The sequence below is a fragment of the Triturus cristatus genome, chromosome 2_2 (genome assembly GCF_964204655.1).
Source record: "Triturus cristatus chromosome 2_2, aTriCri1.1, whole genome shotgun sequence".
Classification (NCBI taxonomy): domain Eukaryota; kingdom Metazoa; phylum Chordata; class Amphibia; order Caudata; family Salamandridae; genus Triturus; species Triturus cristatus.
This window is the reverse complement of record NC_140582.1, coordinates 798,696,015-798,840,193: the sequence shown is the minus strand read 5'-3', so window position 1 is coordinate 798,840,193 and position 144,179 is coordinate 798,696,015. Positions and strand designations below refer to the sequence as shown.

The 144,179-nt window shown below is 43.9% G+C and overlaps 1 protein-coding gene and 1 long non-coding RNA gene across 3 annotated transcripts; one reads left to right on the top strand and one right to left on the bottom strand.

Moving 5' to 3' along the window:
* Positions 1-8,028: 8,028 nt before the first annotated feature.
* LOC146862790 (uncharacterized) lies at positions 8,029-10,842 on the bottom strand. Its single transcript, XR_014978177.1, has 4 exons — positions 10,741-10,842; positions 8,300-8,391; positions 8,153-8,214; positions 8,029-8,067 (listed from the first exon to the last, which is right to left on the bottom strand). It is a non-coding gene; the product is annotated as an uncharacterized LOC146862790 (long non-coding RNA).
* A 32,716-nt stretch (positions 10,843-43,558) lies between these two features.
* PDGFRA (platelet derived growth factor receptor alpha) lies at positions 43,559-119,133 on the top strand. 2 transcript variants are annotated; one of them, XM_085642092.1, is made up of 24 exons: positions 43,569-43,706; positions 61,400-61,510; positions 70,038-70,101; positions 73,114-73,425; positions 75,246-75,512; positions 78,139-78,269; positions 85,340-85,511; positions 85,887-86,076; positions 88,528-88,643; positions 89,357-89,483; positions 89,613-89,806; positions 92,756-92,850; positions 99,486-99,618; positions 100,255-100,359; positions 102,486-102,596; positions 102,829-102,982; positions 104,792-104,958; positions 106,330-106,445; positions 107,299-107,421; positions 109,410-109,521; positions 110,763-110,862; positions 110,978-111,083; positions 113,163-113,398; positions 114,832-119,133. In XM_085642092.1, the coding sequence occupies exons 3-24, from the start codon at positions 70,050-70,052 to the stop codon at positions 114,977-114,979; spliced, it is 3,267 nt and encodes a 1,088-aa protein (XP_085498218.1). In that variant the 5' UTR covers positions 43,569-43,706; positions 61,400-61,510; positions 70,038-70,049; the 3' UTR covers positions 114,980-119,133. The 2 variants fall into 2 exon arrangements, with proteins under 2 accessions (XP_085498219.1, XP_085498218.1); XM_085642093.1 differs by lacking the exon at positions 61,400-61,510 and having other exon boundaries at positions 43,559-43,706.
* Positions 119,134-144,179: the final 25,046 nt, after the last annotated feature.

Here is a 144,179-nt window from a genome sequence, read left to right as displayed (position 1 = left end):
GCCGCTCCTCCCACGCGGCGCTGTTTCCCCGCCTGTGCGGGCGATCAGCGCAAGTGGGTGGAGTCATGACGGAACCACGCCGTCATGAGCACAGCTCGCCCGTGACCCATGACGGCGTGGTTCCGTCATGAGCATGGCGGCACCGCGCTCGGCCCAAACCCCCCCAGGGCTGGAAAATCCATATGTGCATTATAAGAGTGCTCTGAAAAAATACTGGACTTCTTTCAATCCAAAATAACAAGAATGTATATCTTCCTGCATCAATAATAATCCAGAACAACCTCACTATCCTCCTACAAAACCACCTCTGTTGCAATCCACGTTCACCTCTTTCAGACCCTTGGAGACAACTGAGGTATTGAGATTTCCTCTGAAGACAAAATCATCTAACTTTCCCAAGGATCCTGCTATGCCACATGCTTCAAACGATTTCTCCCCTCAGAACCCAGAGATATTAGCAATATGATAAAAGTCTCTCACCTAGTTAGCATCTTCCTTGCCCCTCTCTTCACTCTAGTCCAGAATTCGCTTGTGAAGTATTTTGATTATGACAATAGAACTCCAAATGTCAGACGTCACACCTGACAAAGACAATGGCCGCTTTAGACAACAAAATTATACAGCTGTATATGAGTCTGATGATTAAAATGGAAACATTTTCTCCAAAATGTATTATGGTAACACTGGCCCTTAACCAGTCATCTGGTACTCCAAGGATAAAAACCATTCAAGGAGATTAATAATATGGAAATTCACATAAATCTAAAGACATGTATTGAAATGTGTTCACCAACTGTGGATACTGTCAAAAAATTAATTACTTTAAAACTGTATTGGCCCTGAAAGGTGACCAGTGAACCTCTCCGAAGGACCCTACACCATGCCTCAAGATGCATTGCCACGTTTTTAGTAACTTTTGATCTGCTTGAGCTAGAAATTATTTTTTATGTTAAAATTTGCAAATTATGCAGCAGATGATGGATTATGTGGCAAATGCAGTAAATCCATAATTGTGTGGATAACAGCGCGGCTGCAGAATCACATAATTCCAGTGGCCCTGATTATATGCTACAACTTTGTGAGATTAGGTATTAAGGATTTACAGTATCCATGTCAGATTAATACTGAGAAATATTTTACTGACTCCATGAGAGATCATTTAGTGTGACCCGTTAAGTGGTACCTCGTGTTCCATTGGGATACTTACCTTCGGAGTGGAGTTTCAGCCACCTTCATCTTTCCTTGTAGATCACACAGTTAAGATCTGAAATCAGGAAACCCTGCACTAGAGTCCAGAGCACCCACCCCTGGCCGATTGGCAATAAATGATGTCCCCACCAGGCAACTGTAACCCACCATGGATAAGACCCTGAGGGTATCAGAGAGCAGCCCATGAATCTGAAGAGGGGTTGATGTTGATTTGTTGAAGCTCTGGTTGATGTCCAAAGAGTACAGAGCCTGGATGCCTAACAGGACTAGCTCTCTATGTAGGCTGGAAATCAGCCTGCCATCCTGTCCTTGGAGAGGACAACTCCAGGGTAGTCCTCATAAAAAAAGAACTATGGACTATGAAACGGGACAGGATACATGTGGTGGCTTCCTAAAGCCGGGATGCCTAGGTGCACCAGAATTCTCCAGATTGCGCCACATGGCTAGAGGGAGCTCTGTGAGGTGGGCTCAACACCAGTAAATAGTTGTCCACTTTACCAGGGACAGGTCATGCAAAACACTCTACCTTCTAAGCCAGAAGGGATCGTCATGCATGGCAGTAATTCCCACCCCATTATTTTGACGGGCACTGTCTTTCAGATCACTCTGCTGTATTTGGTGGGCGACGGCCTGTCCATTCATCTATATTTGCTGCTCTCGCCCTCCAGTCCGCCAGCTTCACAGGTCTCCTTCCATGGCGCTCTTCAACTCAAGCACCAGCGAATGCTTTCTCTTACCTTTAACTAACTTTGCGGGGGTCTCAAGCCCACAGGACACAACCTCCTTCTTTAAGATCCATAACTTTGGGTCATCGGGCCTAGACTATGGGGTTCAATGCATTCTGGGTAAGAGTGGGTCCACAGGGCCCCCATGAGCCATTCACATCCATATTACTTGTTTGCTCTAGAATATATGTTTCGCCCAAAGTTGGCGAATAAAGAGGTGTGTGCTTAGAGTGTCGTGGATTTGTGTGTTGGCGGGGGGGGGGGGGGGGCGGAGCTTTTCATCTCACTCATTTCAGGCGCCCTGCCAGGACTATACTTTAACTACGTGCCCCACTGTCGTCATGAACCCCTAAGTGAGATAAACTCAGCCCGCACATTTCCATCACCAGGCTGGCGCACCATACATACACAGACACTCACACTCACTCACCTACCATCCCCCATTCACCCCACCCTTGACTCGAGTCACCTCCCTTTTGCTGCATTGCTCCCTCCGGGAGATAACAGCAGCCACCAGGACCGCTTTCATCCCAGACAACCTTTCGCTTGTTTTCCCGCCAAGCATGTCGGGAAACCTGGGCTCAGTGTGAAACGGTGTGAAATGAGGCGGCTGTTTTGAAATAGCTTGAGGCTTGAGGGATGAGTCTCGGACCCCTGTTGCATGTTTTAGTGGGTCCCTCTGATGTCGGATATTGTGAGAGGCCTAGGGGCACCAGCGGGACCGTGAGGGGCCCCTCGGCCAGGAGGCTGTCCAGACACAAGAGATGCATTCCAGGCTGCAGCTATTGGGCCGAGGGTTTCTCCTGGAGCCCTTTGAATTCCAGCCCATGTTGTCTCCAGAAGGAAGCGATTCTTGCTAAATGCTCCACTTGAAAAGCAGAGGGGGCTGGGACGCGAGCTCGGCGGGGCATCTCTGTAGCAGCAAATGGCCCGGAGGCAGGTGGGCGAGTGGCACTGGGCAGGGGGTAGGGCCCCGTTCCCAGGGAACATATGGTGTGCATCTCCGCTGTTTTTCTATCAAGAGAGACGGCTCAGAAAAGACAAGAAGTAAACAGCCTTGGAAAAGTATACACTGTTCACCCCAGATCACGAACGACCAGCACAAGACCACACACTACACTTTTCTCTCAACGTGTCTTTTTATCTTGTCATAATAGTATAGCTGTCCCCACTCTCGATGGAGACTTGTTAGTATGCACGTGTGCACATATTTACATGGAGAGCTGCTTAAACTTGTAGAAAAGTTTTTTAGTGGAGTTTTGTTACCATAACTCTCGATTGCAGTGTCTGTACCCATACACAGTTACAGTAAACTAATTATTTAACAGGCCTTAAAATATTCACTCAATGTTACATGCATCAAAGACTCCGTATATATACATATGCATCTCTGTACACTAATATCCCTTTTGTATATCAGAACTTTTGCTTGAAAAGGAAGTGCTTGAAACTGAAAATTCTGCAGAGCCTTTAGTTCGAAAATAACAAGTTGGTTTTTAGAGGTCCTGGGGCCTGCATAGATTGCCCCACAAAATTCTAGAATGTGAAATAACATTTTTTATCAAGTCCCAGAACGCAGCTGGGGAAAGAAACATATGGTGAGTCTCAAATTGTTTTAGAACTAAAACTTTTGATCAACGTACTTAGAAATACACAGAGTAAATACATGTTGAAGTGGTCATTTCAATCACAAATGAGTACGACAGTTTTAAGGGCTCGAGACCTGTAATTAGCACTAATTTCATCAATTACAAAAGGTGAAAAGTGGTCAAAATTGAACTCGCGGTCGTGCGTGTATGTGGAATCTTCACATGATTGCTCAAATAAGTTAACATTGTCCAGCGATACATCTGTGCATCGCTAGACAATCACAGTCACAGTGTTCCTGGGCGTTTGATTACAAAATTTCACATTACATATTTATTGATTTTCTGCGTTTTATATAATGATATGCACGCCCCTCTGTTACAAACACTTGCTGGACTTGATTACTAAGGCTAATAAGGCTGAGAGGTGCTCAGGTAGCTGCTTTGATCAGACCTGGGAGTAATGTAAATTACGATGAAGTAATTGAAGTAATTTCTGCGTTACTCTTTGACGCGGAATTACAGATAATAACATGACTATGCCTACTCGCATAACTAGGAGTAATTAGAGGGTGGGGGGGGGGGGGGCAGGATCCCACCACAAGAGCTCATTTACCACTATTTTCTTTGTGCAAAATACATTCTTTCATCCATTTTGAACGCGAGGATACATTTTGCTCTTAGAAACTAGCACAAGATGCTGGCAGTAAATTGGGGTCAAATCCTATCCAAGTGCACATTTAGCTTCTTGCTATTCATGTTCTGTTGCGTTTAGCTCTAGTTCATGGTTTAAAATGCATCCCCATGTCCATTTTGGTGGCGAGGGGGCATTTGTACAAAAATATAAAAGTGCTAAATACAGAATTACTCTTCTCTCCTTAATTCCACGTAATCTTGCGGACTTTTTAGGTAATTCCGCACGATTACGCTAAACGGAATTCCACGAGTTACACCCAACCCTAGTTTCGGCCCTAATTATAACAGTAGTAGAGTCCATGGAGCGAGTGTGTTCCTCCTGTGCCTGCTTTTTTGAGGTAGTGATGTAGACAGCATGGATATGTTACCTAAGCAGTGGTGATAGTGGGGTAATGGCAAGGGAAGGTAGTTTATTTCCTTATTTAATTGTTTTGAAAAGGACCAGCTTGTCACCAGAGGAACTTCAGGGCATGAATGAATGAGTAGGGGGATATGATTAAGTACCTGGAGCAGTTGGAGGATGCCTTAATATAGCAGGTGGTTCCATCTTCTTTCTTCCATTGATGCCCCAGATTTCCCTAATCATCGGATGGCTTGTTTGGACAGTGTAGTTTTCAGAAATTTCGAAAACAGAGACAGGTTGACTGTGCTTCGAATAATTGAGCATTTCATATTCTGTCGCCTTAACTTCGAGGCATCGGATCTCATATTTTTGCCACTTGACCTTCAGTATTATGTTTAAGATGTGACCAGAACCCCTCTATGGCAATAAAAGACCCAATTACATGATTACCTGTTTTGTAGCTGGTCACAGGCACGGTCCAGTAATGGAGCAATATGGTACTATATTGCCATTGTGAGGTTCTGGTCACATGTTAACTGTGAAACATTTTTAAATCATAGTTTAACAGTGGAAGAGAAGGAGGTTATAGCAAGGGCATACATCCTCCTGTAAACATAATCACAATATGTATACCTTGCTCAGGAAGTGATGGGTACTAATTTGAACGTGCTGTGTTTGGGACTCTTTTTAGCAGGACAGAAAGTTGTTACCCATCCAGTAGGTGGCATGCTTCATCATTGGGCGCCTTCACCATGATCTAGATTAGCGCTACTACCTGTGTAAGGAAGCCTGTGGGCTATTACATTTTGTCACAAGAACTTGTGTCACATGGGGTGCTGTATGATGAGAGTGGATTTTGCATGATGGGCTCTTGTGCAGAGGGCAATAGCTGTAACTTATAACTACCCATTGGTGGACAGAAGAGGCTGTTGATTGTGTCCCAGTGGTTCGGATAGAAGAGGCTGGGTGTAACTAGACCAACAGGGAGAGATCAACATGTTTCGGCCCTGTAGCACCCTCAAATGAGGTGTAAGGCCATTCTTCAGGATTGGTGTGTGTTCTCTGCTAACAGGGTGTTAATTTAATATAATGTGAAAAAGTTACATCTGGTAGTCTAGAGGTTCCAAATGATAGATCCACCTGGTTAGGACAATCAGTTGTAAGAGATAAAATAGACCAGTCATCAATAGTTCAACATTAAAAGCAGCATAGTACATGCAGTAAATGTTGTGTACACATAAGAGTTAAACAATCAATGCAAGTGACTAAGTGACACTTTTCAGGCAATTCTTTATTCTGGTTGTTGTTGGGGTAAGGCAGATTGTAAATTGGACTATCAGGAGATTCATGTAATGTGATATATGTGTATGTATATATATATAGTCACTGAAAAAAACATAGGTTTCAGGAACGTTATAGTTAGTTGGACATTTCACTCGTACAAAACCATAGAAATTACGCCATTATAGTTAGTTCAGCTAACTATAACTCATGCCCCCGCAATGCACTGCTGATGATGTCACATATCACATAATTCATGACATGGTCAGTGACATCACTGATGACATCACTGATGACATCTCAAATGAGATCACTGATGACATCACTGATGACATCGTCAAGTGACTGCATGTTTCTGTAAAGTTTAATTATGTTTTTTATATATATATGCCAGGGTGTATTAAAAAATGAGTGGGCGAGTCGCAATTAAGGAAAGCCGTCCCATTCATTCCTATAGGCCTCCAGGCCCATAGGAATGAATTGGAGTTTGCATGAGCAATTTGCGAGTACCAGTAGGTACTCACAAACTGCTCATTCAATTTCAAGGGTGCAAGGGTGTCAAAATGACACCCTATTGCACCACTGAAATTGATCTGTGCACATATGTTGCACACACACATGCCCTAAGGGCATGTGTGTGCGCAACATGAACCTTTGAAAAATGCACAAAAGTGCATTTTTCTAAGTTTTTGCAAATTACCATGAAGTTCAACTTCATGGTAATTTTCTCCAACCTATTAGCGAAATCGCTAATTTTTTTACTTTAATGCATTGCATTTAAGGAATCTCAATTTGGGATTCCTTAAATGCAATCGCAATTTAAGTAATCGCAATTTAGAGATTCCTTAAATTGCGATTTTTGCATTTGGGATGATGCATCCCAAATGCAAAAATACCGGTCGCAAAGGGGCAGATTCTGAGAATCTGCCCGTTTGCGACCGGTTTTTCCTTTGATGCATGTGCCTGATAATGCCTTATTTCTTTAATCACATACCGGTAATAGATAGTCTCATGACCAGCAACCTCCAATATAATAATGTCCCGACATCAGTGCTGAGGGGTGTAACTTGACATCTTTTCGGTGCAAAACGGTTCTGGTGAGTTCCATTACATTCACCATAATTGCAATGTTTAACTCCAACAGACACTTTTCAAAATGGGTGCTCTTGCCCGTGAAAAAGGCCTCATGTCATTATATTCACAACAATGCTCTAAAAGGAACACAAGGACCACTTAACGGATACTTCTAAATCCGATTTATAGCCTAGACAGACACGTTTCGGCATTCACTGCCTCTCTCAATGCTGGTTGTATTCAAAGTTTGTTCACATTGTCTTTAAATACATGGAATCATTGGATGATTATGCATAGTCATTAATATCGGACAATTCGTTGTTTGAATGGCTCATGCTGCCACCTCATCATTGTATGGATCTACGTTGCATTAATGAAAGTTGCGAGCAGAGACTGTCGCAAAGAACAAGGAGCACTTTTCACAAGCCTAGTGGCGTGTATTTAAATCATATTTCTCACAGTGTAAACGTTATACATGAACTAAACCAATAGCATACAATTCCAGTATTCAACCTTAAAACATAAAGTCAATGATGACATTCAATCCAAATTAATTACACAGAAACAGTCATGATGATATTATCAATAATCAAACAACATCATATTTATTTCATATGTGGTGTTTCGTCCAGTGTTCAAAGTTCCCACGTAGTGTCACAAGACCCAATGCATTTCGGGAAACCCTTCATCAGGGGAACACTGTAAATAATATGACAATTTCTTATTCAAATACATAATTTTTTATATGCAGAACAGCAACTATTCTAATGTACTTAAGTCAAAGTTTTTGAAGCAGAGACCCGCGTCCCGGATACCAGTTAACCAATAACGTAGGAAGAGAAGAAAAGCAAAGAAGAATCAAGACAAATAAATGAACAGCGCTCATGCTCAACATGCTTGTCAAAAATAAAACAGTGTGTAGCCCGAGGATACTAAAGTGGCTTGTGAAGCTTACAGAGGCACCATACCCTACCCACATAGCGGTTGAAACCTTAGATAACTACCACTGACCACCTTTAGATGCGCCATCGTACCAAACTCACCAAAGTATGAAAAAACTGTTTGAAAAAAAGTGACGCAAACAATGTGGAATAGGCCACGTTAGTGCTCACCAAAACAGGACAATTGCTGGGTGTTGACAGCCAATTGGGTACTGCAACAGAATAAAGGCACTAATTATACTCTGACAAAATGCTAAAATTGTGTCAAATAAGGTAACATCCAGAGATGTCACTTACATTTCAAATAGCGTGACGCTTGGCTTTTTCTGTAGTGTCTCCTGCCAATCGTGATGAGGTTCCTGTATGCAAAACGAACCGCGTTACAGTAGACTCAAGTGAACTCGGCATTCATTTACTTGAACTTGCGTAAAAATACAACAATACCTTACAGCTTTCTCAACCGCCGTCCGATGCCGTGTACCTCCTGCCTTCACCTTTATCCTGCCGCCTCTACAGCTACCAGTATGTGCAGTAACCTGCGGGTGAGAGACATATCTAGTTACTGGTGTCGGCGTGCGCAAGCCGCCCTTGTTGACAGCGCCCAAGTGCCGGACGCGCTTACCTATATGGCCAGGTACGGCCTAGACCCCCTCCCCCCTTCTCACTACCCAGATAGTAACAGGTTTAACATGAGAAGGAGACTTTTGGATTAGGGAGTCGTAAAACCCCCAGCCATATTTATTAACAAAAATGTTTTAAACTAAAAATGTATATACATTATTTACATAATATGCATTACATTGGCTACATTGATATGTACAGATGTTAGATTCCTAACCTTAACATATCTCTAATACAAAGATATTCCTATCTGAATCTAAACATATCATAGTCAAATAATCACAATATTACGGCAAGGTCAATAACTGGCGTCAGATCCTTATCAGATTATGCCCAGCCTAAGGGTACTCCCCCCCCCAGTCACCCCTGTATGCTCTGTAGTTTATCTCCATAATGGGGCCCTTGCAGTTATGCGCCGTTTACTTGCGCCATTGTGCACGTGCGGGATGGCCAACCAGCCTACTGGAAAGCGTAACTGCCACTCCCCCGCACCCATCCAGCCAACCAGCTGTGACTGCCCCTGGAGTTCTATGAGAGACCACTTGTCCCTCCCCCTTGGGCGACCCCATTCAAGAATGGCGCCGCCCTCTAAGGACCTTAAATTTACTGCTCACCAATCATGACCTTACCTCCTGACCAAGGAATAGCACAAAATACGACAGTAAATACAAACCTGTAAAAGAATATTACAAAGGGAAAGAAAACCGTAAAACACATGTATCAGCATAACATTGTCTACCTAAAAATTATAAATATAATAACACACTCTATCAACCCTTCTCTTAGGGGACGGTGGGTGGGGAAATTAAAATACAGCCTCCTAGCGAGGCTGGCATTGCATAAGGCAGGGTGTAGGAGCGGCAAGCAAAGAGGCAGACTCCGCCGCTCCCCAGCCTTTTATTACCCCCCCGCCCCCCGGTACTAGGCCAGGCATCTCCACTGCCTGATCAAAAGATGAATAATTTACACTACACAAGTCATCACTGATAGCATCATTCAAGGATTTCCCCCTAGGTGCAGGTAGATTATGTATCAACCTGAACTCTCCCTCTTTTTTTAGGGACCACGCCCAAAGGTGAACAGACAAAATTCTGCACCGGGATGCAATCAAAGGGCCCTGCTACCCTGCCCAAGCGTAGCTCTTTTTCACAGCGGGGTTAACCCTTACAGAGAGCTGGTTCTTGCATTCTGGGGTCCCAACATTTTATGGGGCGGGAATCCTGAAACCATACCTGAAGCCATCTAACAACAGCTTGGCGGCTGAAGGATAAGGGTATCTGTTTAACCATGGTGTCAATGCCATTACCCTAATGGCCGAGGATGCTGTCTGTAGCGCAATACCTTTACTCTGGTGTCTTTCTTCCTTTATCCTTTGACTTTTTATGACACCTGGACTCAGGGTGCGATGTATTGGCGCAGAAAGAGCATGCATGTTTGAACTTACACGTGCCTGCAGCTCTAGTACATGTGCGTCTATTGAAGTCCCAACATGTCCCTTTTCTCCCCCCCCACTGCTCGAACTATTGTGGGAACCCGCGGGGGTGTGGCCGAAAGGACTGAAAGGAAGGTAAGGACTGGCCCATGGGATTATCTTGAGGCCCACAGCCAAATTGGTCTAACCAGGCAATCATATCAATTTGATTCCAAGAGAGGGAGGGGTCAGACGCCTTTGCTCTTTTGAAACTCTTGTCATACTCCTTCCATCCCACCCCACCATATTTGAATAATGAGCTGCTAGCCACATGCACCCTTTTATGCTATGTTCAAATCACCCTGCGCAGATCTTTGGAAAGTAAGGTAAAATACCAGATTGTCTGACTTGTTTAACAATGGAGAATACAATGCACTATAGCGCTGCCACGATTTTTCAACCACACCCTTCAAGTGGTTCCTCAGCGCGTTTAAAACTTTTTAGTAAATTTCCATTGCCTACATCTTTTAATTGTAGAATCAGATAACACCAGGGATTGAACACCTAACCTTGAGAGTAAAAGTCTCAGACTTTAACCTTTAGGCCACGATGAGTCTGTCTGCCCTCGCGAGCGCGTTGCTCGCTCTACTGATAAGCAAACAAACAGCTGATCCCCCGACTAGTGCCCCATGCACACTGCTTGCATATACGCACTGTGCAGCAGCTGAAAACTCCACTAGTGCCCCATGCGCGCTGCTCACATACACATACTGTTTAAAAAAGGGAGCCAAGTAGCACGCGCTAATCCCTCGCGTTCAGTGGCTGACCCAGAGAACTCTCGGCGCTCGTATACCTTCAGCGCTTGTCTAGCTGCCGGCCGTGCGACAAAAAGTGCCCAAATCCGATCCCAGCGGATACCAGCTCTGTGATCCTCGCTCGCCGCAGCTGAAGAATCCTTCGCTACACCGACTACACCGCTCCCCGCCTGTGATGCGCGCCGATCCAACAGACAGGTATGGCTCCACGAGACCGCTTGAGCGCTTTTCCCCAGCAACCTGTAACGAAAACAAAAGAAATGAAAATACAGCCTCCTAGCGAGGCTGGCATTGCATAAGGCAGGGTGTGGGAGCGGCGAGCAAAGAGGCAGACTCTGCAGCTCACCAGCCTTTTATTACACCCGTCCCCCCAGGTACTAGGCCAGGCTGGTTCTAACCGGCCTAGCGTTGGTCAATCGTGCGACAATTTAGGGGGCGCACTCCTGAACCCTGACCAATGGTTGGTGAGGCGCGCCTGTCGCGTCATCGTTGCGCGCGACAGGCCCGCCCCTGTGTGGTCATCGGAGCTGGCACGACCGCCATACCTTTGGCGTGGCCGATGCTGGCCCCGCCTCTCTAATAGTTTTTCAGTTGATTCCCAACAACGAATACCGCCTGCCTCCACCTTTAGCCTCCCGCCACAGCAGCTGCTGATGATTTTCATAGCCCTGAGAACGTGCGTGTTACGTGCCTTTAGTGAAAATGGAAGAGACTGCTGCCCAATATCCTCCTCCCTGAACTGTTTATGCAAGGAGTGCAATAAAGTCAACACTCCAATAAGAAAATGAAGAGACAAAGAAACAAACGGAACGCGGTGCGATGCAAAAGAAATTGCAAAATTGTCAAAAGTCTAAACGCCAGCATGTTATTGCCTGACAATATATTAAATGGGGCCAAAGAAAAAAGGTGCAAGTAACTTTAATTAAACCCCCAAATACTATTATATATAGGCAATATATAATGCCTATACTTACGAACGGAAAACAATCACCTAAAATACATAACAATAAACCAGATGCCAACCTGGTAATGCTCACCGACTCTTAAAGTGAATCAACTATGAAAAAGTCCCTGCATTATCAATGCCTAGCTTCTATATTACCAGTTCAATCAAAAGTGAAAATGTCAAAAACGAAATTCATGCCTATAACGTGAGTGTACCTGTCCCGCAGATGACAAGACCGGATGAGCATCAGCGCTTCACAAAAAATGAAATTCCTGAGATGCATGTATAAATGATTCACATAACCTACATTGCATAGAAATTGTTATAGACATAACATCAGTTTACAGAATATATGCCATTTCCACTTTATCATTCAGTCCAAAAGGAATAAAGCGTATTAAGGTAACGTATCCAATACGTCTCTCTTTGTGCCAGAAATTAAATAACGTTAATGTGTGGTGCCACAATTATTTGCTCTAAAACAGTGAACCGCAGTTGTGGGATAGTATGTTTTTTCTCCCCCCAATGTGCAGCTAAGCATGATTTGCTACTAGATGTTCTGATTGTACCCTTGTGCTCAGTGAGCCTAATTTTAATTTTGCGCGTAGTCCGTCCAACGTATACAAGCCCACATGGGCATTTAATGGCGTACACCACCATTTCAAAATTACAGTCTGAAGTGTGCTTGAGTTTGATTGCCTGACCAGTGTGCGGGTGCGCAAACGTATTTCCTGTGACCACATTACCACAATGACCACAGTTATAACACTTGTGCAGTCCCAAGCTTCTTGTGTCTGCTTTAGCACCATCGTTGCTTTAAGATTTCTCTAAGATTCTTAGATCTCGAATATGCGAACATAGGTTTTGATGTAAAGACCTCTTTAAAATCATTTTTCTGCTCGATAATCTCCCATCTTTTCAATATGCTACGTTTAATTGCTGGTGCAGCAGTGGAAAACTTGATGACACATACTTCTCTTTGCGCCTGTGGTTTTGTTGCCTTCGTAAGCAGTTGAGCACGTTGTAACTGTTGTGTTTTTTGTTTGGCCAACACTGTAGACGGATACCCCCTTTGTTGATATTGTTGGGATAACATCTTGATGTCCTGCTCACTTAATGCTTCATCTGTGTTGATCCTTTTTGCTCGAATAAACTGCGAAAATGGAAGATGATTTTTCAATGATGGAGGGTGAACATTTTTTAAATGAAGAGCATTATTACGGTCTGTGGGTTTTTTGTACATTTTGGTAACCAAACTCCCTTGTTGTATTTCAATCAAAACCTCAAGATAGTTAATGGATGACTTGCTAATTGAGTGAGTAAATTTGTTTGCGCGAATGATGCGTGTTCAAAACTGCTATGCACTCTTCCAATAGCGCTTTTGGGCCTTTACACACAAGAAAGATGTCATCTATGTATCTCAGGTATACAAGTAAATGCTCAAGCCATATTGCATCATGTAAGATATGTGTTTCCTCGTATCTGGCCATAAAGCTATTTGCATATGTGGGTGCACCCGTGAAGCCCATAGAAGTGCCCGTGCGTTGCAAAAATAACTTTTCTTTACAGGAAAAATAACTATGGTATAAGCTAAATTACAAAAGCTCCAGTAGGAAAATGTTCCTTGATTCCTCATAATCCCTTCTCAGCAACATCCATTCAACTGCCTCCACTCCCTCGGCATGCGGAATCGATGTATATCGGGCTACCACATCAATTGTACATAACCATGTAGTGTCGTCAATGATGCCCTATATCTGATTCATCTTATTCATACAATCAGTTGTGTCCTGCACATACAGTACCCAACCTTGCACCAGTGGCTTTAGAAAGTGATCTAGGTATTTACCAATTGGTTCATGTATCAACCCACATCCTGCCACTATGGGGCGGAATGGTGGGTCTTGTTGGTTCTTATGCATTTTTGGCCGTGTGGGATAATCCGAAGTCAAATATTTCTTGGTGTTCTCATCAATCCACCCTAGCCCCATAGCTCCAGCAAGTAAAGCAGCCAACGTGGTCTGGAACATGGTTTTGGGGTCAGAGTCCAAAGCGCTTTAGGTATCCTTATCCATCACATTTTCTAGGACCTTGAACTCGTAGTAAGTTGTATTCATCACTACCAGGGCTCCGCCCTTATCTGCCGGTTGGAATGTCAGATGTGTGTTTTCTGCTAGTTTACGTAAGGTCCGCCATTCTTTATTTGAAAGATTTTTATGTGATGTCATATTAATCATGTCCAGATCTTTCTTGACCAATAGCTCAAATAGATCTAGCGATTTATGTGAAACAGGTGGAATAAAGGCACTTTTCGGTTTAAAGTAAGCCTGGGCAAAGCGCTACGCTACGCTCGCGTAGTTTGCAAAGTTTGCGCTACTTTGCACTACGCCAATTGCACGTAGCACAGTGCAAACACGCGTAGTGTTGCGTAGTGCAGCGGTCATTTTTTACTTGCTCGCAGTCCTCAACATCAAGTTGGTGACCGCGAGCAAGCAAAAAGACATCCCGGCGAGACTTTTTCCTCATTCGCGATCAGCAACATCAAGTTGGCGATCGCGAGTGTGGAAAATAAACCTCCCGGCGAGATTGTCAAAGCGAGGAGGTCAGGTTTCTCATTGCGAGTGGTCGCGTATGCTCGCGACCGCTCGCGATGAGAAACTACCAGTCCGCGTTGAGAAAGCTGCCGCTCGAGTAAAAATATACTCGAGCGGCAGAAAGCTACAGCTCGCACTGTGCAAGATGCCGTTTTCAATGATTGCACAGTGCCGGTTGCTTGTCCGCACTGTGCAATCATTGAAAACAACATCTTGCACAGTGCGAACAGGGTACTATGCAGTTCGCGAAGCGCTACCCGTAGCTCGCGTAGTGTGAAGTGCACTTTGCGTAGCTTCGCGTAGTGCTACTTCGCGAACTACGCCCAGGGTTAGTTTAAAGCTCTTTTCTGTAGTTAGAAATGGTACATTAACGTCTTGAATAACATGGTGAAAGAACCACCGCAGCCTGAGTTTACGCATACATTTAAACAATGCGACCTCAGTCTCCAAAGCGATAGTCATGTATGTTGGAACGAAAGACATCCCTTTTTCAATAACGTGATTTCAAGTGGTGTCAAGGTGGTGTCTGACATATTCATCACTAGGTCCTCTTTAGATTCTGACAAACATTGTCTTGTTTTTTTCCTTTGTCTCCTCCTTGTTCGCTTGTTTGCCTTGTTCTTCCGGCGGGTGGTTTGATGTTTGTCTGGATTCCAAAAAAGATTTCTTAGATGCCCCACTCATGTTGCGCATCCCATCAGAGGTCTTTGTGATGCTCATGATTTGCTCTACTGGTGGACGTGTTGGTAACGTATCCTGCTCAGTGGCCACTCTCTCTTCCGAGGTTGACGCCTCAGGTTTCTTAAACGCGCGACGCTGGGCGTATGCGTCTGCCCACGTATAAACCTCGTCAAGTTTATAATCTATGGTGTCGCGCTTGAATTTGCGGAGTTTCCGTTCATGCACCTCCTTGGCATGTTCTTCTATTTTTTTCATACATGTTGTTCAGAGTTTTGGTCAATGTATCCGCGCTCATCCTTTGTTCCAAATCTGTTTTGAGATCCTGTATCTCAGTGGTCAATTCTTTAAGAATGCTTGATAGTTCTTCAATAATCAAGAGAATAAGGTCTTATGAACACTTATTAAGTATTGTGAACCATCTAGTCATGAATGGCTTGTTGAACTTAAAAAGCGTTGGACGTAATGAGATTCTCAACCCTCTGGGGATGCGTTTTACCTTGTGGTACTGAATGAGTGTTGTGGCACGGAGTTGCATTTGACACCCTTTTGTGTCACAAGCACTTGCCTACCCACACAAATGAGCAATGTTTTTCTTGGGAGTCCTTGGGAAACACTGGGTGGTAGGACATCTGTGGCTGCCTGCAGATTCCAGGACTTTTCCTCTCAGAAATGCAAGGGAAATGTGTTTTTCAGGCAAAGATTGAAGTTTGCAGGGGATTCTGGGTAAAAAAACCTGGTGAGAGCCATGCAAGTTACCCCACCCTGGACTCCCCCGGGGGTCTAGTTTTCAAAAATATGCTATTTGGTAGGTTTTTCCTGGTGCCAGCTGAACTAGGGCTCTAAAATCCACAGCTACCCACATTGAAAAAATACAGAGTTTTTCAGCAGAAAAAGTGATGTGCCTACGTTGCGTTTGGGCCCTTTTGGTAGGTGGGCACTTGGCCTATCCACACAAGTGTGACACTATTCTTCTCGGGAGGCTTGGGGGAATGTGGTGTGGTAAGAAATTAGTGGCTGTCTGCAGATTCCACGACTTTTCCTCACAGAGATGCTGGTAAAATGTGTTTTTTTAGGCAAAGTTTGAGTTTACAGGAGATTCTGGGTAAAAAGACCTGATGAGAGCCATGCAAGTCACCCCACCCTGGACTCCTCCAGGTATCTAGTGTTCAAAAGTGTGCTGGTTTGGTGGGTTTCCCTAGGTGCCAGCTGAGCTGGGGCCCAAAATCCACAGATGTGCCTACGTTGCGTTTGGCACCCTTTCGTGTCGCAGGCACTTGGCCTACCCACACAAGAGAGGCCCCGTTTTTCTCTGGAGAGTTGTGGTAGTGCTGGTTGGTAGGCCATGTGTGGCTGCCTGTCGATTCCAGTATTTTCCATACAGAAATGCAAGGTAAATGTATTTTTTAGGCAAAGTTTGAGCTTTGTAGGGCGTTCTGGGTAAAAAAAAACCTGGTGAGAGCCGTGCATGTCACCACCCTGGACTCCCCCGTTTTTTAGGTTTCCCAATTGCCGGGTGAGCTGGGTCCCAAAATCCACAGGTAGCCACCTTGTAAAAATACATTTATTCCGCTGGGTGAAATATGATGTCTCGTAGGTCACGTTTTGGGGCGCTATGTGTTGCAGGCGCAGGGCACAGACACACAAGTGCGGTACCATTTTTTTAGGAGACATGTTGAATACAGAATAGTGGAACATTTGTTATTACCAATTGAATATCTCTATGTTTGTGCCTTTCAAATGTAAGGAAGTGTGCAACACAGAAGACATTTTACAAAATGCCTTCGGAAACACATGCCTGTAAGGGTATCCATAAATTCAGAGACACCACTGCTTCTTAACTCAATATCTGGTGTACATTTCATAAATACAGAGTTTTCTTTCATACTATTTTTCCACTATTTTAAATTTGCCATATAAATTGCTGTATAGTCAATTACCAATGAAAAACCATTGCAAGGTGCTCTTCGGTTGTTGGCTTTGGGGACCTCGGATTCTTGCAGAACCTAAAAGCTCTATATATCCCTGCAACCAAAAGAGTCCAGCAGATGTAACAGTATATTGCTTTGGAAAATCTGCCATTGTAAGAAGAAGTTACAGATGAAAACATAGACATGGATGGCTTTTTTTTTCAAGTCAATTTCAATATTTTTTCATTTCAACTGTTACTTTTCATAGGAAAACCTTGAAGGACCTACACAAATGACCCCTGGTGAATTTAGAATTTTGTCTACTATTCAGAAAAGTATAGCTTTCCAGGATCCACAATGTATTCCACACCCATTTCTGCCACTAACTGGAAGGAGGTTGAAAACACAAAAAATAGGAAAAATGCACTATCTTCCAGTAAAATGCCAAAACTGTGTTGAAAAATTTGGTTTTCTGATTCAAGTCTGCCTGTTCCTGAACCCTGGAAAGATGGTGATTATAGCACCACAAACCCTTTGTTGATGCCATTTGCAAGAAAAACAGATGCTTTCTTCTGCAGCACTCTTCTCCCATTTTTCCCAAGAAACCCTAAATGTAGCTTTATTTTGGCAAATTTCTCTGTACGATTAAGGGGAATCCACAAACCCTTTGCACCTTTAGAGTCCCCTGGATGCTGGGAGGAAAGTATGCAGTTTTGGCATGGTTACTTTATGTGGACAAAAGTTTATGGAGGCCTAAGCACAAACTACCACAAATAGCCTAAGAAAGTCTGAACACTGGGAGGGAAAGGCCTAGCAGCGGAGGGATACATTTGATTTCTATTCCAGTGGAAGCCAGAGGAGTGCTTTTCAGGGACTTCATGTGCTCTATGGCTAAAAATATGTGCATTGCGACTTGCATGGTGTGAACCAAGCAAACAAATCAATGAAATTATTTGTTGTAGAGGGCTGGGGCCTTTAGTGTTGGGTAAAAGTGTGGGGTTCTGATTCTAGCTGCACCCATGATCCCTAATGGTCTGGTGGCTTCTGACAAAGGTGGGTGAGATATCCTTTGAAGAGATTTGACTTCATTTCATTGAAGAGATGTTTCCCTGCCACACATTGTATTGCAGTGGTTGAAGTGCGCCATGAACAGAGCTCCTTGTTAAGTCCACTCAGTGGTTGGTTTGTAGGAATAGTATGTGTCAGAAAATAGAAATTTGGAAGTAAGTACATTGAGCACTTTTTACTGAGGGGGATGTTAGGTCTCAGTTCAAGATTGCATCTATGTTCACTCATTTTTTCACTGATGCAGAGTCTGTCCCTAGATTGGTAAAAGCCACAGGCATGGATTACCTCTTAATGCTGTTCCTGTCCAGTCCCATGATCTGTGTTTCCACATAATTAACAGCCACAATGATACCTTATCCAATAATAGACATGGTCAAGGTTGTCTGTGATGCTGGCCTCGGGGGTCACTTCAAGTAAGAAACGTATCTGTGTATCAATGATGTTCATTGTCAATGGCAGAAGGTTCACTCTGATTACCAGAAACAATGGACCCCTGCGTGCAGGAGAGAAGAACCATATCCTTGAGGCACACCACTTTTAACTCTTAGCCAGGTGGACTTTAATGACTGCACTTTTTTATTGACCTCTAAATTGTGACGGGTATGACCAGACATGAGTCCCATGATCATTATGCCACTGAAACAAAGCTGCAGCTGATTGAAGTAGCCTGAATAGGCTGAAACCTGTCTTGGATTCCCAGACGTGTGTCCTGGGTTCACTTTGCCACTGGATTCAAGCTAGCCTGGCTGATGAGGGGTGGTACCCCAAAACCGGTTCTAGGATGCTTGTTTCCAGTGCAGAGAAGACCTGGCTTGGCATTTCAAGCCTGACTGTTCCCATGAGGGACAGGGTCAAGAATGATTTGCATATGGCTGGGTCTGAACAGGGGTGGCGAAGTGAGCTAAAGAATGATGATGGATTTAACCCAAATCTGTGACTGGAGGTGTCTGAAAAGTTTCAGCTCTCCGTCCATCATCTCCTTGTGTTTGCTTTGTTTGTCCTCAGTTGGCAGGGTATACCCAGATGTGGGTCTCATGCTCACTTTGCCACTGGATTAAAGCTAGCCTGGCTGATGAGGGGTGTTACTCCAAAACTGGTGCCAGGATGCTTGTTTACGGTCCAGGAAAGACCTGGCTTGGCAGTTCGGGTTGGATTGTTCCCATGAAGGAGAAGGTCAAGACTGATTTGCATTATGGCTGGGTCTGAACTGGGGTGACAAAGTCAGCTAAAGAACAATGATGGATTCAACCCAGATCTGTGACTTGGGTGAGTGTCTGAAAAGTTTCAGCTCTCCGTCCATCATCTCTTTGTGTTTGCTTTGTTTGCCCTCAGTTGGCAGGGTATGCCCAGATGTGGGTCCCATGCTCACGTTGCCACTGGATTCAAGCTAGCATTGCTGATGAGGGTTGTTATCCTGAAACCGGTCCCAGGATGCTTGTTTACAGACCAGGAAAGACCTGGCTTGGCAGTTTGAGCAGGAATATTCCCATGAGGGACAGGGTCAAGAATGATTTGCATATGGCTGGGTCTGAACTGGGTTGGCGAAGTGAGCTAAAGAACAATGATGGATTCAACCCAGATCTGTGACTGGGGGTGAGTGTCTGAAAAGTTTCAGCGCTCTGTCTATCATCTCCTTGTGTTTGCTTTGTTCACCCTAAGTTGGCAGGGTATGCCCAGACATGGGTCCCATGTTCACTTTGCCACTGTATTTAAAGGTAGCCTGGCTGATGAGGGGTGTTACCCCGAAACCGGTCCCAGGATGCTTGTTTATAGGCAAGGGAAGACCTGGCTTGGCAGTTCAGGCTGGACTATTTCGATGAGGGACAGGGTCGAGATTGATTTGCATATGGCTGGGTCTGAACTGGGTTGGCGAAGTGAACTAAAGAACAATGATGGATTCCACCCAGATCTGTGACTGGGGGTGAGTCTCTGAAAAGTTTCAGTGCTCCCTCCATCATCTCCTTGTGTTTGCTTATTTCACCCTAAGTTGGAAGGGTATGCCCAGACATGGGTCCCATGTTCACTTTGCCACTGTATTCAAAGGTAGCCTGGCTGATGAGGTGTGTTACCCCGAAACCGGTCCCAGGATACTTGTTTACAGGCCAGAGAAGACCTGGTTTGGCAGTTCAGGCTGGAGTGTTCCCATGAGGGACAGGGCCAAGACTGATTTACATATGGCTGGGTCTGAACTGGGGTGGCGAAGTGAGCTAAAGACCGATTGTGTGTTTCCTACTTGTCAAAGTCCCTCATCAAGAAGAAGTCCTTGTTTCATGTCCAACCATGTAGAATGTGGTACCTGTGGGTGAGGACCCTAATATATATATATATATTGCAGAAAATCCACAGTGATTAAACAAAGGAAAGACTCGCACTCCAGGGTTCGTATTTCAAAAAGTGATTTTAGTTAATGGCGACGCGTGTCGAGCAGACGCTCTTCTTCACAAGCCAACTTTGCCGTTTACAAGTCCACCATTTAAAATGTGTTTACAAGACATAAAAAACGGACCATGATGCTCGTAGTCCAACCATAGAGTTAGAGAACAGACTTACATGAATTATACAAATGAAACGCACTTCGGTTTACAAATAATAACAAAGTGCTAGTTTCAACATTCTTAAATAGAATAAAGTAAATTCAATAATTCCTAATTTACGCATGTGCTCAATGATAAGGATAAATCATCATGGCCAAGTGGCCCTTTATGTAATTAATCATACTATGAATGTTTGAAACAATTTATATAAGCAAATATTATCAAGTCAGTCTGTTTCACAAAAACAATATGAAGGCTCTCAATTTTAACCTTTCATCCCACGTTCACAAATCAATGATTATGATTATTATTATTATTTTTGGATTTGATTTAATGCAAATTATTTAGTAATTAGAGTTAGCCTCATGGCGTGTTATGAATTAGAATCACTTGATTTGTGAACATGGGATGTTTCATGTTTCATTTGTATAATTCATGTAAGTCTGTTCTCTAACTCTATGGTTGGACTACGAGCATCATGGTCCGTTTTTTATATCTTGTAAACACATTTTAACCCCTTCGATGCGTGTGATGGAGCGGTTCCATCATGCGCGTCGGTCGCGCTGTGCGCATGATGGAACCGCTCCGTCAGCGCGGCGCAGTAATCCGCGCCGCGCTGAAGGGGTTAAATGGTGGACTTGTAAACGGCAAAGTTGGCTTGTGAAGAAGAGCGTCTGCTCGAAACGCGTCGCCATTAACTAAAATCACTTTTTGAAATATGAACCCTGGAGTGCGAGTCTTTCCTTTGTTTAATCACTGTGGATTTTCTGCAATACATAATACCGGGACCCTAAACCCGGAAACTCGCACCAACCCCGGAAGGAGAGGAGCTGGTGAAATCGGGAAACTTTCTTCTCATATATATATATATATATATATATATAATTATATATATATTTATATATATAATTATATATATATATATATATATATATATATATATATATATATATATATATATATATATATATATATATATATATATATATATTACCTACTGGCAGTCGCCAGTAGGTAGTTATAGTTAGGACCTATTTTCCATAGGAAATCCGCAACATTCTATTTGGAATAACGTTGGCGTCGATTGATGAATCTTCGCGAAATTTTCCAAACTTTTGGCCAGCTCCGGTCTGCTCCTATCCTGAAAATTTCACTGTGATTCGCCAAGCGGGGGCTGAGAAAAAAGGGGGGTCCCAAAACACGTTTTCCCCATGCATTTTCCCATAGGACCTGTTCACGCAGCTACAGCCCGAAGTGCTGAACGGAATTACACCAAATTTGGCAAAGAGGTAGTCCTCAGTTCAGACTCGTGCCTTTTGCTTAAATGGTGTAAATCCGTTCAGTAGTTCCTGAGAAAATCAAAAGTAAAATCACATATATATCTGGGCGGAGCCTAACCACACATCTCATCGTGAAATCTGATTGGCTATCAGCACTTCATCCAAGAAGTGTTGGCAGCCATCTTGGGACCAATATACATGATAGCACCTCATTAAAAAACATTGCAGTTAATAGAAGGTTTTAAGACTTTAGTTACATTATAAATCATTTGTTGATGGTACCATACTCATTTTAGGACTTGTGGTGTGTTCTAAGGTGATTTTACCATGTGAAAAAGCCTTCTGCTGTGATATCATGATTATGTTTGAGAGAAAACTATTTTCTCATGCTTTTCCCACAGAGGTTTGGAAGGTGATCTATAAGCTAAACTGAGAGCATATTTTCTGTAAATTCACATTATCTTTCTCAGTCATGTGAGAATGAAGTCTGACATTCTCAGTAAAACATGTACATCCAACAAGGGCAGAGACTGTCAGTTGATTCCTTTGTGTTCTACTGCAGCTTCCCAGAGTGTTCTAAAGAACAACTAGAGCGCTAACAGTCCTACTTATGAAAAACGTATTGCACACCTGAAGCCATCTTGATTGGAATAAAGTGGTAACTCTTAAAACATTTAATTTAAAAAGGAACAAAATGAGGGGGTTCATTTTGCCATAGAAAGTATGATTAGTGCTGCAGAAAGAAAAATTAGGGCACATTTTGAGTGACTTCTGAAATCCTCTTCTATTTCATTAACAAATTCTGACATGCAGACTGAAACATGCACTTTCAATACCAGCAGCAGACTTCCCTGGTGAGCAGTAGCTTTACTACAGTGATCTAATGAGCAACTAGAGTGCTAACATTCAGAATTTATGGCAAATGTGTGACGCATATGAATGCCTTCTTGATGAAACCAAAATAAAAAACTGAAAGTATTCCCACTGAGGAGACTGCAGTAAATGAGGAAATTAGGAAACTTCATAACAAATAAATCTCCCAAGATGGCCACCAGAGACAAAGGAGCCCAAATGCAGCACAAATATCACCCAGATGTAACCCACATGTAGTCCAATGACAGAAGTGTGCAAAACACTTATTTTTTGTGTATTTGCAGTTTTATATAGTGCAGACTTGTCAGGTATTGGAGTGCTTTACATGAGCATTGGTTACATCACACAAGATCAAATTCATTTTGGTTGTAGACATGGGGAGATTAAGTGATTTGACCAGAATCACAGAATGTTGAGCTGAAGCAGAAACTCCAACCTGGTTCCCCAGTTGCAAAGTCTGCAGCTCTGGAAGTAACACCACATCCTCTCCCCTAGGTGCAACATTTAATCAAGTGGTCAACTGGATAAAAAAACATAAAGATTACAAATAATTTTAAAGTTCTTTGTCGCTATTTGAAAACTCAGAAAATATGTCCTCATTTTAGTTTTTTAGAGCACTACCCATAATTTTTATGCAAATAAGACCCTCTCATATATGTAATTTCTAAAGGAAATACTCTAGGTATTACAGTTTTGATTAGATGACGTCAGGCGTTCCACACTTTTGTAATAAATATAGAATGTTAGCAATCTAGTTGTTCATTGGGATACTGTTGAGAGGCAGAGGCCAGGGGCACGGACTCTGAAAATTGAAGGCAGGTAGGAGAGTGCAGAGGCAACAATTTGACCGCACTGGGCAGGCAGGAAGGGCAGTGGCAGCATAACAGACTATGGAGGGCAGTGGAAAGGGGGCAGGGGCAACAAACCAACAATACAGGACTGGCAAGAGAGGCTGTGGCAATATAATAGACCATTGTGGGCAGAAGGAAGAGGCAGTGGTAGTACAACCATACATGCCAAAAGACCCGTTTCAGCCAGGAAACGTCCAATGTTTTTAAGCTCAAATGGGCTTTATTAGATCTGTCGCCTGTCTACAATCTCCTCTTTTTCAATGTAACTAAAAGGGGAAAATCAATACCCCAGTTTTTTTTCAAAATCTCCCTCTTACCAAGTTTAAAATGTACGCAAGTATGGTACATTGGATCATGGTAGGCAGGAGGAATTGGGGTAGGGACATGGACTCGGATAACAGAGGACAGGAGGAACATGGAGAGGTGCACCAAACTGACCCTACAGGGCAGGCATCAGGGTTTGCAGCAGCACAATACACCACACAGCGCATGTGGGACAGGAGTGCAGCACAACAATCCATAGAAAGCAATAGGGAGGGGACAGGACCATGCACATGGACAACAGAGAACAGAGGGGAAAGAGGCAATGGTAGCTAGCTGACCATAATGGACAGACAGGAGAGAAAGCTGCAGCATAACAGACCATAAAGGGCAGGAGGGATGGATCAGGGGCATTACAATGGAACAGACAAGCCAGGAGGGAGGGAATAGGGGTCTGCACATGGAAACAGAGGGCTGGGGGCAAGGGGGCAGGGCAGGAGCAGCAAGATGACCATGGAGGTTAGGCAGGATGGGCACTAGAAACAAGACACACCATGGAGAGCAACAATGAGACTATGATGGCATACACACAGACCATGGAGGGAAGGTGGGCGGGGGTCAGGGGCAGCTAGCTGACCACACAGGGAAGGTGGGAAGGGCCATGGCAGCACAGAAGACCATGCATGGCAAGCGGGAGGGTTAGTGGCAGCACAATGGCTATGATTGGCAAGAAGGAGGGTGCAGGGGCATGCACAAAGGACCATGGAGGATAGAAGGGAGGGTCAGGACCTGGGCACAGACAAGAGAGTTCAGGGGAAGGGGCCTCACAACAGACCGCGCTTGGCAGGCAGGAGGAACAGTTGCAGCACAACAGACCAGAGAGGGCAGAAGGGTGGGGCAGTAAAATGGACCATGGAGGACAGGAGGAAGGGGATAGGGGCATGGCATGTTGACAGGCAGGGTGGAGGTGGCAGGGACAGGTTACAGTCATCTGACAATGCTAGACAGGTGGGAGGGGAGTGGCAGCTCAACAGAACACTCAGAGTAGATAGGAGTGGCAGGTCCATGGAACATGGTGGGCAAAAAGGATGGAGCAGGGGCATGCACAAAGACATCGGAGGGCAGGGGGAAGGAGAATAGGGGCAGCAAGCTAAGCACAGAGGCTAAGCAGGATGTCAATGATGGGCCATAGAATTGGGCAATGGAGGGCAGGAGGAGTGGACTGGTACATCATGCTAAAGGGAGGGCAGTGGCAGCACATCAGACCATGCATGGCAGGAGGGAGGAGGCTAGTCCATGGATTCAGACAACAGAGGATAGGGAGGAGGTGGATGGGGCAGCAAGCTAACTGTTCAGAGAAGGTGGGTATTAGGAACTTTATTGTTTTTAAAATGTGTGTCTGTGCGAACTACTTAAAATATGAACAAGTGGGGAGGAGCCAAGATGGCGGACGGACAGGACGTCTGAGCTCCCGGCTCCGCAGCCCGTCTGCTGTTTACATGACATCCTGATCTTTAATCCTGCCTACGGCGCGAGCAAATGTAACCACGAATGCGCTGACACTTTCCGCATTCCTCCGATGTCCCCGCCGGCTTTTTTGGTCGAGGATTCATAGAGTTTGCCGACTTTGGACTTTGCCCACGCACTCTGGCCCGACCACCGCCACCGGACACCGCTTATCACGTACGGTGAGACGACCTGGGGCCGGACCGGCGCCTGGGGAAATGTGACCGGCTGTGGAGTGGGCGGCTTGGCGGAGCCTTCTTCGCGACGGAGAGAATTCCTGTATGATTGGGTCCGGGCTGGCGAACCTTCCTTTGTCATGCTACCAGCGGTCAGAGCGGTATCCGTTTTAGAGCGCCCACCGCCCGCATTGCTATACAGCCGAGGGCTCTCACATCGTGTGAGCCCCGTATAGCGAGCAGTATCTCTTCTTGCCTTAAATGCTATTCCTCCGTCCTATGGAGTCACCCTCACCCCTCCGATGTGGGCTGACTGCAAAAATGGTGGCGGTGCCGGTCTACCTCGCCGGAAAGACGGAAGCCTCCATATCCCTGACGCAAGCTGCCCTGCCTACTGTCGAGCTGGAGGGTGTCGCGGTGGCGCCTTTGCATACTGCCGACATGCTGAAGCGGGGAGCAGACCTGACCTATGGTGATATCCTTCTAGCCCTGGAAGACTTGAGGGCGACATGGTGGCAAAACACTCGAGAACTGGAGCGGAAGATCGATGTCGCTATGCCATCCAGGGAACTACTGCGGTTGTCTGACCCCCCAATGCCTCTCATTCCCTTCGAGGCGGATACAATGTGGCGACAGGGGGATACTGTGGAACGTCCACTCCCTGGCTACAGTGTCGAGTGTTCTTTTAATGACAAAGTTGCAGATACAAAGCTCCCTTCCACTTTACAAGCTGAGACTCTGCCTCTGCAAGTGTTGCCACGGCTTCCTCAACATCGCCGGAGTGTGTGCCGTTCTGTGGGGAAAACTGTGTTGGTCACTATCGATGTGGTGATGGTCTATGATTGGGAACTCTCGCTTCCTCTTCCTCTGCGTCTTCTATGCCGGGAGCGGCCATCTTGCTCCTTTGTTCTGCCTGAGGTACACTCCCAGCGGTGGCCATGCTTGGTGGGGTTTCAGCGATCTGGCCAGGGCTGATGTTGCCTCCCTTGATGATCCTGCCTGACCGCCTGGCATGACCCGGACTAGAATATTTGTCTATGTATCTGATGTGCCGCATGCGTGTAATTTGCTATTGTTGATTGCGGGGGTGGATCTGTGGGGCCACTTAGGATCGGGCCAGGGCTGGGCGATTTCCTTTAGTTTGCTGTACGTATTGGCGGGCGGGGACTAGGATGGGACTGCTAATTATCTGATTTATTCGCACATTTGGAATGGAGTCTCCCCACCTGCTGCTTTGCTTGCTACTTCAGTTGTGCTGATGATATTCAGGGTGGGGGATGCTTATGGGGCTGGTGGTGACCGGGGGTATGTAAAATTTCCTCCTCCTGCCTTCTCTGGGAGTCGGAGACTGGGATGTTCTTTCCCACTCTCCAGACTCTCTTTCCCACTTGGGGTTCTTTCGGGGCGACAGGCATGCCTATTGGGGGGGGGTGGGCCGTGGCCTTCCGCTGGTATGCAGGGTGGGGGGATGGGATGTGTTCTATGTCTTTTCTTTGTCTCTATGGCCCTCTTTCTCTTTCTTTCTCTCTTCTTCTTCGGTTTCTTTCTCTTCTATGTTTCTTTGTTTCTTCGGGGTCGGGGTTCAGTGTTAGTAGGGAGTTTATTGTGTTCTATCATTCTGTGGTATAGCGTTTGCTCTTAGTTCCTGGATGGTGGCCACCTGTTTCCTTACAAATGCCTTCCTATATAACGCCTCCTTCTGGGTGCTCCGTGAACGGTGATGTCTCTCCTGGTCAGTGATCAGCTTCGACTCTTTTCGTAGTTTACTACATTGTACTCGACAAAATCATAAAATTAAACCTTTTCTTATCCTGACATTATTGTTCTATGTTCTACACGGTACTTTTCACTCAGAGATTGCTTTAACGGCGCTCTGCCCAATTGGTTTTTTTTTCTTTTTCTTTTATCCTTTTCTGATATGTCATAGCGGCCGGCCCCGAGGGGTTGTAGGCAGACGCTGTGTATTGTGCATTTACCAAAATAAAGGTTTTATAAAAATAAAAAATAAAAAAAAAAATATGAACAAGTATGCAGCATAATCTCACTTTTATTCAGGAAGAAGAGGACGTTTGTGACTGTGACTCCGGGCTCACTTGGCAGAAACACCCCCTGACCCTCCACCCCCCATCGCAAAATGTAATGCCCGTGAAAAGGGTAGGTGGACGCAGTGTTATATAGAACATAGACCTGAGAGCACGATTGAAAATGAAAACTAGATATAGTATATGGTATAAACTATGCACCAAAACGTGTGATATAAGATGAACCGGGGCGTGAAATATAATATGCAATACATTGTGACTCTAAAGTGAGGTTCGTCTCCTTTCCAGAGAGTAAAATAAAAAGTATTACACATCCGGCGGTGGATGTGTGTTTTATTAACCGTGAGAGGAGTTTCTTGCATAGTTTGGTCGAATTTTTGCCGAATCCCCTTTGAATGGCTTGGTGTGCGTGTATATTAAATGTGCCCGTCAATAGCTACCCATGTTTGTATAAATAAACGACAAGGGTGTCTACTTGGAGAGTACCCACTGGCGGGGGCGCCGGGATTAGGCACGGTAGGGCGTCAGACACGTCAGAGCTTCACTAGCAGTGTAAATACATTCCATGTGGATTCATTCTATGCATAGTCGCCTTTTAATGAATATCACGCAAATCGTCATGGTGATAGGTACATACGGTTTGTCCAGCATGTCCTAGGTGTTTCTATAAATATATATATTTTTTAAATAATAAAAAACAAAGGCCGCCCCGGGGGATGGGGTCCCCGGGGCCATAAGTGGCCTGAGGAGGGGGGCAACGCAGCCCCCTCCTAAAGAATTAAAAAAAAAAAAAGGCCATGACCCGGAGATTGGGGTCCCTGGGGCCAATTAAGGTCTTGGGAGGGCCAAATTTATTTTTTTCAACAAAAAAACATTAGGGTGCAGTGCAGGCCCTGGCGGATGGGGTCCCCAGGCCCAGTAAATTAGAAAAAGAAGGGGGGCCACACAGCCCTCCGTCTTAAAAAAATAAAATAAATAAAAGACCGGCATCGCGCCGGAGGCCACGCCCCCTCCTTGCAGCACTCTGCAAACGCGCCCCCTGGACAGTTGTAAGTTGGGGAATTAATTCCTCTTCAATACTGAGGGTTCCTGAGGGCCAACTAGCCCAACAGGTATCTCCAGTATGCGCCAGGGAGCTGCGTTGCAGACAGGTGTTCTGAGGCCACGCCCCTTTTTACACCTCTATGCAACGCAGCTCTGTGGCGCTTTCTGGACGTACCTACTGGGCTATTTTGCCCCTAGGGATCCTCAGGATTCAAGGGGACTTAATCTCCCAACTTAGAAAACGGCCACAGGGCGTGTTTACACAGTGGGGAAGGGAGGGGACGGGGCCTGAGGTGACGTGTGCAAACACGCCCTATGGCGCGTTTTAAGATGGGGAAATAATTCCCCTTCAATCCTGAGGGACCCTGGGGGCCAACTAGCCCACCCGGTGCTTCCAGTAAGCGCCACTGCGATGTCTTGCAGACAGGTGGTCTAGTCCGTGCCCCTTTTTACATCTCTCTGCAACGCAGCTCTGTGGCGCTAACTGGAGGTACCTAGTGGTCTAGTTGGACCCTAGGGACCCTCAGGATTCAAGGGGACTTAACTTCCCAACGTAAAACGGCCACAGGGAGTGTTTACACAGTGGGGAAGTGAGTTGACGGGGCCTTAGGTGACGTGTGCAAACACGCCCTGTGGCGCGTTTTAAGAGGTAGTTTTAATCCCCTGCCCTATTATATACAAGGGGCTTACAGAGGAGGTCATGCTGATCACAGGGGGACCCCAACGCATAGTGTTCCCTAGTATATGTAGGTGTTTTCACTGTATTCTGAGTGTCTTTTACCATAGCACTGGCTCTGGTTAGTCTCAGTTACCACCAGTAAACGTCTGAAAAAGTTGAGGGTACAGGATGATTTTGCAACAAGGCTTCTTTCTGCTCTTCTGTTTGTTCTTTCTGCACGTTATCCTTCTTCCTGCACTTTTCTTCGTCTTTAAGGACTTCTGTTGCTTCTTTCTGCATTTCTTTTTTTTCTTTCTGTGCGTTTTTTCTTCTTTCTTCACATGTCCTATCTCTGTAGGCATAGTTAGAAATTCGCATTTTAAAAAACCTTTGATATTCACTGAAAGATCCATAGGTTTCAGGCACATTATAGTTAGGAATTAGCATTTAAAAAAACCTTAGAAAATCACTGAAAAAACCATAGGTTTCAGGGGCGTTATATTTAGCTGGACTTTTCACTCGTACAAAACCATTGAAATTCCCCCGTTATAGTTAGTTCAGCTAACTATAACTTGCGCGCATGCAATGCACTGCTGATGACGTCACATATTACATCACTCATGACATGGTCAGTGACATCACTCATGACATCACTGATGACATCTCAAATGACATCACTGATGACATCATCCTTGTGATAGAGTGGCAGACCTCCTCTCCCCCTAATATAATCTTTGATACACACATTCAAAAATAGAAACCAAAATTTTCAAAACAATGGACATACCAATATCAGTTACAACAACCTATTCAGTAATTCTAAGATCCACATACACATCCACTCATTCACCAATAGTCCTATACAGTCACTCATACATGTACTCACTCATCATATGTACTCATACACCTATACATCCTGTTACACAACGCCACTCATCCATAGAGTTACTCACACACATAGTCACTCATGCTAATAAAGAATCAAACATCCATTTACTTGCATATACAGTTATACACACACCACCACACTTACTTCTACAAAAACTTACACATACTTAGTCTTTATAACAATCACTTATAGAAACACATACTTATTCATACAGGGACTCTTTCAATCTCTCACTCTCACATATACTCACTTATTTACACCAATAGTCACATATACTAGTTTAAAACATATGTAGTTACTCATAAAGACACTATTGAGACAGTCATTCACTCACTAACACACCCATGCACACACTCATCCACCCATACAGTCCTGCACACATGCTGTCTTCAACACATACAAACAGTGAGTCACTCATTCATTCTCCTATGCACTACGTAATACCCCCTACCGAACCATACAGACACTCAGACACTCATACTGATACTCAAAAAACCAACTAATAACCTATATAGACACTCATGTAGCTACTCACCAACCCATGCAGCCACTTATACACAAAGTGAGAGACTGATACAGATGTTTACATATTTAAACATTACTCACTAACCCATGTATTCACTAAGATACACTTAATCAGTCAGTTATACAATCAATTTTACAAAAACAAATCATCCATTTAGACACTTATATACCCATTTATTCTTCCATCGACCTTGAGATATACATATATAAAACATATGTAATTTTCAGAAAAACACACATTCACTGGATGATGTCATCAGTGATGTCATCAGTTATGTCATTTGAGATGTCATCATGAGTGATGTAATATGTGACGTCATCAGCAGTGCATCGCGGGCGCGCAAGTTATAGTTAGCTGAACTAACTATAACGGGGGAATTTCAATGGTTTTGTACGAGTGAAAAGTCCAGCTAACTATAACGCCCCTGAAACCTATGGTTTTTTCAGTGAATTTCTAAGGTTTTTTAAATGCTAATTCCTAACTATAATGTGCCGGAAACCTATGGTTTTTTCAGTGAATATATATTTACATACATATATATATATATAAGCCCAGGTATGCCGTTACTTACCGGTTTTACATGCACTTTTTGATATTCAAGATATTTTCTCCTTTGGTATGTTGAACCTTGCAGAAGAACATGTTTATGCATTTCACAATGTCAGTGTCCATCATTGAGAAGGGCTCCTTTTTGCATGTCCACCCTTGTAGAAGGACATGTTCATACCTTTCATGATATCAGTGTCCCAACTCAAGAAGGACTTCTTGTTGCAAGGCATGGCTCCTCACACAGTTTTGAGAACTTGTTGTTTGCTAACTCCGTTCAGGAGTGATCACTATAGATTGTGCTTTAAAAGGGACTACTTTAATATCATTTAAAATCATCTCACTACTGCCTCTCTGCCATGTCTTTAAAATTGAATTCCTCATTTTTCAGTATAACTCATGTAGCCTTAATGTATCTGTTTAGTATGTGGTGTTTACATCAGTTTGTATACAGGCATTGATAAGAAAAATAGGGACTATTTTATTTGTTAAGCATACAGTGACTAAAAGACAAATATGACTAATGAAGAAATAGACATGGAGATAGCTGTAGGGCCTGATTTATTTTTTGGGGGACGGCCCGTCTTCCACCAAGGAGACAGAGTAAATGACTCTCTTCCCTGATAGAGGTGTGCCCGACACATTTTTTAATGTCCGCCAGCCCGTGGAACATTTCAAGCATTGGCAGGAACAGTCGCCTTGACGTTCCCTGCCAATGCATTGTACATTTGCTGGACAGCACCGTCAAACATAACAGAGCAGTACGTCAAAGATGCAAGTTATTTTTATTTTCAAAAATAAAATCCGAAAACTGGGGTTTCTTTTTGAAAATAAAATAAACAATGACCCCCTCGCCATGGTAGTTTCCTCCCATGGCAAGAGAGCGTTTAGCACTTTCCAGTGCCCCTCACTGTCATGTTTTTCTGAAGGTGGCAGGATTTGAAAAATGGCTATACGTCCACTCATCTAAATTCTACAAGTTCCCTCTCCACCAAGATATAAATCTGACCCTTAGACAGATACAGGATCAAAATAAAGACAACGCACTTCCAACTAAACTCCCTACACGGTGTAGCATGCTACCCATGTTGTCAAGCGCTTCAGCGCCCCACATAGGGGTGGTAAGCACTATATAAGTGTTGAAATACAATACAAGTAGATACACGGATGGATAGATCGACTGCAGTGAGGCAGGCAAAGAGAGAGAGGGTGAAGTCTGAGAGAGAGAGCGGAAAGAGATAGAAAGCGAGAGAAAGGACGAGACTGAGAGGGATAAACAGAGCGAGTGTGGGGAATAGAGGGAGAGAGAGTCTTTCAATTCAAAGTAGACATGACAACAGTTCCTTAAGTCTACACGAAGCCGGACTATAACAGTTAATGAAATCAGAGTTTGCCCCAAAAAATCTCGAAATGCTGCGATATTATTCTGTGAGAGGTGTGATGGATTGCTTCACCCAGAGCTTAATGTGACAAGCTGTCTCCCCTCTGACATGTCCCCTGCTCTGCCCTGAGGACGGGGGTGGAGGGGGCTGTGTTTTCCAAGCACTGCTGGGAGTAGCACACATGGAAGCCTTTAGCGAGCACTGGGTAATGATGAAAAACAAAGAAATTATTCAAATGAGCCCCCGGTAATGACAAGCAGAAGGAGCTGGCAGGTATGTGCCGCCCTCTGTGCCCGGCCGCCACATCTGTTGCCGCCGAGGAGGAGGCAGCGCCCGGTGTGAGGGGCAGCGGGCGCCTTTATCACAGGGCCGCTGCCTCGCCCCCTGATACCGGCTAATCTAATCTCCCCCGCGCGGCCCATTTACACTGGGACAATACAGGCTCAAGCAGCCCGGGCTCAGCCCCCGCGGGGGGCCGGCCGGGGGCCGCGGGGAGCCGCGCCCCTCCAATCCTTTAATGTCATTACATCGGGTGTCTGGAGAGCGTCACCAGACCTTGGCCCAACAGCAAATATGATAGCTTTATACCCGAATCCACAACCGAGCTCATTCCTGAATGACATTCGGACTGAAAGCGCCAGTCTGAAAAGAGAGGATGGCGGCCCACACCAGAGTCCGGCTCTTACAGTTGGGAACATTTGTACCCCCGAAAAGTATGAGGGGGGAAGTTTGATTGCGGAAATGCTGTTCCACGTCTCCGCACAGAGTACCCACAGTCCAGAGGCGTGGTAAGGCATGGACAAAGGCTCCAATCACCCAGGGCTCCCACCTTCCAAGGGCCCCACCTGGGAACTCATTCCTTTCTCTCTTTGTGTACCCCAGCCTCACTCCATCTCTTAGCCTACACTTACTATCTCCACCCAGTGTCATCGGATTTCTACGTCACTGGTATGACAATACACATTTCAGTTGTGTTTTTTGAGTGAGCCTGTTTCTGAAAATGTAACATGCAATGATAAAATGTCTGGCCTCACGTGGTCTTAAAATAGTAGAACATGTGTAATTCAATGCAAAATTGCTCCGAACAGGGACAAAATATATGTCATGCTTAACATTGGACAGCTACAGTTTCAAGTTATTTTTCTCTTGAACCTTAAAAGAGACCCAAACAAAAGCCCAAACAAAAACATTCAGAGCGGCCGCTCAAAAATCGCAAAATCGCCGTCTTTCTCTTCAGAGGGTCTGTTGGGAAGTGTTTGTGAAAGAGCTTGAAACCAGGGGCCGGCTCAGCCCCTTCGCTCCAGATACCGCAGAGGATTTGTGTTGCGCGCCGTTTCCGAGCAGTACGGTAGTTCCCCTTCACATTCCGAACAAGGGGCTCTGTTCTGCAGACTGCCATGATTTCCTGCGGGGACATGTGGAAGCAATATTGAGCCTCCCAGTCCCCCAAGCTGTAGAGGTATGAGCAGAGAACAAGCCAGGAGAAAAAATAATGCTGCAGGCAGAGCGGGGGGATGGGGGAGGGGGCCCATGCAGAAGTGTTCACGTAGTGCCCTGGCAGTGGTGCAGAAAGTGAGGGCAGCACAACACAAGGAGAACGTGGAGTGGCTATAGTTTTTTTTTGGTGGGGGGGGGGGAGCTTTGTTTTTGTTTTTAACCATTGAGCATTTATTTGACTGGTAGTGTTGGGGATACGGCCTTACCACCCCACACCTCGACATCACATCTGTGGATTGGCCTCCACCTGCACCCTCCCCCACTGGTAATTTCTGTGGTATGTCCCAGGCAGTGTCGCAGAGAAGGAGCTTGTCGGTGCTCTGTGCCACACTACCGTTGGGTGGTTGGTAAAGTGCACTTTAAAAACACACAAGCCTAGACAGAAATAATAGGTCTTGCCTTTGAAAGACATTATCCACTTTTTGGCTTTGCCAGTGCTTGTTGCTAATGCTGAACAACATGGGTAAAAAGAAGAGAAAAAGGTCGTTGTCGATGCTGAGCAGCATCATCAAAATATAGACGCCAAGATGGATAGCCCTAGACTGATAACACACCTCCCCCTGCTTCACCATGCAGGCACTCGTTTATTTTGCACATCTGCTTCCTTAGCTTTAGTCGTCCATTGTGAGATGGACGACATCCTTTTTGGAGAAGGAATTTTAAGAAAAGTGAGTAAAAGCACATAATAGGGAAATGACCTCAGCCAGACAAAAAAAAAGAAAATTTAAATTTTAAAAACTGGATGGGGGTGGATGGAAGAGCAACGGGAAAGCAGGAGGTAGAGGGTACGAAAGCAACAGAAGGAGTGGGGGGGGGGGGGGGGGTGTTACAGGGAAAAGCCAAATCGGTCAGAGGAAGCAATGGACGGGCTGAAAGGAGGCTGGGTGGGCAGAACAACATGGAGAGTGAAGGGGAGCGGCTCACCGGAGAGATTAAGAAACACACGCACTTCCAAGGAATGCCAAAGCATAAACGAGTTCCTTGATATCAGGGCTGGAAGGATACAAGTAGGTCACCCAATCAAAAGAATGGTAAAGAAGCTGTGAACTGTGGATAGGACAATTGAGTGTATTACATTACATTTTATGATGTTTTTAAGACTGTGATTTACAATTTTTTGTATTAATGTAAGTTTTAAAAACGTTTAAGGACTATTGGTCTAAATAAACTTGCTTTGAACTGACTGAACTAAAGAAGCTATGCACCAGGGGAGAAACAAAGACAGGAAGAGGAAGGGAGATGACATAGACAAGAAAGCAAACCAGCGAGAAGCCATAGGCTGACCCAAAGCCCACTCTACATGTTAGTATTGCACACAGCAGGCATTTCGGCAAAGTCTGTAAGCAAGCCCTAAAAATAATAATATAGACGAGGATTTCACTTATACACTTGGGATATAGTAATAAATACATAATGAAACACACATTGGTACAGGTATTATCACGTGGTTTCCCAGGATTTATCTCAACCTGCTCATAGACCTTTCACTGCCCTTACATTTTATAAATACACCATACATTTCACTGAGATGCATAGAATCCCTGGTGTTGAAAGGGTTTTAAGATAATAAATAATGGGATTATTTAATAATCTGAAAAACTTCAAACTGGTATATGTCTGTTGTAAATAAAAGCCTTAAATATTTGAGAGTTACAAAGAAAATGAATGCAATCATTTTTCCCTAACTCTAACTTCGCAAATTTCACTCATACAGTAAAATACTCCTGTTTAAAACATTTGACACGTTTTTAAATTAACCTTAGAAAGCCTTTCTCCTAACGTATAAACAACGTTTTTCATATTTCCTTTCTTCCCCCAAGTAGATGAGAAAGCTAGGGTGCTAGGCAGGTTGCATCAGTTATATTAGCCTTCATTAGTTTTAATGTGCGTCATAAATGCCCCACGAAGCATAGTTTCAAAGCACACACATACAACATAAACACATATAGCAAATGTAAAATAGTGTACTGATAACACTATAAATAATCACAGAGAATGAAATATAATACAGCGCAGTAAGTTGTGGTTGCAATTGAACTGGTAGGCTGTCTTTCAGATGTGATTTGAAGCCATAGGAGCTGGCTTCACCCCTGACTCTATCATGACAAGAGTTCTATAGCTTCACCTTCAAAGACTTGTCCCCTAAGTGAGTCTTGAAATGTGTCATAAACATCAATTCAGAGTCTGAACTTGGATGTAGGTTTCTGCTTTGTACTCCGCTAGGAAACAGATTTGAAAGATAACCTGTGCCTTGATATCAAGCAATTTCCACATTAACTTCGATCCTCACCGCTGAATTTGCTGTCCCAGCGTGAGCCAGCACAACATTTTGCACCATAGGGTTAAAACTTTTTCAAAGTGAAAACGTTTATGATTATTTTGTTCTGGACCAAGTGTAGTTTGATAGGCATCTTAGTGGAAAATGTCAGTGAATGTATATATGTTCAAGAGATGTCCACCACCCGCATCAAGAGAATCCTTTAGTTGATCTTCCGAAGAGAGCCGGCTTACGACTGCAAGTGCAGATAGTGGTGAGATGCTTTTACCACAGCGTTCACCGCAGGCTCAGAGGACAATCATCAAAAATCATTATGAGACCTCCCTCCCTGCTTTTCGTACGGGGACATCTAACGGAGCCATCCAAGAAGAATAAGCTTGACATCCCAACAGCCAAACAGCAAAACTTCGGTCCTATCTCCATTATCCCGGAACCAGTTGGCTTGATTCCAAAAATACAAGGCCGTAGGCCGCCTGGTACCAGCTTAACCTTCTTACAGATTCCATGAAAATCAGGCAAAATCTACATGTTTGAGGAATAAATATGGATCTGCAGACTCTGGTCACAAATCATCTGGACCAGGGGTAAGATATCGATGTTAAAGACCAGAGGGCGCACCGATCGCGGGGGACACCCAGAAGACAGCATCTCAAAGAGAAAGACATTGGCCTCACTTCTCACACTAACTTTTGCACACCTGAAAAGACAGCACCTTAGTCCCAACCAATGCCTTGGATGCACGCTCACTGGTCCAGTCCGTCAGAAGCTGTACGCAGGTTTAGCTGGACCATTGCTACGTAATAGATGGATCCAGCACAGGCTTCTCCAATAAAGCAAGGGCAATAACCTGCTTAGGTGCAGTGGGGTGCACCTCTCGCTGTAGAAAAGTTATTACACAATACAGATTCATCTTCTAATTCTGATCCTGCAACCTTTTTCAAATAATCTGCAGTCACAGCATGAGATTGGGAGCCTGACAGCAAAATGAACCCAAAAATGTTTGTCATGAACATCACAGACAGTTTGGAGAAAGTTAGAAGCTTGCATTTCACCAGGTTGATGTTAAAACTTTCATCTGTAAAGTAAACTATTGCTTTGGCAATGTTATCATGAATGTCTGTGATTTATTTTTACATAAACATAAAAATCAAAAAGCTAGACCATCCCTGCCCCTGAGTAGGAGTGAGGTTGCTAGTGTTATTGGGGGTTGTGGGAGGGGGTGGATTACAGGCTCTTTGCAGACTGTGAAAAGTTCTTTGAAACTATTTGCAGCCTTCGTACTAGTAGTAGAAATATAGAGTTGATATGACTATCCAGTAGTCATCTACTAAAATGTGTAGTGCTGCCTGGATGCTGTAATCATTTGTTTCGAGAGACTTCCCCCCATTACACTCCAGTCTTCTACCCACATGTTTTAGATGGAGCACATCTGAAGATTCTATTCTATTCTATTCAGTTCTATTCTATTTGACATGTTTTGACTGTTCAATTTAAATGGGGCAGTAAAGCTTAATGCATCTTGAATCTTCTCAGAGAATTGATTCAGTATGGCCCTGTATGTATGTAGCTGAGTATGGGATGTAGCAGACGAGGATGCTAAGGAGCTTCATCATGATATGATTCGATATTATGTACTCCTTTATATTGCACACGGCGACTCCGAGGAGAGTCCCGGCGCAGTACTAGCTGAGAGTAGGAGAGGAAAAAGTTAGGCCTGCATGAAGAACCAGGGTTTTCAATGGGTTTTTTAAACATGGATCACTAATGGAGTGTAAATCCAGGGGGAGCTGATTCCAGACAGATGCACCCAACAAAGAAAGCGATCTCCCTCCTGCTCCCTGTCTCCGGATCCTGGGGATGCATGCCAGAAACTTATTAGCGGATCGTAGCTGTCTTAGAGGGCTGTGGAAGCTGAATCTGGCACTTCGATAAGTAGGTCTTATACGGTAGCGGGCTGCATGTAGCCTTGGATTTCACTCTGTCCCTGATGGGCAGCCAATGGAGATCATTAAGATGAGAGCCAATAGGCGTCAGCCTTGGCAGGTTGAGCACGAGTCGAGCTGCCGCCTTCTGGGTCACCCGAAGTCTGTCCAAGAGATATTCCAGAAGACCCAAATAAAGGGCTTTAACATGGTCGTTTCGGGACGTCATCAAGGCCTGGATAACTGTTTGCTTTGTATGAAAACACAAGAAAGGCGGACATTTCCTTAGTGATCTCATGATCTCAAAGCAGGTCCCAGCCACCTATTAATTTGGGGACCAAAAGACAGCCTATTATCAAACATAATCCGCAATATTTTACCGAATCACTTTGAGTATCAGGCGGGGGTGCATCGTCTGCCCAAAAAGTTAGCCAGAACCGTGGCGGAAACTCCCCAAAGAGGAGAATTTCAGTTTTGTCTTCATTCCATTTCAATTGCGCCTTTACTAGCCAATGAAAAACTGCAGAGACACAGCTTTTAATATGAGAGCTTTTCCATTCTGTTCCCTTGTTCCAGGAGAAGAGCCATCATCTTTATACAGTTTACAGCCAGTCATACCTTAAGGTGAAGTCCAACTCTGACCTCTCAATCCTACCCTCTTGTGTAATCAACATACAGGAGTGACTGAAAAGCAGAGACTGAAACGCAGTCAGCTAAGACTCGTCTCAGCTGCGTCTTCCATGTGAATGGAGACAGGATAAATGCTGCCCAGCTCGCTGGCTCTCAGCCTCCAAATGTTGGATCGGCTCAATCCTCAAGAGTCACATTAGGTAAGAAATGTAACCTTGAAGCCCCTGTGCTCAATCTGACCAAAAGAGCATTGGTCCAACTCAAATCACTTTGTAAGTGCGAACCTCTTCTACGGTCTGGTGACCTCAAAACCCCAGTGTGGTCTCTTGTCCTCTCCTGCCTTGCCTGCAGCAACTCACTTCTCGTAAGAGTTCTTAAGAAAAGCCAAGCACCTTTAGCGTCTTCTGCTATTCCGCAGCTCGGCTAGTCTCAAATTCCTCCAGATATGGCCATTTCACACTGGCCACCTCCTCCTTAAAATAACACCGAATTGAGGCAAGATACACCTATTAGTAGTATTGACAAAGCCAACAGGTCTTGCATTGGCTGCCAACCTTGTGCGTTTGTCAATGCTTGTTTCATTTTGGCCTGGTTTTTCCATAACCTTATTGTTGGCGAACCTGCCAGAACCTTATCAGTCATAAAGAAAACATTGTCTTGAAGCAAACAAGTAGTTTTGCTCTAAAAAGCACACATTTCCATGGTTCTCCCTGCCACTTAAGGGAACTACTTTTTTGTGTCTACGTGCTCAAGTGGGCGGACCCTCTTCCCCATGCTGTATGCTCGAGGGATTGAAAGGAAATGTGAGTGACTCAGTAAAGACCAGTAGATGAAGAAGGGTGGCTGAAAGCCCCTACACATTTATTATTAGGGCTCTCAGTTTTATGGATTTTTTAACATTTCCGTCTGTATTTATCCATATTTGTTTTATGGTCCTCTTATTGCTATTTATCCATATTTATTTTGCGTTTTAAGAATACATAGAGTAATAACATGGTCAATTTCAACATTTTTTTAACTGATAAAAATGCGCTTTTACTTGGATGCCTGTTGCGTTTTAGCAAAATAAGCAGCCAATATAGCAAAACACTACACCCACCTGTAAATATTAGCATTATATACAAATAAATGGTAACATATGCCTGTATTTAAGGAAATCTCACCCTGGTGTTTACCTCCCCATGCTGTCTATCTGCTCAAATGTTGGCTTTGAATACATGAAGGACAGCCTTGAAAGTCACTCACAAGAAGCACAATTTTCAGTATTTTTCTGCTTTTAATAAAATACAGACAGGAAGCACATTGCTCTCCGTCTGTATTTATCTGTAAACAATCATTGAAAACAGAAAACTAGGAGCCTTATTTATTATACATGTAATTATTGTAAAAACAAGCAGCCGTGCCAATCGCCAGAACTAAAAATTTAACTCGAGGGCCTACCTTTGGTTCAAAGGTCATGCGAAATACTGACCGAAGGAAGACTGGCTCGGGGAGTTCTGTGAGAAACGGTCTCCTGCAGGCACACATTCTGCACAATGTTATACCTGCATCAAAACTTTCCACCGAGGGCTACTGAAAAGGCACCCCTTTTTGGGGAAATATCTCTGTAAATGTTATCCTTACACTCCATTTCGAAATGACGTCACACTTAAAGATCCTTTCAGAGCTTTTGCCCTCGAGACTCCTGAACATATACTTTAGAAAAATATACAAACGTTTGCAACGTCTTTACTGAATTTGCTGCATGACTGAACGGTTGGACATGTAATCAAATAAACCAGCAAGATTTCCTTTCATTCTGCCAGTTGTTTTGAAACAGCTGTAACTCTCAAATTATTGGTTATATATTGTATTATGAGTTGAAAAGAATATTGTGAGGCGCTCTGCCGTCCTCTGGACCTAGTTCTCACCAATATAAAAAGTCAATAATAAAATTTTTAAAATAATAGTCGTAGTCCCACCATTGCTTGTTCTACTGGTAGTGCTTTTAAAATGGAAGAATCATATAAATGTGTGTACTATTAAATCGGACAATACCAGCACGTAATTTTCAGCGCTCAGATGTTTTACGACTGCGTTGTGGAGCATGTATAAAACAAGTATGGGAATTGATTTTATTAGCCTTTTTGTTTTGTTCAGTACTGGTGGCAAACATAGATTTCAGCATAACCCATGCAATGCAAGCACCACAGTAGAAGCAGTAAATGTCTTTTATTTCCAGGAATCGCAGAACTTGCATTCCATGTCAACTCCAGCAAGAGTGGCTCTCAGTGCCGAATATCGTACCCTGCCCCCGCACTGTTTTTTTCTTGGCTGGAAAGAGGGGAACTGGGTGTTTTCCTAGAGCGCCAGCGCCCCCTGTCATTCAAATAGTAAATGGTGATGTTTTCCCTTCCTGGAGGATAGGCCAATATTAACCTCGCTGCACTAACTGCTCACACACTGTCACTGCAGAAAACTTAGATTCACTCGACACGCAAACACACCCCAACCGCAACGCACACATAACTGTAGGAAAGACATAAACAGCTCAGCGTGTGTCCCTGTAAGGGGATCGCTGGGTGAGCCCGCTCTGTCAGATGCCCTCCCTGCCCGACCGGTTTTAACTTTATTAAAAACTAAGCTTGCCAAAGAACACATGGCTGCTGCTCCCTCCGTACACATCCAGGCATTGTGTGCTGCTCCTCGATGGGGTTTGTGTGATTGGCACATGCGCTGTGAAAACACTCCGAGGCGCTTCCAAAACACCCCCTCATAAAGGTGGCATGGGGACGTACATCCGTTATTTCACATTTGTATGACATCTCCTGTCCCTGCTGTTACACAAAAATCCCCTGTCAGGCATGTTTGCCAAGGCAGCGGGCACTGCCCCTTGTCCAGCCTCCCACTCACGGGGCACACATGCCAGAATGTGGAGCCCGCCCAAAAACACGCACCAGACTGACTACGCGCACTGTGTATGCGGAAGACTTACATTTTTTTTTGTTTAAACAACGAACGACGTCTGATATCTGAACCCGTCTCCCTGCCAAAGTGTCCCTAAAGCCAACTCACGATGATGGCTGAAGGCAGTGGCCCCTGGGCTCTCCCCAAAGACGAGAGCCCCCAGTTGCCCAATAGAGTCACATAGTTATCGGCATGTTTGATGAATATTTGCTTTCTTGCAGAAATAATTATATTAACCTGTCTACTGATGCGGGTGTTTTAGCTTGAGAAAGTTTAAAAAATAAGTTTCAACATTTTGCCAAACAAAGGGGGTTTCTGTGTCCACCACAGCAGGAGTTAACATATGTGAGGAACGTAAACACACACAGACACGCGGATAAAGACATACTTAGTAACACACAGAAAGCACACACACTCGCACATATAAAAACACTCATAGAAACAAGTGTTGAAGACACACACAAACACCATACACGTCCAAGCACAGAAGATACACAGACACACAATGGTACGCAATTTATTTATATATTCAATAAACGCAAGTATGCAAGAAGACATACAAGCACCTTTACGGACTCACAAGCACACACACAAGACTCAGGCGCACACACACACAGAACGGCACTAAAACGCAGGTAAGCGCACACACATGCTACCAGATTTACAGTATGGGCATGTAAATATTCCTTGCGTTTCTCTTTAGCACTAGGACGCACAGCATCCAAGCCAGTGCAGTGTGTCTCCGTGCCCAGCTCTCTGGGTGCAGCAGGACGCACTGCACCAAAGCCAGTGCAGTGTGTCTCTCTGCCCGGCTCTCTGGGGGCCCCAGGACGCACGCCACCCAAGCCAGTGCAGTGTGTCTCTCTGCCCAGCTCTCTGGGGGCCCCAGGACGCACGCCACCCAAGCCAGTGCAGTGTGTCTCCCTGCTCAGCTCTCTGGGTGCAGCAGGATGCACTGCACCCAAGCCAGTGCAGTGTGTCTTCCTGTCCAGCTCTCTGGGGGCCCCAGGACGCACACCACCAAAGCCAGTGCGGTGTTCTCCCTGCCCAGCTCTCTGGGGGCAGCAGGGCGCACACCACCCAAAGCAGTGCAGTGTGTCTCCCTGTCCAGCTCTCTGGGGGCCCCAGGACGCACACCACCAAAGCCAGTGCTGCAGTGCAGTGTGTCTCCCTGCCCAGCTCTCTGGGGGCCGCAGGGCGCACACCACCCAAGCCAGTGCAGTGTGTCTCCCTGCCCAGCTCTCTGGGGGCCGCAGGGCGCACACCACCCAAGCCAGTGCAGTGTGTCTCCCTGCCCAGCTCTCTGGGGGCCCCAGGACGCACACCACCAAAGCCAGTGCAGTGTTCTCCCTGCTCAGCTCTCTGGGGGCAGCAGGGCGCACACCACCCAAGCCAGTGCAGTGTGTCTCCCTGCCCGGCTGTCTGGGAGCCCCAGGACTCCCGCCACCCTCGCCCGAGCAGTGTCTCCTTGCCCGGCTTTCTGAGTGCAACAAGACGCAGGGTTCCCATTCATGAAACTCGTAGATGTTGCAATATTCAGAGAGATCTGTTTTTTTCGCTCCATGCAATTGCAAAAAAAACAGTCCAAGCCACCAAAATCCACATATGGCCTCTCCCCTCCTGCTGCTGGCGGGGTTAGTGGGAGGAGGAGACAGAGCCCTGTCAGAGTAAGAGCCCCCCGGCTGTCCCGCCCGCCTGGCTCCCATCTCTGGGCTCTTACACTGGAGGCGGCTGAGGTGGGGGTTTCATTTCCTGACAGCTATTTACTTAAACAGATGATTAGTTTTTAGAAGGATGGGCTATAACATTGAATCAATTACAAGACGCGCGTTTCGGAGACCATCACAGTTGGGAAACTAAAGGAGGACAGAGAGGCAGCGAGGCGCAAAGACACTGGATTGTTTTTTTTTTTCTTTTTTGGGTACTTTCTGGGACTTTTACTATTTTGGATTATTGGAACTGAAAAGGTAAGCAAGAGGCCGACTTTTACACTCTGTATTTTTTTTTATATCACGCTGTTTTGGATAACGTTTGCCTCGAACACAATCTACAAAATTCTATTTCAGAGTTATTTTGAGGTTATGTTTGGTGATTGCTGGTGAGACGCACTTCAGTGCAGAAAAGAAGTTTCTGTGCTTTGTTTTCCAGGGCTGAGTTCATGTCTGCAGATGTGGGCTGCGGTGCTCTGCAGTACTGGCGTGTGATTGTGGACCGGGGGTATTGGTTGGATGGATGGAATGCACATTATTTGCCCTCTGTGGAGTGGCAGTTTTAAGCACATCTCTGAGTCGGGGTGTTTCGCGGAGGGTGACTCGTAAGGTGAGATGTCCGGCTTTGCCCTTCATATAAAATGCGCTGCGCTGCGGAGCCAGCCAGGACCGTGCGGCAGCCCGTCTGCTCCCTTCGTTTTCTGGAGGTGACGTGATCTTGGGCCGCTCTTGTGCCAAGGACCTGCCCCGGCTCCTAGGGTGACCGCGATGGAGCTGAGCTTGAGTGGAGATGGCCCGGGGCGGCTCAGCTTTGCGCGAGGGGGCCCTCCTGCACACAGAGCAGGGTGCGCAAATGATATCTGGTGTGCGTGTTTTCAAGTGGCGGCAAAGGCTGCCGGGTGTGCCAGGAGACGTACCAAGGTCCTGTCAGGGGCTCTGATGGGGAGGATGCAGCAGGAAGCTGAGCCACGTATGCCGAGGAAGCTGAGAGCGCGCGCAGAGTGATGTCTGAGATGGTACCTTGGGCTGGGGTTCTAGCGACAGTTCACAAAGTACATTCATCATCACCCAGGAGGGAGGCGGCGTAGGGATGTCCGAGGGGGTACCTCGCGCAGGGGAGTCTAGTCAAAGTTCACACTGGAAGTACATTAGAAGATTGTCACACCGTGCGGCGTAGGGATGTCTCAGAGGTATCTCGTGCAGGGGGGACACGTGTGGGTCTATTATGTGCTGGGAGTTTGTAGGCCCGGATTGTGTTGAGAATCCTTCATTACCCCCCTCAGACTGGGGCATCAACCGCTGTGCCGCTTTGGAAGGGGCTTGCTGCAAGAGAGAGGGGCTGTGGGCCTGAGCTGAACTGGGAACCATTGGCTGCCTCCGGTAGACCTCGGTACCCAGCCGCCGTGCCGCACAAACATTGGCAGGCTGCAGAAACGGGCCCCTGTGCAAGCTATGGTGAGCCCGAGCTAGTCTAGGGGACACTGCTGTCCCCTTCCCACCTCCCTCTCAGTCTTCTGGATACAGCGCGGAGCCGCTAGGGAAATAGTCGGCTGCAGACTGGGGACCCCAAGTAGAGAGGGGGCGGGGAGGGCTGGGCCTTACCGACCTACGGCCGCCCCATCTCTCCTCTGGCCCCGTCAGCCCTAGAACCAAGCCGTAGTACCGCTCAGTAAGGGTCTGGCTGCAGAGGGGCCCCAGTGCCTGCGCTGGGCATGGTGTGTCCCCTCACTGGCCCGTCAGCCCCAGGATCGAGTGCCGCTCAGTAAGGGCCCTGCTTCAGAGGGGCCCCAAGGTTTGCGCAGTCTTGAGTGCCCCCTCACTGGGAGGGCCCCAGGCTCTGCGCACGCTGGGTATCCCCTTTCTGTCCCGTTAGCCCAGGATCGAGCCATGGTGCCACTGAGGAAGTGGCCGGCTGCAGAGGGGCCCCAAGGTCTGCGTAGGCTGGGTGCCCCCGCACTGGCCCCTCAGCCCCAGGCTCTCTGCATGCAAGGCATCCCCTCTGCGGTCCGTCAGTCCAGGGTCGAGGCACGGTGCCGCTCAGGAAGTGGCCGGCTGCAGGCGGGAGCCCCAGGGGAGGACGCTGCGCGGAGGGCTGCCGGCTCTGCCGCCGCTCGGCCACGGACCCTATAATGACAAACACATGGAGTCGGCTTCGGAGCGCCGCGCCCGCCGCGGGCCCAGGGCTGGGACGTGTGGCCTCTGAGGAGGGACTCTCAGTGCCGCTATAATCTGCATTGACGCTTTATGTATCACACTGAGGCCATGTTGTCATGTTGTATTTTTTATCTGTTATGCTTCCATACCACCTTCCTACTATGTAATGCAATTTCCGTTAGTTTTTTTTACAGTGTGTTTGTAAAGCGCTCTGATACCTACGGGTCAAGCTAGCACTATATACAACTTAAAAAAAAATAATAAATAAACAAGGGCTGACGGGAGCCGAGAGGCTGCCAGTAGGGTTCAACAGGCCTCTTCAACACGACAAGAAGCCCCAGCATAGCGCGCGCTCCCTGTTCCCTCTCGCGTTCTTTCCTACTCCTACCAATTGTATCTTCCTCCTGCGAGCTACAGCGTTCGACCTATGGTTAGCATCTGTTATCATCAGCATGGGCCTCGACAACGGAAAGTTTTGCGTCCTTAGCAGATAACTTACAGAACATGCGGTTGGCCTCTCTGCGGGGGGTTGTTCTGTGCATTATTCATTGTCTTTCTTGTGCGTGGTTGCTGGCATTGCCTTCACCAAAAGTGTGTGTACAATGCTCTGTTCTGGAATACGTGATACAAGTATATACGTAAAGGACTGGCCTCGAATGGTGTGTGCGCAATACCCTATTCTGGAATAGTGATAAAAGCATACCAGTAGAGGGCTGGCCTTAGATGATTTGGGGCAATGCCCTGTAGTGAAATAAGCGATGAAAGTATATCCGTAAAGGACTGGCCTCAGGCGGCTGTGAACGGTGCCCAGTTCTGGAATAGTTCATGAAGGTATACACGTTAAGGAATGGCCTCTGATGGTGTCTGCCAGGGTAGATACCAGGCTCAGCTTAAAATGGTGACCGTAGGCCAATGCAATGTGCCTCTCGCCCCATTGCCCCTGCAAATATATCAGCGGGGTTGTGGCAATGCCGACATATACTCGGGCTCCAATCTCCTGCTCTTGACACTGCATTCATCGTGTCTGTGCCCCGCGCGGATTAGGCCGTCTGGGGAGGCTGCCGAATGTAGGTGACATCGGCTGGCATTTCCGTCTGTCCACGGTCCACACCCTGTTCTCCCGAGTCGCGGTCCCAAGCCGCCTTTCTTCCTTGAGGTTAGCCTCGGCCCGTGCCCACCTGGTTCTGCGCCTCTTCATTTTCACTGAGGTGTTGACGGAGCGGCCGTGGGTCTCACTGCTGGTTCACCCATAGCTAGGCCTGTGCTGTGGTGGTGCCAGGGGCGCTGTGTGCCGGGCCCCATATGGGAAAAGGTGGCTGTTCTCGGCAGGCGCGCTGCGCGCGCACCTGTGTAGTTAGTTGGTAGTACCTGTGCTGTGGTTGTGCAGGGGCACCCGGCGTGGGTGCCCGTGTGTCACAAGTGCCTGTGGTGTGGCGGTGCAGGGGCACTGTGTTTGGGCCCGTGTGGGTGAAGGTGGCTTTTCTCGGCAGGCGCGTGCGCCTGTGTAGTTGGCCGAGAGTACCTGTGCTGTGGTAGTGCAGGGGCGCTCGGCGGGGGTTCCCGTGTGCCTCGGGTGGTTGTGCTGCGACAGTGCGTCATACCCTGTTTGGGGGACCCCGGGTAGACTACAGTGCCTGTTCTGGGGAGGCGCTTAGCGTGTGTGTCTGTGCAGCCGATTGTGACTGACGGTGCTCGGGGACGTACTGAGGCGCCAGCCAGGCTTGGGTGCCTTAGTAACTACAGTAAGAGCCTGTGTTGTGGTGGCACATATGGGACGGGTTCCCCAGTGGCTGGGGTGTCTGTGCTGTGGTCGTGCATGGGTAGCCGGGCGTGGGTATCTAAGTGACTGAGGTACTATCTCTTCTTACGCCGAGCAAGAGGCGACGAGCGTGGGTACCCTAGTGACTGAAGTACCTCTGCTGTGTGGCGATGCACAGGGCGCCGGGCCTTGGTACCCAAGTGGCTGACTGAAGTACCTCTGCTGTGTGGCGATGCACAGGTTGTCGGGCCTTGGTACCCAAGTGGCTGTGGCGGTGCACAGGGCGCCGGTCGTGGGTGCCCGAGTGACTGAGGTACCTCCTATGTGACCGAACAGGAGGCGCCGTCGTGAGCACCTACGTGACATGGGTGCTTCTGTTGTGGGGTGCACGGGGCGCTGGTGCAAAATTGACAGAGTTACCTGGGCTATATGGCCATGCAGTGGGGGCCTCCGACCTGTGTTTGTACCACTGTCCGCTGTGGTAGTGTTTTGGGCGACGCTTCGGCCAGCGGTAAACATCTGGGGCGCCGAGAGCGCAACAGCTGCATTCGTGGCACACACACAGCACAGCGGCTCAGGAGTAAGACAGTCCAGCACGGCACGTGTGGTGCCAGGGTGCGCAGATGAACCGTACTGTACAAACATCAACATGGGCAGGGGGCACCAGAGAGCCAGCCAAGAAGCAGGGCTCGGCACACTCGCCGGAGCTTCAGACCCATGGCGCACTCAGAATGCTAAGCTGTGCGCAACGCAGCAGTGCGGGTGGGATGTGCGGGTTCGTGTCGAAAAACAACAACAAAACACTTTGTGATTGCTGTTCGATGCGTTTGTATTTGCTGTACTTTTATGTCACATCCGTGACTTTCCATTGTGTATTTGTGCGACAGGCATATGTCGTAAAAAAGTCAACGAGTAAGTAACTGATCAGTGACTGATAACGGGGTGTGTGTGATAGTTGTGAGTCGCGAGCACCTCGGGTTTGTTGACCGTCTTGCCGTTGGGGGGGGGGGGGGGCTGATAGGGGCAGCGGTGTGTACCCGCGGTACACACGCATTGATGTGCTCACTCCCAGGACGTCCTGCAGTTGCCTACTATATGGAATGTGTTTTTTACGCTGTTAGTTAAACTCCTCGTCGGAAATGCTGGCAGCGGTGGACAAAAGACGTATTTTGGTTGTGACAGAGTACTGTGGCACCCACAGCTGGGTGGGGTTCTTGTGTGCCCCCTTTGTATTTTGCCACCTGCGCGTCGGCTTGCAGGGTGCTCACTTGTGAAGCTGTGGAATGTGTATGCGCGGATTGCACAGGCACTGCTGCACAAATGTTCGTGGTGCACACAGTCACAGTTGTGGGGGGGCATCACAGGTGTGTTTCACTCACTATCACACCGCCAGTGCTCACAATATCTTAATCATTGTGCCCTCGATGCTACAATTGTAACACATTCTCTAGTACCTTGGTGGTGCACATTAGAATAATGATGGTATAACTTTGCGAGCCAAATTCACAGATTATAACAGCCTAGTCAGTGGTCAAAGTGGGTAGTGTTTGAATGACACACTTAAGGAAAACAGCCCCCAATTTTTTGTCAAAATTCAGCCGTCTGGGACCATTCATTTCTACAGCTGAAGCGCTTGAACTGTGTAAGGCAGGGTGTCTCCTGTGCCGTGAAACCGAGGGAGGGGCAGGCAGCTAAACTGGCCTTCTTGCCTGGGTACCACTACCCGAAATCAATGTAAATGTGCACAACTGGTCCATCTGCATATGTAGAGGGAGCTGGGAAGTGGCTTTGTCTTTCATTGGTGGAACCACTTGAAGCTTCCTGGTGACACACATGTATTCTTTATGAGAGATATTGTAAGGGAGCTAGCTACCAGCTAAGCTGTGAAGTGTGCATTTAAAAAGAGGGATACAAAAAAATCAACAACAAAAAAAACCCACTGCAATACGTACAGCCTGCAAAACATCTATATTTTGGAAGCTTATTTACCTGAAACCTTTCTGCACATTTTGCATCTATACTGTGTGCAGTGAACGTTTAAAATAATGTCCTACACCCTCACAGTGCTTTCTATCACAGACTGGGGCCTTGTAGCACTAAACATACACAAGGCACTATTCCCCACTCTACCAACCAGGATTTGGCGCCGTGCATTAACTAATATCGGTTTCATAATTTACCGTGGCGCATTTCACACTGATTGTCCTATGAATTTTCATTTAAGCTGTGTCATTTTATATGTAATTACCGGAAGGTAAAAAACGAAAACAGTTATAGAATGTTTTGTTTTTTAGCCCCGCCCACACGCTCACTTACCCCGCCCCTATTCCTCCCTCTTGCTCGCAGCATCACAGTTCCCATACTTTTGTAATGCACTTCGACCCCTGACCCTAGTGCACAATCTTATCACACGCACAGTTTCATTAGGGGGGCACAAATAAGGCGACGATGTTGCCTTCAGTGTGAATAGAGCGCCACCCCGTTGTTATGGTGCATATGATGGCGCAATCCTGCTGACCCATCTGTCTGATACCCAGTCGCACTGCCAGGGCACAGTTGTGCGCTGTCCCTCTGTAGTGTCACACTGGCTGCAGTGTCCGAGCAGTTCTTGCCTGCCTGCCCTAGAAACGCTCGCCCGTCTCGAGACGTTATTGACAGCTCGGAGAGCGCTTCATGCACCGGAAGCGCAAGAGGCTGCACGTGCCACGGGTGCGATGCTGAACATTCGGCGTCTCGGTGTATGTATGAAGCACGGATAGCGCCTGGAGCCGGATCTCAGCACTGACACCTGCTGCTCGGGGGCTTGTGATGATTTTTGCCCCCTTCCGCTCAAACTTAAAGCGTTCAGAGCCCACCGCGTTTCATGCCGTTAAACACCCCGCAGAAGAGCTCTGGCGATCAGCCCCACCCCTTCAGCCCCCCCCCCATCCTCTCCAGATGTCTTCGCCTCTGGATAATGCGCCTTTCATTTCTGGGATGAGATGCAGGCGCTGGAGCTGGAAGGACTCTGAGTGACTAAAGCGGAACTTGCTTCCTTCCCTGCTGGACGCTCCAACCTGCCCCAGCTGGAGAGCCAGCCAGGAATGGATATGGGGGGCTGTCCCTCTCGGTACCTTACGAGGGAAGAGCTGCCCCTCTCGGTGCATTTAGAGTGAGAACCTGCCCTCCTCAGGATCTTACTAGAAAGGATCTACCCGTCACGGGACCTCGAGGGGAAGAGTCTGCCCGTCTCGGGGGCGGTGGGGCTCCTCGGGCATTGGGGTCACGTTGGGGGCTGATCTCATGAAATCTGCCCTGCATGGCCCTCTTGGTTAACGAACCGCCCCTCGAGGGTCTGACGCTCTAACGTGAAAGTGTCTCCTCCACAAAGCCCTACTGCCCAGGCCAGGCCGCCCCCTTGGACTGTGCTGCACTCTTCCAAGAGCACTCGGCTTCTCGTAGGACCGCCCTGGCGCGTTCCCATAAGAGTCCTTCTCCACAGGATCCTAATGGTGTATCACCCTAAACGTTCCTTCTTCCCAAGGCCATGCTGGTGTGCTATCCGAGCAGATCCCCTGTTCCCAGGCCATGCTGGTGTATTATCCGAACAGATTCCTTCTTCTCAGGTGCACGAGGGTGCATCACCCAAACACCGCCCCCTTAACAGGGGTATGCTGGTGTATTATCTACTTCGTCGTATGATGCTGCCCTGGCGACGGTGTGTGTCTCTTCAGGGGTTTCTGCAATAATTCTGATGTCTGTCTTGCCTTAGGCTGCACCAACTCGTCTCTCTGTAGGGTTACAGTGCCTGGTGTTGTGTCTGTTCCAGGGTTAGGATGCACTAGCACTGTTGTCTGCTGTGCAGGACAGGACTAGTTTGACTGGTCCTGTGCCTGTTACAGGGTTATGCTGCAGCTGTACTAGCACTGGTTTCTGCTCTGCAGGTTTAAATGCCTTTGGTCGTGTGTCTGTTACAGGGTTTTGCTGCACTAGCCCTGGTGTCTGCTCTGCAGGGTTATATTCAATTGGTCTGGTGTCTGTTCCAGGGTTATGCTGCAGCTGTACTAGCACTGGTCTCCTCTCTGCAGGGTTATATTGTACTGGTCTGGTGTCTGTTCCAGGGTTATGATGCATTGGTTTGCTGTGCAGGGTTATATTGCAGTGGTCTGGTGTCTGTTACAGGGTTATGCAGCACTAGCCCTGGTGTCTGCTCTGCAGAACTTTATTGCACTGGTCTGGTGGAGAAGTGTGGCTCAATGGTTAGAGCGGCAGACCCTGATGCAGAGGTCTGGCCCGGGACCAGGGTTCAATTCCTGCCTTGGCGGGTCTTGGGCTCAATTTCCTCGGACCTGTTAATTCTCGCCTCGGTGCCTATTCTAACCATGGGTCCCACTCTGCAACTCTGGGCAATAGCTTGCTTAATCTCCACAATGGCCCCAACAGCGCTGGGATGCCTGGCTTCACCTTGGGGGTGTCCAGGAGAGGACGTTTCACAGGGAAAAGCCAGGAAGGGTTCCACAGCGGTATGAGTACAGCGCCAGGACACCCTTGGGTAACAGTGCGCTATACAAGTACAACACATTTACATTTGTGATTTTTACAGGGCTGTGCGGCACTAGCACCAGTTTCTGCTGTGCAGGGTTATATTGCACTGGTCCTGGGTCTGATCCAGGGTTATGGTGCACTAGCACTGTATCCGCTGTGCAGGATTACTTTTCACTGCTCTTGTGTCTGTTCCAGTGTTATGCTGCCCTGGTCTGCTGTGCAGGGTTATATTGCACAGGTCTGATGCCTCTTGCAGAGTTATGCTGCACTAGCGTCTGCAGTGGAGGATTATATTACACTGGTTTGGTGTCTGTTAGAGGGTTACGTAGCACTGGAATTGGTGTTTGCTGTGCAGGACTATATTGCCCGGGTGTTGTGATTGTTACTGGGCTGTGCTGCACTTGTACTGATCTCAGCTCTGCAGGTTTGTGTTCCTCTGGTCTGGTGTCTGTTACAGGGTTAGGCTGCACTAGCACTGGTGTTTGATGTACAGGATTATATTGCCCTGGTTTTATGCCTGAATTAGGGTTATGCTGCACTTACACTGGTGTCTGCTCTGCAAGTTTATATTCATTTGGTCTGATGCATTGATCTGGTGTCTGGTACAGGGTATGGCGGCACTAGTACTGGTATATTCTATGCAGTTTTATATTCCATTGGTCTGGAGTCTGTGGCAGGGTTTTGCGACACTATTACTGGTGTCTGCTCTGCAGGTTTAAATGCCTTTGGTCTGGTGCCTGTTACCTTGTTTTGCTGCACTCGCCCTGGTGTCTGCTCTGCAGGTTTATAGTCCATTGGTCTGGAGTATGTGGCAGGGTTTTGCTGCACTTGCCCTGGTGTCTGCTGCTCTGCAGGGTTATATTCCATTAGTCTGGTGCAGTGGTCTGCTTTTTTACTGGGTTTTGCTACACCAGTATTGATGCCTGCGCTGCAGGTGTATATTACATTGGTCTGATGTCTGTTACAGGGTTTTGCTGCACTGTTGTCTGCTCTGCATGTTTATATTTGATTCGTCTGGTGTTTTAGTGGGTTTTGCTGCACTAGCACCTGTGTCTGCTCTGCAGGTGTATATTCAATTTTTCTCGTGCAGTGGTCTGGTGTTTTACTGGGTTTTGCTACACCAACATTAGTGTCTGTGCTGCAGGTATATGTTACAGGGAGTTGGTGCACTGGCTCTGATGTCTGCTCTGCAGGTTTATAGTCCTTTGGTCTGGTGTTTTACTCGGTTTTGCTGCACTAGCACTGGTGTCTGCTCTGCAGGTTTAAATGCCTTTAGTCTGGTGTCTGTTATCTTGTTTTGCTCACTTGCCCTGGTGTCTGCTCTGCAGGTTTATATTCCATTGGTCTGGTGCAGTGGTCTGCTGTTTTACTGGGTTTTGCTACACCAGCACTGGTGTCTGCACTGCAGGTATATATTACATTGGCCTGATGTCTGTTACGGTGCTTTGGTGCACTAGCACTGGCGTCTGCTCTGCAGATTTATAGTCCATTGGTCTGGTGCAGTGGTCTGGTGTCTGATACCTTGTTTTGCTGCACTTGTCCTGGTGTCTGCTCTGCATGTTTATATGCCATTGGTCTGGTGCAGTGGTTTGCTGTTTTACTGGGTTTGGTACACCAGCATTGGTGTCTGCGCTGCAGGTATATATTACATTGGCCTGATGTCTGTTATGGGGGTTAGGTGCACTAGCACTGGCGTCTGCTCTGCAGATTTATAGTCCATTGGTCTGGTGCAGTGGTCTGGTGTCTGGTACCTTGTTTTGCTGCACTTGTCCTGGTGTCTGCTGCTCTGCATGTTTATATGCCATTGGTCTGGTGCAGTGGTTTGCTGTTTTACTGGATGTTGCTACACCAGCAGTGGTGTCTGCGCTGCAGGTATATATTACATTGGCCTGATGTCTGTTATGGGGCTTAGGTGCACTAGCACTGGTGTCTGCTCTGCAGATTTATAGTCCATTGGTCTTGTGCAGTAGTCTGGTGTCTGGTACCTTGTTTTGCGGCACTCGCCCTGGTGTCTGCTGCTCTGCAGGTTTACATTCCATTGGTCTGGTGCAGTGGTCTGCTGTTTTACTGGGTTTTGCTACACCAGCATTGGTGTCTGCACGGCAGATGTATATTACATTGGCCTGATGTCTGTTACGGGGCTTTTGGTGCACTAGCACTTGGTGTCTGCTCTGCAGATTTATAGTCCATTTGTCTGGTGTAGTGGTCTGGTGTCTGGTACCTTGTTTTGCTGGACTCGCCCTGGTGTCTGCTCTGCAGGTTTATAGTCCATTAGTCTGGTGCAGTGGTCTGGTGTTTACTGGGTTTTGCTCCAACAGCATTGGTGTCTGCGCTGCAGGTGTATATTACATTGGTCTGATGTCTGGGCTATGCTGCACCGGTGTCTGCTCTGCAGGTTTAAATGCCTTTGGTCTGGTGCCTGTGACCTTGTTTTCCTGCACTCGCCGTGGTGTCTTCTCTGCAGGCTTACATTCCATTGGTCTGGTGTCTGTGGCAGGGTTTTGCTGCACTCGCACTGGTGTCTGCCCTGCATTATTGTGTTCTACTGGTTCCAGTATCTGTTCCTGAAGCGCACCCATGTTGCCTCTGTCACCTGGTAGTTTCGGGCTCGTTCTAGTGCACCACTTACCGAGCACACACTTACGACCAAGGGCAGGTGACGCCGTTCTCGGTTCTCCGGTGTGCACTAGAGCATTGAACAGTGCGTGGACTCTTGAAGGACTCAGTCTTCAATCCCTCTATCAAATGTCTGCGTTTCGGACATTTTTCGGTGAGATAATTGCGCGTGTGCGTTGAAGCGCTTCAGCAGTCGCAATGAGTAGAAAAGCGCTATACAATATAGTACCAGTACTGTACAACCGTGCTCGAGCTTTGAACCCATGTGTGAGCCGCGTGTACGTGTTAAAAGCTCGTGCGCGGTTGTATAGCACTGGTGCACACAGCGACGCTCTATGCATGTGGATGCGGACAGAGGATGAACCGAGTAGTCTGGATGGAGCCTGGAAGGCGCCGGGGGAGCTGCGTGGGTGGAGAGCTCCGGAGCCCAGCAGCGGGCGGGCCCGGGCCCTTGCCTCGCACTCTGGGGAGGTCCAGGATAGCGGGCTCCTTGAAGAGGCAGCGGCTCCACAGGGACTCGCTGGATGCTGCGTGGGTGCATCCTGGTGCCAGGACTCTGCCTCTTCCTTTGATCTGGGTCCCGATGGTCCCTGCCGGCTCGGCTGCAGATAGCGCTCTGCTGCCCCCTAAGGATCAATGTGTAGAAGCCATCTAAATGGGACAAAACCAGCGATTAGCAAGTAAACTCAGAACAAGCAGGATGTTGGACCCAGCGTTATTCCTGATGTGGCAAGAAAATAAAAATAAAACGCACGCAAAGTCACGCACACCATTTGAGACTCAGTTTGATGTTTTACTTGGCTGTTTATGCTTGAAATTTAAGTGATTACGGTTGGGCCTGTATGGATGGATATGTGGTTGGCTGGGCCTGTATGGATGGATATATTGGTTAGCGGATGAAAGGCTGGATTGGTTGATGGAAGGAACTTGGGTCATTTCAGGCTAAGGAGCTGATAGGCGAGCGGACCGATAGGCTTGTGGGCGAAGATACTGACATGTTGGTGGGACTGCGAGCTCGCATGGCTGCAGAGGCGGAGCTTCGTTTATTTTAATTTATTTTAGAAGTCAGAGCGGTGGACGGGCAAATAGGTTGGTGGGTCAGTGGCCGGGTAAGTGGATAGATGGGTTGGTTGGACGACAGATAGAGAGAGGGGTGTGATGTATGCGATCTGGCAGCCATGAATAGAGTTTTAGAGGTGCGGCCTAACGGCCAGAGCTGCCGACTTTGGAGCTGGGGAACAAGGCTAAATGCGTCGGCTCAACATCCCGTGATTCTGGACAAATCATTTAATCTGCCTATCAAAAATGAATGTGTCCGTGTGTAATGTAACTGGTGCTCATGTAAAGCGCTCTAATACCTGCGGTTGAGTTCGCACTATATAAAATTGCAAAAAAACAACAACAACAAAAACAATCTGGATCATCAACTGCTATGAGCCTGCTTGGGTGGGAAGCGTGCACAGCCCTCCCCATGATGATAAGATGCTGCACATGGTGGTCCGGCGTGGCCATTTGATTTATGGCGGTGTGTGGCTGTAGAAGAAAGGGTGTGGGTGGATGGGTAGATAAAGTGTTAAGGGAACTATAGATACAACGTGAGCTTGGAGGGGCGCAGGGGGGCGAGGGCTGAGAGGGGCGAGGACAAGGGAAGAAGAGGACGGCAAGAACCAGCGGCCGAATCTTCTTTCAAGAGTAGATCGGCCGTGTTGTGTCGGTCATGGCAGCTAATTCATTTAATGTCCCTCATGAAAACCGTCTTTCGCGATCTATTGGTCTATATGTTTATGCAATTACGCTTTGATGGTATCTGCCGCGAAATGTGTTCATTTTCAGCATCATTTACTATTTGTTTCAATAAAGATGGAACCAAATTTGCTGTTAGTGCTCGAAACCATTCTTAAACTCTGTACTAATTGGTATGGTGTGTTTCCTGAGTTTCTAAAATTAAACATTTTCAAACTCAGAAATTACTTAAGACATTGGTGGATCCGATAGAATTTCTCCAAAATGGCGCCTTTTGTTTGTTGAGATGAAAATACTTTCCAATTTCATTAAGTCGACATACGACATGTTAGCACACGCAGGCAGAGCATTGGCGTCCTCTAGTGGATATATTAAAATGTAGCAATTGCATTTAGTAGACTAAAAGCGACTGAGTTTTCTGTCCTGTCTGAAACGGCTCACTGTTTGTTTTACATAATTACGCTGTGTGCATAGAATTTTTTACTTCCCGGATGGTCATTTCATGGTTGTTTGGCTTCTTAAAACGAAAACATAAAATAGATAAAAAGAAGAGCGGCATTGAGAGGCACTGAGTACATTGATTCCGTTTGAAGTTGTTTTCTTTTAAACGTCATGAGGGGCCTGCAAGGGAGCAGACGGTCTTTAGAATAACGTTATGCGCTTCACTAAACTAAAACCCCATGGACGTTTGTCGACAATGTGCGTCATAAGCAGAAAAGGCGCGAAACTTGACCAGTGCAAGGATAGCGTCCTTAGCGAATAGTAACCAGGAAACCTTTCTATAGCCCTGTCCGTTTGATATCGTTTCACCCTTTAGTTTATCTTATTACAAATATAATCGTAAGCATTAATGTAGAAGCACCGTACCCGTACTATGTGCTGTATTCGCAATGTGTACAGAAATTAACGTCAAGGTGATATTAAGCTAAGGCAGTCACCCACCGTGAAAACATATACAACCGGCACGGAAAAGCAGCTCAGGGCGACCCTGCGTCACGCACGGGCGGTGCGCACCTCACGGAAGTAGGTTATGGGGGGGGGGGGGGCATGTCACACACGGGCGGTGCGCACGGTCGCACCTCACGGAAGTAGGTTATGGGGGGCCCGTGTCTCGCAATGGGCGGTGCGCACTTCACGGAAGTAGGTTATGGGGGGCCCGTGTCACACAATGGGCGGTGCGCACTTCACGGAAGTAGGTTATGGGGGGCCCGTGTCACACACGGCGGTGCACGCGAGTGCGCAGACAGCGCTAACACAACCAAGAAGCAGACATCAAAAGAGTGAGCAAGACAAACTGACCATATTCGAAGTACTCAATTGAAAGAATAATGAGTACATAACACTATAATAATAATACCAGTGCCGACACTAATAACAGTACAATTATAAATACGACTCATAATAATAATATACCAAAACACTTGCCACCTTAGCAGCATAACACAATTATAATATTAATATTATCGGGATGTATTATTATTGTACAAAATCGTGTAAATAACCTTAATAATAATACTTATTAATACACCGTGGTAACAATACAAAGCGTAATTGGAGCCCTGTTAGGAATAATGTTAGCTGAAGTAGAGACGAAAATACAGTTTGGATATGGATACCTAAAGATGAAATATAAGAAGTAAAATGTTAATTTAAAAGATATCACCCTACGAGACCGTATGATCTAATTCATTGATATGGTTCAATACAATTGAAGGTAATCACATTACCTTTCGGAAAGTTGTCTACCGGTGCTTCAGAATGATTCTGATCACGTTAGTATTGTTTTCCTCTGAACCGGATGTGTGTACACTTCTCTGCCATGGGGGGGCAGCCTAGCTTGACTGGTAGGCGTGGCTTCCGGGGGTTGATTGGCGTCTTCTCCTTTGCATGTGCTAATGGCGCTGGGGGCCCAGCCTCCGCTGAGCTCGAAAACAGTGCTCAGCCAAATAGAATCGAACAAAGGTAATCGTCCTAACGGAATCGTAGTGACTCTCACACTAATTCCAATGCAACGGAAAACCGGAAATACCGTTTAAGTCTGAAAGGGAAAAGAAAGCTATTGTGAGAGGGCGTTAGGAATTTCTTGTTGACCCAATAAAATCGAAACGAATACGCATTGAAGAATTCTTTCACGCCATCGCCCGCTAATCTGCTGCGCAAGGTGAGCAGAGCGATTCACCCAGGCTCGCGCACAGTAGGGTCGTGCCACGTCACAACACACTGTACATGTCCAAGTAGGTGCTTCAAAAGCATTGCATCTCCCATCTGCCTTCTGACAGCAGACACTTCTCAATCACATCCTGCCTCAGCCCAGTGGAGAGCTCACTTAATGCTCTGTGGGCGTGTCCTGACGCCTCCTGAAGTGCTTGCAATGAACTACACCGGGGACTACTTTACCCTAAGGTTAGCCCTTTCTGTCCCCTCCTGTTGGCTCCATTATAGCACCGGGGACTGTACTGAAAAGCATCAGTCAATCACCACGCTGTTTGTAATATCCGATTATTTATCATCTATATGCATTATATATGGAAAGGAATCCTCTTCGATAGTGGTGCACCAACTCTGGCAAAGCCAGTGAGACTACTTTTAATGCCATACATTGCATTAGTGCATGCAAAGCATGTAAAATGTCTGTGCTTGCATGCATGGGCACCTGAAAAACAGATCTATTGGCGACGCGTTGTCAGCGCTTGTTTAATCTCAGATTTGGCTGAAGGAATGAGTTTTATGGAAAGATAAATTAAGCAGTGTTATAAAATTCGAGAAAGCGATCAGGCGCGCATATTTTCGTTCAGCCTCAAACTACCGCCCGTCTTTGGAAAACATATTTTGGCCGCAGATCCGCTGCTTTCCTGGCAGCGTCTGTGTGGTCCTCGCATGGGCTGGGAGCTGTGAAAACGTGGCGCTGTCGCGCTCTCCGCCCGAGACCGTGCTGGGGCTCAAATATGACGTGGAAAAACCCTATGCAAGGAAGTGCCCGCCCCATGGTAATATACAGTGTCTGCTAGTAGCGAAGCCAGTGTCCTTGCACCAAAAGGCCCCGTCTCCCGCCCAAACACCAAGGTGGCCATGGGGCTAGTTAAAGGTGGCCGCTAATATCGCCATTACGGTAACACGCCTCCATTACCAGACCTGCGATTACCGTGTGTGAAACGAGCCAGGAAAACGGAACATATGAAAACTGCAGAGGTGGGGTGGAAGATGATTAGATGCCCTCGTGTTTGTCATGCTTAGCTCAGCTGATGGCTTTAGACCCTAAGAGACGACCCGCAAGCTTCGGAGACCCCAGTATCCCGCCCCAGGCGCAGAACGCTTCAGCAACGACCTCAGATACATTCAGCACGTGATTAAAAGGGGAGATGAAACACTACGACGTCATGTTCAGTCCGCACATAGGAGACCGCATGCCACGACTACATGTCACCAGCAGCTGCACAGTCTCTTGTCAGAGGGCCCTGCGGCAGACACCAGACCTACAGATAGAGTCAACTTGGGCCTAACAGAACATAGCGCTCCTGAAAACGCTGCTTTAAGCACTACATATTTAATCCCCACCTAGGGCGCCCCGCCCCCACATCATTTGGAGGATACTCAGTCTCATTAAAGTGGGGTCTGCAGCAGACCCCAGGAGCCTAGACGCTGCCAGCGTGTGATTAACTGAAGGGAGGGTCCCTTGAAGTAGCGCTTTGAAGTCCCAGAGGCGGTTATCCAGGGCAGGCAGGAAGATAAACACACAGACGGGGGGCTGTCCGAGTGAGGCCAGATTCTGCTCCTGCCCCCCACCCCCCCACACACACACTGCCCCTGTACGCTGCAGGGGGTGATCCTTCCCCACTTTATATCATCCACAAAGTTCAAAGTGTGTACTCGTGTGTCCTAGTACTCACATGCAGGGAAATACATATGAAGTACTAGTCACATACAAGGCAGAACTCACGTGTGACTGTTCAACATCTTTAAGATTGGGTCGGGTTATTGTGGCAGGAAAAGCTCCTTTCAGCCATGCTCTGCCCTGGGCTGCTCACTCTACCTGAACGCGTGCAGCCATCTCCTCCGCGCGCGCCTAGACTAGGCCCACGTTAGGGCGCTATCTACAGCTCGTAAGGTGCGCGCCCCCTGGTGGGGACCAGTGACTCACACAGGCACATACATGTACAGGAAACATCACGAGATGACCTTGGAAAGAAACCTGAACGACAAAACACCTTTCCAAAGGAACCGTGAAAGAGACATGTTGTTAGGTAGGGACATTTTAGAGTTGCTACAACGAAAAATAAGAAATACATGAAGGCGAATTACTTGAATACAGCGGTTACAGATGCGATCAAGGGATGGGTTAGTGCTATTGCAAGAGACAAAGGGCAGGATTACTAGAGCAATAAACTGGGTTGGGTCGTTTAAGGTTGGTGTGATTTCGGGTAAGTGAAGCTCTACCACTGATTGTTCAGTTTATAGTTAGGTGTATGGTTTGGAACAGGAGCAGGGAGATAAACAGACATGTCCAGACAGTACCTGCACGTCTTTATCTCCATGGGCAGAGTGTCGGCGCTCCTGAGCTCGGATGCACCACTTTAATATTAGAGTCCAGGCACTTCTCGGTTACAAACAGGGACTCTGGGTCAGTGAGCACCTGCACTTCTCTTTTCGCATCTTATGCACTGACGCCAGGTACATCTTACCACAAGGCAGCTTGAATGAATTCTCCTAAAGGAACGCGTTTTATAAGTTTCGTTTACAGTCATGAAGGTAACAAAAATGTGATTGATATTTTTCTCTAGCGATTTCTCTATAAAGTTATTTTTCTGTAACACTTTTCTGTAACCGTATAACTTATCCTTGATAGTAGTTTCTATAAAAAAAATAAAAAAACCTGTACTTGTTATTCCGTAAATATATTTGCCCTTACACAATTGTACAGTGGATTCCATGTGAAGTCGCTTTCACGTGCTGTACAACCTGGGAGCGCATTCTTTGTAAAATGTTTCTTACTACTTTCTTCAGTAATAGTTTCTCCGATTTTTTTCCGTAACAACTTTTATCAGTAATAGTTTCCTTATAAAATTATTTGACCTGTAACATTTTTCTGTACTGGTTTCTACATGAAGGCATTCCTCGGTGCGCCATTCATGTTCTCCAAATACATTTCTCATCTTAGATGCAGTGGGGCAGCACGCGATCCGTGTAGGACCTGTCTGAGAAGGATCCCTACATTTAAGAGTTTGGGCAATAGCACGTTTTTGACTGGCACTACTTCTTATCACTGGGGGTAAGTTAAGGCATTGCTTGGTGCAAACACTTTTTACTACCATACAGAAGCAGGCTTCTGGTGGTGGTATGTCTGGCAACAAAGTTTGGGCATTTTTGATGTGTGGCATTTTGTTGTGGGGTGAGGCGTCATGTCGTTTTTGTACTGTGGGTTTTTGGACTGCATTATTGAAATGTGTTGCTGTACTACGGTTATGCTGCATTCTGTTTTGACTGTTTCCGTATTGCACGATACGTTCTAACTTGTATGTTGCTTTGTGTATGAGATCGTGTTTTGCTCTGTGGTTGTTTACTTTGATATGTCAACAAATGAAGCTACATTTCCAGCAGATGGTTTTAAAGTTCCTGTGACTATCAACTGTTTGCCACCAAGGCCGTAAGATTGCGCTGCCCCAGCCCTTTAACAATTTAAGACACCATCAACCCAAACGCGTGGCACACACCCTGGCTTAAATAAGCGCTTCAGTGTCTTGCTCTGCGTCATTCAGCCGAATGGGTGACGTCATTTTGTGCATTTGTTTCAAACTCGGGCCATTTGAGGTTTTGGTTAGACATTATGTGATGGCAGGACATCCCACCACACGCTTACGGGGCCCACTGAGCACAATATTTGAACCCTGCGGTGTTGACACGCTCCCAGCATAACCACAGGACCCCCCTCTTGCAAATGTGAGCGCAGCAACGTGTGCAATCGCACGCACCTCTCAACAACTCTTTCATTCGGGTTATGATCTATGACCCCCCCCCCCTCCCTCTTTAGGCTTGGAACCTTTTGACCCTATAGCCCCATCCAGGCCCTGGCGGGGCTGTCACTCACATACATGCCAATAGACAGTCACGCGAGAGCCTTACAATTTTTGAATCAAACAACATCTTTATTTTGGCCGTCACCCACCTGAAATTGCCTCTGATTAAATAGAAGTTAAGGGGGGGGATACCTTCTCCCGATTATTGCTTTAAATTCTTCCTCTTCCAAAATGTTGCTGCCCTCTCTCCCAGTGCTTTAAATGGGAAAAAATAAGTGCAGGTACTCATTAAAATGAGCTAGAGGTGTGGCAAGTGGGCGGGGCTAGGGGCGGGGCTAAGGGCAAGAGATGATGCGGCAGAGCCAAGCCGTTTGTAAATACACGATTTTCTCCAACAGGAGAAGTTTCAAAAGCACTCACGGATATACTCAGGGTCCAATTCTGTTAATTTTCCTCAACATAACTGGGGCAACACAGCACAGACCAACGCGTTTCAGTCTTATAAAGACCTTGCTCACAGGTACATAAAGCGCTGCCTTCTCGCATTGAAAAAAGACAATTTCTACATGATTACATCACTTCCATTTGGTTACATGCTTTGTATTGTGAGTGATGTAGTGTGAAATGTGGAAAACACCTCGTTTTGTTGGTTCCACCACCTTTTGTGTAGAATTTAGTGCATTTTTTCTTGTTTTGGTGATCTCATTCAACATATAAATTGAATACCTGTGCATAACGCATTGTTTCTAATGGTAAAACTGTGGCAAGTTTTTCACTATATGTGTAAACAAACGTTTTACGCTCAGTATCATTGTTGGAATAGTTTCCTATCACAATACTTCCAGTTCGGGACATTTTTGGAATAGTTCCAAATTTCAACTGAATCACGCCCTCCAGTGGGCAGACTGTTTATACATGTATTTTGCTCAATGAGCCACTGTATATTCCGTAGATCAAAACTTTTTTGTCAAACTTATGCACTGTGCATTATTTATCTTGATGAACTGCAACAAACTTAGGGGGCGCCTCTGGACTTTAGCAGCGTCCCTGCAAAAGTCTGCTTCACAGGCTCAGTGCGATTGCGAGATCCGGAACTAGAGCAGCATCTGTCCTGCGTTGAACCAGATACCGAACCCGAGCCTGCCGTGGCATCAATCAGGGTACCGGCACGCTCCCTGACTCAAGAAAAGAACCGGTACTGACGGCTAGAAAATTTGGAAGTGCCGGTACTCAGCACCGGTGAGTACCGGCCCATTTAAAGCACTGCTCTCTCCGGAGATGTTAAAACGTGAGCATGCCACGGGAGGAACCGCGGTCACACCCACTATAGATAGCGGAATCCGCCCTAAGAGGAGAAGCACGCGGATCCTTTCCCGCCTCCAGCTCCCGCCAGCCCCTGGTGATGAGGTCACACGCACGTGACCCGCCCCGCTGCGGTTTACAGGGAGTGGCGCTGTCTGCTGCGGACGCTGAGCTGTCCGAGGCGTGGCAGGGCGAAGGATGGGCTAAAACCCAAGCAGGACAGTGTACGAGAGGCCAAGACCTGATTCACACATATGGCGAGGCAGCTGCCCTCCCTCCCGGGCGTTCCACCCCATTTCAAGAGCATGGGACGCTGGAGGTGCAGAGGGAGGTGTGCTACAGCTGCGAGCCTGCTTACAAAGATGCCTTTTCTCACACACTGCACAGTGGCCAGAGCGTCACTTCCCATCTTGGGATGTCAAATCACTGCCTTCTTCCGGCAGCCAGTGTTATTACGCACTAAATGGATAGTCTTCTTATACGTCGTCGCCCCTTCTCTCGTAGCAGACGGCCAGGGCTGGGACCAATCCATACTCATTTTGTGGTACCCTTTCTTCCCGTATTGTCTGCCAGAGGTGCAAGGTACACAATACGACGCGCCTCTGAACGAACTTTGTGGGTGGCACGGCATATGTTGTGAAAGGCTGGTTTCGATCTCGTACCCCTAAGGTAATCGGGGCGAGGGTAAAACACACATACAAACCTCCTAACCTAGGGTAGGGCACAGCACCACCGAAGTATCCCTGGCGTTCCTCCTCCCACGGAACCTCTCGTTGATCAGGGGACAGTTACATATTGCTTGGCCGACATACACGTCCTCATAGGCATGTGCTACTTTCATAGGGTGCTTAGACTGGCTTCAGCCGCTTCTAAACACTGGAGAGGATAGAAAGGTGAAGGTTGGATCGCGATAGAAGAGCGAGAGGTTAGGAAGTCTAGCTTTGTGACGTCATCTGCATGCGAGTCGGAATGGGCGGGACTCGGTGCCTGCTTTGGCAGCGGTTGAGGGAGGTGAACACCGGCACTCATTTTTTGGGACCAAGACTAGTTTTTCATCTGGAGACATAGGGGCATATTATCAAGAAACGGCGTTAAAATTATCACCGCTTTAGCGGCAGCTAAAGCGGCGATAATGGGCTTGATAATATGCCGCAGAGAATTCCCATAGAATCCCATGTTCTGATGTCAACATGGGCTTCTATTGGAATTCTCTGCAGCATATTATCAAGCCCATTATCGCCGCTTTAGCTGCAGTTTTCGGCCAAAAGCGGCGATAATTTTAAGGTCGTGCTTGATAATATACCCCTTTGACCGGGAGCAGGAGAGAGAAAGGCGGAGGAAGAGAAAGGTGGGTAAATAGTAACGAGGGGGCATATTATCAAGAAACGGTGATAAAATTATCACCGCTTTAGCGGCAGAAAACTGCCGCTAAAGCGGCGATAATGGCTTGATAATATGCCCTTGAGAATTCCCATAGAAGCCCATGTTCTGGTGTCAACATGGGCTTCTATGGGAATTCTCTGCGGCATATTATCAAGCCCCTTATCGCCGCTTTAGCGGCAGTTTTCTGCTGCTAAAGCGGCGATAATTTTAATGCCGTGCTTGATAATATGCCCCGAAGGGAGGAAGAAAGGATACAATTCTGCAAGAGTAAACCAAAGAGACAGAGTAAAGGGTGGTGGAAGAAAGAGGCATGAGGAGGAATAATGATAAGAAATTCTCGGTATTCCGTAAACCAGGAATTCGGCAGCCACGATCGCGAGGCCCTTAGAAAAACCTTTGGGTTACCACACTTACAAATTTGGGGGCATATTATCAAGGACGGCCTTAAAAATTATCGCCGATTTAGCGCGATAATGGGCTTGATAATATGCCCTTGAGAATTCCAATAGAAGTCCATGTTCTGGTGTGAACATGGGCTTCTATTGGAATTCTCCAGGGCCTATTATCAAGCCCATTATCGCTGCTTTTAGCGGCAGTTTTCTGCCGCTAAACCGGCGATAATTTTAACGCCGTCCTTGATAATATGCCCCTTAGTTTGGCACCTCCACACAACATGTGTTTTCATACTTTTCAGCAGTTTTTAGAAGCTTGGTAGTTTTCTTAAATTTGGCAAAGCTTAATTTGGAAAAAATATATATATAATAAAAACAAGCATTGACAAACCTAATGGCTGTGGGAAGCATACTATATTTTTTTGGGCAAGCATATGCAATATGTATCAACGTTGAAAAATTAAAAATGCAGCTACCTAACATTGACGGACATTAAATTATTGTTATAATAATGGAGTTAAAAAGTGCACCCTGTTTCAGGCGGCTGGGCCCTTGTTATCATGCATAAGGATTTTTTGCAAACATGTGAAGCAGGAGAAGTTGCAACCAGTCTGGAGAAGTTCTGTGGTCCCAGCTTCTTTGCGCAACCATAGTTGGCTTATCTGGGCTACGGCGAACTGCTCCTTAAGGGTGGAGTTAAGAAAGAAGGCAAAGTTACCAGTGAAAATTTCACAGAAAAATATCCTGATTGTCCGATGGTGAAGCAGCGATCTCGTGCCTTGTTTCAGTGACTCTCCAAGAACTTTCCTATATGTTAAATGTTCCGAGGTCACGTTTTCTTAGTCTGGGGCGCCATCGTGTGGCACTTCCTGCAAGAGCTTGCTTTCAGCTCCTGTTCTTTAATCCTCTGATGTATGACTATATGGACAAAACAAAAGGGCAGGGCTCCCTCTAGTGGCAAACTAGAGAGTTTCACATTCCTTCAATTTGTTTCCTTAAGACGTATTTCCTTAAAAAACTTTCTCGGGGCTCACATAACCTTTTCTTCAGGCTCGCTGGAGTCCCTTTTAGCTCATGCCCATAGAGTTGTATACATACTAACCAATCTGTACTGGTTTTACACCGTTTTCAACTGAACAGACAAGTTCTACCATCCATACTTTGTACCAACGCTGTTTTTAAATAAATGAATCACTTTCCCTGGAACACAGACTTTCACAAGAGGCAATCACGGCAAGGGCAATGAGGATAAACTGTAAACAGGTGACGGTATAATATCTTTTAGACGTTTATAAATGCAGACTTAAGAAGGGCGCACACACTCCCAACGCACATACTGATATGTATTGTTTACTGAAGAGTCTGGAACAAAGCATGGCGACCTACAAAGAAACGAATATACTCCCAGAGCGGGTGCATGCATCATTGCATGCATGCGTTTCCGAGGTGAGGGGGGAAGTTGCGTGTGTGTTTGGGGGCAGGGGGGGGGAGGGCGGGGGGGGTGGACTGGGACACATTTATGTGTTGGATTACCAGACGGCTTCTTGTTGCCAAGCCAAAAGTGCTGCATTTTGGAATGCCCCTTTCCACATTATGGTAACCTGTTACTAGGCCAACATTGTTCCCTTGGTGTGACACGTCTGACGCAAAGACCTCTGAAGTTCAGGGAAGGGCGCCATCTGTGTTTTCCTAAGGAGGGAAGCTTGTCTATCAGCCTCACGGGTCTTGGAAGCTCTTTCAGAGTTTCGATACCTGGTACGGAGGGCGCTTCTACTAGTAATCTCTTGGTAAATGGCACTTGCCTCACATTTTGGGTGCTCGTCCTAGCCGGCTGGTGTGGCCGAAGCGACACTTCCAGGGATCCTATTGCAATCCTAGAAAGATTGCCTCAGCCAAAGTCTTGACCGTAATTCTTGGCCTGACTGGACTGGAGGCCAGAGGTTATCCCTCAGGATAGGTGTCCAATGTCATCCAGGCGCTATTCCTAGAACTGACCTTGTTGCTGTGTTTTGTATAATCTGTGGCTTTCAGATATTCTTGTTTAAAGAAGAACAAGGGGACCCAAATGAGTAAGCAAGGACCTTGGGTAACAATTTTTAAAGAGGACAATGGTCCTTGGTGAAAAAAGTTCAAAAAAGGAACATGAATATAGAGCAGAATCGTCTCTATATAGTTCCTATGCAGCCGGATAGAACGATTTAATCAAAGTTAATAGTAAGTTTCAAAAACGCAAGAATATGTACAGTGGGATACAATCCTGTATCCAATGACATAAAGGTAAAGCAAGTAGTGACAAAGAGTTCAAATACAGTAAAACAAAAGACAATTTTCAGGCAAAACAATGAAATGCTTGTTGTGTAATCAGAGCAATAAAACAAGCGTGATAGTTAACACAACCGTTACACATGGTTTATAAATAGTTTGTGTGCACGGTGTTTAAGCAGTCGACGAGGTTTCGATCCCATTCACAACAATATTGGGATCATCATCAGGACAAAAATGCTGTTTGCCTAAGCATTATGAGAATTTTAGCAACTACATAGAGACGATTCTGCTCTATATTAATTTTCCTTTTTTGAACTTTTTTCACCAAGGACCATTGTCCTCTTTAAAAATTTCAGATATTCCCGGCAGTGCTCCCAAGGAGTTGGGAATTGCTGACCTATTTCGACTTTAATTGTCGCCCTCAGTATCTCCAGAATCTAGGGTTCTTACCTGGTTCACCGGCTGGTTGCAGTTTTAGTGATACTTGGATGAAGATAGGATTACAATGACGTGGTCCTCTGTTGGCAGTGCTCTGTCAAATATGATTCAAAGGAGCAGATTTACTTACACTTTGCACCAGTTTAAATTGACACAAACTGACACAAAGTGTAGAATTTGGATTTATTTTCCAGCGCAAAGCTTGTTTTGCATTGTAAAGTTGTACTAAAGTAACACAAAGTTGATGTATGCACTAATTTGCACCATGGGTGGTAACATAGTGTTCCCATGCAACCACTCACAGATTTGAATCAAAGCCCTATTTACTGAAAATAAAGGTGCTTTGCACAAAAAATGTAACTTCCTTGAGGCAGGTGTGAAGTTGATAAAAAGTATTCTCTTCTCCAAACGTTTCCAACTTTGCATGAGTGGGACGCTTCGCAGCACACATACAAACTTGGAAAAGTTTTAAACTATGTCCAAGTACCCTTCCCGTTCAAAACCTATGCAAGACATCAAGCACACAACCTTGCGCTGTGGTGCAAGGGAGTGAACATGGTGCAAGGCTCCCTAAAGTGTGCCAGCGCAGGATGGCAGAGAAACAGTATCATATCTTAGTAGATATGGTGCTATCCTTCTCTCGTCGTTTGCCACAACACAGAAACGTTGTTTACGGCACTGCGTTCCTTCACATGTAGGTGAATCTGGCACAAGAGTTTATATTTGAGCATATTTGTGACTTAAAAAACCCAAGAATGGGACAGTGTGTCCTGGGTGACAGTTCACCTCTTTACCCTCCAGCAGTGTTTGGTTCCCCCCAAACTGCCACACGGGGAAGCTCGTCTATCGAACTCTAGTAGTTTTAACAAACTTAACACCAAGAACGGCCCCAGCAAAATACCACCCTATGTTCATCTTACTGTCCTCTGCTTATCTAGCAAAACTTCTCCTAACCCCAAGAATACGATGTAGTTCAACAGAAGGAGGACTCTCTTGCCAACGGCGTGACTGTGCCAGCTACTCCCTTCAAGAAAAAACTCTGAAATATTTTCTGAATTAGCCACATGCTTCTTATTCCTAAAGGGAAGCACCTTGAAGGGATTCAGCCTGTAATGCTGCACCACAGAGGTCTGCTCATTCATGGTTGTATAGTCCAGTGATGACACGAGGTTTGGCAGGTAGACAGTGCAGTGACTTCATACTCGCTGTAATGGAGTCCCTTGTCTTCTCACCCACTTCCAGCCTATGCTTCAGTGTTCCGGACTCTGTGTTTGGCAGACTGAGGTGAAGTGAGTAGGCGCAGTCGAGTCAGGAGCTGAGAGTGGTGGCTGCTTTTGTTCAGTGGATGTGTGTGGGGTGGTGACAAAAGGCATGCTTCCGAATAAAGACCAGAGATGTTTTAAGGCATGGGCAAAGTGGGCGATTGCCCAGGGCTCCTACCTTCAAGGCCTCCCTGGGCAAGTGAACCATCTCTCTATTTGATCTCTCTATTGTATTCCTTTATCTAAACCTCACTCCACCTCTCTGCCTACCTCTGTTTCTGTCTCTCTATCCACTGTCATCATATGGCAAAACATATTTCGACTTTTTTGTGTGATCCTGTTAAACATTTAACATATAATTTAGAACCACTTGGCATCATGAGGGTTTGAATTAGCAGGACATGGGTACTAAAATTCAAAATTGTTGTTCTGTACCAGGAACCCCAAAATGTCTCGCCCGGGACCCTGGGAATCCTTAAGATGGCACTGAGAGGGCACGTTGACATTTATCACCTTCTCTTTCGTGGAAAGTACATGGTTCAGTAATCTTGGGGCTGTTTACACTGCTGTGAAAGGGCCTCCTTTGGAAGCTGGGCTGTTGTCATGTTCCCTGTCTCAGTGTAGCCCTGTTTCTTCTCCCTTGACCCGCCTGGCCAGTCCTTTTAGGTAAAGAGACCGGTCGCAGTACTAGAACAGCAGGTAACGGAGATGCTCTTTCTGACCCCCTTTCTCTCTTTCAGCTGGCCGTGGAGATGGCCCTCTCCCCGAAGGCATTCCTGGCCCTGGGCTGCCTCTTGATTACAGGTAAGCCATGCACCTGGTGTTTCTGTCTCATGTATTTGTAGGCTCAAAGGTCAGACGTCTCTGGTGTGGCAGACCTTTTGGGAGCACCATGTATAATACATGTCTTAGCTAATAAAAAGTTAAAATGCTATATTTTGCTGCAGCCTATGACAGAGGACGATACATCCGAAGACTACAAGTTCTCTTGTAGTTTTGTTTTGCTATCACTCTGGTGTCTCATGTCGACCCTGGGGCGATGCTGCAGTGTTGACATTCTCTGGGACATATTTTATACAGAGATTGAGGGATGCATTCTTGGCAGTGTGTCGTTCACAGACCAAAGGATGTTGTATCTTGCAGAATATCTCCTAGGGGGTGCTTTAATGTTGTGTATAGCATAGGAAATGTGCCCTGCAAGGATGCTGAGGCGTGTAGAGTATCTCATGCAGAGACCCAGGTATGCTGCACAGTGTAGGATATCTAATGTTCAGACTTAGCAATGCAGTAGCATGTAGAATATCTCACACTGACACTGAGGGATGCTGTAACATGTAGAATATCACAAGTAGAAACCGAGGGATGCAATAGCATGTATAATATTTCATGCTGAGACCGAGGGATGCTGTAGCATGTAGAATATCTCAAGCAGAGACCGGGGGATGCCGTAGCATGTAGAATAACTCATGCTGAGGCTGAGCTATGCTGTAGCATGTAGAATAAATATATTTCATGCTGAGACCGAGGGATGCTGCAGCATGTAGAATAACTCATACAGAGACCAAATGATGCTGTACCGTGTAGGATATGTCATGCTGGGACTGAGAGATGCCGTACCAAGGGATGCTGCAGCATGTAGAATATGTCATGCTGAGACCGAGGGATGCTGCAGCATGTAGAATATGTCATGCTGAGACCGAGGGATGCTGCAGCATGTAGAATATTTCATGCTGAGACCGAGGGATGCTGCAGCATGTAGAATATGTCATGCTGAGACCGAGGGATGCTGCAGCATGTAGAATATGTCATGCTGAGACCGAGGGATGCTGCAGCATGTAGAATATGTCATGCTGAGACCGAGGGATGCTGCAGCATGTAGAATATTTCATGTTGAGACCGAGGGATGCTGCAGCATGTAGAATATTTCATGCTGAGACCGAGGGATGCTGCAGCATGTAGAATATGTCATGCTGAGACCGAGGGATGCTGCAGCATGTAGAATATGTCATGCTGAGACCGAGGGATGCTGCAGCATGTAGAATATGTCATGCTGAGACCGAGGGATGCTGCAGCATGTAGAATATTTCATACCGAGAACGAGGGATGCTGCAGCATGTGGAATATTTCAGGCTGAGACCGATGGATGCTGCAGCATGTAGATTAACTCATGCTGAGGGATGCTGTAGCATGTAGAATATTTCATGCTGAGACCGAGGAATGCTGTAGCATGTAGAATACCTCATACAGATACCAAAGGATGCTGTACCATGTAGGAAATGTCATGCTGAGACTGAGAGATACCGTAGCATGTAAAATATTTCATGCAGAGACCGAGGGATGCAATAACATGTAGAATATCTCGTGCAGAGTCTGAAGGATGCTGTAGCATGCAGAATATGTCACACTGAGACCGAGGGGTGCTGTAGCATGTGTAATATCTCATGCTGGGACTGAGAGGTGCAGTAGCATTTAGGAGTTTTCGCGGAGTGCCCGAGGAATGCTGTAGCATGTAGAATATCTAATTTGAAACTGAGGGATGCTGTAACATGTAGAATATCTCATGCAGAGACTGAGGGATGCTCTATCATGTAAAATGTCTCACACTGAGACAGAGGGATGCTGTAGCATGTAGAATATCTCATGCTGGGACTGAGAGATGCAGTAGCATGTTGGATTTTTCACGCAGTGCCTGAGGGATGCTGTAGCATTTAGAATATCTCATTTTGAAACCAAGGGATGCTGTAACATGTAGAATATCTCATGCAGAGACTGAGGGATGCTCTAGCATGTAAAATGTCTCACACTGAGACAGAGGGATGCTGTAGCATGCATAATATCTCATGCTGGGACTGAGAGATGCAGTAGCATGTAGAATATCGCATGCAGAGACCGAGGGATGCAATAGCATGTAGGATTTTTCACGCAGAACCCGAGGGATGCTGTAGCATGAAACATATGGCTGGGGTTTTGCCATGAAGTAACTGGAATGCTGTAGCATGAGACATGTCATGGGATTTTTTTATTTGCCATAAAGTCAAAGGGATGCTGGCGAATGTACTATATTACTGGCCTGCTTTTCATACACAGACTGAGACCTGCTGAAGCATGAGACATAGCACTGGGTACTTTCCATGCAGAGACAGGGATGTTGGTGCAGGTCGACTATCATGTCATGTGTTTGTCTTGCAGAGACAGGGATGCTGTTGCATGTGGTATACCAATGAGACACACGTCACAACGAGACTGGGAGATAATGTAGCATGAGATGCAGCATTGGGTGTTTGCTTTGCATAAACAGGGGTGCCGTTGCATGTGGTATACTAATATGGCGTTTGTCATGCAGAGACTAAGGGATGCGGTAGCATGAGGCATAGCACTGGGTGTTTTCTTTGCATAAACAGGGATGTTGTTGCATATGGTACACCAATGACACACATGTCACATGAGACTGGGAGATGCTGAAGCATGAGATGCAGCAATGGCTGTTTGCTTTGCATAAACAGGGATGTTGTTGCATATGATACACCGATGAGACGCATGTCACACAGAGACTGAGAGATGTTGTAGCATGCACAGAGACGGGTGCTGTTGATTCTAGCAAACCGTATAGGCGCATGTCATGCAGAGACCGAGAGATGTTGTAGCGTTGGGCACGTGTCATAAAGAGGGTGAGAGATGCTGAGACATGGAGAGTGTCTCATGCAGACACTGGGCCTGTGGCCTGTAGCTTGCAGCACATCTCATGCGGAGACTGCCATTGTGAAAATGTCCAATCCTCACTGTCTCTTATTAGTCCTGCTTCTGTCTTCTCCACAGGTCCATGGGCATGCTTTTGCCAATACCCCATCCCTTCCATTTTCCCAAACGTTAATGAAATGGTGGTGCAGCTGGATTCTTCCTTTACCCTGAAGTGCACGGGGGAGAGTGAGCTGAGCTGGAAGATCCCCGAAGTGGTGGAGGAGACCACTGACGTCAGCAGCGAAGAGAATAATAGTGGCCTCTTTGTGTCTCTGCTTGAAGTGAAGAATGCCACGGCTGCCCACACTGGCATGTACACCTGTTATCACAACCACAGTCAATTTGAAGACAATGAGGTCGAAGGCAAAGATATTTACATCTATGTGCCAGGTGAGGCCCAGGGAAGTCTTTCCACCATGTCTATGATGGACACAGCAAAGCACTGAAGCGGCAGGTGGGGGGGGGGGGGGGGTTCGGCTGAATGTCGCATGAGAAGTCAAGAGGTGGTGAACATGAACACTACACCTGTGTCTTCATGGCTGTGCCTGCACACTAGTGTACATAGCACCCCAACGTATGTACCCTGCATGTTGTGGCAGTGTTAATGCATTTTTATTTCTCCACATGCCACAAGGCAGTGAAAGCAAGCTGTCACAGATCATTGAAAAAAACTAGTTATTAATGTGTGAGCCTGGTCAGAAAAGTCACGTTTTCTCTAAAAGTAGTTCTCTTGATCAAAACATTCATTTCAGCTTTAATTTCTTTTTATTTGAGTTGATCATTTTAATCCATCCTATGAATCAAGGAAAAGTTCACTTATGTTCCTAAAGTGATAATCCTAAAGTGACACTAACATATTGTTTCTTTTTCTCATGCGAGGTAAAACGTGCACATTGATTCCTCTCACGACACAACAATTGGCCTTTTTATCTGCGTGTTAACAATGGATTGTATACCACTAGCTTTGTAAATGGAATAACAGGATATTTCAATAACACTTGATATATTCAACCAACCAGTCGAACATGGCAAGAATTCATGTTAAATAAAAGAATATGTCTTCTTTATTGCACAGAGCTCACAGGGTCTTCGCCAGTCACATATCGGTACTTGCTGTGACACTGATGCCAGCACAATGGTTTGCACAGATCTAGCCAGATATTGTGCTCTTGAAACAGACTCATTTGCAGCTCCTTCACGACATCCTCAATTTAGGTTACCCTAAAATGTGGGAGCTGTATGTTTTTTGTTGCAAATGTTGGGTGTGGCTTGGGGTCAGTCAGGCGTTTGCTAACGTGAAAGGTCGCATTGCATAGGCTCACACAGGCGGTCGGCCTGCTGTCTCTCATTATAACCATTGACGGATGGTAGAATTTAGGTTGGCATTTTTTTAACAAGTGGTTCATGGTAGCTGGTGTAGTGTAGACTGTGGAAGGTTTTTGTTGTTCATGTGTTGTCCCCCCATTATTGGCATACCTGTACCTTGATACATTTCATGCCGCCTATGCACTTCCATAGTTTTTGCAAGCAAAGAGGCTATATTTCCTTGCAAGTGCCTGTTGGCACTTTACATGGATGTGCCGGTTTCTAGTTAGGTTGGCATTTTTTTTAACAAGTGGTTCATGGTAGCTGGTGTAGTGTAGACTGTGGAAGGTTTTTGTTGTTCATGTGTTGTCCCCCCATTATTGGCATACCTGTACCTTGATACATTTCATGCCGCCTATGCACTTCCATAGTTTTTGCAAGCAAAGAGGCTATATTTCCTTGCAAGTGCCTGTTGGCACTTTACATGGATGTGCCGGTTTCTAGCAAGTTAACTTTCATTTCATTTCCTGGTGGCGTTTACACTGGACAGATGTTGACGATCATACTTTTCTTGGAAGAACTTAAAAGGGGTGTGAAGTCTGCATGTTACTGCGTAAAGCCACATGCAGAAAGCGTTCTGCAGTGTTCACGAGGATTACAGCATCTTGTAATTGAAACCTTCCCCAACTCCACACAAATCCCTAGTGTTTATGCCAGGAATAGGACTGCTCTCTTAAGTATATATCATTTCTATATTTTGGTTATGATATTTTGGTCCTTTGCCGGGCAGGCTAGAGAGATGGAAAAGAGGGCACAGGAGAATGCAGAAGGAGGGACACATCTGTGTTTTCCCTTCAACTGTGATCCTTGTAGACTGTATAATCACCAAGTTGCTTCTTTAACAGATCCTTCCATAGTCTTCGTGCCGTCCCAGATGTTGGACCACATCATCGTGGTGGAGGAAGATGATTCATCCGTCATCCCATGCCGCACCACCTCGCCCAGCACCCTGGTCACTCTGATCAACAAAGAGTACTCCAAAGAGGTGTTCGCCTTCTACGACAACAAGCAGGGCTTCTTTGGAAACTTCCCCTCTGGAGCATATATCTGCGAAACCATCATCGATGGGGCCAGGATCCAAACTGAGACATACATCTTGCACAAGTGGAAAGGTATGTGCTGCGTAACACACAATGTTTTCAGGTGTGAGCGTGGACATGGGGTGGTCTTGGTCATTGTCAGACTGATGACAAGAGTCTGCTGGTCCTAATGGTAATATTGTTCCAAACAAACTAATTTTCCACCTATGTGGATGGAACTACAACTTGTTTTTCTATTTTAGTGGGTAAAGAAATTCCTGTGTATAAGATTATTGTTGGGTGTAAATGTAGATATAGAGACCCAATCACTTTTGTCCGAAATAGTTTCAGTATGTGAATACTTTAGACATAAATGTGCAAATGCGCCCCACTATTCAAAATAAAATACAACGTATTGTTGAGTATTACATTATGAAATATCTTAACTATAGCACCAGACATGCACTTACATCCTCACTGTTTTAATGTATGTATTGCCACTATTCCACAAGAAAGCACTTAGGCTCGCATACTAAGTGACCCGGTAAATGGGCTGGATTGTCCCCATTTGCCGGAGTTATTGACAGCAGGGGTACCTAGTAGCTCAGAGAATGGAGATAATCCGGGCCATTCCAAGTTGGGCTGTGAAGGTTCACTAAGAAACAACTAGGAATATCCTGGGAAATAGGTAATTCTGATCTTGTTCCCAGATAGGTCCCCATTTCCCCCATACTTTCACACAGAAATTTACTCTGTTTTGAATAACCAAAATCTCCAGGTGAGAGTAAAAAGTTCCATGTTGTTACCGGCCCCATTGGAATTAAGATGCCATTCATAATGACGATCTGTGTCGAGAGCAGCGTAGTGTATACTCTTGGTGAACATTTGCTGTATTTCACAATCAAGCACACCACTAGAGTACCACCGTTTTGTTACCATCTTGATTGGGGTGGTGTTGTGGCTGTGGGTTCGAGTGAGTGCTGAATGGATTGAAGTTTTTATGTGGGGTGTAGTGTAGTTAGTTTGAGTGGGTCTGTGAGTGACTGTGTGAGTCTCGAGTGCGTCCGTAAGTGGATGCGTGAGTGTCTGAGTGGGTTTGTGAGTGGCTATGTGAGTCTCGAGGGGGTCTGTAACTGGATGCATGAGTGTCTAAGTAGGCCTGTGACTGAGTGTGTGAGTGTGATACTGAGTGTGGGTTTGTTGTGGAGGTGACCGGACCACTGGTGGTTGGCCTTCCATTGTAGCTGGGAGAGTGCTGACAGTGGACGTCTGATGGCAGTAGGTGCATTAGTGGAAGAGAGTGTGGTGTTGTCATGAGAACTGATGGCTTTCGACGTGTAGTAGCTTTGTTGCTGATACTGGATGTACAATTCCAGGCAGTGTGTTGGCTGAGTCTGGTGACAGTGAGATTGTATGACGGTGAGAGACTTATGTGAGAATGAACAAAAAGTGGGTGAGTAGGTTAGACTGTATGACAGGCAGTGGATAACCATAGTGCTAGTAGTACCTGTGAAAGGTAGTGAATGTAACTGTGCAAGAGGATTGGTGCTGAAAGTTGAGGGGCAGGAGTAAGAATGGTGTTAAAAGTAGTTATTGGAGGGATAGGATGAATGGCTTCAGTGGATTTGTTTGTTTTTGACGGAAGCACATTTAGAGGTAAGCGGAGGAGGAGTATAGGTCTGCGATTGTATGTTGTGCAGAGAGCAGGGGCAATGTTTGGTGGCGGAAGTGGATTTGATGCTCACCGGTGCAGGGGTCGGAGTTAGCGTGTGTCTCAAGGTGGATTGCAGGTGAGCAGGAGTGATCATTGGGGCAGGGAGACTTTCATGGGTCATGCAACCAGTTCACGCTAAAGACAATATAGCCTTTCTGATTTTTTCCAGTGAGCTCACCCACCAATATCATGCACTGTGTAATGTTGTTGAACACAGTCGAGTCATTTCTAAGAACATGGCTAAACCCATTCAAAATATTCAAACGAGAAAATTTTGTAAAGGGAACTAGGGGCCATATGTATCAAGCAAAATTGCGATTGCAAACGCCGAAATTCGCCGAATTTCGGCGTTTGCGATCGCAATTTTGCTAAGTGGTATGTATGAAGGCAAATCTGCGTGCAAAATAAGGAATCGCCAAATTTGTGATTCCTTATTTTGCAATTGCATTTAAGGAATCGCAAATTTTGCGATTCCTTAAATGCAATGTAAGAAGCACCAAAAAAGTGCAATTTGGCCTTAAGGAATCGCAAATTACCACCAACTACAGGTTGGTGGTAATTTGCGATTTCTTTCACAAATGCATATTTTTGCATTTTTCAAAGTGGCATGTGGCGCATACACATGCTCTTAGGGCATGTATGTGCACCACATGTGCACCCATACCCATTTCAGGGGTGCAACAGGGTGTCCTTTTGACACCCTGGCACACTTGAAATTGCATTCTCAATTTGCGATTCTCTAATTGAGAATCGCAAATTGAGAATGTCTTCCCATTCGTTCCTATGGGCCTCTAGGCGTCCCAGAAACAGTGGATGTTTTGCAGCATGAACGTATTCTAGATTCATTCCACCATCTTTACCAAACCACGATGCTTGGAAATCTGCGCTTAAGTGAGCATCAAAATGAGCGGCCTGAACGTGGTATTTGAACCTCAGGGCTGAGTTTTCTTTTATAGTGTATTTGCAATAAGCACTCATGTTTGATGGTCTTTATTCCTTCTCCAGCTACAGACGACATTCCTGTCAACGTAGAGGCCAGTAAAACAGTGTTTAAGTCGGGGGAGACCATCACTGTCACATGCGTAGTGCTGGATAATGAGCTGGTGGATCTGGAATGGAACTATCCAGGAAAATCCGTAAGCATCTTCCTTCTCATCTGCACTTAGCGCCGTGTCGGATTCAGGACACCGCCTTCTTTAGCGAAGATTCCAGGACTGGGAAAACAGTTAGTTAATGGAGTTGGCATTTGTAACAATTTCTTGGGGAGATAACGAGTCTTTAACTGGATACAAATAAGATAATGTTTATTTTCACTTATCAAGATCTGCTGTCAGACTGTCCAGTGAGATGTTGCCTCTACTCAAGAGATTTATGTATAACTGTGGTACTAAACGCTACGTAAAAGCAAGTTAAATTACTTTGAAGCCTGCTAGCTTGACTACAACAAAAGCCTCTCTGGTCGTATATGTGCATTTACAGCCGCAAATGGCTAATCTGACTCCCAGAGTCTTGGCTTTAGCTCAGTACAGCCCATGCATCCATGAATCCTTTTGCAGCAGATGCTGTAAAACTTGTGCCAGGCTCACTGACCTCTGGTGGTGGGGGAACAAGGTCTGTTAGTTTGAAATGCCCACGCGGAGGCTAGGCCTGGATTAGGGGGGGCCTCTGAAAATGAAGCAATGTGATGAGCAATGCTGTTTTTGTGTACCCGAGACACATGAAAAAAGTATTGAATTCAATTGCAGATGGGTATTTTTTTCAGAACAGCAACCAGATCGCTAATGTTGGGCAAGCTATCAGTCATACTCTGTAGGTGGCAAGCCCCAGAGCAGAGTTTAGTTTATGGGTTTCAAATCCACTGCTTAATCGTGTTTCTTTCTCCGCAATACATTCCTCAGTAAAGGTGTTTCTCATCTTATTGTGTTAGCATACCTTGCCCATAACACTGATTCTTATGACTGTTCAGTCGCACACAGAATGTTATAGTGCTGTTAACTTTCATCGAGGCACTTGTCTTTCTGTCTGTGCACTAAAAAGCAGTGGAATGTGTCCACAAATGTTTTTGGGGCCAAGCATGTATTCCTGAATCAGACTGCATAACCCAGTGTAAATAGTCCTAAAGCAAGAGTAGTTATGGCTATGAACTGCAGCACAAATGTTCGTCTAGTAAGGTAATAGTTGTAGGAACATGCCCTCTAATAGTCAAACCACTCAACAGCCATAAATACAATTGAACAGACAAAAACACACAAAAGGGAGTGCCTCAAGAGTCCAGAAATTGCATTACAGAGCGTGTTCTCTTTTTTCCCTCTCCTTTCACGAAGAACACATGATTCTATGGTGTTGATCCCAATATACTCTTCCCCAAGACCAAAATAACATGGGAGCCATAGTATGAAGTTTCAAAACAATTCTCTTTATTTTTCTTCAAAACATCAATGAAACAGCCCAGTCACATGGCTAAACAGTTATAAGGTCCCAAAAGCTAGAACTATTGGCTATGCCAGTGCTTGTTTTTTTGTTTGTTTTTCTGTGAGAGTGCGTATGTTTTCAGGCTGTTGCCCTCATTTATTTCTATCCCTCTGTGTTCCTCTTTCTCATCGTCCCTCAGTTGCATTTTTCTTTTTTCTTCCCTCACACCTTCCTAGCTGTTTTTGATTACCAATACCCCGTCTGTTTTCTTCTCCAGCCCCACCCTCACACCCTCACACCCTCCATTGTTTGTTTGCTTTACCAGCCCTTCCGAATGCATGACATTACTATGCATACTAATACCATGCAACGCATTCTTTTACCACGCATGTGCTTTCAGCAAGCAAGCTATTACAACCCAAAGCATGCATGGTAAAGGCATACACTTGGTGAAAGCGTGCAAGATAAGTAACGCTACCCTGCCCTACCCTAAACACTAAGGGGCATATCTACAAGGCCCCACGATAATTATCGCTAAGGGCGCTTAGCGCGATTAAAGTTATCGCCGGCTATCGCTTGATATTATCGCTGAGATAGCGCGTTATCATCAACGTCTATCTCCAAAGCGATAAAATATCCAGCGATAGCGGCGAAATGCTGCAATATCGCTGGTAATCCAGGGATAAAATGTCAGCGATAGGGAATTCAAGGATGATAAGCCATGGTGGATTTAGCATGACAATCCACCGCAATATGGCTAATTCAGAAATTAACCTGGCGTTAGAAACCAGCGTTAATTGGGTCCTTGCATGACTTTCATAGTCGCAACGCGGGTATGGGGCATCTTTATTGATAGCGCGAAGCCGCGATCTCGACGTTTTGCCATGTAGTGAATATCAGGAACGCCTACCTTGCATCTCATTAGCGATGAGATGCAAGGCGTTAGTGAAATGTGGGATGACACAAGGTAACACATGCTAATGCCTGTTAGCGTATCCTTGTTAATACCGCGTTAGGATTATCGCCGCTTTACGGCCGAAAACGGCTGCCAAAGTGGCGATAATTGTCTTGATGATATGCCCCTAAATCACTACCCCTGTACTACCCCGCCAATCCCCAACCCTGTCCCTTTTCTAAACCCATGCCCCTGCATGACCCCAATCCTTTCCCTCCCCTAAATCACTACCCCTACACGACCCGACCCCTAATCCAGAAGAGCCTCTGTTTCCTCACAACAACTTGGATTGCCTGTATTATTTTTACAATGTATATGCTTTTATCATACATACCTTTACAACGGAATTCGTTGTAAAGGTATGCGTGGTAAAAGCACATACCTTGTAAAAAAATGCATAATAAAGACTATGCATTGTTACAACGCATGCGTGGTAACGCTTGTGTTGTAATGGCATGCGGGCAACAGCCGCAATGTAATGGCTGTTCCCTGCACTTCCCACCCACCCTCCGTTACCTGCGTGTTTCTACAGCCACTACTGCCTTCCAATCAATGTCTGTATGTCACGTGTCCTTCCCCCACCTGTGTCCTACTCCCCTGCTCTCGCTCCTTTTATGTTGTCTTGTCCCCATCCCACTTGTCCATTTGCTTGTGTGTTTTAAAAAATAAAAAACGCACATTAGCACTGGCCACATTGTACTGCTTTTTGTGCAGCATGGCTAAACAAGCATTGGCATAGCCAATAGGTCTCGCCTTTGGGACCTTATAGGTGTTTAGCCATGCAACAGTTGCATAACTAAACACTTATAAGGTCCCAAAAGTGAGACCTATTGGATATGCCAATGCTTGTTTTAACTGCTGCAATCTATTGAAGCCTCACGGAGAACATCAAAGTGGCCTTGCGGCCCCGAAAGTGATCGCAATCAAACATCAAAGAGGCCGTGTGGCCGCGAAAGTGAAAGTAATCGCGGTAAAGCACGATGCGCGCCCGCGCACATGCACAGTAGCTCTAGGCTGGCCTGGTAGCACTTTTTGGAGCCCTCACAAAATGTCTCGCCAGACCAGCGCATGCGCTGGGTCAGGCGAGACCTAAAAATCATGGCCAAAGCCAATAAATAGCTCTCATGGGCAAGACCTATTGGGTTTGCCAAGGATTTTTCTAGTATATACCTATCAGGAAACGTATTGTGACCGGACAACCAGTGCTAAGTAATTTAGGGACGATACTCCCTCGCCACATCCCATTGGTCTAACCGAGCTGTGTGCAGTGGTCTGACAGGGGCCCGCCAAAGAGCCAGCGACGGGGCTCCATGCTCCTAGATGTGGGAGGGGCTTGCGTTCTCATTATAATTTCTAAAACTTGATACACGGACCCTGTTTCCGGAGTGGCGAATTTATTTTCCCTAATACCCCTTCTTCTTTCCTTTATTGGTATTAATTTTATGGATTTTGGTATGTATAGTCCAAAAGCTGCTCCGTGCTGTGTAAATAATAAATGCACATTCAAATGCCAAATTTTAGCATAGGAGTTCTTCTAAAGACAATAGTTCTCTCCTGAATGTGAGCTGATTCAGATTAAGCAAACCCTTGATGTGCTCTAGAGGGCGCTCTAACACCGGCTTGAATGCCTCTGCTGCGTGGCAGTGTGTTCTCTGGACGAGTTCCTGGAAGCGTGTTTATCCAGACAACAGCAAACATGCACATCCTGCTCGCTCACGGGAATACAGGGCTCTCGCCTGTTTGCTCAAGGTGATTATACCGTACTGCAGGTTTGCCAAGGCAAATATTTGTGTGTGAGTGAGAGTGTGTCCAACCTACAGCGACCACATTGCACCATCACAGCCAAAGTGGCGAGAGAGATGGGATGAGATACACAGCGCCCTGCCTCGCTCTACTCCATAAGAGGAACAGAGTAATTCTTGTTTCTGTTAAAGACAAGACGCAGAAAATAATTAAATAATTAAATTCTCGTCATGTTAACCAGATTCATCCAACAGGACAGAGGCATTCAAGGAGCCGTCAAAGGCAGTCTCAGGATCCCACATTTTAGAAAAACGCACGCGCTGACTCATTAATAGTGACCGCGGCGTGTAAGATGGCTAATGCAATATCATCTACCGGACCACCACCAGATAAAGGTGGCAAAAGGCTGGAAGCGGTGCAAGAACATGGGAAGAACAGCAGCAATACAATGAAGAAAGACTAAGCTTAGTTCGGCTCACAAAAAAATTGGGACCAATGGTGGGAGGAGATTGGGGATTTCATGCAACATTTAACAGAAGTATATACACACAGAGACAGAAATATCACCCCGGAGAGGAAGTCTGTATCAAATACATGCTTGAAATCATCTTTAGGTCTTGTGTACACATCATGGGGCAACTGTGCACTGCACAGTATTGGGAGGAAATTCTTGCCTCAGGATTTCAGGATTTAAACTGCAACTACAAGCTAATGTCATCAATTCACCTTTCTCTGGAGAACATCTGTGTTGGTGCAGCTGTGGATAAATCTTCAAAGCAGATGAAAAAATGAAATGGCACTACAAGAGCGAAAACAGCATTACAGACAAGTTGGGTTCCATCTGAAGAGGCGCACCAAACTTTGGAATGGGTCTGGGATGTCTCCGGTTCCAGCAGCAACAATTTCTGGCCAGTCAGGGCTCAGGTGCACAGAAGCGAAACTCATAAAAGCAGCAACACGCAAAAGGAAAACAATATTTTCGAGCTAGGGGGAGAGCAAAGAACCACACTCCAAGGGGCACTTTCCAAACAACCAAACAACTCACACAGTGGGCTCCGATGGTGTCACCCACGAATAGGAGATGATTACCTCTGACAAGTGGTTACTAAACGTCATACAACACGGGTAGTTTATAGAAGTAGAAAGGACACCTCCAAACATTGTACCAAAAAAGCAGAAGTGCAAGGCAGGCCACCTGAACTCACAATAGCAAGAAGTCAAAAGATTTCCTAAAGCAAGGTGCTAAAGAAAAGTTACCAGAAAAGGAGTACAACCAGGGGATTTCTCCTGTTTCCTTTCTGACTCAAAACAATGCCTGATTCTGAGAACTCTAATGAACCTAAAAGATACAAAAAAATCAAGATGATGATTTCACAGGAAGTGATCCCAATGTCAAAGTGGTTGTTCTCAGGCACGAAGCGAACAGTTTTAGTCAACATGATGGAAAAAGCATGGACTGAGAACTTAGCCACTTGAGATTTGAATGATAATTTATGAAGACCAAAACTCCTAGTTTTCACTACTGTTTTTTTGAGGGGGAGGGTATTAGGAGGAGGCGTGGCTTAAGGCATCCAGCCTCAAGGTGTATAGCCAAACTGAAGGAGGGTCTTCTGAATGCACCAGTTTCGTGTTGTCCAAGTTTAGTTTCAGACAGTCGAGACCCACCCAGTTTACAACTGCTGTATAACAGGCGCAGATATTACTGAACACCATATCCGAGTTTCCATCTAGCCTCAGTATAAGAGGCATGTCATAACTGTAAAACACACAAGATATATTGTGGCATCTTGTAAGCCCGTGTTAGTGACGGCTGAGATGGTCCCCGCAGGAGGGCCACGCTATTCACCTAATGTTCACCCTACGGATTGCTCTTCCGAGCTCACAGTAGCACACCTGAAACCTTCAGCAGTGCTAACTTTCAATTGCACTACTTAAAAGAGTGTTAGTTGAAGGTGGTGAATGGCATGGCCATCACGCGGGCATTTGTACAGTTACCAAAGCAGAGTCATAATTTAGCATTGCCTCTGTTTGATTCCAAAGCCCGCTTCCTGGGGAAACTGGCATTGCTCACTTACACACTGTCCCTGCATTCATGACCGCACCTTTCCACTCACTCTAATAAGTGAAAACACATTGCCAGTGATGAATTGCAAAGTATCTTCCGTCAGTACTTCTCCTTCATGATGATACCATGAACGTTTCTCTCCCAGATTCCTGTTGGATTCCACTTGACAATCATCAGTGACTGTTTCAAATCTGTTTGGAGACTTGGGGGTACATTCAACAACACAGCATTCTCGCGAGGCAATCCTGTACTGTTTCTCTTTGTTCTTATTTCCTTCCTGTTCATCGCATCCTCCCCTTTGTCCTCCCATACTGCCTCTTCAGTTTTCTTAACGTGCATTCTCCATTCTATGCCCTGCAGTTGTGTCTTCCTCTTCTTTGTGATTTCTGTCCTATCCAAGATGACATCTGCAGTGCCCATTACACTAAAAGTTTACATACTTCACCACCTTCTTGTTCTATGGGAAAAATAAATAAATCGTCAAAGTTCAGAACATAGTATCACTTCATATTTAAATAGCTGAATCTTTATATATGGTATCATTGCTAAATCCAAATGTCTGCATTGTCAGATAATGAAGAACTGGGAGGGATTAATGAATGAAAACTGCATAGCACCTAGAGTCCCTTTACTAGGTTCATCATAGATTTTTTCAGGAGAATGAGCTGCCTGTGTCATAGTGTCGATGTTAAACAATACAGGACAACTCTACAGACTTGAGGTAACACGGGCAATATACAGTACACGCAATGCTAAGGAGACCGCCGCATCTCATTATACATGGTTGGCTGCTGAAGTGCTTTCTGAATCCTGGCATCAAAGATCCATCAGTGGGCCACAGCATGTCTGAATCAGCAGATTATATAGCAGCACCTTGAAACAGATGCTCTTGTCAATAAAGATTTATAATAACTGACAGGGCATTTGAAAGTTGGTGGCGGGAATGTGTCCGGCGGTGCTGCGTGAAGTCGATCTTTCAGAGTTTTAACTTCAGAGCTAGAGCTCTAATGTACCTTCCTTTTAAAACGCAGAAAGAAAGTGCAGAAATCAAGATGGAAGAGTCAAAGGTGCCGTCCTTGAAGCTCACATGCACCCTAACTATACACAATGCCACGGTGAAGGACAGCGGCGAGTATGAGTGTGTGGTCCGACACGCAACCCAGGATTCTAAGGAAGTGAAGAAAATTGACATCATAGTTCATGGTACATATTCACTCCAAGAGTTAACTCTAAATATTTTTCTGACATTCGGCTATTGTCATACTTTGTAAATCCATTGATTTCGACTTTCTCCATCTCTTACTGCCCTTGGGCTTCCATTGTTTTTAACTTCTTCAAATTTTACATTTGCACTATTTGTACGCTCTCTTCTCATTCACTATTCGCTAACCCCTTGTCCTGGAATTAAGCATGAATTAAATTTGCATTAAGTCACGTCCTCAAAGGTCAGTGGCTCTTATAAAGATCTTTGATCATTGACATCAGTTTCAATTAATCTCATAGCTGTTTATGTCATTTTTCTCAATTTGTATTTGAACACTTGTACTAACGATGCTGATCTTCCTTTGTGGTTTGTAGATAAAGGATTTGTTCACTTGGAGCCCAAGTTTGAATTGGAGGAGTCTGCAAATCTTCATGAAGTTAAAAGCTTTGTGGTAGATGTGCAAGCGTACCCTGCTCCCAAAATCAGATGGATGAAGGACAATGTCACCTTGATTGAAAATTTCACTGAGATCATCACCAGCACATCCCAGACGCAAGAATCCAGGTATGCAATCCCACTGTGCATGCATCGCCACTGCACGCACTTCAGGGAAGGCTGAGAAGGGTCAATGCTAACTGGAAACAAACTCCTTGTGACAGCTTGAACTTGTCTGTTGCTCTGAGATGTAACAATGTAGTCCAATATTTAAAAATACAGTGCAATGTACTTTAAATTCAGAAATGCACATCACTGAAGTTTAGACAAATAAACCGTCATCACCCAGTAAATAAATATTTTGGAATACTACACACCTTTTAATGCAAACATGAAAACATCAAGCAAACAAGCATGACATGCGGTTGATTGTGAACCTTTTCAAAAGGCCACTGAATGCAGGGCGGGTCTCTCTCTCTCTCTCTCTCTCTCTCTCTCTCTCTCTCACTGCCTGTCTCTCTTTCTCTTTCTGTCTCTCCCTACCTCTTTCTCCTCCTCCCTCTTTCTCTCCTCTGACTTTCTTTCTCTGACTCTTTCTCGCCTCTGTCTTTTTCTGACTCTTCTCTCCTCTGTCTTTCTTTCTCTGGCACTTTCTCATATTTTCTCTTATATTCTTCTCACTTCCTCTTTCTCTCATTTTCGTTCCATCTCTTTTTTCTCTACCTTTCTCTTCTGTCCATCTCTTTTTTCTCACTACCTCATTCTCTTTCGCTGTGCTCTTAGCCGCTCTCTGTTTCTCAGCCTCTGAGAGAGAAGCAAGACATGTCTGCTAATATAAGCAGAGAGGCATCACATAGAAAGTAAGAATAATTCCACAAGGGTTAGCTTCTATGCCAGCTACTTCTCATTCAAGAGTTTCCTAATCAACCCTTCATGCTGGGCATCCACATTCCATCTATATGGAATCTCCTTTGCACATATGCTTTGTTTGTACAATACCCAAAATAGCAACAAACCCCAAAACATGAAACAGAATTATCCTATGAGTGTCATAGTTGCTTAATGTCACTAAAAACCACAATGTGCCTTATAGGTAAACTGAGCTACAGTGATAAGCCAAAAGTAGACAATGAAGGGCTTTTTCGATGTAAATTTGTTGAAGTATGTAAAATGTAGCTTTGTCCTGTGCACATAACGTGCAGATGTTAGCTGGTACGGTCATCTATACAGTCGCAAATATTTAGTAGCAACCACAACTAATAATTTCTGTCCTTATCCTTTTCTCATTACAACATTCACTCTGATTTATGACTTTGTTTTTAAGCTAATGCCTTCCCACATTTTCTACATTGGCGTAGTTCCTAAGAATGCAGTATGTTATTGTTTTGGACTTTGATATTCCTTTTCAAACGCATCAAACTGTCTTCCCATATTTGCAGCTAGGACTACAACTCACAGATGAGTTGCACTCCATGATGCTGTGTGTCCTGATCTCCCTGCCAAATGTGCACTGCTTGAAACATCTTCTTCAACGCTTGCCATAGTTCACTGAACATAGTAAATAATAAATGAAACCAGCAGTGTTGCTAATGTGTGCGATGGAAAGTACAAGTTGCATCAAGGGCACTGCTGAGATCCTTCTCTCTTCTGTACCGAACAATAGGGTTGAGATAAAGTTATGAACTTTGTCATAACTGTATGGCAGATTTTATAATTCAAAACAGTGAGTAGACACTGACCCATCAGAAGGAGGAGCGATTGTTAATCTGTTTATGTCCTGGTTGTTGGGTATGCTTGAGTGGATCCACTTATCATACCGTATATTCTGGTTTAAGGTTAGCGTTTCGATGATCCCCCTTGCCCATCGACTCTGGAATTAGAGAGCTTGTATCAAGGCAAATTACATGACATTATGCAACTCTATAAAAATGTTTATATTGGTGAAGTATCATAATATTGTGTACTAATTTTAGTAGAGCTTTGAACTCTCTCTTATCAGCTGACTTCTTAAGGTCATGAGCCACCATAAAAATATCTCCACTGTACACTTTCAGGCTAACTTTGAGTGCAGTATAAAATCCAGAAATTTGCATAAATGGTATTTGCATCCGATTTCAGATTCTAAATTGAACAAAATTTCGGGTCGGACTATGGGAATTTCTCCTCGTAAGCCCCTCAAAGGTGTTACCTGCATGATTTTACATGAGGAAATAACAGATTGGAAAAGAAAAAAAAGTTGCGGCTTAATTGTGTTGTAAAATTGCAGCATCAAGTTATTGTCTATTCCGACGATGAATGGGCACAACTCCCCACCCCCGGGGCTAAAACTACAACGAAGAGTCTGCATAGGTTGTTTCCTGACACATGGATTTTTATATGTTACATGCAGATTTAACATAAACATTTCTTATAATTACAATGTTAGTGCCGGAAAAGAAATTTTCAAAATCAAGCTAAAGCCCTTTGTTATATCCAAAATATTTAAAGAAAGATTTTGCATAGATAGCGTCTATTGATGTAATTATGGTTGATTTCTGCATTTGCTCACTAGAACAATACATTTTTTTACAATCTTTACAGCTACCAAAGCAAATTAAAGCTGATTCGTGCCAAGGAAGAAGACAGTGGACTCTACACCATTGTAGCTCAAAATGATGATGACGTTAAAAATTACACATTTTCTTTGCGCATTAAAGGTAAGACCGCAGTGGCCTGTTTTCTTCATTTCAGTTCAGTTTTTATGTTTTCAGGGCTGCAGCAGGAGGACAGCACATATTGCATGCAATCAGTAATAAACCTAACTTGTTAAACAACATTATCAACACACAAGAAAACTACTAAAAAGTTCAATTTTCAATAACAAATTGATGGTAACTGCAGAGACAAAGAAAATTGAATGCCATGTTTACGCACTTGAAGTTATGACTTAAAAACATTGAGCATTACAATTTCCTTTAAAGCGGCAATCAAGCCGTGTAAACAAACTGACGATGTTAATGTCTTGAATATTAAGTATAAGTTAGCACATTGCAAGTCGGTGAATCTGCAAAAGATATTAACTAAGGTGAAGTCCAGCTGAAATTACCTCTATGTAGAGACCCTTTTTGTTAAATTCAGTATACATTTTTTTAGAGGTTTTCATCCTGAAAGAAGACCCAGTGCTGGAATATTATGTAAAGCAGTGTGGTTACTTTCTTTCAGTACTGAAAAATATCAGTCACACAATAACAACACTGTTTCTTCTGTAAGATAGTTATATAAGATGATAGAAGTAGAGGGGATAGCAGTAATTCACATCTGCTTGTATTTTGCCAACACCCTGCTGGGCTGTGTTCATTTTACCAATCGGATTTGTACTTTGCTCTGCAAATAGATCGGCTCAATCATAGTTCACTTTGGTTATTTACAGTGCCGGCTGTCGTTTTGGACTTGGTGGATGAGCACCACGGCTCTTCTGGGGACCAGACTGTGGAATGTGTGACCAGAGGGAACCCAGCACCTGTTGTTGAGTGGTTCATCTGCAAAGATATCAAAAAGTAAGAAAAAAATCACATTCTTGATACTCCATGAGTTCTGAGACATAAAAACAAAATTCCCAATGTGACCCATTTTGTGTAATACAAAAGTTTGGACTGTGATAGTAAAATACTCATTTTCTTACCCAGGTGCAATAATGGCAGTGACTGGTCTCTTTTGCATGCCAATGGATCCGACATCACCACAAACACATATCTGGATGATCAGAGTGTTGTAGGAAGTGAGGTGACCTTTCAGAAGCTGGAAAAGACCGTGGCAGTTCGATGTGTTGCGCGGAACGAGCTCGGCATTGACTCCAGAGAAATGAAGTTAGTTGCGCAAAGTAAGTATACCTAGTCAAAGCTATTTCATCAAGTCCTCATTTCCAAACCTTTCCATTTAGAACCTCAGTGCACACTACATTGGCAGACCCTTAAGACCAAGGGCTAGTAATTGGTGCCATAAGTTTTCCATACAAGCTTGCCCATCACCTTTGAAAGCCATGGACTGCAAACATCATGGGGCTTTGTGCCTGATTTACAGTTTGGATAACAGGTCACTCCGTTATAAAGGTGACGGATATCCATCTACCTTGTACATTATACGTTGTGGCACTTGTAATGAGATGGATAGGATATCTGTCATGTTTGTGATGGAGTAACCCATCTCCCAGACTCTAAATCATGTCTTTAGTCTTCCATCTCATACCTTTTTCTTCCACCACCCTACAGGTCTTAAGTTCCTGTCTCATTATCCCACTTAAAAAAAAAAATTGATTTATGGGTTCATATTTTTGGACACTTTTTTTTTGTCTGGATTTAAACCATCATAGAACATGTACTTACTGGAAGCCTTTGACTCTAAGGCAAACTGTGTGACAAACACATTCACAAAGCTATCTTTCATTTTGTATTTAATAACTAGACCCCTTACTTCACCGTAATGTTCAATTGGCATGCCACAAATTTGAAAGGAAAAGTGAACTGGCATTTTGTACAGTAGAAAATATTGACATTGTATTCACTTTTTAAGAGGATTTCATGTACACTGAACACAGGGCGTGATCTAAATGTTGGAGGAGAGGGAAGTCTGTTTCAACTGCAACAGAGATTCCTCCCCACCAGCATTATGGTTTGTCTGCCCTATTTAGAATCGGGCGGATCATAGGTTTGACTATAGCAGAGACTACACCACTCCCACCATGGTCAAACCCTTCTGATTGCTGTACAGAGTAAGGGCCAACGGAGATTTGGCTGAATATCCACGCACCAAAATTAGATTGACAGACATACAGCTGATTTTCAATGCCTGTCACCACCAGAAAAAACCTGGCGGTAAGGGCCATTAAAAAGTGCTCAATGCCCCCTTTGTCATGGGAGGAAACGCCCGTAGCGAGGGTGCTAGTATAAAGAAAAGCCCACTTTGGGATTTTCTTTATGAAGATAAAAAAATATTCTACGTTTGCTGTATTGTCCCTTCGTCTTGCGGAAGTCATCCCTCAATCTGACAATGCTTTGACAGGAATCCCTGTGACAGGGTTCCTGCCAATACTAGAAATGTCTGCTGGGCCATCAGACATTTCTATATTTGGCAGGTGACATCTCCATCAGGGTGACGGAGTAATTTACTTTGTAGCCCTGGAAAAGAAAGAGGGTGCCTGCCAACATTTAAATCAGGCCCTAGTACAGCCAACACAAAAGATGTGTTTATTTATTCTATCAATATTGTTTTCACAATCCCACTATTATTAATTCACACCTTTGACTCGTGGGAAAGTCTTGCATCAATGCTGTTTTTTTACATCTAGTGCAAACCTCAATTTTACATTATGCTATTAAATTTTAATGATCGATATTCTGTCCAAACTGAGACCAGGTGCAGGGTGTGATGACCCTAGGTAAATTCTATTAATTAGCCTTTAGATGCCATATTTTCCAGCCCTATACTTTTTATTCTTAAAGCGAGCCTCCACTAACAGTGATGTTATGTCATTACTTTCAAGGAAGATCTCAAACAGAAACAATATTTTGAAAATAAGAATAGACAGTCACCTGCCTGGGACTATTGTGTCCTAACTAGGAGATGCTTTCCGTAGAACGCAGTGATGAATCTCAGCTGGAAGGCCTCCTTATGTAAGATACATTTTCTGCTAGGGTTTAGATTTGTACCAGTCCCTCCCATGCTATTTCATACAAAGGATACATGGGATTGCAGCATTATGATAGATGGAATGCCATAGTGTAAATCCCACCTTATGGCAGCTGCCAGGTGGAATGTGTCTGCCCTGTTAAATATGACCATTTGCTTTATGAATCTCAAAGGTTTAACAAAAAGGTCCTTGTATAAGGAAAGAGATTGTTTTTTAAATGTTTTGCATCTGAGTACCCCTGTATGTTGAAAGTGTCAATATACAAAATAAATTAATCAGCACTCTGTCATCTTGAGTCAAAACAAATACATTTAATTTCTGGAGCAACCAGACTGTATTAAATGGTTCCCGAGAGTCAGTGACACTATTCAACGTCCCAGGTAGAATAAATGCATAAGAGGTCAACATAAGTCCCATTTATTTACCTCACTCAACATTGTCCAGAGTGCAGGTGCACTTAAAACACAGACATGCAGTGATCTCAATTTCAAGATGCACTCACACCGAATGAAAATGTCTTTCCAAATTTACACAGATGGCACAAAGAAATACACAAATACCAAAAAATACATTATTGAGAACTTTAAGAATCCTCAGAAATACTCCAATATATGTTTGCAGCCTGTACCAGTGCACATCAGTCTGAATCTGCATCAGAGGGAATAAAGCGATATTTACACCGGGATATTTGCTTTGTTCAGGAATTGCTGTCAGCTTGAAAAATCTAAGATGCTGTACATATCAGCACCTGTCAGATCTACACGGGCTGTTCATTCTATACTGTACCTGTGCCATTCTACTGGAATTGACTTGAAGGGTATTTCATAGTTCTTAATACGAAGTTTGCGGTCATTTCTGTCCACCCACATTTCTTTTCAATAGGTTGCATGGTTTGTTCAATAATACTTTGGTGTGTGTGTGTGCACACTCTCGTCTACATTTATGTGTGACAGTGTTGGTCTTCTTGGTTCTGTGTTCCAATTCATTTACTATTAATACTTTCTTCCTTTTCCAAAACAATTGACCCCTCTTATGTATATGATTGGCTTGTAGAGTTGTCAAATCATGAATTGTGTATGAAACGATGGTACGCATTATATGAACGTAGCTTTTTGTAACATGCTCATCATTATTCTTCCGCAGCATTACATTCTGAACTAACGGTGGCGGCAGCAGTTCTGGTGCTTCTTGTGATTGTTATCATCTCACTCATCGTACTGGTTATCATATGGAAGCAGGTAACCATTCAATGTGCTTTAATGTTCCAGGGAGTGGCAGCTCATGATGAGAGTATGAAATGCAGCCATTGTAAATCAGGCATTTCAACTGGTGCTGCAGATCCAGCTTCGCTCTGGCTGTCAGCGCACTATTATCTGCGATCAGATTTGAAGTAATCTTATTGTGGTTTTGTGGTTTCTATTAATGTTCTTTAGGGCTGTCAGCCAAAGCCTTCTAAGCTGTTCCCGTATGTGCTGAAAAATCATTTAGTAGAAAAACTTGTACCAGTGTAATGCAACTTATATTCCTCCCTCCTGTCCTTCTGAGATGGCCACTTGTGCCATTATCACTTCTCGGGGAAAACCAAATGGAAAGGCTCATCTCTTTCCATCAGTTCCCTAATTTCAAAGAAGTTTTAACATATAATCATATATGTTTGAAAAAAAGATTAGTTATGTGGTGTAAATCATTTTGAAAACATTAACATGTTTTTAATTTGTGTAGAGACAGTATTGTGGAACATCGCATACATTTCCCATAATCCTCTTTTTTTTATATAATCACAGCTCTCCCTATGATCATGCCAAAGCAAGAACTGCCCTGTGCAAAAAGTTAATTATATGGCCATTTTAAAAGTGCAAATATGTCGGATTCTCCTGGTCATCAGAACCTTCCACTTTAATGATCGAGGGATAGGTGTGTGTGCTGCAAAATTTGCAATCTGTAGTCCCAGTTTCGCTTCACAAAGTCCAATGTTTAAATGTTGGATATTTGACTCATAGGATTGCTCCTAATTAGCTTCCAACCTTTTAGGAGTTTCTTCATGATCTCTAGACTTAGGAAATCTGTAGAAATGGTAGATTTCCTATAACAAATGCATAACATTAACATGTGCAAAACATCCAAATGGTGGAAACTTCTGCACTTGTAGCTCTAGTGCGAATGTACCGTTGGTCCCATCATTTTTTTCTAATTTGGGAAAATATTGGTTTCTATAAAAAGACCTCTTATACGATAATTAACTATGCATTCCTTTCCCTTTGGCATAAGGGAATTTACATGTGTTTCTGCAGCGGTAAATTACTTCTGAGGGGTTTGTGAATAGCCACAAAGCTATGGGTGTTCACCTTCATTTGCCGAGTGCTCCAACAAAAAAATATGCACATACCCCTAAACCTAAACACAAAAATATGATAAGCCCACCTTACAAATGTTAAATTCCTCAGTCTTCAATCTCTGAAGCAGGAATAGTATTTTGCATTCATGTTCCGTGTACTCCTGCGTTCGACTTAAATGTGGAAAAACCTTTGTGCATTTGGCACTTATTTACCAGAGCAGACCTAGTAGGTCATAGTTTTGATGACTGTTTTTTTACTATTAATTGTCAGCATTTCCTGTTGCGGCATCCCTTTCTTCATTTCCCAGATTTAACGCTGAACTGTTGTATTATAAGCTGGTTGAACAGTTGCTTTTCTGGGTTTTAAGCACACTCTGTATATCAATACTGAGTCATCATTTTAACCACATAATTTATTTAATGAATGCAGTTTTTAAACAACTTGTTTTAATTCTCCCCTTATTGAACACATTTGAATACACAGTTAGTTTAGAAAGAACCTGCAATGTGTTTAGATAGAGCTAACTATCTCAAGGCTGCTCACAAGGTCAATATGTTGGCACCAGGGTTCCGCGATCTGGTGGCAGAAAGGTGCCAGAGGCTTGAATCTGCCGTATGTCCACCAAGTCATTAGGACTGGGTGGACAGCAGCATTTTCTAAGTGTGTCTAAATCCAACATTTATTTAAGCCTTAATTAGAAGTGCCCCAGAAAATGTGAAGATGTATTTGTGCGGAGATGTACTGAAACCGGTGTACCAGTAACTCCAGGGGTGCGGAAAATCCAGCCCGTTATGAGTTGGACCTTGAAGCTCTATTAAGAGCTTCAGTGTTTGATTCCCCCAGCAATTTAATATTTTCCCCCTGACTTTCTAACAGAAATTTTGGCTGTGTTCAGCAGCTGAACACCGTGTGAAAGTAAGGAGATCCTCAGTGTTCACAGTGATCTCTTAATTCGATTGTAGCAGAAAACCTTTCTAGATTCACATACTAAGCATTTTTCTGCAACCCATTGGTTGGGTCTAGAAGTATTTATTTACAAAAATGTTCTCCTGGGCTTCCACCTAGGTATGACTTACCATGGTGTTCAATGTAATCTTAAAATGCTAGCAAACACAGCCTCCATTGTAGGTCCTATTTTCCGTCAGTGAGTTTGGAGGAGAACTCATGAGAAATCGCTATAAGTAGGTAAAGAAATGACCAAAAGGTTGTTGAAAGTCTAATCAGAGTCCACCCTTTTTCATGGGTTCTGGTTTTCCAGGGAATGTTAAATATTACGATAGGTGTCCCTCCGAATCCTTGATACCATTTTAAGGTATTGCCTGCACAGCACTTGTGCCGTGTTTGTGAAATCTATTGTTAATATATATCTTAAGGGGGGTTTACATCCCGCCCCTTTGCTTTTCATCGGTTCCTGTGCTTGTCACCTACTTTTCCTCCATTTCTATTGGCTGTAGCATGCTATTTCCTGTTCATCCTCATGTGCTTGCACTTATCAGTCTCCTCAATCCCAAGTACTGTTTTTATCCACAGAACTTCTTTTTTGGCTTTCCTAACACGCTCAGCCTACGCCAGTAAATCATGTCCTTATCTTGTTTGTATTTCTCATCACTGGTTTCACTTTTTGTGCATCTGTCCGCAGTTCCTCAAGCCCCCACCCTCCTTGTACACTGTCTTTTTCCCCCCAACTTCTCGTCTCCATTATGTGTTGTTTATTCACGCCCCCAATCTTGTCTTTCTGTAATAATTGCCACGACTCCTCATTGCCCTGGTGCTGGCAGTAAATGCGGCGCATCTTACTGCGCCGGTCGGGGATAGAGAGGTGGGTGTTGGGTGGCTTATGACCAGTTATGGTCAGCACCAGGTGCTGGCGGCTCAGTGGGCTCAGGCCACGACTTAGCTTGGCCATTTGCCGGGTGACCCACGCCAGCTTGTGTTTGGCGCTCTGAGTAAGAAGTTGTTCTTTGGCCGCATGCTACACCTCGCACGACCTGCGCCGCTCGTTCTGTTTCAGGTAGCGGAATTTACAGGCATACAGGTTGAACCATGTGTGGCCTTAATGCATGGGTGGTACTCATCCATAGCCTACAGTGCCGCGAGATCTGACATTTTTGCAGTATTTTATTTACTGTCGAGACATGGAGAACCCGTGAGAGGACCAATAGTTAAATGCCAGAACGCAAATGTGCATTTTATTTGCAGCCATATTAGGTGAGGGTTTGCCCAATTACCTCATGTGGCACAGAGAAAAAGCCATATTTTTTTTTCTCTATGAAAGAGATAGAGTATGACCACTCCCCAACATGTGTGACTGTGGGATGTTAGGCAAGTTTAAATCGCCGCTCTAGTGTTTTGAATGAGGCATTGACCCACTCTTGCTTCCCTCTGCCCCATTGCTCAGGTTTTGTGTGACTTTTCCTGGCCTCGCCCAGCCCAACCAGCTTTTACTTTATCGCATTCATTTTCGAAATGGGCACGCAAATCATTTTCAAACTTGGCGCGCTCTGCTAATGCAGTCAAATAGAGACGGCAGCCGTCATAGTGATGTAAAAACAGTACTTGTGACTTCCTTTGTTCTGTGCAACAAAGTAGAATAATGCTTTATTGGCACAATTAAATTAACAAGTACTGCAAAGCACAAGTGTATACAGTTTTCCTTTTACCTTTTCACCGTGTACCAAGAAGACACTGGGTCATTGTTTTGGGCCCTAATGTCAGTTAGTGATGACATAACCTATGTCTCTGTGCGGTGTGAGAACTTACAACAAAAAACTGCTTATTACATACCTTTCACCTGCTCTCGGACACCGCTCACCCTGTACACTCACCTATCATTTACTTTGCACAGTTACCCTGATATTTTGTTGGCTGTCAGATACTGCTCACCCACCACTCACACAGTGCTGACTCGGCACTCACACACCATTGACCCTTTCACCCAGCACTCACATTCCTCTCACCCTCTACCCACACCTCTCACCCTGAACTCAAACCGCTCATCCTGCACTTATACTATTGACATGCCGCTCACCCTATACTTGCACACCTCTTACCTTGTACAGGGTAACATCTCTCACCCTGTACACTCACACAATTCTCATTCGGCACTGAACTCAGACACTTATCAACCTTCATTCATGCACCACTCACCCTGCTCGGAGAATACACACCATTCTCCCTGCACTCCCACACCTCTTAACTTATTAATCCCATTGACGAAACCTAAAGCATTTACCAATGCTTGTTTAGTATAATCACAATCTGTGGCAATTTCCCCCGAATTGCCACTGTAAATTTACCCTTAATGATGAACATCTGATATGCATGTTCTGCCTCCCCAGTGACCATAACTTACAGGGCTTCTACACTGGTTATTTTGTCAAGCCAAAAACGCTGGTTAATAGGAATAAAATACTTCCTGCAGCAAACGTCTGAGCAGTAAGCAGTAAGAAGCAGTAGAGAAGTTCTCAGTTGATGGAAAAGATGAGGTTTTCAGAGGAAGAGGAGTTAGAGGTCCCAGATTAATGTCAGGGGAACACCGAGATTTGGAAGTTTCCTCACATAAAATCAAGGGTCATGGATTTGTTTTATTTAAGTTTTATATAGCTCAAACTAGACCAGATGGTATCAGAGCACTTTACATGAGAACTTGTTGCGTTACAGATGGAAACATTCATTTTTGTTAGGCACGGGGAGATTACATGATTTGCCCAGAATCACAGGACGTTGAGCGTCCCTACTGAGACTCGAACATGGTTCCCCAGCTTCGAGGCCGACCGCTCCAGCCGTTAGGCCCCAGGAGGTCCATCCTTAACCTTAGAGTGCCCAAAATAAAGTACTTTGAGAGTGGTAAAAGGAAAGGGTATCCAAGCCTTCAGTCAGAACATTCAATTATTTGAACAAAACAGAAGGGTCGCATAAAGGACACTGCAAATAAATGACAGTCGAGGATTTAGACAGAAATTCACATCCTACTGCTTTCAAAAGACTAGGCTGGTGGAAAAGGATTTGCCTAGATACGTTGACTGGACTTTAAAAAAATCAAGCTCAAATAGGGAAAGATTGATACCAACATAATAGACACGTTCTTCACAGGAAATCACTTCTTTGGCTCAGAAGTTGACCACTCTTTGGAGAATATAAAAATGACAAACAAAACGAGGTGATGAGAGCATTGCAGACAGCGAGTGACACACTCAAAAGAGGAGCCATCTCAAACTGAAGAGAACAGACAAGACAGCTATATGCACCACATTTTCAAAGTATAGGAGAGACATTTAGCTATACAATGAAATAGGTGCAACTCCATCAAGGTAAGCAAATTTTACGTGGTAGACGGAAAACCATGAGTCAGATCTGAAGTAGAATTACCCCACCTCAAAATGACTTCATAATACAGGTCCGTCATACTTAATTTATTCCAGAGGTGGTATGACCTTTTAATGCTGACCAAACAATACTGTTACCATCACTTTTTCACAGTCAACCACAGAACATTGCATACTGTGAATGTAAAAAGAGTTATTGTGTATTATATAAGGAAACCAAAGATATCAGAAAGTCTAAACTATTCTTTGTAGCACATACACAACAAACAGTGTCTGCAGAAGTGTCCAATGGACTATTGCCAGATGGATAGTCCAAATGATAGTGTTATGCTAAAAATTAGAAAATAAATCTCTGGATGTTATTCCAAAAGCACATTCCACTTGCAAGAAAGGGGCACTTTTGGCTTTTATGTATAATCTCACTTTACAAGAAATATACATGTTCGCGACATGGGTATCCAAACACATGTACAAAACAAAACATGAACGGGGATATTCAGGCAAGTAAGGAAACTGCAATATGACTGTCAGTGCCTTCTTCATACTCCACCCAACTGGGGAAATGAAGACTTTGTTAGGGGGTATTGTGGGCTTATGGTCGATGTTATAGTGAGTCATACAGGCTCTGTCTATGTGTACACTCAGGCAAAACGTTTGTCAATATATACTTCGGGACCCAATCACCCCACTAGATTGAGGAATAATGTACTGTATGTGTAACTTTTTTTTTTATATTGTGCGAACTCGACCTGAAGGTATTAGAGCCCCAGTTGCATTACAGACGGACACATTTATATTGTTAGGCACAGGGAGATTAAGTGATATGCCCAGAGTCACAGGATGATGAGCTACCCTGCCGAGGCTCGAACACAGTTCCAGCTTTGAGGTTGACCACTCTAGCCATTGAATCTGAAAGAGTTTCAAGAGGCAAAACTCTTACAAGTAAGTAACTCATATCTTATTGACCACATTGCCATTCAGAGGCCAATCCTAAAGAGGGTTTTAGTAATCTAAGTTGAGTGAATTAGGTTCTTTGTGAATGTTCTCTTTCAGCTCCAGTGATACCCATGGGGAAAGGACTAAGAATTTGTAGAACCCAGTGTTTTGCTATTGTTTACACATTTTAGAATGGCTGGTTATATTGCTGAGTCAATTGCACCTGTTTAATAGGCCAGAGAGCTCAGAATAACGACTTAAAATATCTCTTTACAGAAACCAAGGTATGAAATCAGGTGGCGTGTCATTGAGTCCATTAGCCCTGATGGCCATGAGTACATCTATGTCGACCCCATGCAGCTGCCCTATGACTCCAGATGGGAATTTCCACGGGATGGACTAGTGCTTGGTAAGTAGATATTTGGTGCTAATTTTGGAGCAAATGCTAAGGGGGTTGCCATTGACTATCATGCTTTGTAAACAGTTAGTGCTCTGCTACCTTTTTGGTAGGTATGAGCCATAGAAATACCATATACACACATACATACATAAAATAACACTACCAGAAAAAATAATCAGTTTTATAGATTGTGCAGAATTATCAATAACCACATCCTTCAAACAGCAATGCATTAAGTTCCAACCAGGCTCTTTCTCCGAGTGGCCTCTAAATCTCTAAGCCCACTTAAGGCTTTCTGATACCATCCCAGGCATGCTGCTTTCTGAAGCAGCGTTTGCTGCACATGATGTTGTGGATTACATGCTGTGCCCTCTCACGCCATCTAATGTTCTGCTTTGAATAGTTCAACTTGGTCTACTTACAAGCCTTTGTTTTGGTTCTATTCCCTTCCCTACCATTTATAGTCACACAGTTTGTCAAGACATTCAAGTTCGGTGCATTATACTTGAGTGATCCCTGTCTTCACTTTACATCCTCTTGTCTACCTAAAGGGGGATTGATCGTATTTGGAACTGTACACAGTATTCATTATTACAGCAAGTCATGTGGAAAAAAACTAAACAAATGATACTATCTCCACTACAGGAAGAATCCTCGGCTCTGGCGCATTCGGCAAAGTGGTCGAAGGAACAGCGTATGGCTTGAGCCGCTCTCAACCAGTGATGAAGGTGGCTGTGAAAATGTTAAAACGTAAGTAAAGGACGTGCCTTGCACTAATACATGTGCCACCATATTACTTCTTTTGCTTGATTTTCTATATCATAATGCTCGTAAAACCTCTGTCACACCCTGCCTCAGTTTAGGACCTATTAGACCCGTTAATACTTTCAATGTACATCTTTAGCATGTATCCTGTTTGGCTGCCACTTTGACCGTTTCACCACTTTTTAAACCTTGGTGCTCATTAACCAATATCTGTCTGCTTAATATTCCAAATAAGTGTTATTTGCATTTTGCTACAGTGAGAGTTCCTGCCTGATGCCAGTACATTACCTTTGGCATATTAGTGATACTGTTAGTTCTCCTTTCTGCTGCAATAGCCGTGGTAATTTCTCCCTGTCTGGCTCTCTTCCCCTCTTTCTCTCTGTACACTCTTAAGTATTGGACACACTGTAAGGTACACGTTTGTTTAATTGCAAAACAGAGTATTTAAAATGTGACATTCATTTTTTACATGGATAGATTAAATATTACATGTTTATAGAATGATGAGGGGTGACTGTATTACACGTTGGTTACATAACTTCACACACATCCTGCATTTTTAAGATTTTACTAATCACTTTAATAGCAAATAAATTAGGATACTTTAAAAGTCCTAAAATATTTCTTTCATATACTGGTAAGTGGTATATTAAAACTTTGCCTGGTGTTTTTCTGATGCAACACAAAAATGTAGCACCTATTTACTACACATTTTGAAAGCATGCAAGCTCAGCACAAAATTGTGTTGTATTTGCACAACCATTGGTACATCTAGTCAAATGTGCCATGATTTGATTAAATGTCCTTACTGCTGTCCATATGTTCTGCACTCTACCTCTTAGTTTTGTAATAAAAAATCCACACAGATTTATCACTAATCTGTGCAGACGTTTACCTAATATCCTATGACAATAGCATGCAGCAGCAGCTGGGATGAAGTTATGTGTAAAGGCCAAGCCAAACACAGAACAGAGCTGCTACCAGTCAGCCATTATCATACAAACATTAATGTAAATCCTATAGAGACATGATAAAAGCATCACTGAATGTTTCTTTTGTACTATTGTAATATGACATATTAAATCATAGTTGATAATTTTGTATATCTATCTCTATGATGGAACAGTTTGTACTCAGATTTCCAAAAATGAAAGTATGAATGATTATGAATGCATAATTTCCTTTTTTTAATATTGTGATGAGCCCCACTTTACAGTTCTTCATAATGAATTTTTCTGAAAGCCATCTTCTTTAAAATAATAGTGTCTGAAATCCAGTGAGTTTGTTACATATACCTATACTTGCCAACAAGATCTCCTAAGACAATCTCATATGCTTAACTTACCTTTCGAGACCCCCCTGCTGCATCCTTGACAAGAAAAACGAGTATAGAACAAAGTGTTAAAGGTGGTTCTAAAATTGTCTTACAACGAAACCTCAAAAGTTTTGTAAACTATGTAAAAAAAAAAGCATTGGCATTTTCTTCACACATTTGTACAATACTCAAACATCACAAAATGTAAGTGAATTGTACTCTTGCAAAATTGTTTTGCTAATTATTTAAAATAATTATTACTAACAGAACACATTTGATAATCTTTTAATAGATTATTCTAGGGCTGACAGCTGACACTAGATCAGAAAGTGAAAATGTGATACCATTATTTAGCCAATTCTTGCCTACAAGGCTCAAAAGAGTAACTGTCCCAAGAAAGCAATATACTTAGATTGCTATTCAGTTAAAACAAATTTGGTTAAAAAAAGGACTCATGAATGTTCAGCCACAGAAAATCTGACATTTTTGTAAGTCTCTTCAAAAGTCTAGGTTCTGTGCATTATTAGTTAAATACACACTGAAAAATTAATTATATGGATCTTAAAGATTCGTATCTTCAAATTTTAAAGGAAGATTCTTGTACGTCCGATGGATGAACATATCACTTTGTGTTTCAGGCAAATAAAAATTGTTGGCGTTAAAAAAGTCCATTATCCATAATTGAAGGAATCAGTCAATGATATTTAGTCAGGAAGATATTAGGGACAGCTTACAAGGGGTAAATATGTTCAGGTGTTGTGGTGCTCTCTTTTTTACTGTTATACTTCTCTCACAGCCACTGCTCGAACTAGTGAAAAACAGGCGCTAATGTCGGAGCTGAAGATAATGACTCATCTCGGGCCCCATTTGAATATTGTCAACTTGCTGGGAGCCTGCACAAAATCAGGTAGGAAAGAGTCACTTTCCTATGAATGGGGACTAGTCAAATACTTCTTAATTAATGAATCAAATGTTATTAAACACAAATTTGTAATCAGATTCAGAGTCATGTGAACTCACAGCACATCATGTTGACTTGCTGTCCGATAAAGCACTAATTTCTCCTAATTTGTATAGCATTGTTGGGATTTTCTTTGTCATTCAGATGTTAACACTTTAATTTCTATGTCCTACTTCAGGTCCCATTTACATAATTACTGAATATTGCTTTTATGGAGATCTTGTTAATTACCTGCACAAGAACAGGGACACTTTCATGAGCCGACACCCGGACAAGCCTAAAAAAGATTTAGACATCTTTGGGATGAACCCAACTGATGAGACCACGAGAAGGTAGGGCAAACTTGGTTGAAGTTGTTTACTCTTAGCATTTTCTTTTCTCGCATTGTTTTCTCTACTTGCTTAGATCTTCCATTGTTTTCATCCAGCATTTTGTATGTTGAATATTGTGAAAGTTGTATTCATTGAGCAGTGCCTTCATTACAACCATTATGATTTTATGTAGTTTTAAAAACATTTTGATGTGGTTGTGTTATTGAAATCATATTAGGTATGAGTTAATGCAGTTCTCTACCATGTAGCGCGGTCTTATTATTGTTTGAAAGGTAAAAGTGGCTAACTCACAAGAGGTAAAGTCTTGCATGGGTCATGGTGTTCCTCCCTAAACAGTGGTAATAAATAGCATATTACTTTCTGTACCCCTTCATATTTGGCTCATGAAAATAAATGTAGCCCAATAATGCATGTTATTAGGAGCAACGGTGCTAATAAACTCACAATCACATATCTATTATTACAGTGCTAAGGTCTAATTAAAGATTATTCCAGTTCCACCTTTACAGGATATTGACTGGCTAATTTAGTGTTTTCTATAAATGGTTATTTATAATATTCACACACTATAACAGAGAAAACACCTCATTCATAGTCATTATTTTATCTTTCTGGAAAAACAAAACCCACAGAAAGGAACTTAACATTATTTCTTATACAAATATAATTTGTCCAGATACAAACACAGGTAGTGCTAGCCATCTAGATAAATACAGTACTACAGGAAGGCCAAAATAATGTGTAACTCTCCATTAATCTAGGACAAAGTTCTGTACTGCCAAAGTTGAAGTCGAAAACACCTATCCTCTCAGTGTAGGAGGCAGTAACCTTAGTTTGAGTAGACACATACCCTCTAAAACCCAGAAGCTGTGCAGTTCCTGATTTCTGGAGCACTGGCACTCTTCGCAAATAATGTGACAACAATCCCATTATGTGAATCTGGATTTGAAGATCACGGGCAACCAGTGTAGATAGAACCCAACAATTATTACATGCATGGATTGAGAGACAAATCTTAACATCTGAGCTGCTGTCTCCTGAACTACTGGGGACATTTACGTTTGGAACAAGGAGCAAGGTCAGAGCAGACAAGAGGGGTTCCCTTAGTCGAGTCATGCTGACATAGGTCTAAGCACTAGTTAGTAATGAATACATGCTTGCAACATCCTAAAGTTCCGTATAGAGAATAATCTGGCTGTGAAGGTAGCCAACTCTTTGTTTCAGGCTTTGGCCAAATAGTAAACTGAGACAGCACATCTGGATAAACTGATGATTAGTTTCAACTTGTCATGATTCAGTTATAGATACTTTACCTGCTTTCACATAGTTACCTCGACTGAGCAGGTACTCGGAGACAAAAATTCAGTTATTGTATTTTCTAAAAGGGGAACATAAATCTGGTTGTCATTAGTGTCTGGCAGTGCAGCCATTTCTTCTGGATAATGTTGGCCAATTGGCTAACATAGACATCAGACAGATATAGGCCGAGCCTTTGGTAACATTTAATGGAGATTTATCCATAGGCAACACACGTATACCCATAGGCTCCTTATGTGTCCCTTCGAGTTACAGGTTAAAAACTGCATCAACATTTTTCTTAATTTGCCTCACATTTTAGTAATAAGTCAGTTTAGAAAAAAGGTACTTACCTGGGTAAAGTAGGAACATGTTGTACAAGGTTAAGGACAAGTATGCACATTTGACATATTCACTAAGCTATAATCTTTGATGTATGGGGAACCAGACAATAGTCGAGGACTGTAGCCCAGAACTTTGATGAACATTAAGCAACTCTTTTTCATTTTACAGTTATGTCATCTTATCATTTGAAAACAATGGGGACTACATGGACATGAAGCAAGCAGACACAACCCAGTATGTGCCTATGCTCGAGCGGAAGGAGGGTTCCACCTACTCAGACATTCAGCGATCACTGTATGACCGCCCTGCATCATACAAGAAAAAGCATCTTTCAGGTAACCATAAACTGTACATTTGCTAAAAAAAGAATATATTATGAGGTAAATATATTTTAAGTTGTCATAGGTTCTGAGCTAGTAATGCGCAAACCTTTTGTGGACACATTGAACTCAATTGTCAACATCTGTGTACAATGTGATTTTTCACTTAGCTATCTAAAACCTGCACGTTTTAGTTGCAATATTACATGCCCCATATCTCCTTTTGTGCAATACAACTTACAAAGAGCACATTGTTTACTTTCCAAAACATTCTGATGTATGGAAACATGTATTTCATGTAAGTTGATAACTTTGCCAGCAATTAATTGAAAGTTTGATGATTGCTTGCAAGTTATTTACATTTTCAAATACTGTTGTAATTCATATTCATAGCCCAATATGGTGCTTTCTTATGACTAGACCCAAATGTCAACACTTCCTTTCCTAGAACCCTTGGCCTTTCCATGGCCTCCAGGAAGACCCTTAAGAGCTGCGTGTTTGGAAAATACCATAACTTACCTAGCTAATGATTCTCTTGCCTCTGACTTCTAACTTGCAACTAGAAGTCCTATAAAGTTGTTTTGCATTTTAAGCTAAATTAATAATTGAGATTTCAAATCCTAATATTTTTCTCGAAAAGCAAAAATAGAAAAAACCTTTTGCTTCACTGCTAAAGCAAAAGGAATACAGCTTAGAGATATAATATATTAGCTCTAGAAAGTCCTGCCCAGTCCTTTAGTGTAATTCCCAAAGCAAAGAAAAGCAAAGCGTGCATTTTCAATGAAAATCAATTTGTTCACAGAATTATTATACTGTCACTATTACTACTGCTGCTGATGCAACTATATTATTAAAATACCCATTACTACTGTAGCTATCCATTACTAGTTCCTCTTCTGTTAGTCCTACATTTACTACTACTACAACTATTACTACAAATAGTAATAATGATAACAAACATTATCACAGTCATAACTACATGACCAAACATGCAGTGGTAAAATTAAGGCAGTGACTAGGGACTAGATTGGCACGTGACCCAAAACAATGGATAACTGTAAAATGCACTACCCCAGTATACAGACTCATATCCATCACATCATCATATCCTGACTTCTTAATCTAGAGTAAAAGGTACCCCATAGTCCATACTGTTCTATGTACTGCATCTCATGCATTAGCAGCTCTAAATTTTATCTTTGGCCTGCTCTAGGTTTACATTTGCATTTATTGACAGAGGTAATGTTGGACATGCTGAACATAAATCATGGCAGTGCAACACAAATGCACTCTCTATATATAATTCAATCAGTTTTTAAAGTTTGCAAAACATATTGCCATTAGGAGCTGTCTCACCAACATTATATCTGCTTTACTTTGCTACAGAGCCAGAGGTCACTAGCCTCCTTTCAGATGAGAACTTTGACGGTCTCACCCTCATGGACTTACTCAGCTTTTCTTACCAGGTTGCAAGGGGAATGGAGTTTTTGGCCTCAAAAAATGTAAGTGTCCCATAAAACGTTGACTAAATTTGTCAATACATGCAAACTCTGTGCATAACACTACTAAGATGGCTTGCTGTTGACATCTGCACGACAGCAGTGTGTGATATGCAGGATATAAGTTTGAACCCCAACAGAGATGACTTATGCCCTTCATCCTTCCAGGCCCTATACAATGTATTATTCAACTGGATAACAGTAACAACTATTGCTTACAATGCCACTAAGTGGGAAACTGTGCATTTCTATATTAAACACTTATTAGCATTAGATAAGATAACAATGACTGCATATTCGGACTGGCAGGCCCATCTACCTCAACAAAATTTCCAACTGGTCATATCACTATAGTCTCCCCTTTGCTATTATGCAGTGATTTAATTGTTTTGACTTGTTGCATGTTTCCTGAATTTTATTACTGATTTTGCCGATGGTTCCCCACAACTTCTGCTTCAAGAGCAATTCCATACATTGTCTGCACTATCGGTGAAGAACTTCCTGATATTACTCATAAAGTTCTTCATTCATGAGTCCTTGTTTAAGTGTCACATCCTGAGGAAGATTGGGGCTTAGGGAATGTGGGAGATGTCCCAGTGAGTCGCTAGAAAGTGGGATATTTTTATTTCCGTGACAATACGAAGATCCTAGCTGCTGGGGCAGATCCTGAAATAAGAATGCAGAATCATCTCTATTTTCTCAAAGTTTGTTTGTTAGATGTCCCCATCCTCCATTTGCAAATGCACCCTTATGAAGGATTACTTCACTAATGTGCTTGTATAATTCTCTAAGTCGGTCCATGCTCATGTAAGGATCCTTCAGTGATGCTCTCCCTTTCCTACCTCTTTCTTTGCAGTGTGTTCACCGTGACCTGGCAGCTCGCAATGTTCTCTTGGCTCAAGGCAAAATCGTGAAGATCTGTGACTTTGGGTTGGCAAGAGACATCATGCACGACTCCAACTACGTTTCAAAAGGCAGCGTACGTACCTTTGCAGCATCCTTCCCTTGTATATGTGTACACCACTCAAATGTGCTTGCAGCTCTGAGATATGAACCTGTTCTACCACTTTACACATGATTCAACCAAAGTAAACGCACCTTTAAAGTAGGCTCACACTGCTTCAGGCTACATCCTGGGTAAATAAAATAACTTTATGATCAGTCACAAAAGTTGACTTGCATTACTGCAAATTATTATAACTCTTATCATCAAGAATGTCTTACAGCAAAGACAACTTCTTTGGTCAAGCTTTTGACCAATGATCTGCATTCTATTGGAATGCATTGCATCAATCACATTATTTAGGGTCCTCTGAAGCTAAAAATATTTATGAAAGAAATAAAATCAGGTATTCTTGACCTTTTCCGGACCTTTTAGGTTTCGCAACCAATATTACATGCTATTGGGCTGAACCTTATTTATCCTGAAATCTGTGCATTCCCGTTATACTGAAAGTAAAGGTCTTTATTCAGTGTGCGGGTGTTGGCGCTATGATTATACTTGATAAAACAAGTATGGTATTCTGGTAAGACACGAGAGGGCCCCACCAAGTAGTGTCTCCTGTGTAACATTGTTAGCGTTGCAGAGGAGCAGCTTACTAAGATATAGGGTATAGGAACAAAATCAGAAAGCACCCCACTTTTTGTTTGGTCAGGCTCTCGAGTTGCTGTTCCAAAATGTATGTAGCATTTCGATGATATGGTAAGCAATTCAATTGATTGATTTTCCAAACAGAAAATATGGGACATGTCCCTGTAACTATTTTGTTAAATGTGGGGACTATTTTACTCCATTGATTTGGCACGCTGGGCAAGCCCAACAAGCAGATGAAAATCAGCAGTTAGCTATTACGTCTATTGTCAGCCATCTCTTTTGTAAGTGATCTGCCATGCAAGGGGCCTCTTTCACCAGACATGCACGCTTAATAATTAGACTCTGGGGAGAGGATGTGGCCTAACAGCTAGGGCGGTCGACCTCCAATCTGGGGAACCGGGTTCGAGTCTCAGCAAGGACGCGCAACATCTTGTGATTCTGGGCAAATCACTTCATCTCCCTGTGCCTAAATAAAATGAATGTGTCCTCATGTAATGCAACTGGTGCACGTGTAAAGTGCTCTGATACCTTTGGGTCAAGTTCACGCTATAAAAAACACTGTTAAAGAAAATAAAAAATATGTGCTATGGATGGTGATATTGAAGGCTTCCCCTGTTTTTCTTACCTTGTTAACAATGATTTACTTCATCTGGCATGGATCTGGCCCTCATGGCCCGAAATTGGAGATCCCTGATTTACTTCTTTTTGGGTATATTCAACTTATTAGATTTCAAAAGGTTTTCTGAAAGGGGTAGAGGACTTTAGGAGTCCAAAATATGGGTGAGACTGTGACCAAAAATGGACTGAATTTGTAATTAATTAATTTCTCTCTGTAATCTCTGGCAGAATTTGCAGTCAGGCATTTGGAGCCCCAGTACTGTCACCCCTTTAAATCCCTGTTTACTCTTCCCTGGAGGTATAGCTACCACGTATACTGGTAACTTTAGAGGTGGATGGAGGGTCTTAATGGGGAATTATAAATGGGATCCTTAGGTCCAGGATTACAGTACATCTACAGTCTTTCTAATTCCAATTGGGCCTGTAACTGGCAAAACGGATCCCCGCAGACTTAAAAGGGCACTAAAAAGGCACCACTTAGTGTTAATTTGTAATAGTGCTTATTATTAAAATTGTTTATTCTTTCTTTTAAAACGTAACCGCCATCACCAACTTGTTCTGTACACTGAATTTCTTGTGAAATTTAATTATGTGCGTCAGCATTAAGTGTAAATTTACTCTCCTGATGCCCTGCTCCACTTACCTGTACTTTGTATAAGATTAATTATTTCACTTATCTTTGGAAATCGCTGAGCTTATTCTGCTGTTCAATAACAGATCTTTCATTATCAATACTTATGTTTGTTTTTCTGCAGACTTTCCTTCCAGTAAAATGGATGGCACCCGAAAGCATTTTTGACAATCTGTATACAACACTGAGTGATGTCTGGTCATTTGGTATACTCTTATGGGAAATATTCTCCCTTGGTATGTACCCATAACTTTCTTTATCTACCAAGTGTGCAGATTACCATGGTGTTCATTTAACAAGGTGTTTCACTGAGTCTAGAAATTATTGTTAAGTTTATGTTTCAAACAAAAAGAAGCAGAACCAATGACTGTGTGGCGTTGGAGTAAATGTGGAAATGGCACATGATCTGCACTCGCTGTGCAATTTGTGGCACAATACAAGATTTTACTTATCTGTGAGACTGATTTCCAGGATGCATTTCTTACAGACCAACATGCATCCCTCTGAACTCACACATGAGGTTAAAGACTCTGTGAACACTGATCTTATTTGACATAAAATGCTCAAGATAGCAACATCTCAAGGGGCAGTGTAAGGTTCTAGACTATGTCATGTAAAGGGGCTGATCATTGACATGCCATTATGCCAATACCTACTAGACTCTAATGTTTCATCCCCACATTTCTAGAAAACAAACCACTATTAAGCAAGATTTTTCTTCCTTAGATAGTATTATTAACAATGGTGCATGCCTGGATTTAAAATGTATTGAACACATATCAATATTCTAAATCTTAACGTAATTCAGCATCACCCCTATGCAAATTGTGCTTGCTGTTTCTCCTTCACACATCTACCTTCTTGGCCCACCCATTCTTCCCATCAGATCACTTTTAGTATCCTTCTCAGACCTTGAGCACACCTCAACCTTATTTTTGGAGGTTATCTGCAACAGATCTGCCTCCTTTTTCTTAGGAAAGCACCCAGAACTCCATGGGAAAGAGAAGTAGTATCCATAAATGACTAATAAACAACAAAGAAATCGCAGGACTTTGTCACAGAATTTTAAGAATTGCAACTACATAACATTGTGCCAGATTGATATATTTTTGTGGATACATTGTTACTATTGTTTTGTCAACATGCTTTATTCAGCCCGGAGAAGTGACTGGTCAGGTGTCAGAAGCTTGTAACTAAATTATTTTGTTAGCCTATATAAAATATAATGTTGTACCTCTATCTATAATGCTATCTCTTTCTCGGTATGTTTATTTATACATGTAAAGAAAGAGCAAAAATATACCTACTTAACCTTGAACTGTGGTCAGACAATGTAATTAAAAATCCAGGTGAATTAATATACAGCAATGTAAGATTTGTGAGCCCTTAACCTCAAGATGGAATATAAAAACTCTGTGTGTGTGTGGGTTTGTAAAATATCTTGGCATGTGAGTTTCATATTCTGCTTGTTTCACAGGTGGTACACCATACCCTGGGATGATGGTTGACTCCAGTTTCTACAACAAGATTAAGAGTGGCTACCGAATGGCCAAGCCTGACCATGCAACTCACGAAGTGTAAGGATCTGGCTCAGATGTGCAAGATTTAATGTGCCCTAGCACTTTATTGCTTATGAGATTGTGACCTCTTTCTTCTATACCGTGCTCATAATGTTCTCTCTCATGTTTCTAGTTATGAAATCATGGCAAAATGTTGGAACAGTGAGCCTGAGAAAAGACCATCATTTTACAACCTGAGTGAAATAGTTGAAAGTCTGTTGCCTGGAGAATACAAGAAGGTAGGTTTATTGGAGAACACGAAGCTGTGTAGTTGTCATCCTGTCACCCTAAGAGATTGTGCATCACAGTGCTTTGCAGCACGCTTTTAAAATACAGTCCTTATGGAATCCCACTATATAACTCATCTGTTCTGAACATCACATGTTCTGCAATCTGTGAAAGTGAGAAGTGATACAGGTCAGTGCACTTTGGTCACAACAGGTGTCAGGTGGTTCTACAAAAACAAATCTCTTCTCTATGCTTTGGCAGTTCTTTGAGGCGCATGTGTTGGGCAGATGTCTTCTCCGGCTTATAGTGCTGATGCTGATACTCACAGCTGTCAAAATGACCTTCCTACCTAACAATAGAGAATTAATTTGTGATGAGGCTTTTGTTCCATGTTTGATGCCGATTTTGCTCTCACACAAAAGGGGGCTCTGCACAAAACTGTTCAGTGAGCCATCTCATGCTAGACACTCTAAATCTCCCTTACTTCACTGGTACATTACTTATTGACTTATAAGATGCCGGATCTGAAAAATAGCCCAATTCCTACCTGATTAGCACATGGACATGGACCAGAAATAAATGCTGTGTTTCCTGGTGTAATTTTTATGCTGAGAAATAAAAATGTGAAGAGATGCACTAGATCAGTGATTTCTATCACTTTTATCATCAACAATTCTTAAGAGGCGTGTTTTAATAAAATATATCAATATGATGGTTTATAGATGAATGTATCTGTCCCCATCAAATACCAATGTCCATAAACAACAAGGGGTGATCCAGTATTCCTTGAAACCTGAGCAATGCCCATCCATGAAGAAAACAAACAGAGGGTCCATTAGAGGTTTTTTGACAATTGGAATAATTGGAAATTTTTTAACAGTGCATAAAGTCAAATTCTACCAATGATGACTTTGTTAAGTATACAATTTCGAATAAAATGAACAATCATTGCAGAAATAAATTATTGCTGGACCCAAGGAAGACATTGGGTAACATAGCGTGCAAACAATGTTCAATAAAAATACTGAAATATTAAAAAAACAAAATCAATGGCTGTAATTCCAATCAAAATGGGAGGCCTAGGGAACAGAGCACATGAGTCTCCAAGAGTCCCATGGAGTAATAGCAATACAGTCCAAAGAACATAGTTGTTCGACATTACTTAAAGTGGGTCAGCAAACCTTAGAACGAGTACATCAAGAGTACAATTTAATGGAAGCTTTAATAATGTGAACAAATGGTCATCACAATTTTTCAAATCATGTGGGATAAATTAAATGAAGGAGAAGAAATACAGCATACCATTACTGTCTTTTATCAGAGCACTTTGAGAATTCAGCACTGGTAGAATTGGACTTTTTGCTGTTTCTTAAATGTTCCGTTATTGTCAAAACAACCTATAAGGAAATACTTTGTTTGTTTTCTTAATCTACTCATCTAAGACACTGCATCAGGTCCATTTAAAATCCCACTTTTAAGATTGTTAATCGATTTTCATGTTGGAGAAGTTATAAGACTTAAGATGTGCTCTAGTGACCAAACTCCTTTATCCTGCTTCAACTTCTCACAAGATGAGTTCTCATTAAAGAGAACTCAAAGAGAACATCAGGAATACATCTCACTGACTTGCATGGGGTGGATGTTAAACTTTCATTTAATCTTATTTGGTAATATTATCTTTACAGTGAAAGATATGTATCTTTAAAGTGAAAGATATGGAGTTGTGGAGCACTTTTGTTTTTACAATTTTACAGGATGCGTTTGTCAGTCAGTTTTTTGTACAGGACCAAAATTTGAATTTTGGTCACAGTTTTGCCTAGTTCCAAATCCTATAGCATTGTGCTTTCAATTAGGTTTTTTCTTAGCTGCCTCAGCCGTAGACATTCTGATGCTCTCGCATGAACATTTAGTGGTTTTGAAAATACTTGCTGTTTCTCAGTGGGATACATTCCAGCCCGTATTCCTCTTAGACTATCCTATCATGTTGCGTAGAAAGATTTAAATTTATCTGATTAAATCCAGTTGCCAGTTAATTTATGTGGCCACCTGGACAACTTAATCATGGAGCATGTGATATTGTTTCTTCACAGAGCTATGAGAAAATCCACTTGGACTTCCTGAAGAGTGACCACCCAGCTGTGACTCGCATGAGGATAGATTCCGACAACACCTACATTGGCGTCACCTACAAAAATGAGGAGAAAATGAAGGACAGGGAGAGTGGATTTGATGAACAGAGACTGAGTGCAGACAGCGGTTACATCATCCCCCTACCAGACCTTGATCCTGTCTCAGAAGATGAATATGGCAAAAGAAACCGGCACAGGTAGGTAGATCAGCTTTGAAGGAACACATAACACTGTGCTGCTTCAAAGAAGCTCAGAAAAAGCTGAAAGGGAGCTCTAGTTCCAAGAGTTTTAGCTGATGCAGAACCTTGCGACCTTTTCAGTTGCTCTCTTATTCAAAGTCTGCTCTGGGAAACACTGTGGCAAGTAATTCTGTTCCCAGAGGTTTATAGGATTAAGTATCCCGTATGTGGTTTAAAACAATGGCAGGCACAACAGTGGTTGTGGAAAGTGTGATAAACCACTGGTAGATCGGTAAAGGTGAGAAAGGCCCGATAGAGTTTGGAGAAGATTAACAACTCATTTCTAACAAAAGACATTTTAGCTAAACTTCTCCTTGAATCTCAGTTGGCTTGTTGATTCAGTGGCAGGTTATGCATAATACAGACATTCTCTGAGAATGCCCTAGTGTGTTTGAAAGGCAGTTTATTGGATTGAACGTAGGGTATGATTGAATGGTTGAACCCATTGTCTGGCACTCTATTAACCTAGTCACCCCTTTCAATATCTAATAGGGAGTCTCCTTAAAAGATTATTTTCTTCACTCAGACATTTTTGGTCACTATTTCAATCTATATAACCAGTATCATCGTGTCATACGTCCCGCTGAACTTAAAATGTCCCTTCATTAAATAAACATGTAAAACAGAAATACTGTGTAAAGAACTAGTGATGATGGATCACAAGGTTCATAGCACATGGCTGCAAAAACTATGATGCGGGGCAAAGGATGGGTAGCGAGAGAGAAGATAGAAATGGTACACCAGGAATGGACAAGCTTGTATTTTTTTAACCAACAATTAAATGAGCACTTTGTTTTGCATGATTTTGTGGTACCCACAGGGAGCAAAAACTTGTAGAAAAAAAATATTTGTGAATCGAGCCCAATATGTCTAATCGTATTATTTCCTAGCGACTGAGCCGAGAGTAACTGCATATTTTATGGATATGTAAGAGAAAACGTTTTCCACTGGAAAATAATTTTTACTGTGAAGGAAAAATATAAACAAATAAGATTGTTCATGTAAGAAAATCTGTTATTGCATTAGGACTTTTAGAATTACTTCTTGAAATCTATGTTTGCCATTAATCTGCAACAGCAATGCTTCAAAAAAGAGGACTATCAATGCCAAAAAGCTAAAAGTCTAAAACGGGAGTGGATGTAATTTCGTTCTTCTACATTTCTGACTTTGTGAATTGAGCCTAGTGGCTGTAACTATGAGACAATTAATTATTATAGACAGCATTTACTAATAAAATGCAACAGAAATCAAATTTCTCTGGAAATCATTGGTTGGATTCTTGAGTTTCTTTTGATAATTCCAATTCAAAGCTAGTATTGCAACTTGGATTGGCACTGCAAATTTGGATTGTTTCAGATTGATTTACAGCTATTTTTCTTGCATTTCTGCAGCTCACAGACATCAGATGAAAGTGCCATCGAAACTGGTTCCAGTAGTTCCACTTTCATCAAGCGGGAGGATGAGACTATCGAGGATATTGAGATGATGGACGACATTGGAATGGACTCTTCAGACCTGGTGGAGGATAGCTTCTTGTAACTGTTGTGGTGAATTTGGATATCTTCCAGCAAATAGAAGAAAACTACTATGCTGGCTGTATTTGACTTACCGGAAAACCACTGATACTGAAATACAAATAAGAAATGTGATTCAAGGGCCCAAGTACGGAAGTAAGCTTAACAAAGACCTATAAGCACACACAAGAACAAGGGCATAGCAATCATTAGCGCACCAGGTGCAGTGGCACTGGGGCCCAGAAGAATGAGGAGTTCAATGTGCCCAGAATATGACTGTCCAGAGGCTGGCACCATTGTCCTTCTTTGCATTAGGACCATTGAATTCTTGCTACATCATTGCCAACAAGTTACAGTATTTTCCATGCAGCCTCTGCCTTTGGTACAGAACCATCTCAGTGTTGTAATGGTTTTACTGAGTGGATGAACAAAAGTAAAAAAGCCATAAAGAACTTGTGTTTCAAGGGCATTTGTACCTCTGGAGAACAGGACCCTGATGTGGCTGATTCTTATATTGTACATATGTAAATAGGTTTCTCTCAACAATGAATTCTTAAAAGGGAAGATGAGAATGCAGCTAGACATTTTCTAGAGGACACGACTTAATCAAAAGTCTGCATGTGCTTTCTCCAAGGGAACAAGATGGACTACTGTTAAAGTGTTTTTACACAGCCCACAAAAAAACCACTTTCTAAACAAAAAAGGTACAGATACTATGAATATTTTTGTTGTACATTCAGATGAAGACTGGATGAGATTATTAACAATCATGAGTTAAAATAGCCTGTGGGTAAATGATATATGTTATGCCGAGTCATTGTGAATGGCATTGGTTTTGTACATTTATAATTAGTGTCTATGTGAATAGTAAATGTATTTTTGATAACATTGTACTCCGAAAAAAAGCACAAAAGTTTTGCAAATGTGCCCAGTAACGTCAGTGCTCGAAATTATATTTTGAAGTAGACATACAGTTGTTTCTGTGAATGCATGAATTAAGAAATTAATTTTTGTAAAACAACATTCAGCTACTATATTCAGTAGATTAACTTTAGTCAACTTGTTGAATCAGAACTGCTCCGACCACTACATGTTATGCTAAAAGGCATTTATTTGCATTAATATGGCCTTGCAGCTCTGTTAAAAACAGTTATCAACTCGCCGAGGTGTTAAGGATTCCTTCACAAAGTGGAGTCTGTTTTCTGATTTCAGTAGAATCATCAGTAGTGTGAGTGTGGTTACGTTTGTGTGTATATGTTTAGTTTAAGCTGGTGTTCTTTACCAATTTGGGTACCTGCCATCTCAAGCACTAGTATGAGCATTGCATAGTTTGAGGTTTGCATATGTGGTAATTGTGACTATTGTGTTTTGGTAAAGACCACAATATTCCTTTACTTTTGTCTGGCTGTGGGGTGTTGGGAGGGTGTTGCGTAGTGATTTATGTGTTGTTTTTGAAGTCAGTAATTGTTTTATGAGGAGTGAAGTGCTGTCGTGAGTGTGGCGAGTTCCAACATTTTGTGGTGCATTTGGGCTGTGCTGGATGTATGTGCATTGTTTTGATTGTTCTGTTCTGTTGTGATTGTGTATTACTGTTGGTGTTACTGTGGTGATCTTGGTGATTACCAAAGGTGTTGAAAATCTGAGCTGTGTTGTAAATGTGTTCTGTGTTGTATCGAATGTGCTTTGTTGAATGTCGTCCGTTATCTAGTGAAACTGTTGCAGGCACTTCTAAATACTGCTCCCTTCGGCACAGTTCTGCACAGATAAGTGAAGGCTGGGATGTTTGTTGAGTTGTGTATTTTACTTAATAATATGTGTGCTGGTGAGAGAATCTACATACCCAGATATATGCAATATCTGACCTATTTTCAGTGGGTGTGCAGTTTAACGTGTAATGTGTTGACTGTTTGTTGTTGGTAGAAAGGGAGCGCTCTTGTGAGAATGATGATATCCACCTGTATGGTGTAGTTGAATTTTGTTGGATGTGTGATAGGTGTTCAATGTAATTGTTCCTATTGGTTGCATTGTGTGCGTATAGAGATGTTCTATCCATCCACTTCTCCAGTTGGACCCACCACTCTTTTATCCTGTGGCTGTTAAGGCAGGTCAATTTTCTCATCCTAGTGAGGGCCAGCATTGTTTTTCTTTAACCTAGACCACTATGGTCAGAGCATTATGTACCAGTCCCCATTTCAAACACCTCTACCTGAAATGTTCGGAGATCCTGTTACCGACTTCACTGCTCCAATACAAGATCTTCCATGCGGTGTAGGTGTAAGCCATAAAGAAGGTGCTACGTAGAGAGCACACTCCTCTTGCAAATATGGAACTGCAGAAATAAAACTGACCCATACCTTTTTTCCTGGAAGAATCCAATGTGAGCATCCCTGCATTTAGCAAAGGGCATGCACATTAGATTGTTCACTTATCTGTTTAGTCCTCGAACATTACATGTCAGCATTTTAAACAATCCTGTCTGTCATTCAGTGCATTTTAACTTTAGATCAATTTTGCTGTTTTCTTTTTTAGGACTGTTTTACTTTCCTCATCCCGCTGATGTGTGACAGCTTACTTAGATGCACATATGCCAACACCCTTCATTAATGCCATAGTCTTGATTTTTTATGATGAAAATTATTTTTGGGGGCTTTCTCCCACCTAGACCTTTACACACTCTAATGTGGGTTCATTTCCAGTGCTGAACCATATCTGTCTCTCCAACCGCTGCAAGACACAGATATTTGTGTTTATCCACCTATTTTAGGAAGCATCTCTCACCCTAATTAAGTAGCTTTTGCAAAATTGCTCGGCTGGCCTTTTTATGAAGTGTGTGGTATGAAATTTTGAAAGGTGCAATAATATCTTTCTGAAGGCGCATTTCGTTTTATTGAGCAACACAAATGCAAGTTGTTGTACTGTCTAGATCTATGGCTGGATATTTATTTTGTTTATGTAAAATGACAATTAACAGTATTAAAGTATCCAGTGCAAAAATCATCCATGGCAATTTTCACCTATAAACACATTTTACATGAGGGACCAAAGGGAAGAATATAATATACTTTAACTGGACTGCAATGTTGACTTGCAAGGGACCATATTTTCTGTTTGTTTGTACAATGCTTAATATGAATGTTGCAACATGGATTTTTTGGATTAGAATTTAAGCTATGAAGAAAATCTCTTCTCATTCCACAATTCTACTAGACATGGACCACATAAGTTGACAAAGAACTGTTTGGGATGTACTAAGTTTGCTTTAGAGGCCTAAGGTTATTTTACATTTTCCTTCGGTCACTTCTATGTAAAGGTACCAATGAAAGCAACTCTTGTCAAATCCTAGACATGAATAGTTGTTTTTAAGCTTTTGTACAGACTGGCCAGTGATCTCTGGCACCACTCACTGCAACTTGCACCAATGGAAAACTTGAAATACGTATGGATTCTTCATCTTTTAGGTTGTAGCAAATGCCTCGCAGCATTTGCTCCAATCTCTCACCCATTTCAGGACTGATCTGCGATTCATGATTATAACGCAATGTCAATTTACCTTTTTGATTTTCACTTTGAATCCAGACAAGGACAGTCTTTGGATTGTTTTGTTTTTTAATACTGAATATTCCCAATGGATTTTTTTCAATTACCTTTACGAGTGGCTTTGGCAACCGAAGAGGCGGCTGTTTTATACCTGAACGTTGACAATCAGAATTCAACAAGTAAACACAATTTGTTTTTTTTGACCAATGCGGATTCTTTTACAAATTGGCTAGCCGTTTAATAAATAACCCTTATTTGACAATGAAACAGAAACTGCCATGTCCTGTCATACATCAATATGTATATAAGAATACTGCCGGAAACTTACATCAAGCTGTATCACTGCCTTTGTCTACAATTGTTTTGACTGTGATGTAGTACACAGATGTTTTAACTGTTGCACTTTTGAATGCCTGAAAGTTATATTTTAGAATAAAAAAAACTAAAGTGTTCCCAAATTGTTGGTATTTTGACGAATGGTTGAAGCATATTCATGATATGACTGGTTTGCACAGACCAGCTGTTATTTCAAATAATGCCCCTGTTGATATTTTGTCATACAAACATGTAAAATAAGATTTATATATTTCAATAAATGATGTAAATGGATATATATTTATATATAAACATTTTTATAACTAATCGATGTTGTCTGTTCATTAAAAGTCATATGTCATGGCTTTCTCTCATACAGTTTGTCTATCATAATATTCGTAAGTGCAGTGATTCATTTCTTGTGCTTTTAATCTGTCATTGCCTGCATCTCTTTTCCAAGTCTCTAAGTGCATGTCTTGCATTGTGAAGTTTTATTTGGGGTGTTAACTGTTGGTGATTTCATGACTTTACCCTCCATTCTGTCACTCCTTTGAAGTATTTTAACATTCCATTGATGTCTTTGAGACCCACCCACCTGGCGACTATTCCTCAATATAGTCTTTACTTTGCAACTCCCCAACAGCACTTAGTTTATTTGCTTTGTCTATTTAACCAGTGTTTACATTTTGATGCTTTGCAATCCTGCTTTTGACCCAGTGAACCTGTGGTCTTTGTTTAGCATCAAAGAACTTTGCGTTGAACTTATATAACTGTTATTTTTACATTAATATTAAAAGATGAGTGAGGCCCTTCCCTCAAATGTTTTCATTGCTTTATAGATTCTTTTAGGCATGATAGTTAATGTTACGTGCATTGAACACATGCACATTTTCGCAAACAATCCTTTCTTTTGACTTTTTTGTTACTTTAGATAAACAAAAAAGGGCATTCTTTAATTTACATAAAAATAGCCAAGTGCTATTATTTTATTCAGCATTTTACTTTTTATGGAATGATGCCTTGGTAAAGAAGACATTATCAAATAATTTTCACCTTGCATGCGCATCACAAAGCACGTGGCTAAAGGTCACCGTTGGAACCAACCTGCATTGTCAGAAGCACAAATTACCTGATGAGTTGAACACCCTCGACCAGAATACAACACTGGCTGGAAGGGCCTGACATGGGCGTTGGAGCCAAGATCTATATAAATAGCACTTCTTGCAAGATACAAATCACACAACTATTATCACAGCCGGAAAAGGCAAAAACATGACATCAATCATGTACTCTACCATGGAAAAGGAATTGTGACTGCTCGGGAAGATGCTTTTAACTTCTACTGCCTTTATGCATAGTGTCCTGTCAAATTAAATGTGTCTGTCAATTAAGCTCAAGGGTCTGCATCATGAGCCCGTCCACTGCACTGCACCAATGCAGAATGGGTCTGTGCGTTTTTTTTCATGCCTTCTGCACATACCTTAATTCGAAAACTAACAGTGCATGTTTTGCTAACAGCAGAGCTCGGAAGCACAATGAGGCAATTACTGCCATGTGTTTCTGTCCATGCACTAATTCTGAGATTAAAAGAGAAAAAGAAACACAGACCCCAGTTGGACTAGCATCATGCAGAAAACAGGATCATGATATGACCAATGAACTTGTCCAGACTAACAGATACATTTTTATCAATCCATAGAGCCCATTCACAAACAGCCTTTGGCAGTATGTAAAGTGGTAACACATTAGTACTACTCATGCAGTCAAAATGGTATCTACAAACCTGTGGGCCGAGATCTATGCCACAGCTTCTCCTATCTTTTCAGTGCGTAGATCTCTACACAAATAGGTATATGTTTTAGTTGTAAATATGGGAGGGATAAGGGTGAGTGGCTGGAAAATTGTATATTTGTAGCATGTGTTGGCTGCAGATACACATGGTATGCACACTCCTGCCATCTAGTGTTGGGCCCAGACTTTACAACTTGTGTTTCTCAAAGAAGTCTTTGTTGCTGATGTGATGTTGAGACTCCTCCACTTTGAGTGAATGTGCATGCTCAACGGTTCCATTGTTAGAATGAGTTTTTTTGCCATCAGGTTCAGACAGGTAGTGCCCTAGGTCCATGCAACTTCGGTGCCCTTACGACTTATGCTGAACAGAATTGACTTGTTACGACAAGACTTTGCAGAGACCGTCGACTTCATATCCAGTAACTTTCTTCATAACATTGATGGAGGCGGCTGCCTTAAGTGCGCTCCTTCCTCAGCACCACCGCAGCTGAGAGTTATGGAAGGTAAAAAAGATACACTCTTTCGAAAGTGCCTACAGTGCGAAGTATGCATACTCAGATCGGTACAATATTTGCAATCTTTGCCTGTTGCCAGAACATAAAGAACACAATTGCATGGTCTGCAACCTGTTCAAAAACTAGAAAAATTGTTGTTCTCGACAAGACCGACATCTAGCTCACTCCATGGAGATGGCGGAAGAGGCAGATTTCTCAACTGAGGAAGAACACATCAGTGCAGGTGGCGAGGAAGATGGTGCCAAAGGTGGCACTCACCCGGTCCCAACTGTGGAGATGACACTGGAGCTGATGCTGAACCCCCTATTCCACCCAAAGACAATGCAATTCAAGGAACCAAAACATCTAAGCTCACACTTTTTTACTAGGGAAAGGGGGTCGGGATAAAATAAGAAAAGTGAGATTTGTGATACGGGATCTGCTCAGTCTCTTGCGGTACTGATCTGTTCAGCGGCTGTGTGAAACAGCGCAATGGATATGTCAGTTCTGAGGCCATCAACGTTTGCGAGGTAGATGTGCACCTGACCAGAACCTCTGGCTTTGCAATGATGCAATGCAAAGTTTTGTCGGCAGCTCAGCATGAGAGCAGAAATTCTAAAATCACAGATTGGAGTGTGGCACTCCTAGAAATAAACTTAAAATACAGATTTGAGTTATCAGCACTCCTCCGGATACACTCGGAGCATAGGTTGGAGTGAGTTGCACTCCTAAGGATACACTCGAAACAGAGAGTGGGATACAAGGTTGATGGATATATCAAAGACTCTGAACCTGCTTTCTCTTGGTGCTACTGTTCATCAGAGAAGCACAGGACTAAAGTCTTTTTAATCCTGGACATGTGAAAGTTCTAGCAGTAAGGTTGTAGGAAGGGTTTGGAGTATAAACACACAAGGAGTGCTGTAGTAATTCACAGAGAGGAAATGGAGGACAAGTCTATAATCTTTGAAGATGGGGATACTTGGTTCTGTTTACTACTGTAGGAGGTTTAGTGTGCACTAACTTGATAGCAAGTACTTAGCCTAGTTCTTCAACTTGTTCGAAGTTATTAGAAGATCTTGAAGCTTTGACTCAGGGAGATGTGGGAGTCCAGAGTAGCTGTGCAGGAGGGAGCGAGGAGGAAGACGTTGAGGGAGTGGATGCCATGGAAACCACTGGTTCAGATGAACTTTAAGGAGACTGAAGCGCTTTTTGTTTCTGGCAGGATTCTTCAGGTGAGTGGAAAGGAGGATGAAGTTCCTTCCACAGGGAGTGAGGCCAAGCCAAGATTTGGATTTGGGCGGGGTATATATACTCTCTCGAAGACTCAATGAATGTAGCTAGAGAATATGTAGCACGTGGGGCACATGGCCGTCTGAAAGGTTCTTGAACCTTTAGGAAAACATGTGTTAGTACGCTCTCTATGACCTTACAGAATAGGCAGGTGAAGCTTGTTGATCAGAACCCAATAACAGGAAACAAATCTATGTTTTTACTAGAACGTGCATCGTGGAAAACAACACCAAGGCCCCAGTAACGGTGATGACAAGGCTTGCCATGGGTTAATGGGATACTGGGGGACTTAGTGGGAAACTACACCAAGGCCATAGGAACAGCAAAGATTAGTTCATCCATTGGTTCACGGAATGTGGGTAACACTTGCAGGGGTTCAAGCATAGTGGAAATGCTGGGGAAACACTTGCCATGATGAATGCTGGAGTGTGCATTAGTCATCAGGGTGTGGGGGAAACACTAGCGATGAGGAATGTTGGGGTGCACATCAGTCATGAGCGTGCAGGGCAAACACTAGCCATGAAGATGCTGGGGTGCACATCAGTCATGAGGGACTGGAGGAACATCAGGTAAGAGGGGTGCTGGGGAAGCATAAGTTATGAGTGGTGTTGAGGGAAACACTGGGTTTGAGGCATGTGAGCTGTAGATCACATGCTTTGCATACTCTTGCCATCTAGTGTTGGGTCCAGATGTTTGCAATTTGTTTTTCTTCGAAGAAGTCTTTTCCAGTCATGAGGTAGGTGACTCCTCCTTTCGGTGATAGTGCGCATGGGCATCGACTCCATTGTTAGATTGTTGTTTTCCGCCATCGGGTTCGGACATGAATTGCTGTGCTTCGGTTCGACACCATTTCTCCGGTTCCCCTTGGTGCACAATACACTCACCCTCGACGGTATTGTTTTCGATTGCGTAATTCCATTCTCTGTGTATCATATTTACTGAAAAAAATCCCTCTTTTGATTGGGTAGCTCGTGAAAGGCCTTCAGGCCTACCCGCGTCAGTCCGCCTCACAGTAGATGGAGCGTACTCCATTTAAATTCTGCCATCAGTGCCACGTGGAGTTTCCCCACACCAACAAGCATGAAGTGTGCAACCTATGCTCGTCTCCGGAGCACAGAGAACAGGACTGCGATGCATGGAAGTCTTTCAGATTGAAGAAAACGCTTTGCGACCATCGGGCTAGATGTCGCGACATGCAGAGCCAACACACCGGTTGCATTCCGGACCTCATCGGAGAAGATTCAGAACAAGAGATGCCATGGAGCCGAGGAGAACACAACCCGATCTCCATCTCTGACTACGGCTCTGACGTGGACAAAGATATTCTGCAAGGGCAGCGTACCATGAGTACAGAAACTCCCTTGCCCCAAAGTCCACCTCAGCCCAAGAAGAAGGCTCCCGTCCAACCTCTGCCTCTGGGCCACGGTCGGCACCGAGACCATGTGTTCGAGGCATGTGAGCTGTAGATCACATGCTTTGCATACTCCTGCCATCTAGTGTTGGGTCCGGATGTTTGCAAATTGTTTTTCTTCGAAGAAATCTTTTCCAGTCACAAGGTAGTTGACTCCTCCTTTCGGTGATAGTGCGCATGGACATCGACTCTATTGTTAGATTATTTTTTTCCACCATCGGTTTCGGACATGAATTGCTGCGCTCCGGTTCAACAACGTTTCTCCAGTTCCCCTCGGTGCTCAATACACTAACCCTCAACAGTATTCTTTTTGATCATGTAATTCCATTCTCCGTGTATCGTATTTACTGAAAAATCCTTCTTTCGATCGGGTAGCTCGTGGAACGCCTTCGGGCCTACCCACATCAGTCCACCTCGCAGTAGATGGAACGGCCTCCTGTAGTAATCAAGTCCACACAGATTGATGAAGTTCATGATAATTATTGAAGATATGTAGATGAGCCTCACCAGGAGCAGCCAGGATGCTGCTCAGCCCATTCTCAACTGTGGCTTTTCTTCACAGACTCCTAACATTCCGTAATACATTTTCACTGTAACATTCCACTGACTGAGCATGTGGTGGAAAATGGCATACATAAACATGAAACGAGGATACTACACCTCCATTTAATTTCTGCCCTCAATGCCGCACGAAGTTTCTGCGCACCGACTCACAGGAAGTGTGCAACCTGTGCTTGTCTCTGGAGCACAGAGAACAGGACCGTGATGCGTGTAAGGCTTTCCGATCAAAGAAAACGCTTTGCGACCGTCGGGTTCGATGTCGCGACATGCAGAGCCAAGGAAGAATGCGACTGGATCTTCATCTCTGACTACGGCTCTGACGGGGATGGAGACATCCTGCAAAGGCAGCGTACTATGAGTACAGATCCTCCCTTGCCCCAAAGTCCACCTCAGCCCAAGAAGAAGGCTCTGGTCCAACCATCACCTCTGGGCCACAGTCGGCACAAGACCATATTTCTGATGCCCCCCCTTCCGGCTCGGCACCGAAGCATACACCAAAGCCTTCCGGCCACGAACAGAGCCATTCGAAATCTGGCACCGAGCCGAAACCTTTGGGATCAAAGTCAAAATCAGGCTCCGCCCCACCCCCTTTGACACCAAAAATACCTTCGGATCCGAAATCCTCGACATCCAAAACCCCGGCACCCAAAACATCGGCACCGACGACTTCGGCACCAAAACAAATGGATGTGCCGAGTCCACTAAAAGAGCACCATTTCGATGTTCCGCCCTCCCAACCGGATCCGAAACAACAGGAGCACTTTTTTATCCAACAACTCGACATATTGCCACCAAGGTGACAACAAAATGCAAACCTTTAAAAAGGAAAAATGTGGGTACTAACCCTTCTCCTCCTTGCAGGGGAGTAACTGCTTTCAGGGCCGGACTGGGAACCAAAACCGGCCCTGGCAAAGTGCTCGGCGGGCCCCCCCGGGGCTTGGGGGTGCCACCGAGCTTTTTGCCAGGGCCGGTTTTCAGCCGATTTTTTTACAGGGCCGATTTTGCAGCTATGCTGCACAAACGGCCCTGTAACAAAAACGGCCCCCAGGGGCCCAAAATCGGCCCCAACCCATCCGGCGCACCGGGGGATTGCCCGGTGCCCGCTACGGCCAGTCCGGGCCTGACTGCTTTACTCCAAGGCAGATTCTTCAGTCATCCAGCATCGTGCAGATTGTTGAAGGACTTGGTTTCTGTAGCAGAGTTTAGTCCAGGTAAATCTAAAGTGCTGTAGTCAGGGGTTCCCACTTTATAGCCAGGGAAGGGGTGGGACAAACTCTGGGGATCCACGTTTGGGAGGGTCAGGACAGAGGGGTGGCTACACCCATGTCCTTTGTCCAGTTTCGTGCCAGAGCAGGAGCAAATGGCTCCTGAAACCGGTTTGAGCTGGACTATGCACAGGGACACCAAATGTGCCCCCAGTGCAGACATCAAAGCACTCTCAGAGTGCACCCACCGAGCCGAGTACACTAAAGCCTGTCTGGGAGGTGGTGACACCTCCCTGTGACAGGAAACCTATTGTCCAGCCGGAGTTTCATCCAGCAGCAGCAGGGCAGACTCGTGTTTGTGGCTGGCAGCATCCATTTTGTGATGCCAGGTTCTGTTAATCTGGAAAAGGGTGTACCGGTGTTGTCATATTTCTCCCTCTAGGAGGGTAGAATCATACCTCCCATACCAGTTACTGGTGTGAAGGTATGATTCCAAACTGTTTGACACCCAACACGGCATGTTTCCATTAAAGTTAGCACAAGGTTACTATGCACTTAAGTATATGTGGTTGGCTGCATCACAAACAACCCCGGAATATAGGTTGCGAAGGCTGCAGAAGAGTTCTGCTCATACATAAAACCCAGCACCCTGCCTTCAGGATTGATAAGGCCTGCCATAGGGGTGACTAATAGCGGTGCGGTGATATGGAGTAGATATAGTGAACCTATATCTAAGTAAAGGGTGCATGCACCACCTTACACAGGCTGCTGTCAATTTGAATGGTCTCCCAGGGGTGGTATAATACTTGCTGCAGTCCCTGAGAGGCCTCTGGGGTACCTATGCCCTGGGTACATAGTATACAATATACTATGGACTGATAAGGGTACCCCAGTATCCAATCTGGAGTGTACCTTAAGTACATGCCATCAATTTAGGGAGAAAGCAGATAGACTGGGGTCCTGATTAGCAGGATCCCAGTCAGACGAAGTTGAAAACCTGCATAAGACCAGGAAAAAGTGGGGGTAACCATGCAGTCAGATTCCACCTTCCTACACCCCCCTTCCAGGATACCTGTAACTGTTGCAGTTCTCTATCTTATTCTACACACATATGCATGGACATCTCCATTCTTTACTTACTAACTCCATTCACACCCTCTACAGGAAAACAATCTAACAATGGAGTCGATGCCCATGCGCACTATCACCGAAAGGAAGAGTCACCTACCTTGTGACTGGAAAAGACTTCTTTGAAGAAAAACAAATTGCAAACATCTGGACCCAACACTAGATGGCAAAAGTATGCAAAGCATGTGAATCTACAGCTGTACATGCTAAGAACAGATGTTTACTGGGTAAGCAACATTATCCTTATGATGGATCCTGGAGCACCATCAGTCATGAGTGGTGTTGGGTGAACATGTGTCATGAGGATGCCGGGGAAGCATCATTCAGGAATATCATAGCGTGCATAGGGCACCATAGGGTTAAAGCAACATGAGCCCTACGCACTAGACAACTTTGTGAAATAACATGAGCCCTGCGCTCTAGACCACCATGCAGAGGAAGCAAGTTGGGGCTGTGACAGAGAGGGAGCAGGAGAGGGTCGTGACACTTGTGCAGTCCACACTACGTTGCATCTGACGACTCTAAACAATCCGAGGAGGAGAAACAGGATGAACCCTTAGCCGCAACTTCTGGAACTCCTAGACGATACCACGAATATGAGAACTGGGCCCAGAATGATTATCTAGTAAAACAGATACCCATTTATTGTGAAATGATCTTCTCACTTCACAGAAGCATCATAGGGTTATGTACCAGCAGCAATAATGTAGACTTTGGGAAGAACTCTTCACAAAATCACGGACTCCCGTGAACACTAGTGTAGCATGACCACACATCCCAGATTTCCCCAGACCATCTGATTTTTGGAGAAGTGTCCCGACACTCTTCTCCAAGTTAAAGAAATGTCCTGATTTTTGTGTAATGCTCGGGTTAAGCAGAGGAGGTCCCAGTTTTTGGGTAGTGTCTTTGTTGATTGTTCTCACTGGTGTAAAATAGATGTGCGCATGCTCACTTTTCACTACTGAAGAAGTAACGGAGTGACGTAACTTAGGTGAGCATTGTAGCAGGAAGGGAAATCTTTTAAAGAGAGACATTTTCTCTCTGGATTTCCCTTCTCTTTTTACAATGCAGCAAGCCAGCTAGCCACCAGTGGGACCCTGGTCTGTCCTTTAAGGTGAGAGAGCGTACAGACTGCAGCAAAATCAAGCAGCAGCCAAAAGTGAAAGGGGCTTGGAGTGGAACCAACCTGCATGACCCTTCCCCAGCCCTAACGGCACCAGCAATTCAGGTCCCTGACTCCGTATCAGAACTGCTTCAGCCAGTATCTTTATGGCAGCCACCCAGCCTGCAAGTCAGCACAAGACTTGCAACGTTAGTATTTAAATGGTTATGTGACATTTTCTATTTGTTGTTTGGCATGAGTTTTATCTTCTCCCCCCAAAATACCAGCCATTTGTAAAAACATTCTTGGACCCATGTAGGAGTAGCAAGTGACTGAGGAGCAGGAGGTAAGTGTGAAAGAGGGGCTGGGTTTTGTGTGCACAACTGAGTTCCTGGTCTTGGGTGGAATAGAATTCAAAGCTCACACTTCAAGTGGCCTCCTTCTTAGGACACCCTGTCCCTGCTTTAAAAGTAAGGGACTTAGAAGTAATTTTTAGGTTGAGCCTGAGCAGCGCATGCGCTGCTCTGAGAGGCATGCTGTATTCAGATAGCCCACTTTCTGCCCATATTTTTCATTGGCTTCTGTCTTTGTCCACTGTAAACTGTGGCTGTTCATTGGTCAATAGGCTTAGTAGTCCCTCCTTACTACTGCCTTGTCTCATTTTGTAACCTCCGATGGTGAAATCCCATGTTACGAGTGTTGTTACTCGGTACAGCCTCCGAGCAATATTTCCTCAGATGGCTTTGTCCTGCCTGATAATGCAGGCAGGACACGCTCTCTCCTAATGCTTTTTTTGTATTTTTAGCACGGGCGCCCAACGGATTTGCAATGCAATTTGGTCTCGTATTTGCAAGAGTTTAAGCTATTGTCATTGTAAATGACAATGCCTTTTATATATCTGTTTTAAAAACAACACTTAAATAAAAGGCATTGTCATTTACAATGCCAATAGCTCAAACTCTAGTAAATGAGAGACCTATTGCATTAAATGCTTGTTGATGTAGTTATCTTTCCACCCCCACATTAACGTGGTGGTCATGGGAATCAACTTGCAACTCTCCCAACTTCAAATCATCCTCCCACTCATCCCACCGGACCATCGGGATGGCAAAACTAGGCTACAGTACCCTGGTTTACAAATGGACTCCCACAAATACAATACAATCAGGTGACCAGACTCTGCCTGAACCTGAAGAGGTGCGAACAGTTACAATCAGGAAAGTTATACATTAGTGGTCATTACATGCAAGCATCAAGTTTCAAGTACTCTGCACGTGCACAAGAGTGCTGGGAAAGCTCTGGTCCACTTCAGACGGGAGAGCCTAACCAGGAGGTAAATGTGATTGTTGTAGAGGTGACGTATGGGCAGGAGGTGAGGTAAGTGAGTGTGAGGGGGTGATGTTTGAATGACCCCAGGGGGATGGAATTGCAGCCTATCTGCTCACCTTTGTCGTATATGCTAGAGGGCGTGTGGAAGTGGTAATAACTATAGAGATCTTTGGGAGGGGAGTCCAAATAAACAGTTTTTGGTTGTTAAACTGGTACTAATGAGGCAAAATCTTTGCCCAGACAGTATGATCATGTGTAAAAACAACAAAATATTGAAGGAATGCTAGAAACATGTGCCGCTTAATTTGCCTTTTTTTGCTACATCATTTAATCAACCCTGGCACATAATTTAGTGCTCCCCTGCCACATAATTCCTGCTTATTATATAGAGACCATTAATTATACAAGCATGCAAATCAGGGCACAGGAAATATTACATGGGATGTAGGCAACAAGGTGTAGGAGTCACATGTAATTCATACTGCTGGCCATTATATGTTAAGAGTGTCTGACCTGGAGAAACGGAGGGGCAGATTTGCTGAGTTTTCAAACAGCGCAGTAACCAAAGTTGCTGCGTTGCATGAAATGGTGACAGTACAACAGCGCCATATCCTCCGACATCTAGTTCTGCTGCTCTATCCCTAGCAGTGGCACACATTAGACTGCTTTGCACCAGAGCGCACACCTTTTCACCATAGTGCAAGTGTGTGTGCATGTCAAGCATAGGTTCTGTTATGGAAGGGTACCCCTTCTAGTCGAAAAATACTATGCTTTAACAATGTAAAATTCTTTACCCACTAGACATTACCATCAAAATCCATGGATGGTTGCATGGGATCCCCATAAATGCCTCCTTGACGCAAAGTAGTGTTTAGCACTATTTTACTTTATGGCTACATTCCAATGCAAATCAGGATTTACATTGGAAAGTAAAACCCAAGACAACTCTTTGTGCTGGGTTTGCATCACTTTTGTGAGATAAACATGGTGCAGCGTGTTTTGGATCCACAAGCTGAATTCCATACATCCGAAAGGTCTCAACAAGCGTTATGATCTGGGCTGTTTTCTGTAACTAAGGTCTCCTTTATTCACCTTAAATTGGAGATTTGAACTTTCCACCCGACTTGTGATACCCTAGTACCTTGTGTAACTTTACAGTTCATGTTGAACCTTACAGTTATTCTATTTTATTTTATTTTATTCTACTTACTAATTTCATCTTATACACATGTACTATTGCACTATCACATTGACGCTCCCTTACAAGCTCCAGGATTTGGTAATATCTTACATTTTTTGAACTATCGCTTTTGGTTCGAATCACTCGAATTACATGTGTTTCTTCGGTGTCACACGCTGTCTATTCCATTTTTCTTCTTTTTACTTTTGGCCTAATTTCTTTACAGATTTAACTGCACTCACTTTTGTTTATTATTTTATATTTTGTTTGCACGTGTAGTTTCACTAAACTTTATTGACCTTTTGGAACTACAAGTCTGTTTTCTTTGTAGTTCTCCTTTTCCCGCATTTTTCTTTATCACATATCACATGATTACCTCTTGGAACTACAAGTCTGTTTTCTTTGTAGTTCTCCTTTTCCCGCACTTTTCCTTATCACATGTCTATATATCACATGATTACCATCCATTACACTTACCGGAGCGTTTCCGATTTGATTCTCCCGGGTTCAGGAGAATCTACACATCACCATACCAACTGTAAGTTTGATCTTCCGTTACTTGTCAGATAGTGATTGTATTCTTTTAAAAGGCCCCACGCTGTATGTATTTTTGTTACCCACACCACCATCCAGATTTTTCTTTTTATTTCGTCTTTACTTTTTCCTACAATTTTGGCAAAAACACACCACATTACTTTGTCCTATATGGCATTTTCATTTTTTCATTTAATTAATTTTTTTACTTACACTACCACCCAAACTTTCTTGGTCCATTTCGGCTTCACTATTTCCTATGACCTTGGTAAATGCACATCACAGTATGTTGTTTTAACATGTAATACAAGTGGATATTTTCACATCATTTTGATGTGTAGTGTACCTTCATTTTGATAATTACCAACACTGGCATTGTGTTTTTTTACTTATTACGAACGTATTACTTTTAATACTGTTTCAACATGATCATGTTTGTTACAATCAAAATCTACTGTATAATTGTTTGGATAAAAATTGTTCTTTTCTATTGAGTGTTTATAAAATGTATATATATACTGAACCCTATACCTTATCCTTTCAGAGTACCGCCCCTGAAGAAGGGCTTAAAAAAGCCCGAAATGCATTGGGCAGTTGGATATATGATGCATTGATAAAGAATGAATACAATTCTTTGACTTCATTAACTTTGAACAACGGTTAATAAACTCAAGTTATACTTGAATAAATTCCGATTTACCTGAGTTTAATTTCACAAAAGAGATCATATCTCTGAGATTGAGTGCAAAACGAAAGACATTTTCCTATTCAGGAACGTGCTATCATTATCTACGATTTGAATTCCCTACTCAGGGGGATTAATTCGTTTGCACCAACTAATTTTGCTTAAAATATTGACCTGGAGAAATTTTGAGTGCGCAACTTCTGTTCTAGCTTTTCATATGAGTCCCCTTTCCTGAGTGACACGGAAAGCGCACCAACATATAAATGGATGAAGAAGAGAATACCTCTGAACGAAGAACACAAACGTTCACGTATACAAATGAAGAAACTCAACGCATTTATGCACTCTTTGAGGATACCACACGGTCCAGTCACAGTACAACAACTGTTCAATCTAACATCAGACAGTTACTATATACCTCCAAACGAGCTATCAATCAAAAGCTCCATGCAAGCACATTAATACGTTACCACAAGGTACAAAGGATCCCAAGAGGGTTAAGAATAGCCCTTAAATCGACTCTATGTAAAAACAATCCACGGTTCACAGAAAAATGGGAAGCAATACTCAATAAGTGTTCACTGGATCTAATATTATTAATAGTAGAAGAGTTATCCAAACTTCTTGTAGACCTTCAGAAAGAAATTGATGAACTTCGTGAAGAAATTTCTAGTAAAATCTCTGACATTGATTGGAATGCAACACTTGCAGATCTTAACAAACAACTTGACGAATATACTAAAGAGATTAATGAAAGGAAAACACGAAAATTTAAACGTGACAGTACGGATTATAAATTAGGAGAGGTCTACACATGGGCAGAAGCCTATGCTTACAAAAGACAACAACGTCAACACACAGGACAAAGATCGGATATAGACACTACATCTTCCGATGACTCATCTAGTAGAGAAAAGACAACCAGAGCACCCCAAACTTCACAACCAAATCTTAGATCAACAGAGACAGGAGACCCACAGCATACAGCCAGTGAAGGCCCAACAACCAGCAGTTCGGGACAATCTCATTTTTTAAAAGCAGGCACAAGGCCACCCGGAGATCCAGGAGGAAAAACATCAACAAAATCAGTGGCCAAGAGCACGCGCAGCCAGAAAACCTCGTGATAAACATCTCTTCTTATAATCTTACACAACTCCAGATTGCTACACTTCAAAAAGGAACCTCCTTTGTTCCCACCTACCATTCCAATCAATTAGAAACTGATATAAGTTTCTTTAAATTCATGCGTCTACTGAGACTTAAACACTACTTTCGAAACATCCTTAACATTCCAGATGTACCACGGAAGAACACCCTAATGGGACTTCGCAACAGGAGCACCTTCACAGCACCCATGAGTCATAAAGTATTGGATGCTTACGAAACAATCGTTAATAAGGAACTCAAAAAAATTGGCTACCATAACAAAAAGGCATACTCTAACATAACCAAAAAGGAACAACAAGCCTTAAAAGAATTAGCAAACAAACCAGAGATTACCATACGCCAAGCCGACAAAGGTGGAGCACTGGTCATTATGGATACCATCTTTTACACTAAAAATGTTAATGATCACGTCAACAATTCAGATACATACATGCCCACCCCAACGGATCCAACCAATGATTTCATGATTGTGCTAAAAACCATCGTTAATACAGCTTTAGAACAGGGTGTCATCAACGACGAAGATAAAACATATCTGATCAAAAGCAACCCATCTACACCCTATATCTATATGCTCCCCAAAATGCACAAAAACGCCACAAGACCGCCATTCAGACCCATTGTGTCTACAGTGAACTCACTACATGAACCCGTAGGGAAATACTTGGACAAACATCTACAAGCTTCTGTTCAGTCGATGACTACCTACATTAAGGACACTACTGATTTTCTCAATATCCTGGAGTCCATTCAAAATTTGATAACCATGGAAACCGTCCTATGTACCATTGACGTAAACTCACTTTACACTTCCATACCCCATGATAAAGGCATTGAGGCAATCGAGTCATTTCTGATGACCACAGACAAACCAGAGAATCTAAAAGTATTTCTGATGGAACTCATGCATTTCACCCTTTATCACAGCTACTTCGAATGGGCAGGAACATTTTACATTCAATGCTCCGGAACTTCCATGGGCAATTGTGCCGCCCCAACATACGCGAACCTCTTTATGCACAGTTTTGAAATAGACAACATACTTTGCAAACACGAGTGGACCCAACATCTTACCCTTTATAAAAGATACATTGATGACATTTTTATCTTATGGAATGGCTCAATTGATCATCTGGAATCATTAATTGAATCACTTAATACAGTTGACCAACGAATTCAATTCACTCACTGTATAAACAAAGAATCCATAACATTCCTGGATACCAAGGTCACATTATACCAAGGAAACCTCACCACTGAGGTTTACACTAAACCTACTGACCGCAATAATCTCCTGCACTTTCACAGTTTCCACCAACCATCTCTCAAGAATCATTTGCCCTACTCACAACTACTACGATTGAAAAGAATCTCAAGTACCAATGAATTGTTTGAATCAAGCAAATCCGCTTGCATTTCCAAATCTGAACAACGAAAATATCCTACCAAAGTTCTTGACAGCGCCATATTGAAGTCTAACAAATCTACTCGACAGATGCTTCTTTCACCCAAACCACCAAAAACTTCAGATCAACGAATGACATTTGTGTGAAAATTTTCCACACAAAGTTTCAACATAAAAAAAACCATCCTCAGGTATTGGCCTATGTTAAGCATGGAAATGGATTTCAATAACATCTTTGAAATATCACCTAGATTTGCTTACCAAAGATCACGCAACATCAAACAAATATTGTCTCACAGTGATGAACTCACTACCAGCTCTTTCAAAGGTACTTTACCATGTCTTAACTGTGGTAACTGTAACTCTATCATCAAAGGTACCAACATCCAACATCCTTCACAAGGCAACACGATCAAACTCAAGGTTACAGCCACATGTAATAGTCAGAATCTCATTTACATGTTGAAATGTCCATGTGGTTTGGTTTATGTGGGCAAAACTGAGAGAAAAATCCGTATACGGATCAATGAACACAAAAGCAATATACGTACCAAACAGGCGAAATCACCAATCGCAACTCATTTTCACCAGCATCAGCATAACATCTGTCAACTGCGATTTTTGGTTCTTGAACAGATTCCCCAGCTGAGAGGTCGTGACAATAGTAAATATCTATTACAAAGAAAAACATTTTGGATCCACAAGCTGAATTCCATACATCCGAAAGGTCTCAACGAGCGTTATGATCTGGGCTGTTTTCTGTAACTAAGGTCTCCTTTATTCACCTTAAATTGGAGATTTGAACTTTCCACCCGACTTGTGATACCCTAGTACCTTGTGTAACTTTACAGTTCATGTTGAACCTTACAGTTATTCTATTTTATTTTATTCTACTTACTAATTTCATCTTATACACATGTACTATTGCACTATCACATTGGCGCTCCCTTACAAGCTCCAGGATTTGGTAATATCTTACATTTTTTGAACTATCGCTTTTGGTTCGAATCACTCGAATTACATGTGTTTCTTCGGTGTCACACGCTGTCTATTCCATTTTTCTTCTTTTTACTTTTGGCCTAATTTCTTTACAGATTTAACTGCACTCACTTTTGTTTATTATTTTATATTTTGTTTGCACGTGTAGTTTCACTAAACTTTATTGACCTTTTGGAACTACAAGTCTGTTTTCTTTGTAGTTCTCCTTTTCCTGCATTTTTCTTTATCACATATCACATGATTACCTCTTGGAACTACAAGTCTGTTTTCTTTGTAGTTCTCCTTTTCCCGCACTTTTCCTTATCACATGTCTATATATCACATGATTACCATCCATTACACTTACCGGAGCGTTTCCGATTTGATTCTCCCGGGTTCAGGAGAATCTACACATCACCATACCAACTGTAAGTTTGATCTTCCGTTACTTGTCAGATAGTGATTGTATTCTTTTAAAAGGCCCCACGCTGTATGTATTTTTGTTACCCACACCACCATCCAGATTTTTCTTTTTATTTCGTCTTTACTTTTTCCTACAATTTTGGCAAAAACACACCACATTACTTTGTCCTATATGGCATTTTCATTTTTTCATTTAATTTTTTTACTTACACTACCACCCAAACTTTCTTGGTCCATTTCGGCTTCACTATTTCCTATGACCTTGGTAAATGCACATCACAGTATGTTGTTTTAACATGTAATACAAGTGGATATTTTCACATCACTTTGATGTGTAGTGTACCTTCATTTTGGTAATTACCAACACTGGCATTGTGTTTTTTTACTTATTACGAACGTATTACTTTTAATACTGTTTCAACATGATCATGTTTGTTACAATCAAAATCTACTGTATAATTGTTTGGATAAAAATTGTTCTTTTCTATTGAGTGTTTATAAAATGTATATATATACTGAACCCTATACCTTATCCTTTCAGAGTACCGCCCCTGAAGAAGGGCTTAAAAAAGCCCGAAATGCATTGGGCAGTTGGATATATGATGCATTGATAAAGAATGAATACAATTCTTTGACTTCATTAACTTTGAACAACGGTTCATAAACTCAAGTTATACTTGAACAAATTCCGATTTACCTGAGTTTAATTTCACAAAAGAGATCATATCTCTGAGATTGAGTGCAAAACGAAAGACATTTTCCTATTCAGGAACGTGCTATCATTATCTACGATTTGAATTCCCTACTCAGGGGGATTCATTCGTTTGCACCAACTAATTTTGCTTAAAATATTGACCTGGAGAAATTTTGAGTGCGCAACTTCTGTTCTAGCTTTTCATATGGTTGCATGGGATCCCCATAAATGCCTCCTTGACGCAAAGTAGTGTTTAGCACTATTTTACTTTATGGCTACATTCCAATGCAAATCAGGATTTACATTGGAAAGTAAAACCCAAGACAACTCTTTGTGCTGGGTTTGCATCACTTTTGTGAGATAAACATGGTGCAGCGTGCTAGAATATCAGCCCCCTCAATCTCAGGGTTTAAAACATAATATAGTGTTTGGGGTTGTCTATAGTAATAAGAATTTATTTTTACCCTTGTTAACATTTTAGAATAGTGAAAAAGGTTGACATGGTCTAAACGTATGCCTTGCAGTTTGCAAGCATCTGTGTTTGTGGAGGAGGCTGCCATTGTAGTCCTTTTTCTAGGTCTATGACACCTATCTTAGAGTCCTACTTTTATTTTGATAGTTAATGCATATTATAGTCCTACTTCTATGCCTATGACCTGTTTTTTTGTTGTTGTTAGAACTCACCTAGGCAGCGTTTGCGCTGTCTGTTCGAGACATGCTGTATTCGGGATATGAACTAAGAGACATGGGAGGGGGTGTCCTAGCCATCACTTTCAAATACTGCTAAACCAATTTGACAGACTAAAGGCCATCAATTCAATTGATATGGGCTTGAAGCATTTATTTGCTACTTCGTTCTGTACACTTCACTCCACATTTAATCACGGGTCAGTTAAGTGCGGATACGTTTCAGTCAAGAGCAATATATACACATTAAGGCAACAAATAAAACAAAGATATAGAGACTTAGTGAAAAAGTAATGTGATGTAACAAACAATACATGAAGCGTGACACATAACAACAATTATCTAAAAATTATATCTCCAGTCTTAGTTCACCAATGGAGCAGCTACTAGGACAACCTTTAGCATCCACATTTTGTAACAAATCCAAGAAGCTGCTACCCATGGCAAAACGAGACATTAGGCCGAGTAGTGAGACAATTCAAATAACATTTCTATTGGGGGAAACCTAATTAAAAGTGAACGTCCCCGTGTTATGTAATGCTGACGCGTTTTGATTCCCAAGGTGGTTTGTGGGATTCTCTTCAGGGCGTGGACTGGTTTATCTAAGAAACAAAAAGGGGGTATGAATTATACACGAGGAGGGACTCTAAACTTCTCAATTACTCAAATTTAATTTGTTACACCATAGCTCAAACTTTCAGTAATGCGAGACCTATTGCATTGGAAATGCTTGTCATGCTACTTCTGAAGCAGTCTTTAAGGGGTCTGAGGGAATATCCTCAAGCTACCTGTGAATCATGTATAGAGCTCTCTTTGTTTTTCTGTGGTCCATCCCCTGTTGGGGTTAACCTGAGCTCTGGAGCATGTTTTCATGTTTCCAGAGTGAGCAATGGCTTGAGTTGGAGAACAGATTACCGGATCTATTTTACTCTGCCTTACACCTTTAATGGGTAGATAAACTAATATCTGATAGAGACATCTAGCCGCAGATTCCTTAACTTAGAATATCCCCAGGCGTCAGACTGGATCCGGAAACCTTTCCACAGCAGCACCTCTGCGCGCCGGGGGGGCGGCGCCGCACTGCTCCGCCCTGAAGTCGTCCATGGATGTGACGTCAGTAGAGCCATATATACCCCACCCGGCGCGCTGTCGTTAGTTTTTCTTTTTTTCCGCGTCTCAAAGCGGATCTTGGAAAACCAGTGGTTCCTTGGCCTGTTTTTTTGTGCCTTTTTGACACCTTTGGCGTCACGGAACAGTGTGCGATGCCTTCGGAATTTAAGGTGTGTGAGACCTGCAAGCGACATTTGTCGGTCACGGATCCACATGCAATTTGTATGTGGTGCCTTGGAGAGCACCATGACTCCGAATAGTGCGACGCCTGTCAAGAAGCCTATGTCCCTTAGGGAGTGTCGTATGGAGCTGCTGGCCACCCGGATGTCCGGTCCTGCTCCTTCACACTGTCGATCTTCCCCTCCAGTTCTGCGTCACTCGCGGGGTCATTCCCGTGAACGTCGTTCGAAGACAGGTAAACATAAGCGTAAGTTGCGCAGGACATACTCCGGTCACCGTGACTCTGGGGCCTTCGGCTCTCGGTCCTGGCCAGGCACGGGCACCCAGCAGTCGTCTCCCCCATACCCACCCTTCCCGGGTGTCGGAGCAACTAGAACCCAAATGGAGGCCTACTCTAAGGCACACCAGCCTTTCTTTGGGTTACCCCTTCTCCCTAGTGTGCCTACGGGTCCCACAGAGGAGGAAGGCACTCATGTCGGATCTTCGCCAGCGGATTCGTCATCGGCGCTGGCTGTGTGCGTCAACTCCGGCTCCGGAGTCGATACGACGCCAACGGGACATGACCTGGAGGGGCAAACCAGTTGTCTGTCCAGGCCGCCCATCCAGTCAACGCATAGCCCCGTGTGGCTTCCTGCACTGACGTCAGATGCGGCGCCGGGCTCCACGCCCTGACGGCTCCTGTACTGCAGGAGCTCCCAAACAAGCCCAGTAGCTCCTCCTCCTCCTCCCAGGTGGAGGTCAATTCGCCGTCCATTGGCGCCCACGTCGAGTCCCCTTTCGCGGTTCTCGAACTTGAGGCAGCACCGGACGACGACGCTGGATCCCTTGTTACAGGAGGATCAGCTCACAACGGGTTCACCATACCCAGGGTCGATTACGAGCCCCTTGATGCAAGTGACTAGTGTTCCTTGGCCCGTGGATTAACCCTAGGCTGGTCCACTCTTGTTCTCTAGTGAACGGGTTAGCCTTCAGCCGTCCCCAACCGACGGATTGTTGTCGCCTCCCAGGATGGCGACAGAGGCTAGTGCGGCCTTTGCAAGGGCTATTCACAGGGCTGCGGATATTCTCCACTTGCAAACCCGTGGGGTTTCCCTTCCCACTGATCCTTTACTGGATCTCCTCCATATGGAGCCTGTGGATGTAGAGCCTTTGCTGCCCCTTGGTGGGTCTTTATTTGATGTCATGCTTGGGGCCTGGGCGCGGACTTCTTCTGGTGACCCTGTTGATAGAGCCATTGCTCGCCGGCACCGTCCTGCCCCGGACAATCCAGTCTGCTTTTCTCTTCATCCTAGAGCTCAGGGTCTGGTTGTTCAGGCGGGTTTCGCCTTACAACCTTCCTTCGCTTTACCATTGCTCCCTCCCACTAGGGCAGCTCGGTGGATGGAGACCTGTGGACGCAACATTTTTGCCTCCGCCAGTGCTGCCATTTGTGCCTTAAACACGTCTTGCATGTTCGCACGTGCTTCCTTTGCCCTTTGGGATTTGGTCGAGCTCATTCTTCCTTCTCTCCTGGAAGCACCCAGGGCAGACTTGCAGTGTCTTCTTCTTGCTGGGCGTGGATTGGCACAATATTCCATTCGTTCGGCCATAGACGCTACCGACTCTGTTAGTAGGGCAATGGCACGGTGGGTTGCTTTACGCCACCATGCGTGGCTGCTGGATTGTCGTTTCCCCGACAACGTTTGGGAGGCTCTGCAGGATCTGCCATTCAATTGTGTAGACTTTTTGCTTGTCACACTGATTCAGCGGTCTCCCGCCTTATCTCTGGTCTCCCGTGATTCGCTGGCCCTTGCGACCAAGCTTTCTCGGCTTTGTAGGCCTGTTTTGTCACACTATGTGCCTTAAGAGGCAGAGTTGCCTTCCTTGTTTAGGACTTTGGGTTCATGACGTAATACCCAGATGGTCTGGGCGGATGTGCCGCTCTGTTTGCCTTGGTTGGTCTTAACCCCTTGCCGGGGTTAAGACTTACCCTATGTGGGGTACTTAATAATGTACACTCCTGGGGAGTATTATTCATAGGGTATCTTTTTTAGATCACCCTGTCTTCTTCTCTGCTGTATGCGTCCCACATGTGGGTGTCGTGATTTTGCGCTTCAAAGTTTGTGGTCTACGATTCTCCGTAGTACTTTCAGGCGTTGGCTGTTTCCCATTTTTTAACAGCCACTGTCCCCTGGAAGCCTTGTTTGGTTCCGTCCAGGCGCAGTTCTTCCACAACTGACACCCTGTCTTGTTATCACCAGCAAGAAGTCGCTGCGTGACATGCTCTTCCTGTTGCGCATGATTAAAGGGCACCCTGGTATGACTCGCTTCATAGGGTGTTTACGTTCTTTCTCCCACTTCTGCGGTGCTGGTTCTACCCTTCACTATTCGGGTTGGGTATTACTTTCTCGTACTTCAGCCCTGTCTAGGCTTCTTCTTCTTCTTAAACGGGGCATCTTTGCCCCATGTACATCTATGCTGTGCATTACCTTATGCACCCCATTTCTGGCCACTTCCTCAACAGAAGTTTGTTCCTAATGCATTCTGCTCAGGTGTTTTCCACACTTCTGCATTGGGTTCCTGCTGTAGCACTCTCAAACGAGTGTTCTCTTCAGGGTACTCACTTCTTGGGTCCCTGTGCCATTTGGAAAATCCTAAATGTTCCCACTATGGTGTCTGGCTCCACCTCTTCATCTGTCTACCGGAGGACTTTAGCTCCTCCTGGGAGGTTAGCTGATGTCGCTTGCAGCTCTGGACATTGCCCTGTCTACTTCTGCTTCCATATAACTGCGGGTTCGTTCAAGTACCCAAGTCTTTCATCACGTAAAGCCTAATTTTACACGTGTTTCTTCTTAGTCTATATCAACTTTGTGTTCCTCACACAGCAGACTCGCATGAGCACGTCCCTTCCTGCGGTGTGGCTTCGTGCAGGTCAACTCAGCCGGCAAACTCATGTGTGAGTGTCCTGCTTTCCACATACCCCCACTTTATCACAGTTGCCTACCTGCTAATGCATCCTTCCCCTCTGTGGCTGCTCGAACTACCCTACAAGGATTTTTTTTCCTCTACCTCGGGTGGTTCTACCGTCCTCAAGGTATACTTATGGACCTGTTTTCCATATGACTATCATTCTTCCTGTAGTCCTGTGTTCGGAACCTATCATGGTTACCGTCGGCCCTATCTCTTGTCTTGATAAGGGGCGACTGCGTGCTGGAATATATTATGTTCCTGGTACTATCAATACTTTCTGACCATTGGTCGGTATCCTGCCACTGCTATCCCACGTCCCTTAGCCGGTGCAGGTTCTATGGTGCTTGTTTCCACTGTTGTGCATACTGTACCGGTATGCGCTGAATCTGTCATATCAGTTTGTCATCTCTCTGAATTTCATTTCAGTCGACACATCGGATTCTGCAGATCCATTGGACCCTAGGTTCAATTCTCATCTTGGCAAAGCCAAGACCTCTTACTTCCGCTCCGACATTCTAGCTTTACGCTTTCTTCTCGAAGCCGTTACGGTGTCTGAATATTCCGCATTACGCTACAACAGAGGAACGTCTTTCACTCCGTGTGGTACAATCACCGAGATTGGTGGAAAGGACACGGTATTTAAAGATGGTAGGACAGGAAATAGCGAATCCGGAAGCCGCATTTACGGGGCAAAATACAGGGATCAGCGTTTGTGTTGCTAGGCAACCTATTGCATTCCAGTCAAATAGGAGCAGGCAAAAAAAGGGGGCAAGTGATTGTCAATAAAGTTACAATGAACATTGTAACTCATTATGTAGATACTTCTTTTCAATATACGGTGACACGTTAATATTATTTACGAGAGCACACGATCGGCCCCATCTAAAAAAATGAAACAGAAAAATAGCATATACTACGAGCGGAATTTAGATACAAATTCCAATAATATATCTTTCCTATTACAGACAGAGCAAACCATTTTAGAAAAAGGCAGTGTATCACAACATCATTCAAAATAATTTTGGAATTTCCTGTAAAACATAGATCATTTGATCAAACTTTTCGCAAATAACCACCTTCTGAGTCCATAGCTGGTCAGTACATTTCCTGATAATTGCATATTGGTGTAAATTCGGCACCTATATCAATGGTCCGCAAAAGGCGATATTTCAATTAATTATAACAAAGAAAGAATATTGTTTACCGCTTAGAGAGAGTTAAGAACGTCTCTCTCTAACTTTGTATATCGTTTGTGAGAGACATATGAGTTACCTTTTTATGAGGCTTTCTCTTTAATTATATTACAGTTTATCGAATCGTTCGAGTACAGTGAGAGCCAGAATACGGCCCGCTGGATTCTGACTACTGCTAATCCCTCAACCCTCCGCAACCATATCGTTGTTTTACGCCTAAAGATTACTCATTATGACGCATGCATAAGATAACGACCAACATCGATTTGGCAGGTGTATGGCCTTATTCAACCCTCACAAGGGGTAAGTGATAACTATTTGTACAAATAATACTCTGTACGCTTAAAAATTATTCTAACTATTAATTATACTCGAATTTTGAATTTTATATTCACAGCACCCGGCTGGGTAACCTGTGAGTTATTTTCTTTCACATCCAACACGGTGACACTACCTCTACACGTTAGGCAGCTTCACCACCGTTCAGGTATAAAGGCTAAATAGTAGTTATTCACTACTGTCTTCTCTAAATAGGACTCTATACTGATAGTATTATTTTTATTATTTTATTTTTAGGTGTCCCAACATTAGAAGGTCCTGAAGAGACTCTTTATTTCAAATAGGGTCGAAACGTCGTTGACAAAAATAGAGGCGAATCGTTACACAACACTTACGACGAATAAGTGTTGATAATTACATTGCACTATCCTTTATGATCGCCGCTATATTGAATAATTGAAACCTTTCACTTACGTTGCACTTTATGTCACTTTTTTTAGGTTCAATCACTTTTCTTACTGGGACACCTTTCATGACTGTTTGTTAAAATTGTTATTTTGCTTTGAATGTTTATTATGATATTGTCTAAAAATTGTCCATTGTAAATACAAAGAATACTATTTTGTACCAAGTTTTCAATGTGTATGGCTAACTTTTCTCTCTGACGTTTTTTCAAACCCTTTATATTGCCATTGTGCTCTGTATATTATACATTTGGTTATTATTCCACAGGAGCCATTGTTTCTTTCTAAAAATTAGCACCCGGGCTCCATGCGAGTAGGGTTCCCTTGTTCTTTGATCTTATTAATTAGAGCGGTGGCTGCACCGCAAGGGTCTTATCCTTTTTCAGGATTTTTCCCATACCCTATGATTCATAGGGTTTAATTGTTTAGTTTCTGGGGTTAGGATGTCAGACAGAGAAGCTCCCCTATACACAGAAGAATACATTGCAAAAATAACTAGCGGTCCATCTCTATTTTCCAATCAACCTATTAATACCTTGAGTCCACGCCAACTACTAATAGAGAAGATAGAAAAAGCAAAGAAAAAACATGTAAGAACAGAGTTACATGCACGCATGCTAACTTAATATTTGAAGGCAGGAATTATCCCTCAAGGATTGCAAGTTAGAAACGTCCCTGGGATTTTCCGCGACGACCCTAAATTCAAAGGAGGATTTAGCAGTATTTCCACAACTTGTTCGCGCCATTGGATGGTGCTAGGTGTAGAAACAGCACTAGATCACGCTAAAGCAGAATTGAAAGAAATTGAAGAATTAGAAAAAGTACTGCTCAGTGGTGACAGTATAGCAGAGACTAAAATACTTTTAGACAAACTTAATAAATCAATAGAGGACTTTAACTCTTTTGAACTTAAAAAAAAGGCAGATAAAGCGTCTATAGACATCAAAAGCTTTTCTAAAGAAAAGGCATATCCCTATTTAAGAGAGGACTACTATAACACAATCGGTACCCAGAACAGACAAAATACCTGGGGTAGATTCAGGAGGAATCAACCAATTACCTTTTCTGAGTCTTCTGGATTGTCAAGTGATTCTGACGTGCAAGCCGGACCCAGCCATATAGATAGTCGCCCGG

Bases quoted from the DNA above. Each gene is read 5' to 3' on its own strand.
- PDGFRA (XM_085642093.1), top strand. From the start codon at position 70,050: ATGGCCCTCTCCCCGAAGGCATTCCTGGCCCTGGGCTGCCTCTTGATT. The intron at 75,513-78,138 runs GTATGTGCTGCG...TTCCTTCTCCAG, and splicing joins CATCTTGCACAAGTGGAAAG to CTACAGACGACATTCCTGTC. The intron at 99,619-100,254 runs GTAAGTAGATAT...TCTCCACTACAG, and splicing joins ACGGGATGGACTAGTGCTTG to GAAGAATCCTCGGCTCTGGC.